The sequence below is a fragment of the Melozone crissalis genome, unplaced genomic scaffold, assembly GCF_028551555.1.
Source record: "Melozone crissalis strain CALT ecotype California unplaced genomic scaffold, PUWL_Pcris_2 ptg000034l_1, whole genome shotgun sequence".
In the NCBI taxonomy this organism is placed as follows: domain Eukaryota; kingdom Metazoa; phylum Chordata; class Aves; order Passeriformes; family Passerellidae; genus Melozone; species Melozone crissalis.
In genome coordinates this window covers 19,566,342-19,710,520 of record NW_026535812.1, presented here as the reverse complement: position 1 = coordinate 19,710,520, position 144,179 = coordinate 19,566,342, and the positions used below count along the sequence as shown (strand labels likewise).

The 144,179-nt window shown below is 45.0% G+C and overlaps 1 protein-coding gene across 4 annotated transcripts; it reads left to right on the top strand.

Moving 5' to 3' along the window:
* Positions 1-47,086: 47,086 nt before the first annotated feature.
* Positions 47,087-140,879, top strand: KCNMB2 (potassium calcium-activated channel subfamily M regulatory beta subunit 2). 4 transcript variants are annotated; one of them, XM_054282901.1, is made up of 6 exons: positions 91,136-91,377; positions 91,584-92,119; positions 123,199-123,309; positions 129,789-129,959; positions 132,504-132,699; positions 138,749-140,879. In XM_054282901.1, exons 2-6 carry the CDS (start codon positions 92,046-92,048, stop codon positions 139,031-139,033), a joined length of 837 nt encoding a protein of 278 aa, XP_054138876.1. In that variant the 5' UTR covers positions 91,136-91,377; positions 91,584-92,045; the 3' UTR covers positions 139,034-140,879. The 4 variants fall into 4 exon arrangements, with proteins under 4 accessions (XP_054138880.1, XP_054138876.1, XP_054138877.1 ...); XM_054282905.1 differs by lacking the exons at positions 91,136-91,377; positions 91,584-92,119 and adding an exon at positions 47,087-47,605; XM_054282902.1 differs by having other exon boundaries at positions 91,136-92,119; positions 129,810-129,959.
* The last annotated feature ends 3,300 nt before the right edge of the window (positions 140,880-144,179 follow it).

Genomic DNA, 144,179 nt, shown 5'->3' with positions numbered 1-144,179 from the left:
ATTAATTACAAAAGTTAAATATATGTCCTGTTCAAATATTAATAAAATTAACATATAAAATTACATAGAGAGGGGACAGCAGGAAAATTTCAGTATTTTAGGTAGTAACCAGCCCCTGGATTGACTATAAACTTTGTCCTTGTTGCACAGAGCCAGGTTTGGTACCTAAGTATTTACCCATGCTTCTGGCAGTGCTGCTTTAATAATGAGGAAGAAAATATTTTGCTTCAAAGGCCCTTTGAAAGCCAGTAGCTTAAATATAATTGTGCTGGAAGTACTCCTTTGATTTTCCTTCATAAGGTGACCAGCTCTGTGAATAGTGAGAAAGCACAAATCCATTGCTGGCAATTATTCCAAACAGCTGTACCAACCAATTTATATGCTGGGAGGCTTGTAAATTATGTTCTACCATTAACCTGGCTCAATTATTCAGAGTTGACATGTCAAGCTTTTAACCAGCTACAAAGGCAGCAAGACCAGATGCTCTTTCTGAGCGAAAATTACAAAGGAGGGGAAAGTGTGCTGTCATGTCACTCCATGTTGTGCCAGACCAAAAGGAACATTCTTAAAGGAATAATCCAAAAAGACCAAAAAAACAGGGCTCTCTGTTCTTCTAGAGGTCTGGATTTATACACAGGGACTTCAGTGGTGAAAGTCAATTGTCCTGTCCCTCCAAAGTAATTTCCCAGCTCTTGTACAGTGTTTTCAGTGCTCAGCCTTCAACTCTTGGCCAGGTGCTGCTCCAGAGTTTGCACAATCAGTGCATTGGAGGGGAAGGTGCTGGGTACCCCTGCCCAGGGAGCAGCTCCTAGCTGGGACACAAGCAAGCCAGGCCTGGGGACAATTCTGTCCCTCCTGGACTTGTGTCCAGGCCTGGGGACACTTCTGTCCTTCATGAGTCTGTGTGCCAGGGCTGGGAACACTTCTGTCCCTCCTGGGCCTGTGTGGCAGGGCTGGGGACACTTCTGTCCCTCCTGGGTCTGTATCCCAAGGCTAGGGACACTTCTGTCCCTTCCAGGCCTGTGTCCCGGGCCTGGGGACCCTTCTGTCCCTCCTGGGTCTGTATCCCAGGGCTGGGGACACTTCTGTCCCTCCTGGGTCTGTATCCCAAGGCTAGGGACACTTCTGTCCCTTCCAGGCCTGTGTGCCAGGCCTGGGGACCCTTCTGTCCCTCCTGGGTCTGTATCCCAGGGCTGGGGACACTTCTGTCCCTCCTGGGTCTGTATCCCAAGGCTAGGGACACTTCTGTCCCTTCCAGGCCTGTGTGCCAGGCCTGGAGACACTTCTGTCCTTCGTGGGTCTGTGTGCCAGGGCTGGGGACACTTCTGTCCCTCCTGAGCCTGTGTCCCAGGCCTGGGGACACTTCTGTCCCTTTCAGGCCTCTGTCCCAGGGCCATGCCTTACCTTGGCCCTGTGGATGGAAGGATTTCAGGTTTGCTCCTGGCTGAGAGGGTCTTATATGGGAAAACTCCCTCAGAAAACAAGACATGGAGGAGATGCTGACTGCAGTTTTCAAGGAGCACCAAGGAAGGGCACAGGCACACCCACTCCTTTGGGTCTGAGGAGGTTTGGGAACCAAAGGGATCCAGATCTCTTAATATTCCAGATGGGAACCAGATGGCTCCTTTCTCCCATGATCTGCCTGATCACCTCATTACATGAGCTGTGTCTCCTCATGTAGCTCACAATTTTTTAAAATCCACCAGCCCATGGAGATGGAAAACAGCAAAGCAAGATGTCACAGGGTTACAGGGGCACAGGGATGGGGCTTGATATTACATTTAATAGGAAAACTCCTGCAGCAGCTCCTTCACACCTGCTACTGCATACAGCATTTCCTGGCTCTGTGCTCAAGGCAGACTTCATTTACCCTGCTGAATGGAATCTTAATTTCTCTCAACCTCCCTGAAGTAGTTCCAAGCTTGTTCTGAGGCAAGGGAAGAACCTGATACTGGCTTTTGGAAAACAAATGAATTTGCTGCACCCTGGGAGTTTTCATACACGATACATCCATCAGCTTTCCTTTCTGACTAACATTTGGCAAGATGTACCTGTCAGGTTTTTTTAATTCAAACCAAACTGTTTGTTATTTCTTCCAAGCCACACATCAACTGTCAGCACTGAAGTTTCCACACTGCCCCTGTGGGCTCACACATGTAGCTACCCTACAACCTACACAGAGGAGCAGCCCTGGCTCTTGGAGAAGCTCAAATCCACTGAGAATGTGAATGTGAAAACACAGCTGGGCCCAGCAGCTTCTGCTGCTGCAGCAAATCCCTCTGCCCCTCCACACATCTCCCTACCCTGAAAGTCTTTAGAGGTGAAATCATGAGTTTTCCTTCTCACTGCAGTTCTGTTTTGGCACTAAAAAATCCTTCTTGAGGCAAGGACAGTTTGGCATATTTTCCTTATCTGCCCATCAAGCTCTTAAAAAATTAAGTTATTAATCATCTGAACATTCACCTCTGCTGCACTTGCTAGCCAGAAACTCCCATAGGTGGTTATTTCAAATATTACTCTGCTTCTGTTGAAGACTTTTGAATTAAAAAAAAAAACCCTGAGGCATGGACAAATGCACCTTGTCATAATTACTGCCCAGCAGTGTATTTTTAAAGCAGTCAGTTGAGCTTCTAGTTTATATTTCAATAATTTGCTTACTTGGTAAAAACAACAAAACCCAAAAAAACCCCCCTGACAAATCCCACATTCATCACTTAGTTTATCTGAGGTCTCCTCTATAGCAAAGCCTTGCTTGCAAGGAGGAAGAGAAGTTTGCAGCTAAATTGTTTTGTAACAGATGTATCGATGGAAAAAGTTACTAACTGGGAGTGTTCTCTCCTTGCGAGTCTCGTTGCTATTAGCGCTGCTCTGTAGGGTGTAGCTTTCCTCTTGGGCTTCTGTGTTTGCTTTACGTGTTGCTTTCCTCTTCCTTTTGCTCAGGAGCCTTTTTACGACCTGGCAAAATAACCCAGAGCAGCAGCACGGAATCTGCAGGACAAAAATGAGCCTTTGCCTTAAATATCCCCGAGACAAATGGAGGTGAGTAGAGACGACTCTGGGCTGGGGAATTGCTCTTGGTTTGCTGTTTAGAAGTTATTAGCAACTAGTACTTTGGATTTGTTTGGGGGTTTCCCCCTGTTTGGCTGCAGTGTTGGGAATTTAACTCAAGTCAGGCATGGAAATACAGTGGAGTTGTAATTGCATCTAGGCCTTGGGTAGGGATTACAGAGTTGGTTGGGACAGAGACCCTTTGAGCAGGTTTTCCTGGGCCTTCAAACACATTTTCCCTCCTCCTTTTCCCTGGTCCTGAGAGTATCTGTGTGTTTCTGTCTCCCTGTGCAAACTCCACCTGATGAGAGCATTTACCCTGCTCCCATCACCTCCCTGTACCTCATCTATAATGCAGAGGTTGTGTTGTATTTGCTCAGCTGTATTGAATCCTGCTATAAAAGCAGGGTGCAGAGGGCAGCTTCCGGATGCACAGTGAATCTCTGTAACTAATAAAATATAGCACCTGCCCTGCTGGAAGTGTCAGTGTGAAACCAGACTTGACAGGGTAAGTGATTCCAGTTCATAATCCCGTAATGCTGGTACAATTTGGTGGTACTGGCATAAATGTGGTACTGAGAGCTAAGCTGGACTTTGAGATAAATTTAAAATGGTGTCTTTAAAGGAAAATTACTCTGTATGGGATTTGATGACATGAGATCTTTTACTCATAGAGTGTCATACCTGGCAGTTGAGTGGATGAAAATGATTCTCTGTTGTACGAACAAGACTCCACATGAGTCAAAAATAGGCAATTAAAGATTTAATATTCTTGACACTCCTTCTTTCTGTTTTCTAAGGTATATTTTAAGAATCCTGAAATTTACTGAGATTTTTTTTTATTTTCTGTACTGTTCAATGAGTATTTCTAATATCAAACTTTTGGGTTACGTTAGTTTTGCCTGCACACCTGTCTGTTGGTCTCCTGTTGTTTTTTCATGGAGTTTCCTGACTCTACTTCCAAAAAAGAAAACATTGTCATTTCCTGTTTACTGATAATTCAATTTTATATCTATTGAAAAGTTTTCTAGGAAAAAAATGATAGCAAACAACTGTAGGTCAGAGACACAGGACTAGTCTGTATATGAAACAGAATGAACCTATTCCTAAAACATTTTATGTAATGTAGAATCAAAAAACCAATTATAATAATGTAAAATCAACAGATTTTTAGATTACTTTCCTCTCCAGCTCACAGAGAGCAGACACTTCTCCCTCATGTAAAGTACCAGAAAGCAGAGTTGTGTTTTGGTGCACGAAGGAAATGTAACTTCTGGGGGGACCCTAACTCATCAAGGGTGTTAGAGAGGGACATCCTTGAACTGAGGATATAAAAATTATCTTTCTCTTGGTCATTCCTCTGGCTTCTCCCTCCTCTCCCATGCAGACCCAAGGCTCCTTCACCCTGCCTGGGTGTTCATGCAGTGAACTGGTTTTATTCATCCCTTTCCATAGCAAAGAGTTCACTGCAGCTGATGGGAAATTTCACATGTCTGTACCAGAGCTGACAGTCTGACTGTTCTCAGGGCTCATGGAAACACTGAGTTTAGCTGCCTTTTTGTTGGCAAACCCAAGCCCAGATAGCTGAGTCACCCCACACAAAGCAGCAGCTTTGAACATTTGCTTTTCCAAAATACAACCTTCCTCTTTCACCAAGGCTTTCAGGACACTTCTTGCTGCAGAACTTTGCTTTTCATATGCTACACTGGGACAAAAAGACAGACAGTTCCACACTTGGTAACAAGGGAAGAGAGAGAAAGTCCTGTGGGAGCAACAAACCCAGAAGGGAGGCCGGGATTGTGTCTAAAACTTTGAACCACAAACACAGAGAAAAGAATTAAAAATAACCTGAATAGTTATTTTCACAACCTGATTTTAAATAAGGGAGTATTTCTACTGGCTTTTCAGTTTCTCTTTTTGGACAGCCTGAAATGATGCCCACAGCCTGTGTAAAATCTGAAGGGGCAGGTTTTGGGCACATGGAAATAACCCATTGCAGCCATCAAAGCCACAGCAGGGTGATGTAGGACCAGTCACCCCTTCTCTCCTGAGCTCTCAGCTGGGGCACAGACCTTGGATTTCTGCTATGAGCAGTTCATGCTCACAAGTCCTTCTGCTACTGAGTCATTCTAGCTGGCTATTATATTAGTTATTTTAGACTATTTTAATAACTATTCTACTCTGAAAAAAAAAAAAAGGCAGAATAATGTGAATTGTAGAATCCAGAGACCAAGAAAAATAGCATCTGAGGAAGAGTACACAAAATATCCACCAGTAAAATAAAAATGTGCTGGGGAGTCAGTGGAGAGTGAAGAGAAAGAAACACCAGAGCAGCCAACTAGAAAAAAAAAGGGCAGCATAAGGCTTGATAGTCACAGGAAGATCAAAAATAAAATGAAACTACTGTGAAACCTCTCAGCTGGAATACATTTCAGAAGAGCCACCTAGTCTCAAAGAAGGCTGTCAGAATGGCAAATTGAAGTCAGCAGGAAAATTTGAACAGGAGATGTCTTAAAAACAGGCAAAAACAATTCCTATAAGTAATACCTGACATGTCAGAAAGTAAAATACTTCTAAAAGAGAAACATTGGGAGTGGGCAAAAACTGAATTTGAAAATCTTCCACCTTGTGTTTTACTACCTGCTGCTGGAGATCTGACAGCCATTTAAATTATTTCTCAAGCTCATTTAAGAAAGAAAAAAAGAAGCTTGCTTTGCCATCCCCTCAATTAGAGAAAAATCATCACATCATTTTATGTTGAGAGTTAGTTGATGAATGTCGTGTCATATATCACTGCCTCTGCATCTGACAGGAATCAAAGCAGACACTTTGAAAGGCAAGTGTCTTTGAACTGCTAATTATGCTTAACAAAGAAAGTGTTTCACATGTTGCTTCTTAATGAAATTTCTGCTTTTACCTAAAAGGTTTTTCTCCCATCTTATTTCTGGACAGCATGAAATTATGTTGAAACTAGCAGTAATCTATTTATTTCTGATTATACTGGGATGTTTGAAAAAGTGGGGGAAATATTCTGTGTTTCTTGCATAACCAAAAGCTTCTGGAGATTTGTTGAGAAATAGTGGCAAAGGTAAGCCCCTGGTAGAAATGTTTTTCTTTTGGATACATGGTATTAAAGGCATCTCTGAATGTTCTGAATGCGAAAATAGTATTTTAGCTCAATTCCTCTACCCCCAGGAATTTCTTCTTCCTCAACTTTCTCTTATTCTCAGAACATTGCAAAATACCCCAACAAAAGCTACACCCAAACAAATCTAAAACAAGAGCAATTACCAAACAGGAGGATAATTTGTAGGGGAAAAAGGTAACAAGGATTGGGCCAGCAATTTGGCATTGTCTCTAATTCCACCTCATTTAAGTGCTTTGTATAGGGTTCAAAAAAAGAAAAACAAATACATTTTAAAAAAAATCAGCAAAACCCAAACAACAAACACCCAGATTGCAGTGCAACCTCTCAGAGCCTCAAATCTTTTGACTTACATCCTTCTCTAATCTTAAAGCTTCTGAAGTGATGCCAAAAAGTGAAACTCCTGGGCTAGGAAGCAAGGGGTATGTGTGTGTCTGCTCTGCTTTGATCTGCCAGAGAAAAGATTGTTTTTCTGGTCAACATCAAGCCTTGTCTTTCAAATTAGGAATCTTCAGTCTAGGAAAATGCTGGAATATGAGGCTGTGGAGAAAGTCCCAGTAATGGAGAGAGCTGCTGGCAAGTCAGGAATTGATGGTAAAACCTGCAGTACCTGATATGAATAAATAAGTCTTGTACTGTTACTCTCCATCACTGGAATCATGGATTTTCCTGCTGTTAGCCGGGCCAGAATTATTTTTTAAAGTATAATATTCTCTGTTTTATATTCCATGAAGTGAAGAAGGGAATGCAAGATTTGTGCTAGCTCCTCAAATTGTAAGTGACAATGTAAGCTCAAGAGTGTTGATTCTCATTTTCCTTAAAACTCCTTTTGAAAATCTTTACATATACAGGTGGAATAAAAATGACAGTCAGGCCTGTTGACTAGTTTAGAATTGCTCCTTTCCATTGCCAGTTTGTCCCACACACTCCTGTGAGGTATGCAGTTTTGGGAAAATGCTTAAAACATATAAATAGTACAATTCAGTCAATTGCTGTTCATCAGTAAATAAGAGCATTCAGAGGCACTGGCACGCAGCAGAGCCTGGGATTAGCTCTCAATTGCCTCTTCTGTGAAATCTCCCTGCTGTTTCCTCACATCCATTCACAAACATTCTTCCTTTCCACCCACTCACAGTCCCTACAAGAGCGTTTAGGAGCTCAGCTATTTTTCTGGGATTAAGATGTGGATATTAGATATTAAAGGCAACTTTTAAAATCCATAATGTGCTGGTGATATCCTTAAAGGCTTCTCTTTCTCCGGCACTGACTGGTGTGAGCTCTGTGATGCCTGACAGTCCTGGTGGGATGCTGGACTGCAGTTTGCTGCCATTTCCAGTAGGTCCTGGGGACAAGTCCCTGGATTTGAAGTGTGGAAGAGGCTCCCCATGGAACATGCAGCAACCTTCTCCCAGTGATGGTGGCACTGAGCCTGGGGGATTCCTTTTGTGGGGCCATGTTTATGCACACCATAAAAATGTGCTCAGGGATGAAAACCAAAAGGAAAAGAAGAGGATGAACCAAACAGAGAGTTAGTCCAATTTTACCTTATGCCCTGGGAAGGCAAAGAAAGAGAAGAGTAACCTCAGTGAGATCAGTACCTGAGAGCTGCTCAGTATGGGCCAAATCCCTTTTGTTCCAGTTGAGGTCTTAATGGCAACTGTATAAGTACTTCAGACCAAAAACCCCATCCAGCCAAAATTCACCTATGCACATTACCAATAAGAACCTCACAGGCAAATGTCAGCCTGTATCTTCCATTTCCCGTTCCTGAGATCTGCATGTCCCCAAAGGATCAGTGAGATTCCTGAAAGCATTAGGAAACCACACAGTGGATGTTGTACATCAGACTGACACCCTAGAGAGAAGCTGCTGGCTGAACAGCTCTGTTTTTCATGGAGCACATATTTTACTTTATACTTAATGGAGTGGTATGTGATTCAGGAATTCTGGAAATTATTTTGGAAAACAGGTTAGGCAAAACAGAGAGAAGTGGTGCAGGTAAAGTTGAACCTGCCATGGGGCAGTAGATGGACCAAGTGACCCCCTGAGGGGCCTCCCAGTCTTTCTTTTCCATGATTTCTCTACCTTAATGCTTCTGTCTCACTAACCAGACAGCTGGCCCTGTGTTAGTCCACAAACAAGACAAATGATGGAGGCTGGTTTAGATGAGGCCAGTTTGGACTGGTTTTTGGGCTGGTTTTTTTTGCGTTTATGAGCAGCCATGAGCTCTGGAGGAGAGCTAACAGGCTCCATGCATGGCCAGTTGTGTTTTAAGACAACTGAAGAGCTGAAATCTCTCCCCACAGCAGAAAGGTTGTGCATGCAAACATTGTCCATTTCACAGCCTCTGTAGAAAATACCCAGTTGCCTACCCTAGTCTGTGGTACTGCTTGTGTGGCACATATTCCTCATTGCATTAGAATTCCTGTCACAATATTAAGTGAGGGAGTGGACTTCATCTGTATGTTTGGAGGCAGAAGTTCTAAAAACTACTATAAAAAATGTCAGTTCCTGACCTTATCCTCCAGCTGAGCCCTGAGAACTTTGGTCTCTTTTTAGAGGCTGCTATCAGCGTGCTCAAACATGAGCCAGGTTAATGCAGTTAACCCTGAATTCCTGGGGGTGTCCTGGCCTTGCCTGCCTGCAGGATAATGAGCTCACCGGTTCCAGGTGTTGAGGCTGCTTGGAAATGATGCAGCACTGGTCTGAGTGTTACTGGTAGCACTGGGAAATGGAGCAAAGGGAGAGGAAACATGACCCATTCCACTCCCACCCACAATGTGTGCAATCCCTGGCAGCAGCAGCTCCTGCTGTCTCCAGTGACAGTTCCCCTGAATCTCAGTGCATTTACTGTGCTCAGGAGTTTTGTTAAGAGATTGAAAGCCCTGGATTTAGAGCAATCACAAAGCAAATAGTCTTGAAAATAAGTGTATTTGAGCAAGAAGTGCCAAGTCCTCATCTGGTGAGGAAACTTTCATCTCCTCACATCAGTCCTTCTCCAATTTTCAATTTCAATTATACACAGGGGAAACGTAAGATTTATCTGAGTCATAATACACCTGAGTTTTAGTTCTTTCACTGCTGAGAAATATGTACAGTTGTTCCCATTATTTCTATTTCAGAAGGACTGTTTTGTTGGTAGTTTTTTGACATCACTCCCCTGGTGTCTTTTTAATTTTTTTTTTTGAAAGCTCTTATTTTTGGAGCTTAGGAATCATAATGAATAAAAACCTGTGAGTGCAATTCTGTCCAGATCTACGTGTTGAGTCATGGGTTGCTCTTCAGTACGTGCAGGAGTCCAATCTTGTCCTTGTAAGGGGATTGGCAGTAGCTTTGGAAAGATCTGTCCTCTTTCCCAGTTTGCAATCATGAGCTGTACTTCCAGCTCACTTTTTATATAAAAGCAAACAAACATTTTATCTGCAGGCATCAGCCATTGTCTTAGCAACCATCCCTATATCTGTGTGCAGCTGCACGGGGGGGGAAAGGAGGCTCTGAATTTGTTATGTGGTCTGAGTGTGTCTCACACTGTTGACGTTCATGCTACTGTTAGGAGATCCTTTTCTTTTCCTCTCATCCTTTACTCCACCCAAACAAAGCCAAACAAGTGCTTCCCACATCTCTGTCATCCATCACACACCTACTCTTTCATCATACCTGTGCAGCATTTTCAGAAACAATGCTTACATTTTGTCAGTTACTATTAAACAGTTTTTCACTGCTCTAAATCCCTTGATTTGGAGAATGCCCAAGCTAATGAGGTGAACAGAACCAAACCATTTCAGGCACTGCTGGTTCAGTGATACCCTCAGCTCTATCCCTGAGCTCCTCCTCACTTTGCAGAAGAACTCACTTTGCCTCTTGGATTATATTTCTGACCTTTGTCTCCTTTCATCTATTTGAAATATGTTCTTGCCATGCAACTGCTTGGGCAGTAGTGCCTCACAGAGCCAGCCAGGGACTTCTTAGTGCTGTCCTGGGGGTAAATGTCACCCTCACAGCCTTATCAGCACACCAGACAGACACACGCCTGCATTTCCCTCCCGTATTAATAAGTGAACATTATTACACATTTTGGTAAGCCATAAGTACAACAGCAATCTTAGGCAGTACAACCCAGGCTTGACATTGATCCTAATCTAAAGGCAAAGCTCTGCTCAGGCAGTACATGCTCTCAGGTTTTGATGGCTGCTTGTGTTTCCAGGTTTTGGTAAGGAAAAGGTGTTGAAAATACGCTTGAAACGATTTATAATGGACTTTTGTGGCTCCAGATAGGTCAGATAAACATGGGAGTGAATTTGTTGAGGAAAACAAGCTGCCATTCTGAACAGCTGGAGGTTTAGCCATCCCCAGAGCAAAGTCCATCAAACCCAGAGCTGTGGCAAACTGCCAATCTGCTGCATGTGTGTCACTTTGATGGTCACACAGGAATGCCCTCTGGGCAGGAGGGGATTAATGATAACTCTCTGAAGCCCCAAGTGCCTCATTTTTGATCTTCCTGTGGCAGTATATTTCTTCCATTTTCACTTTGTTCTCAAAGCCTCACTCTTCATTTAAACCCTCTAAGGAAACTCCTTGCAAGATGGATGTACATTACCCTTTCAGGAGAAACAGAATCTCTGTCAGAAAAATAAATACTGAAATCTGTTTAGTAATGCCCCTCATGTAGACATCTCTCTCTCATCTTCTTTAAACATTAGTTCAGAAACCAGCTTTCATTGATAGAAATTTAATTGCCATAATCCAGATAGCATGGAATATTTCTATAGTGATGTTCTAATGCTAATTTGCAAGAATGGGGGAACATTTGCCATCCTAACTACTTCCTTTTGTCCTTGGATGAAAGAGACAGCAAAGACAGTGCCCCTGGCTAAGTGGAGACATGAGATAGATATCCACAATGCTCTATATGTGAAGTCTAGTGTTGGAGATGTTAATAATTTTCAGTTTCACTCCGATGGAATTAAAACTAAAGCTTTATACTCATTTCCAAGAAGAAACCTGCTTGGAAATAGCCTGACTTGGTACTTTGAAAGATATCAAAGATTACCTCTTCATAATGACCTTGGAGATGTGGATCCAAATAATGAGATCTGAGTATTTATAGAAATGGTTCTTCTCAGAGCTGCCCATTACAGATAATTTTGCCAAATACACATGAAGTTTATAAAACCAGAAACATCTCTTACTTAATCTGAAGCTGTCCATGAAAGTGGATGGAATGAGCCCTAAATCCCAGTCCAGTAGTCTGATGTAAGACTTAAGAGCCACCATGTGAGGTACAAGATTTGGTGGACACTGTTAGTAACTACAATTAAACTTAGTGTGCAAACCCATATGCTGATGATAATGATAATGATAACACCAACCAGCCTGGACAGTATTTCTATATCACCCTCCTCTTTTTCTAAAGTGGTGGTTTAGGGCTAAAACTGTGGGTGTAAAAAGATGTACTTTCATTCCTCAGGCTTGGTACAGGTACAGGGCACAGTCACCATGATTCACACTCATTGCTTGTGGTTTATCCCTGTTCAATCCAGCCCCAACTGGTGTCTGTGAATCTGACAAAGACTGTTCTATCTTACACAGCCTGCAAGCACATTCCAGACCCACCACGAGCACGCTGCCTTGCCCTGAAGCTAGAGATGCTTGGGCAGAGCTGTATCACCCTCCTTACCTGCCAGAAGGTAAAATTAGGAAAAAGGCTCCTATAGAACAGTACAGAGCTCAAGAACTGAGTTTGTCTGCAGCCCATGGTGAGACAAGAGAGCCATTCAGCCAGCCTGCTTAGTGGGGACACTGGGGGCCAGGGGCAGGAGACAGGACAGCTGCACCACTCTGCTCTGCCCAGGCTTGATGTGCACCTTGGCTTGCCAGGACCAAACAAATTCTCCTCTGCCTGTGCACCCAAGAGCCCAGCAAGCAGATCTAGGCCAAAGTGAGAAGGCAGCACCTGCCAACATACTTGAAGGACTGTTGTGAGTTCTGCACAAATATTGTTTATGGGGAGCAAAAAGAGATTAGCATGTAACCACTGGCTCTCAGTGGAGTCACCTTCAGAGCAGTCAGGCACAGTCCTACTTAATCTGCCTGCATTTTCAGAGCCCTGATCACTATGTATCTTTACATCATGGCCATCCATCACAGCACCAGATTCTCATCTAAATACTGCCAGCAGCACTGTGAGCAGCAATGTTCCCTCCTTCTCCCTCTGCATCTTATTATTGCAGTTGCTGCTGGCAAAGGAAAGGAAAGTGGCTGTGTCCACAGTGACATTAGCAGAGCTGTCAGCTTAATCAATGCTGATCCTTTCCCCCTCATCCCTGCTTCTCTGCCTGTTCTCCTTTTTGAGGCAGCAGAAAATCCATATAAATTCACCCTTGTTCGCAGCCATCCAGAAATCCTGCTGGTGTTCCATGAAACCTTCGGTACTTTGACTGTCTCCAGCTCCACATGCCATGTCCCCATCAGCCACCAAGCTCTCCAAACAGAGCCATTGCCAGGGCTCCCAGGGGCCAGGCTTCTCCTGGACAGCAGGAGCATCCCTGGGAGCAGACAGAGCAAGGAACCCATCTGGTCTCTGCAGGGTCCTCATCACAGAGGAACAGAATTCCAGCAGCACTAAAGGCAGAGCAGGGCACACGAGAGGCTGGGTGCTTTGACAGAGACCATACTGCAACCAAATAAACTTGTAGCAAAGTCTACCAAACCCTTGGAAGCTAGTTTTTAAATAGTCCCTAAGCAATTCCATTCAAACAAAATGTGGTTTTCCAATTTGGAAAGGAGCAGGTAAACCTCCACTAGTGGTGCAACCCTATTCAGCTCACTTATCCCACTGGGCCATCATGGAGAACAGCATGATGTGTAAAGGGTGTGTAATTTTTGTATTATAAAATTATAAAGTATTTCTGCAGACAACACTTCATAATGTGAACTGCAGAGGATTCATCAGAGGGGACCCTCCTGGGCTCCAGGTACCTCATTAACTCAGGCAGAACTAGCAGGCATGTGGGAGTAGAGAGCAGCTGTATTTGGTCATACAGTTGTAAAGCATGGGGTACACAGGCAGCTTGTTTGGTAGTTTTGTTTGTGTAGGGTTTAATCTTTTTTAAAGACAGTTTTCAGAAATGGGGATTTATTTTCTTGCTCCTCAGTTCACCAGGCTGATACACAATCCATGGTTGCCTTGTTTGATAGGTGTCAGTCAGCTGGAACTGGATTTCATGTAGCAAACCACTAACAATGTACTTGGAGAGGGAGCATCAGAGCAAAGACAGACATTCTTGGACAACTGGCATTTCAAAAGTTTCAGCATCCATAATCTTCCCTCTCTGGCTTATGTCTTGCACATTTAGGGTGTGGGTGTTTGCACACCCTGATCTCTCCCTGCCACTTGTCAGCTCAGTGCAGTTCTCAGCCTGCTGTCAGTGTCACTCTGCCCTGTTGTCACCTGCCATTCCCTGCAGTCTGCAAAGGGAGTTCAGTCATCTGCCCCGTTGTATTCAGCCACAGAGCCTGCAAAACAAGCCCAGCCAGGGGCTTTGTCCCCTGCTCTCTCCTCCATCCAGCCCACCTGAACCACAACCAAGGCACAGCCTGTGCCAGGGACAGGAGGGATCACACTCAGGGGCTCAGCAAACTCAAATATTGTCTTTCGTGCAATTTTTCCCATCGCAGAGTAGATGTGGCCTGACATTATAGATGTGTTCCTTATACTGTTAACAGTTATACCCTATAAACTTTCTCTCCTCCACTGTGTGTCCATTGCTTCTCTGGCATTATCTTCTTTGCAAAGCAGTCAAGGAAAATTTAAGTACTGTGTTACTGCACCAGGTGTCCCTAAGATTTTGGGGTCAAAGAAGGAAAAGTTTGTTTCTTCCCTCCCATGACAGAATAACCCCCTCCAAGCAGCACTGCAGTATGGCAGGTAACTGCATTTCAGGAGGAGTAATTCCACCTGGTCAATATTCCTACCAGCCCAGCTGTGGAGAGCTGGTTGTTTCACATCTCTAGATTGCACAGTGATATCAACCTAATCAACTCCTGTCTCAAATTTCAAATCTCATTGAAAACCATACCTTGTCTTCCTCAGCAGTACTGCTTCATTTTCCTCTTCCACTGAGCTGTTATTTAATTCACTGGCAGTAGCTGGAACACAGCTCACAGTGCTGACCTGGGATCACAGCCCAGGGCTGAGCAGTCCTACAAGCTTGGACAAAGCACTGTGCCCCTGTTTCCTTATCTTTGACATAAGAGTAATGTTTCTGCTGCCAAGGGAAGCTGGAATAATTATGCTTCAGGAATATTCAATGCTAAACACTTCTAGCAGTCTATTTATCATGTTTATAGAGAAATGGCTTTCAGGAATAAGAGATTAGAGAATAGCCCTGTAGTTACAGAGCTGGGCTGGAGTACAGGAGAGCTGCCTCCTGAGTCTTAGGAAACAGAAGAGACCCTAGGCATGGTTTGGGCTTAAACCTTTAGGATGGGAAATACAACCTTTTCCTCTATGGAGGCTAAGTAATTCCTATTTGTGAGTTAGGAAACACAACATTACTGTTATTTTTAAAGTGAGTTGTCACTTGTACAGTTCCAGTATGGATTCAGTTTATAAGTAAAGGACAAGAAGGAATAACTGCAATTAGGAGAGGATTTGCAGCAATTGGTCAATATATGTTCCATGTATTTAATGAAACCTTGCACACCTGAATTAATTCAATGAGGGAAATGTCTCTCACAGCCAGTGTTGACTTCAGTAGTCATTCGTGACACTGAACAAGACAGCCATTACTTGTGTCCCTTTCACTGCAAATAAGGAGCACACCATCAGACCCAATACTTACTGAAAAACCAGCCAAGGCTGCTGACAGTCTACAAAACCAAGGCACAGGCTCTGAGGGTTTCCCTGTTAGAGTGGGTTCCAGACAAGCCTCTCTGCCACCTTCCAAGAGTTAAACACATGCCACGCCTGATCTCCCACAGTTCTGAGGGAGAAGCCCAGCAGATTGGATTAATGCCAAGAGGTGTGAGCAGACAGAGCCCATCCTGCTGCTGGCTCTGCCCAGCCCAGCTGCTGCCCACCAGCTGCTCCAGCTGCTGTGAAACCCCACTGCAAACGCTCCTGTCTGCTTCTTTCCGTGTTTCCTGAGCAAGCCCTCAGTTCATCTGCTGCTCTTTAAGCAACTAATGAACCTCTTGAAGCATCTGGTGAGCAGAGGCTCTGCAGGGCCCCTCATTTGCTGCAGCTTTCCCCCTGTGGCACTCGTGTGCTCTGGCCTTATGGGCAGTGCCTGACCAACAGGGGAGAGCCAAGCGCTGTGGAGCTGCACTGGAGGCCCTTATCAATTCCATAGGTTTGATAAAATACACACATTAATTCATTAACATCAGTGAATTTACTGCCAGAGCTGGCGTCTCTGCAGAGCAGTGTCTGGGCCTGCACAGGATATGCTTTGTTGGCAATTATGCAACTTCCTCTGTTGAGTGTATCTTCCTTTAGCCCTTTTCATTCATCTAGACAAATACTTTAGAGGTAGATTACAGAAAGCTTTTTCTTTTTTCCCAAAGGGTTAAGAAAAGCTGCAGCAGCAGAGATGCTCATTTGAGGATACCAGCTAGATGTTGGAAAGGAAAACTTTGGATAGCACGAAATGTGCCTTGTTGGACAAGGAGATGGGATTGAGCCATCTCTTCTCCTAGAAAGGAAAACCAAGTTACAGAGCTCAGATTTTTTAGTCTTAAAAGCTAATGACAGAGTGGGAATCAAACTTCTACTGGCCTTATCCCTTTGAAAGTCAGAAATAGAGATAAATCCTTCCCTTCATTATGCTGCTCGCAAAACCAAGAAAGAGGTCTCTCAATGCTGCTGGTCAGGTAGGAGAGAAAGCAGCCTCAGGTACGCCTGCACAGTCCTGATCTTTGCAATTCATTCCACCTGCACAGAGTCCTGTTCATGAATATTAAAAATAAATTTGTTTGCTGACATGCTTTATTGACTTTGCTAGTCCTGCATGGCTCTATCCACCATTTCTTGCTGGAATTTCTGGTATTGGTTAAGAAATGAGGAATTTGCAGAGCTGCATGATGTTGCTGCTCATCACATGAGAGTGAGGTGCATTTCCCCTTCCCCTTCAGTCACCACAGAACTACCTCCACTCTGTCCTAGGGCTCTCAATAGCCCAAAGCACCCAGGAGTGCTGGTTCGTGACTCAGCAGTGGCTGCAGGAGTGAGAAAGGGCCCCTGGTTATTTCAGGCTGGTGACCAGCACATTAGGAAGCAGCAAGTGAAAACACAATGACCATTACACTCACTGACACCTAAAGGCACTGCCTTCCAGTTTTCTGAGATTTGATGCTGCAGTCTCCTCTCAGAGCAGACCAGCTTTCTGTGTGCTATTTCAACCCTACTATTGATCTTATTTAAACTGAGATATAATCCTAGCAGAGGCAGAACAGCTCTAAGGTCAGGAATATCCCTTGGGGCAGGGCCTCAGTCCTGTGCCACATCCTCCTGGTGCTTTCCTTGTCTGCTGATGGCCAGTGACACTTATGGAATTATGCTGGCACATGTAGGAAGGGCAGCTTTTGTTCATTTTCCCTTTGCACCGTTTCTAGCATCCCTATTTTCTCCAGAATGCTTAAATACCAAAGCAAGTGCAGATCCACAGCATTGGCAAAAGGCTGCAAAGGATGAGCTGGTTTCTTGGCTTATGGAACAGCTAATGTCAGAGAAGTGGCTTAATTGGAATACAAAACTAGTTTTGTGAGGAAAAGAAGAACATATCAGGTGTAAAGGACTGTTTTATCTTTTGGAAGAAGCTGGAAGAAACAGCCATGTAGAAGGCAGCTGTATCCCAGTGAGCAGCAAGGGGAACAAGGAGCCTCTGGTTCAAGGAGAGAAGGAGGAGTCACTGAGTAAAAATTGGCTGCCCTTTCGCCTTCCCTACCTGCTGGGAAGGTGAGTGATCAGAAAGATCCCACAGAAATCATTTCTGGTGGTCTTTTTGGTCTCACAGATCTGGCAGGTGTGACACAGAAGGCAGGAAAGGTCCTGAGATCCAGGATGGCTGGGTCCATTCTGCTTTGACCCCAAATCCTCTGGGACACTGGGAATACTCTGGGACACTTTGCCACAGCCCTGCGGTTGTGTGGGTGCTCCCTGGGCCCGGCAGCGCCTCTCCTCAGCCCCCTGTGCCCCTCCGTGCTGAGCCCCCTGGGCAGGGCTGTCCCTGGCATCCACCTCTAGGTGCTGCTCTACTACCAGCTATGGATTCCCCGGCAGGAAAAACGGGACAGGGATGGCAGCAGCTTCTTCACGATGCAGGAGGAAACTGCAGCAGTTCTGGATCACCAAAATGTGCCTTTTAAAAGTGTGGTGTTAATTCTTGCATAAACAGCACGCCGGGCACAGCTATCCCTCCACATCTGCCTGAGCATCACCCTCTGCTTCATGTTTTGGCTGAAGGACAGCTGTAGTTTAGCTTTTCACACAAAGGAAAAAGAAGAGGTTAAAGTGAACTAGTGGAATTGTCAGATAGGAGTTAACCCTACCAGGTCAAGGGCGAGGACACAAGTGATTTGTCACAGACAGCAGTAATGCACCTGGGGCTGACTCTGAAGAGTGAAGTTTAAGGCTTCAGGCGCTAGCAAACTAGCATTTTGCCTAATTAGATATTGATCACTATCACAAAGCATGTCATGACCACCGTAAGCTTGCCACAGTGTGATGGAAAATTAGAACATGTACCAGAAAACACATTAATCCCTTCTCCTCCAGGAACTTGACTCAGCCATTTAGTCAACATGCAAGTCCTACCCTGCTGTTTCCTAAATGAATTACAAATATTCCCTTGTTTCCCAAGGGCAGCCTCAGTTTTCCTCTTTACTGCCACACAGTGATTTTCACCTTGCATTAAGGTGAGGTGTTGCTGCTCCTTTCCTGATGCCCCAAGGGACACAAATTTAAGGTTCCATACCCAGCTGATCCCATGCCAGCTGTGACAATTGATGAAGAGGATTTTGTCTCCCCACCATCCATATATTCTGTATTAAATCTTTTCCTGTGTGAATACCATGCTGGGCAGGACTTAGCATGAGTTCTTTGTGGCCAGATGAGCCCTCAACACCATCACACAAATACGTGCTGGCATTGTAACAGTGGGTGACAGACCTCCCTGTCCCTGGGTAATGAGAACTACCAAAGTTCCCATTGCATCCCTGACAGCACATGCACACTTACATAAGGGGTTTATTCCCATATGTGCTGCAGAGAAAGAAGCAAGAAGACTGTGCCTTTAATAAGTTTACCCTGGTTCAGCTGCTCTGCAGGATCTTTCTGAAAGTGCCCACAGGACACTGTGTTTCCTTTGAAACATTAATCTCAGCTTAGGGCAGGGATGGTGTGTGATCAGGCACAAACCTTGGAGGACAGCTTTTTAATTTTTCTATCTGGGAACTCTCCTTTCAACAAGTGCTTTTAATGCCTATATGTGATCTCTGGTGGTCTTTGCATGCTGAAATGTGAGAGTTGTGTGATGCTGCTCACAGGATGGGAAGGTCCCAGGCATGCCATGAGAATTAGCTGGGTGGCAGAGAGCTGTGCTAGGGTGCAGTGAGGGGAGCAACCAGAAGGTGCTCTTATAGAGCACAGTCCAACACAGGTGATCCTGAGACACAGCAGGCAAAACCTCAGGGGAGGAAAAGCCTTGTTAACCTTGGGATGTTTGGCTCTTGCCACTGCAGCATACAGAAAAGAGTGCCTGGCAGGAACTGCAGCTCCATCCAGCTGCAGCAGTGTCCCGGCAATCCAGCAGGAACCAGCCAGAGGCACACAACAGCTCTGCATGGAGAGAAACCTACAAAAGAATGGCCCCTATCCACTGCTCTGCCGTGTCAAACCATGTCCTGAAGGAGAAATGGTGCTGGAGAAACAGCAGGGAGCAAGAGGAACTTTACAGCCCCTTATACCACAGGCTGTGCCACCTCCCTGACAAAGCTCTGGACAGCTTCCCTGCACCTGCTGGAGAGCCAAGGTCTCTATTTGTCCTTTCCCTGTAAGGAATGATAACATTTGCTCTGAGTCACTCAGGGGGTTGTGATGGAAGCTGAGCACTGGGTGGGGGTCCCTGAGCTCTCTCCTGGTGCCTCTCTGGATGTTTGGGAGCTGGCACTGCTGCTCCCAGCCCCTGCTGGCTCCCACGACTTCCACGGCCGGCTGAGCCTTCAGTGCAGAGCAGCTCCCCACAAAAGTGCATTTTGCAGCACTTTCCCTGCAATCCAGAGCCCTGCTGTTACCCTGCCTTTGCCAGCCCCCTCATTCCTGTGCAGTTTCACACAGCCTGCAGGCAAAACTGTCAAAGCCAAGTGCAGCTTCCTGGTGCTAAGCAGGGAAAAGGCACCTGGGAATCCAGACATGATGCCAAAGGTCTCAATGCCTGCAGAGACATCAATGCCCCCCACGACATTCTGCTGCCCCAAGATGGGCATTGCTGCCCTGACTGACCCAGCTGCCACCTCTGCCCAGGCATGAAGCCATTCCTGATGAGTAGATAGACAGGCTTTCCAAATATTATGTTATACAGAATCAATCTTGACTTCTCACCTATCAGCCAAATCCTCATACTTCCCCCTGTGTGAACAGACATACCCCAGCTTCTCTGCATTCAGAACTAATTTTTATGGTATTTGTTGGTACTGCTGCAGGTGTTTGGGGGTTGAGTGAAGAGGAGAGAAGGCAATTTATGCTTTTCAGTACTGGAGTAGGATGTGTCTGTGGGCATGTTCTGCATCTAAGCAGTGTTACTAATATCTGGGAGGTCTTTTTCTGGAAAAGAATGGGTACCAAACCCTGTCTTAAATACTACAGACATCATCTCTTGCCCTGTCTTGCAGCACCTCCTGTAATTAGCTTTTACATTAGAACTCAGACTCCATTTTCTGTGTCAGACAATGCCTCAGCAAATTTTGGCTAAAGATTGAGGATTGGTATCTGTGGGAATTGAGCCAGAATTTATAGAAGAAACACAGGTTCTATTTTTCACTGAATTATATCTTAGCAAATGTCAGCGGGTGTGATAATTACTTGCTGGATGAAATATACTTTTTTAATCATGTCATTTGTTCCAAAACACTGTTTCTGGTATTTTCTCCAGGGGTTGTTTATTAATGACACCTCACAAGCTGAGAAACTGGGACTTTTCCCTTCCAGCCTTTGAGGGGAATGAAAGGCTGTGTTTGGGGTTACAAACTGAGACTCACTGCAAGCTTCCCTAAAATACAGATACAATAATCTGCTTTTATTGCAGCAGATGCTCTTACAAGTCACCTCCTGTGACTCTGTGTTACTTGTGGCCAATGATTGCCATGAGCTACACGGTGCAATCAGAGGAAGGGCTGTTGAACAAGCCCAGGCTGCTGAACAAACCCAGCCTGTCCTCCTGGAGTGTTGGTGGCATCCCACCACCTCACACTGATGACCTGCTGGGGATCCAGCAAGGCAGAACCTGCTCATAGCCAAGTGCAGCTTCCCTGTGGCTGGAAAACATTTCCAGTCAGAAGAACAATCACTGCTAAAAATGGATTCAGGTCAGCTTTGTCACTGCTTTCTCTCAGGCAGGACATTCAGTGATTTGTCCTAGGCTGGGAGCACACTTTCTCTGCCCAGGGTGGACAGGCAGTTTCCTTTATCAGGAGTCCCCTCATGTCACACATGTCACAGCTGTCCTTCTGGCCCCTCGGTGTTCTGCATTCTTGTATCGACTTTACTTTTTATTGAGTTGATCCTTAAAATCCTCCCCAACATAAAAATCTAACAGTTGCCACCATGACAGGGTGCCATCTGTGTCCATCTCAGTCAGGGGCAGCTGAACCCTGCTTTAATTTCCTCCTACCCCACTCTCTCCTCTTTTCCCCTTTCTACTACTGAGTGTAAGCTCACACAACAGAGGTTCAGCTCAGAAGAACTAAGGGAAAAAAATCAAATACACATCACTCATTTCTACTGTAGGTGAGGCATATATTCCTGTGGCAAATCACTAATTTTCTGAGAACACAGACTATATTCAACATGGGGTGAAACCTTCCCTGTGGACATGTAGGAGGCTGGGGTGTCCAGCACAGATATTTCAGGCTCTCAGAGGCTGTTGGGGTCTGGCATTAACTGTGCTGCTGGCCCAGTCTTTGAACACTGATGTAAAACAGATGCTGTGCCACCTCTCAGTCACAGATATTTCCTGTCAAATGCCTGAGATCCAAACATATGTAATATGGGGTCTGGTTATGCTCCAGCATGTTTCCTAACAAATTATTTCTTAGAAATAAAGCACTAAACAAAGGGGAATTATAATGAAACAAGGCAACAGTGATAATGCCATTGTATGTATCTGGAGTAATGATGGGGCTAGATCAGATAATGAAGGTGTAAAATGGATAAACATTGGCATCTCCAATGCCCATAATAAATTCTAGGACATTGGAAAACTGCATGATATCAACAAATAAACAGTTCATAACACTAACAATAACAACCTCATAGAAAAAATGGTGTTTAGAATGCTAGTCATTGAAGGAAAGTGTTCCAAAATGCAGAAACCACTACAGGACCACATAAAATGGATATTTGCATCATGAAAAATAATCAGAGCAATTCTCTTGCTATTCCTCAGCTTCTTGGCTTACTCTGGTATCTCACAAAGCACCTTTTGCTCTTTTGGTTTCATCCTCACACGTGCAATGGGGGTGACAACTGCTAAAGATAAGAGTGACATTAATTCCCATGGCTTTGGCATTAGCAAATACTCTGCAGATCCCTCTGCCTGACAGGCAAGAAACTTTGTTATAACAAAATGTGTAATGCCACTTAAAGGTCTGTGTTTATAATGATGGGGGGAAGGAAAGGATCTTCTGTGGGAGCATCACAGGGGAGGATGTGGAGCACAGGGAATGGGGATGGCATTTGTGCTGCTTTGCCCACTTGGATCTCTCTCACCCCACAGGTGATGGAAGCAGCAGAGGTGACAGGACAGCAAATGCAGCTTGGGCTGGCAGCCTTGCAGGGCTCTGAGAGCTGCAGAAGCACTCAGATCACACTTCCAGCCCCCTGGCTCACAGAGGAAGGGGATGGATAGATCTTCCTTAACCATCCAATCCTCACCTCAGAGTCTGCTGTTTGGCCAAAATTAAACCAACAAACCTGCTGAGGTCCAACAGCCCCAAATTTAGCAATACATTGTAATAAGCTGTGCCAGCTCTGCAGAGTCCCTCTGGATGTCACCGGGGATAAAGAGCAAAGGAGTGAAACCAGATATCAGTCAGCATTAGCAGACTAATAACAGTGTCTCACAGAAGGCAGGGCTGGGACTTATCCCTCTCCTTCAGAGCTCGCTCATCATTTTGCAGCGAGGGAAGCGAGGCACAGCAGTGCTGTTGGTAACAGAGATTCCTCTGGCCATAAGCTCATCCTCCAGGAACAGCTGCCCCTGCGAGAGGGCAGCCCAGCCTAACACCCTGAAACCAGAGCCAGCCCCAGGCAGGATTCATCACCCCATTCCTCCTGAAAAGCAGTCAGAGCACTCCCTGCTGCTGCCTTGGGCTCAGCTCCGCAGCAGATGTGGTGCCTTTGCAAGTGATAGCCATCCCTGTCATATCCTGAAATTAATTTCTCAGACAAAAATCTGCTTTATTGGGAATGAAAATGAGCAGCAGAGCCATCAACACAAGCACAAGTGTGTGGCCAGCAGGACAGCAACAACATTTGTGATTAAGCAGCCTTTCCCACTGCTCCCTTCCTCCACATATGATAATTTAGTTATGGTGCCATTTTTCCAAGACAACTAAGTGCACATATTTTTCTCTTTTTAGTTGACTGCTGCAGAGTGGCTACACTTGAGAAAATTAGTTTTTATCATTTTAATAATCTAATTTTCATAAACCTTTTAATGCAAAAACAAAAACTACTTAATGCACAGCAAGATAATTAATATTGAAAATAGACTCTGCAGGGGAACTGTAGTACCTGCTGCCTTGCATTAGGCTCCCAGAATAATGAATTAGCCAGGAACTTTAAGTAAGTTTGTAGGAACAACATAAACAGAACCAACACAAACACGACTTCCACCTGATTTAGACAGATCACATCAAGAGGCTGCTTAATATGTTGATAGCCTGACTTTGAGAATAACTTCACCAGTGTCCCTGCTGGAAATGTAGTGACTCTTAAAAAACAAAATCATTCATATTCAGAATTCCCACTCTAGAGGTGGCAGTAAAAAATGCAATTACTTACATGGCCTGAAGGAGAGAATTTGCCTTTTTCCTTACCCCACCATGGTGGAGTGAGGGGAGGATTTGGAGCTGGAACAGAGTGGGACACACTGTCCTAGCTCTGCTCCCCACCCCCAGGACCCAACAATGCCCAGTTTGGACCAGGGGCCCAGGATGGGGCTCTGTGCTGCCCTAAGGGAGTGGTAAAGGTGAATATTCCCTTTCCTAACAAACAGTAAGTTTGTTTGGGTTTGGGTCTTTTTTTGTTTTGTTTTATTTTCATAGAGTGTGGGGAGAGATATCAACTAATCCTTTCTGCTGAACACATCTACCCCTAAGCAGTGTCACATAATTCATTAATGCTGAGAGCCAGGCACTGCCAGCGGACACAGAAAGGGCCCTTAAATGCCAAAAATAATGTGTGCACTTATAGACCACTTAACACCTTCAAAATACGATACAAATATTAACTAATTATTTAAGAAAATAATTATTTAAGGAACTAATTACTGACAGCAAGAGGTTTTTTATGAGGATCAGGTGGATGCCAGGGATCCTTTGAAGGACCCTGATAGATTTTCTGGGACTGCAGCTTGCTCTAGGGGGATTAATGGCTGATATTTGTTGGCCCATGGGAGGATGCTCAGCTTAGGAAGACCAGTGGCAGTGGTCCCTGTTCCTGACCCGGGCCATAATTCACCAGGGACCATTTCCAGAAACAACCCCTCCAATGTCTCTGGCAGCCAGGATGCACAATCTGCATGATTAATAAGTGTGCAGGAAAAGTTTTTTATCTGCCACAGTTACAGTCACTTCACGAGGGACTGCTCAGAGATGTGAGGTTAAAACCCTGTGCTGGAATAGGAAATGGTGGGAGTGGAATCAAACAAGAATACAGATTCATTTAAAGCTCATCAGGGAATGATAAGGATAGGAAAAAAATCAGAGTGAATGAATGCTGTCAAAGGGTTTAAAGGGAATATGAAAGATTCTTATACGAGTATCAGGGGAAGACAAGCACAAATCCTGGACAGATGATGTGTCCATTAATTAGTAAACTGAAAATAATGATGGCTAGAACCTATCTTTAATGAGACAGATAAAAGAAATGTGAACAATTCAGAAATGAGGAAAAGCCAATAAAACACCTTTTCTTGGTAGCATATGAGGAAATACTTCAAGGAAAATGAGCTGATACCTAAATCAGCTGAAACAGATCAGCCTATGTTATTGAGGAAGTGATGAAAATGCCATGCTGCATGTGATTATTCCTCCTAATTAGCCACCAGAAGACTAAGAATCAGACTAATGAAAAGGCTATATAGACACTTAAAATGAGAAATAAATTATCCCAAACACCGTTTTCTGAATATCTACCTAATACCCTTTCTAAACTAATCACCATTACTCTGGAAGGTGCTGAGGGTGAGGAATACAAAGGCAGGTGGCACAACTGGGGCATTAAATGCACTTTGCAGGGTGCCAGGAGTGGCAATGGTCAGGAGTGGCAATGGCCACTGCTGCCTGCAGCTCAGCAGGACAGGGAATAGGATAAGGAACAGGAAAGGGAGCAGAATAGGGAACAGGACAGGGAGTAGGATAAGAAACAGGGCAGGGAGCAGGATAGGGAACAGGAGATGGAACAGGACAGGGAACAGAATAGGGAACAGGACAGGGAGCAGGACAGGGAACAGAACAGGGAGCAGGACAGGGAACAGGACAGGGAACAGGACAGGGAGCAGGACAGGGAGCAGGATAGGAAGTGGACAGGGAGCAGGATGCTCTGCAGGTGCTGCTGAGGCAGAAATGCCAGCTCTCTCTGGGGTCTCTTGGGTGGCCTCACCACAACAAAAGGGGTTTTTGCTTGCAGGAGCTGGAGGGACGACAAGCCCTGGCTGCAGCCCTCCAGGAGGGAAGTTGCACCCCAGGCTGCTGAACAGGATCCCAACATTTTGGGAAATCACAAGTCAGTATTTCCACCTGGGCTTGCATTGGTACAATAATGACGGAACTGCCAGTCAGCTGTGCCTCCAGTGCACAATGAGCATAACAGTGCCCCCCAAACACCCATTTTTAGAGGGGCTGACACATCCAGCTGCCTCAGACAGCTCTGGTCACGGGGGTTTGGCACCTGAGAGCTGGGCCCAGCAGCACAGAGCCTCCAGCAGTGCCACTCTAGCAAGGATAAATCTCAGCAGACAAACCTGATTGCTTTTCTGATAGAAACAGAAAATTAACGGATGAAGGGAATGCTGGAGCTGTAATATATTTGCATCTGAGAAGTGCGTTTGATACTGTGCCTCATGAAATCTTTCTAGAAAAATTAATTTAAATCAGCTTGAAGATCAACACTGTCTTAATTGAAAACAGGCTGGAAAGCCATAAAGAGAGGCTGACAGGGAGAGGCAAAGCATGGAGCTGAAGATGAGGAGGCTGTAGAAGAACCACAAAGCTTACTCTTAATTTATATTTAATATCTTCACCGTTCATCTAGAAATGGTGAAGGAAACAAGATTTTAATAAGATATGCAGATGAGATGAAACTAGGAGGAATTAAATCCTCCACAAAAGATGCAAACAGATCCAGAGAGAGAAGCAGCTGGGTCAGGACAGTATAAAATGCATTCAGGATTAGTTACAGAACAGGAGACTGTGACCAGTTTTCCCATTTACTGGAACAAACAGATCATTAGTTTTCATTGGTAGGAGGAAAGGAGGTTTGGGTTCATAATTTTGTGTGTCTGCTTCTGTGGATGTGAGTCTTGTGAGCCTGAACGCTTATGAAAACCCATTTCCACCCCAGCATGTTGTATAATTTGTATATTTTCTAAGTTAGTGACATAAGGCAGGGTCTGACTTCCTCATGGGTGACATTTTCAGACTGCAGTCTTCAGGACAGATACACATACTCAATAATAGTTGCCAAAAAAGAAAAAAAAATAGAATTTTCTTGCTAAACACCTGAAACAGAACAGCAGGTGAATTCCATCTACTCTCTTCAAACTTGTGGGCACAAGTTAGAACCAGACTAGAAACGAGCTATGGCAGCAGAAGGGCAGTGCAGTTTGGGGCAGGACAGGTTCAGATCAACTTTGTGCTCTTCTGCTCTTTCTACACCTGGAACATTGTGTTCAGTTCTGGGAAGCTCATTAGCAAGGGGATATTGAAAAATTGTGGTGAGTTCAGAGAAGAGTAACAAAAATTATCTAGGGGATAGAGAGATTCATTTATAAAGGAAGATTAAAGGAACTAAATCAGTACTGGAAGAACTGAATCTGTAATACACCCAAAGAAAAATGGCTACAGAGAGATGATACAATCCAATGCTGAAAGGTACAAATGCCAAAGACAGGGAAAATTAAGTGGTGGGGGTAAAAGGAAGCATGATAATTAGAAATGAGACAGGGAAACAGATTAAATATCCAGAATGAATTCCTGACAAGGGAACTCTCATGTGCTGCAACACTGGAAGTTAAAGTGAATAAAAACCCAGAAGATGCAATGGAGGGTGATCACCCATTCCCCAGAGAGCCAGGAGATCACTGTGCTGCCCTCCCTGGGATGGGCACAAATCCCCTCTGGGGTGACACAAGAGCAATGAGTGTATGAATATGTATGAGACTATTGTTCACTGTCAGCTGAGGTGACAGTACCATTTCCTTCGTATATTTCTAATTTCCTCCAATGAGCATTCATTCAGAATGGAAAATTTGGATTCTGGTCTCTGGGCAATTCTCCCCTTGATTATCTGAGAGATTTAATGCTTGGTGGTACCGTGGGACCAGACACCCCCAGAGGTTTTCTTCTCTGTGTAAAATTTCCAGTTTAATCTCCCATACCTACAGTCACTTGTCATCTCTCTACAGTAGGGCACCTTTATGCTCTGTGCCAACAGCAGAAATCCTTTATGCCCTGTCCATGCCAGTACAGACCCTTCTGCAGGATTTCAGCCAGGACTGTGTGGCTGATGCAGCACAGCAGCTTGGCTTTCTCATCTATTTAGTTTTCCTTCATATGTGGTATTGCTTCCACCTCTCAAATATTGACTGAGTCAAGGCAAAGCCTTGTACTAATCAGTGCAGCACAGTTTGCATTGTTGTACACGTGAGCCCTGTGTAGCTGGCTGTGTAAAGCAGCACGTGAGCTATCTGTTTCCAGAGTGAGACAAGGGCTGCATGTTTTAGCTGAGATCAGCTCTTATGTGCTCTGTATCACCTACACTCTCTTCAGGAGTAATTTTATGCACATTAGAAAACGCAGTTTGGCCCTCCCCCACTCCTAATGATAGTTAATTAAACCAACTCATGTGAAGTAAAGCACCTTCCATGAATGATTGAGCAAAGAGAAGCCTTGGATGGCTGCATCAACCTTGGATATAAGCTGATAGAGCAGAAGGAAAAAAAAGTGGAAATCAATTAAATTAAGGCATCTTTGGGAGTATTGTTTGCCCCCACCCAAAAAGTAGCAGTCTAAAAGGAGACACTTTTAAGACAGAGAGCTGAATTCTTCTGTCTCTTGCACCAGGTGAAACTCCTAAAATGAGCAAAGCTTGTGGGGAGCTTATCTGGAGAGGAAGCACAGACCTGCTCTGGGAACAGGGGCAGCCAGTGGGGTGAGCTGTGCCTGCCTGGCTCCCAGCAGCTGTCAAGTGTGAATTCCTGATCTTTGCAAAGAGCCAGAGATGGAGTCAAATGACTTTGTGTTGCTGTCATTTGTATTCTGCCTCCGGATGCTTCCATTCCTCTTGCTTTGAGTAATATTTTTTCAACCTTGTCTTCCCATTAAAATTTCCTCTTCACTAGAGAGCATTTCAATATAATTTCCTCCTGAACCGAGCTCAGGGTACAGCCCAACTAATAAGAATTGCATGATCTGCATTATTATGCACACATAATCCATTATAATTGAATCTTATTCCACTTTAATTGCACGTGTTTACAAACACTGCAACAGATTATGTATTTTAGTTGATTGTGCCATTAATGATTGAAAATTCAATGCTATTTTGTGTTAAACCCATTTTTGGCTTGCATAACTAGTGAAACAATATAAAAGTTCTGGAGAGTCACAAGATACATTTCTAACTTTCTCTGTTTTATTTTTGAGTGTTGAGAAGAGTTCTCCCCAAACTGAAGCCATGCATCTTTAAAATTGCAACGCTTTGTATCATCCAAATGATGCTCATTCTTCCAGAGTTTGGCAGTATTTTAGTTAAACACTTGCTCTGGGTGGAATTTAGAAGGTAAAAGTACTTCAGTGACACAGACTTTGTTGTTTGCTGTGATTTACAGCAGCCCCACCACCCACAAGCTGAGTGCTTCTGTATTTCCAGAGGAGAGCTTTGCAACCAGAGCTCTCCCATTTCTGAGCAGGCTGAAATTCCTGAGCATTCCTGAGCAGGCCCCCACTGCCTGACTGGGTCTTTTTGCTTTTGGGCAGTGAGATGAGGTCAGCAGATGCAGAATTATTTAGGAAATGGACCTCCTGAGACTTCAGATACTGAAGAGAATTGGAAAGTTTGGCAGCACACTGTGCTGTTTTGGTGCAAGGTCAGTTAGATAAGGTCAGTCAGGATGTTAAATCTAGCCACTGCCTAGTTTGTCATCACATTTTGTAACAGCAACAAGGAAGCCTGATAGACCAGAATCCCCAGAAGAAAAAATGTGGAAATCAAGTCAATATTTTAACCAAGATTTATAGAAAATGTACTTCTTTTTATATGCCTTTTCTCAGATACATTTACCCCATGTAGCTTTAACTGAGCTAGAAGTGCTTTATCTGGGCTCTGTTCAGCTTTTCTCCACATGTTTATCCTGCTGCTCTTTAAGCCTCAGTGCAGGGCATTTCCTCACCCTAAAACCTGTCCTTCAGACATGAGTAACACCTTGCTGGAGATACTGACAAGAACACCAATTTTAAGTATCTTGCAGAGGGTCCTCAAAACAAACAGTAAATTTTTGTCACCAGTGCATCACAAATCCAGTGGCTTTCCCTTGAGCCTCCCCCATCCAGAAAGTCAGTAATTGGGAACTGGCTTCATGGCCCCAAACATGCATATTGACTTGGTTAAATTACATTATAATGTAATAAAATATTGCTATGCTAGTGCAGGAGAAAGGGTTTGTCTGAGTGGAAGACAGGCTTTGGCAGAAATCAAAATGCAGGTGATGTGCTCAGCCACCTCAGGATGTGATTGTTTATGTCTTTGACAATAAATAATACATCACAGGCACTGAAAAATGGAGCTTCACAAAAGTCTTGTGAAGTAAATCAGCAGCTGTTATCCAGGACAGAGAGGGAGATGGGGCACAAAAAGGTTAAGGAACTTGGCCAAGAGGAAACAGCAACCTGTGGCCAAGTGCAGCTCCTGGGGTGCCCTGCTCTGTGCTAGGAAGCACAAAGCCTTTCCCTTCCAATTCCCCTTTAGCTAACAACTGCAAAGAAATGACCACTAATAATGCATTTGGATACTGAGTTGTCAGGAGGATGTGAAACCAGGAGATAAATTAATGGTTTTTATGCTCTTTGATGGATTTACAGAGACTCTCAGAGGCTTTAATTTGGTCAGGCTGGGTTCTGCCGTGCCTTATTGTTTCATCTATTGGATTTCTGATAAATATAAAGCACTCCAGTGGGACTGGGGATCTGAAGGGTTTTGGGGTGGAATTAAGAAATATGGTATGATTCTGTGTTTATACCAGGAAGGCTTTTGTTTCGTGCTTTTAGGGATTTGGGCAGAAACCGTGCCCTTGCCATTAATTGTTGTCCATTAATGACTCAGAAGAAACTTACTGCATTGTTTAAACTATTTTCTAGGCATCACAAAATGTTTAGACATTTTGTCTGTGTTGATGTGTGAGATTCTGTCCACCTCTACACAGCTGCGAAAGACTCTAGATCAGGGGGTATGCTGATAATCTGCAAGAGGTGATCTTGTAGATGTTTATGTTTACTAATATTTGTGGCAGTTTGTTGTGATTTGAAAATACTTTGGGCTGAATCTGGTTAATCCACATCGCCTGGATGCAGTAAAGGCAGGATTTCAATGCTCTAACTGCCTTTCCCTTTGTTCCTTCCTCCCCTCCATGGATGACATCCTGCTGCCTGCATCTGTACTCCACAGCTCAGTGCAAAGTGGCCACAACCACAGTGGGCATTTCTGCTGAGGGTTGCACTCAAGCCAAGAAATTTTTTGTGCTTTTAGGGTGGAGAATGCCAGCATGCCCCTCTGTAGTCAGGACCCAGTGCTGAGGAAATGCTTTAAGTGAAAAGCACCACTATTTTTGCAGTCCTTTCAAAGGAGCCCCGGTGGGAGCTGACATTTGAAGGATTCCCTGCGTGTGGTGAGGTCTGGTGTCAGCCAGGGAAGCCAGGATCCATGCACAGCCTCACGGGTGCTTTGTGAGGAGCTAAAGCTTTTGTTTGTGGGGAGCAGAGCTCTGGAAGGAGCAGCTCTGTAGAAGAGCTGGTACAAGGTCAGAGCCTTTAGAAAGGGCACAGAGAAAACAAACCATGCATGCACTGCCTGTGTGTATTTGCATGCATGTGCATATGCAAGTAGGTCCGTGGGTGTAATTAACTCCTGGTTCCTGGGTGCATTTGGAGAACAAAAGTGTCAAGTTGCAGAATACACCCTCCTCCTTGTGTAAGCACAACTACATTAACTTCAGAAGAGGAAAGAGGAGGGATTTAAAGCACTGCAAAAGGCTGTATTGAGGCTGAATCCCTTGCAAAATCCTCGTACTAAATCAAACCTGCTTCAGTTAAATAAGCTCATCCACTCCTCCATCATACAAACTATTAGTTCTTCACTGTCAGTACTGAAAAAAAAAAGCTCAGAGGTATTATCACTGGTTTTAACCTAGCAAAGGTATTTGCTGCTGTCCTGAGGTGTGTCTGCCAAGCTTCAGGATTGATGCAATTTTTATGCCTGAAGCTTGGTACACACAAACCTCTGGGGTGGGGGGTGGAAATAAACGAGTTATCTGATGGGTTGGCACAGTCTTAACTAGTGTTGAGCAGCTGGAGGATCTGGAAAGCACATCAGACTTGGAGTCTGTGGGGAAAAGAGGAAATTCTGCAATTTTCAGAGTCGTTCCATAAAAGGAACAAATTAAGGGGAGAGGTGAGCAGGCAGAGCACTTCAAAGATGGGAAGTCTGCAGACAAGAAAGCGTGTTGATAAGACCATTAAAAGCCAGCTAGCAGAGTGATTAATGGAACAGAATTGTCTTTTGGTTCTTGGGATGAACAGACAATTGCATCCCAACGGGATCACCAGAGATCTGAGCACAGAAGTCAAGCCATCACTGAAAATCTGCATTTATTCTCACTGCCCTCCCAAACAGCCCTCCTTCCAGCAAACACTGATAAGCTGAACTTCCCAGATCCACTGGGATTTTAGTGGGCAAGGTTCTTGGAAGAGGAAAAAAACCAGAGAAGTGGGGGAATAGGATTGGTGGCATGCAGAGCTTGAAGGAAATATCTCAGGAGTTCATTAAGCAGAAACCTGGATGTGAGGACAGCTCAGGTCCCAGCCCCAGGAATTCCCTGAATTCCTTGGGAATGCCTGCAATGCAAACCCCATGGCCAGGCTGGGAGGTCACATCTCAGCACAAATGTTTTCTGTCCCTGCTGGAGCTGTGGAGCAGCTTTAAGATCATAGCCAGGAGCAAATGGAGGGGCTTTCAAGCCCCAGAAATACCCAACGATTAACTCAGCAGTGACTGAAATAAAAGGAGCGTCATGCATGGAGGGATATTTGGCACGTTTCCAGCTCTCAGCAAATACAAAACCCCATCAGCCTAAAGAAGCATTAGGAGTTTATGATGTGGAAATAACTGGCTGGTGTGTGACGCATTTCCAGCTTATGGTGAGCCATCTATTAGAAGAAAATGTTTTAGACATTCTGGGGCTGGACTCAACCTCCCCTGCTACAGGCCAAATGCCATGGACATGAGGCAAGTGTTTCAGAAACAGAATATCCTGCCATGTGCAGAGAGGGAAGAGATCAGGGAACATTAGGCATAATTGCTTCTCAGCTGTTTAGTGCTCAGATGAGGTGATGGGGAAAAGTCTTCTGTAATAGCTGAGTTGGGGCAGCTCTGTCTGCTGTGGTGATACCTTTGCTGGCTTCCTCTCACTCTGAGGCACCCACTGAATGCACAGAAACCTTTTACAGTTTGACCATTTGACTTGAAGAAAGCTCTCAGAGTAAAAGGGGATCTGCAGAAATGGCAGGAGTGACTGAACTGTTCTCAGTGCATTTATTTTAGCAGTAAGAAAAAATAAAAAAGTGTGGCTTAGTCATGTGCAGCAATCAAGGTCAGCATGACCTTGGGTTTGGGTAGCAGCACTCCATCCTCTCCAGTGGAGTCAGGGAATGCAGAGCATTCCATGGACACCACCTGGTTTTACAAATACCTTCAGAATCAGGAAAATTACTTGCTTTACAAAGGAGCAAACCCAAATACAAGAAAACGCCCCAGAATCCAACAGCACATCCAGCAGTGACAGATCATGGTTGGTTGCCAGTCTGTCTGTGCAGCTGCATTCTCCTTGGGAGTTAGCTGGGAGAAAGTATCAGTATGTCACTGACAAAAGAGGCAATGAATCCTTCATCAGAGTAACTCCAAATGGTATTCACAAGCCCCATAGCAATTTCCTTAATGGGCACTTTCTGAAGTTCCTCTAGAGAAGTTCCTCACTGGAAGAAAATCTCAAGTAGGCAAGTCTCCTCCTTCCATAACCCTGGGGGTTCAGGAGCTACCCAAAATGTCTGCATCCCAGTGAACCTCTGACTCTGAAATGCTGGCTTTCATATAGAGAATACAGAAAATGGGAGCCAAAATTCAACTCAGTCAAGCTGAAAAATGGGCCTGTATCTATTTTTTTTCCTTCTTTTAAACACTAATTTTCTGTCCTCTGGGTCTTTTTAATTCTTCTCTCTGCTATTTTTGTCAAAGACAAGATTTGTGCTTTTTTATTTGACACATTCTTTTCAGTTCTTCTGGGAAAAAAAAAAAAGGAAAAAATGTTAAAAAAAGGAGAAAAGAAAAGAGAAGCTCTGGATATATTAGCACCAGCCTGCAAAGGACTACAGAAAAAATTTCTCTGCTGGAGAAACTCTGTTAGGTGTCACACAGCACCAAAGGAAGGGAGGTTTGGTCCAAACTCTTTACCTTTGGGCAGGCTTATTTTCCCATTTTAACCCTGTGACATTAAGAACCTTCCCAGAAGTAAATGTTCACTCTTCTCTCCTGAAGCACCAGGATTTCCCAAATGCATCCAGGATCTGGACACTCACACTAGTTTCCATTTCAGACAATACCACCTGGTCACAGTGCACTTACTCTTCATGGCCTTTATAAAAGAAAATGCCCAGACATTTGCAGGAACAGAGTTCCTTTTGCTTCCTGACTTGAGTATCATAGAAATGTATGGACTTTGCAAGTACCTTCATGCTCAGAAGGCAGAGTCTGGTGCAGGAGGAGTTTTAATACCAAATCACAGAATGTCTTAAGTTGGAGGGGACCCACAGGGATCATTGAGTCCAACTCCTGGCCCTGCACAGGACACCCCAAGAACCACACGCTGTGCTTGAGAGCCTTGTTCAAATGCTCTTGGAGGTCTGGAAGCCTTGGGGCTGTGACCACTTTGGAGCCTGTTCAGTGCCTGACCACCCTCTGGGCGAAGAATGTTTTCCTGAAGCTCAACCTGAGCCTGTCCTGACACAGCTCCAGCCATTCCCTTGGGTCCTACAGAGAAGGGATCAGTGCCTGCCCCTCCTCTTCCCTCAGGAAGGGGAAACTGAGGAGACAAGAACAACTCCTTGACTGGCAACGTTGCTGCTTTGCTGCTTCCATCACTCCTCTGAAAATGTGCCAAGAGGTAATTCAGTGGGCAGCATGATGTCTTAGCCATGCTTTACATGAGCTAAAGAGACATCTACTTTGTGCCAGCAGAAGGAGGACATTTCCCCATGAGAATGGTGTCATTCTGCTGAGAAGCATCACCGTGGCACGGAGCTATGGCATTTTCCAGCAGAAATGAGCAAGCCCAGCTGAAATACCAGGGCAGCCTCATGACCTGGCCCTCACATCACTCCCTGTGCCTGGTTTGATCAGCAGGAGGCCAGGCCTGGGCTAGCCCAGCCCTGACCTGGCCCTCACATGGATGTGATCAGCAGGAGGCCAGGGCTGGGCTAGCCCAGCCCTGCAGGGCTGGAGGAGCTGCTGGCTCTGCAGGAGCTGTGCCTGAGCCCTGTGAGCACTGGGCTGTGAGCAGCACTGCAGCAGAGCAGCCCTGCCCTGCCCTGCCCTGCCTGCAGCAATCCCCTCTGCACCTGGGCATGCCAGGGACCTGCCTGGGCTCAGTGCTGCTCCCCCAGCAAGGCAGCAAGAGTGGGGTCACCTCCTGAGGGACTGGGGAGGGAACAGGGAGAGGAGCTGCCCATGCTGAGCTGATGCCTGCTCCTCCTCCTGCTGCTGCTGTTTCCTGGGAGCTGAGGATCAGAGCAGTTCTATTTTCAGGATTCAGATAAAAGTTTCAGTCACAGGTCATGACTCCCTCAGTTACAAGGGATTCTGACCATTTTTTCCTGCGGGGTGGGAACAAGAGAGCAGCTGCTCTGCTGTGCCTGCCAAGCTCTGTCCTGCCTGGCTGGAGTGCCCAGCTCAGGGAAAGCTGCTTCCTTCATCCAGAGGCCATAAAGATGCTGACACCCACAAACGTGCACACCAGGGATATTCCTGCATGGTGTCCCAGAGCTGGCCTTCAGAACATATTGTCTGTGCTCCTGGCTGGTGCAGAGTCTCCTCCCTGTGCCCTCCTCAGACACTGCCCTGCAAGGCACAGGATTTCACAGAATCACTGCAAAAGTGGAGATCTCCTGACAGGAGCAGAGAAACAGAGGGCTGGGAGGAGGTTCTGCCTCACTGAGCCCAATTGCCTGCAGTCACCATCATTCCACAGGATCCCTTTCATCAACAGCAGGGATTCTGTTGTCATAAAACTGGTTTTACCCAGTTTACAGTTCACTTTCTTTACCTCCACCTCTTTGTCAAGAGGACTAATTTAATACCTCATTTTTCTGATGGTTGGAAATCTTCCCAAAATTTCCAGCTTTCTACCTATTTATTCTTGTGTCAATGCTGTTCTCAAGCAGAAATAGCTCTTCCCACCCTCCAGTGTTAGCCCTCCTCCCAGCTGCATCTGTAGACAGCAATGGCATCTCTCAAAGCCACAGAAAGGAAAGGCTGCATTTGCTGCACTTCTCTGCAGCTGTTTCTTGTTTTAATAGACCTTTCCTGAGTTCCTGTGCCAGGACTGACTGCCTGGTGCTCCAGGTAAGATCTCATCAAGCCCTGGAGCAGGGGTGTTCACACTGGATGGCTGATGCATCATCATAGACTCTCAAAGTCTCTTGGGGCATGCCAGAACATCTCACTTCACTTTTTTCTCCATCATTTCAAAGGGATAAGCCCCATTTCACAGAAATAGTGCATGTCAGGATTCTCTCAGTGCCCAGCCTTGCCCTTCAGATGATCACATCCTTCTTCACACTTCCATCTCTCCTGCTGCAGCCTTCAAGTCCATCCCATTTTTTGAATAATTTTCCACTGTTGTGCTTATCCACCCTAATTTCATCTCAGCCACAAATTTTGAAGCATCTGCTTTTGTGCCAGGAAAATTAGAATTATTAATGCAATCAATCTCCCCCACCACCCTAAAGGGACACCAGGGTCGCCACTACACCCCAAACTTTCCCAAAATATACTCTCTGTAGTTCTCCAGACCTTTCCTGCACAATTCCACTAATCCCTGTTTTCTGCAGTTTGACTAATCTTGTCACCATGTCAAATACACTGTAGAAGTCCAGAGAGATTAGATCTACTGCACTGCTTTGTTAGGAAAATCAATTATCCTATCAAATAAAATCATCAAATGCATCTGACACAACACTGCTTTGGTAAAGCTTTGCTGCATTTTTTTCCCACAAAAATAAATCCTTTTACCTCCTGAAGCTTTGTGTAACTTTGAGGTCAGACAAACCAGCCTTTAGTCACAGAGATCATATTTTTTCTTTAAAAAATATACTAAGTGAGGACTCCACAAAGGGGTGACAGGAACAGTGACAAAAGGGTTGACAGGAACAGTGCCCCATCTGGAGCCAGATTCCACACAAATTGGCTCTAGCAAAGCCACAGCAGAACAGCACCTAACCTCTATTACTGGCCTTTCTACCTTCTTTTAAAAAATGTTTGGGCTTTTTTACATTCTTTAATTCAAAAGAGGTTTGAAATCATGCTTTTACAGTGTCAAAGTACAGACTCATGGGTTTAGGAGTCAAGCAGACCAAGTTCCAGAAAAATAATGTAAGGTCTGGATTTTCACAAGACCCGTGGAAACAAAATACTGAATCTTTTCCTATGGCAGTGAGAAAAATCTTCCCTAAAAGAGCCCAGAGAATTTAAAAGTGCACAGAAGCAGGTGATTAGAAATGGAAATAAAATTGTGAATATTCCATGTGTTTTGTTTGGGATTGATCCAAAGGCTTCTGGATGGTGCAGGTAATGGGCTATTAGATGTTCACAGCCTTCTGGCTGGAGATCTAATTTTTAAGCATTTCTATATCCTTTGGTCACTCATGAAAAAGGACCTGGGTATGGGGACCTGGTGGGCTCCTATGTGCTAAATTTATGTCACCAAGTTATCCATATTTTCTCTCTCTGTTTCCCCTCTTCCCTTCATCCTACCCACTGAGAACCTCCTTGTTCCTGCCTCAGCCAGGGCAGCTTTTTCACTTTTCTCCCTGAAACCTGATTTTTGTGATGTTCCTCCCCCTCAGGATGACCAGATGTGATTGCAGTGCCAGCCTTTCATAGCTCTGCTCTGTGAGAAGCCCTAAAGGGATCATCAGCCCCCAGATGTGCAGTTTGTGTGAAGATGGGTGTCACAGACATCTTTTATGAAAAATCCTTTCCTTAGGATTTTTTCTCCTGAGAAGCTGAGAGGCCTCAGGAACAAAATGTAAACATTGATTATCTGCTGCTGTGGAATGCAACAGATGGATCTTTGATTGGCCCATGTTGGAAGTTTATAATTAATGGTCAATCACAGTCAGCTGGCTTGGACAGAGAGCCGAGACACAAACCTTTGTTATTCCTTATTATTCTATTCTTAGCTAGCCTTCTGATGAAATCTTTTCTTCTATTCTTTTAGTATAGTTTTAATGTAATATATATCATAAAATAATAAATCAGCCTTCTGAACATGGAGTCAGATCCTCATCTCTTCCCTCATCCAAGAACCCCTGTGAACCCCATCACAGATGGGGGCAGAGGAGGGTCGAAGGCATGAGCTGGAGGGGTTTCAGAGCCAGAAATGCCGTGGGTTCTGCGGGCCATATCACACCTTTGTGATCCTTTTTCATGTCCTCATGCCTGAGAAAGAGTCTATAATCCATTCTTGCTCCTCCACTGCTCCTTTTGTCAGCACAGCCCTTGGCCAGGGCTCTGCATTCCCTCCTCCCCAGTCTCAGCATCCCCTGGGAGCTCTCCAAGCCATGGGCAGCCCTGCAGTAAGGTATTTACACTGTTTGTACTACACACACACCATAAAGATGGTGACTCAATGAAAATTAAGAAAGATGAGGGCATTTCACTTGAGCTGTTCCAGGACCGTCTTAAACATCCTTGCATGGGTAATTTACCTCGTAGTGCTATTAGAAAAAAGTAAAATGGCCAGTGACTGGAATCAGAAAAGAAAGTAATGAAATTCAAACATGATTATTATCAAAGGCAGACTCTAATAAGATACCAGAGCCCAGTTGAAAGTTCAGAAAAATTTGAACTTAGTGGCAAAAAAAATCCTCGCTTAATTTTCTGTTTCACAAAACAGTTTTATGAACCTAATAAGGAAATTTTATCAAATCTGATTGTGCAAGGAAAAAACTCTTGTTATAAATAATCAAACTCAGAAATCAAATGCCAGCAAAGGAGAAAATTTCCTTCTCATTTATATTCTTGTCAAACCACTGAAATCAGAAGAGCTTCAGGAAAATTTAAGACTTCCTTTGTAAAGCTACATTGCTTGACAGTAACAGGGCTCACACATTTAGATGGTTCTCCCATCATACTCAGATATTATTGACTGTTATTATTTAATGGACAAAAGATCTCTGGAGAAAAATCCAATATTAGGATTGAAGTTTTTCAAAACAAAATGCATTTGTATATCTGGAGATAGAAATTAGAGCAGACAGTACTACTTATACAGTAGAGAATATAACATATATATCATGCCAAGTACATAAATGTAGAATCTTGATCCTCTATGTCATCAGAAATAGCTATACTAAATATTAATGTCATGAAATTTCTTCACATCAGATATTCCAAGGAATATGCTAATAACTAAAATATTGAGAGTCACTGAAATGAAGCACATAAATAGCATCAGGCACACAATGTCTTTTGTTCAGTGGCTGCACTGCTTTGACACAATAGAGCATTCCCTGGAAAAGAACCCCGAAAGGACTGAGCTGGCCAAAGTAATTAACACACACAGTTGTTTTCTCTGCAAAGGAGAGGACAGAAAAAGCACATCTGCTTTTTGTGTATGTGAATTCCTCACTGTGGTGTGTGGGACAGGCATCACCTGCAGTCACTCCAGTGCCACTGGGCTCCTGCTTGGCCCCACTCCAGTGCTCCTTCGTGCCATCCTGCATTCAGCCAAGCCAAACCCTGCCTGGCACTGGCACGGGTGGGAGCATCTCCATCCTCTGCCCTGGAGCTGCTCTGTGTTTACACAGCAGGAGCTGAGAGATTAATCATGGCACCATCTCTTTGATAGGTATAATTTGGATTCCTTCTCTCTTGAAATCCTATCTTGACAAACACTGAAGTGTCTCTGATCTCAAATACAAATGCAGCCCCTGTTTTGGTTCTGCCCTGAGCTTTCTAACAGGGACAAGAGGGCAGCAGCGATGATGGCACAAGATCCAGCTGGGACTACCAGGAGAGCAAGCAAGAGCCAGTGAGCATCAAAGCAAGAAGGGGGGTGCTGCTTTAGTCATCTGTGCAAAAATAATAGTGACTCTGAGGGGGAAAAATCCAGGTAAATAGACGTAGAGTGTGAGATAAAGGAGAGCCTGGGGATGTTTTTTCCTGCATGAGCAGATCCATCATGCCTCACCCAAAGGTATTGCATTCCCAGGGAATGGGGTTTTTTACTCATTTACCGCACCAAGAGGCATTTGAAATCTGAGCAGGGAAACCAAGTGAAGAAAAGCATCCTTCCTGCAGTGGCTGTGGGTGGGAGGAGAGGGGATTAGAGGAGTGAGCCAAGGGTTAGAGATGCTGGGTGCGCCTGTGTGTGTGTGTGAGGCACATCAGAGTGCCTTTATCCTCAAACACAGGCAGCAAAAGCATCCCAGAGCCTGATCCTGCAACCTCCTGCTCACAGTGCAGCTGGGGCATTAATTAAAAGTACAAACTTAACTGGGATTGTTTTTCCAGTCTCTTCTGTCCCCACCATCAAAACATCTCTGGTTTCTGGGGTGTGAGGCTCCGGCTGGGAGCTGCTGCAACAGGGGTTTGGGTATTGTTGGAGGAATTCTCATGCAGTGAGGATGTGGCCCCTCATCCCAGTAGGGATGAACTCCACAGCTTGCAATGCATCTCCTGTGCCTCTCTCAGAGGCCACACTTCGAGTCAAGGTTACTTCTAAGACTCCAAAAATAGAGCAAGTACAGACACAAAAACTTAAATAATCTCCTTAAAACTTCTCAGATCACGGAAAAGGTCAGATTACAGGTGTATCTGTGGAAAAGTTGTTCCTTTTTTTGTTGTTGTTGTTGTTTTTAAAACTCACAGAAGTGGAGAAATAACAAAACATTATTTCAATATCCATAATGAGTATAAAATCATTTCAAGCAGATGTAAACAAATACCATTTAGTAATTAAAACCAGAGATAACTGACTGGCTAAATTCCTCTAGAGTCCACTTCAGCTTTTGATGACACATTGATATTTTTGCATATGCAGAATTGAAAAATTCATCAGAGAGGGTGGAAAAAAGAGATCGGTTTTATCAATGAAAAAATGTGTGTTTATGCCAGAGGAGTATCCCTGTAGCTTGTCTTGAAAGCAAAGATTTATCATTTTGCCTATTTCCTCTTGGAAAGCCTCTGCTTGGTTTCCAAATACCATTTTTCCCCAATTAATTTATTCATAAGCACATCCTGTGTCCTCAGCTGCTGTGGTGATGTGGTAGAGGTGGCAGGTTTGTACAAGCACTGTAAGATTTTCTTTATGGGGAAGAAATAACTTTGTACAAAACCTATATATATGTGGAGATGTATGTTTAGGACCAAATGTTGTCCTCAGTGATATAAATCTCAAACACCTCTGCTTCAGTAAGTGTAATCAAACCCCTCTGGTCACTCTGCAGGAAAACTGAGAAGAGATTTTGAGCTTTGGTGAATATCTGGTGTTCACAACCATAAATCCTGTGCTGGTAGATTTATGTGCCACTCTAGGCACCTGCTGCAGAATATAGATCAGGAAAATTAAAAAGTGGCATCTTGTGTGAGGTTTCTGCTGTCCCTACCAGCAGGCATTTTCTCCAAACAGGCTGGGCTCTGAATCCAGCCCAGGCAATGTCTCTCCTGCTCCCTGGCTGCTGTGAAGCTGCCACCAAACCCCTCCTTCTCCCTCCTGCATCCCACAGCGTCCCCCATGAGAGTCTGTGGTGTCCTCAGAGAGGAGAGTCCAAGGACATCAGGCATTGTGCCTTCGTGGGTGGCTGTGTGTGATCACAGCACCAAACACCCTGTACCATGTGGAGGCTTCTCAGGCAGTTTCAGACCCTTGCTCTTCTGAATTTAAAGTTCATCAGCAAGAGAGCAACAATATAAACTTAGCCACACTGAATTTCAGTCATCCTGTCTCAGTTCACAGGCTCACAAAGGAATTTATAAAGGCAGAGGATTATTCTTAGTTTACAAGTGGGGAAACTGAGTCACAGTGCTACAAAAAGCCTCTCCACAGTCCTGCTCCTGGCCTGGCCTTTTACCTGCCTGCCTCTGTTATTGCTTCACTGAAACTCCCTCCCTGGGGCATGGCAAAACCCCCTTCCCTCCCCCTTTGCACACTCTGCCCAACTGGATCCTCCCCACTTGATCTCCCAGTCCTGGAGTGCAGAGCTCAGTACACAGCCCCAGATCATCAAAGCGACCCAAAGAAGCCTCTCACTGATGCAAAGGACCTTTCAAAAGGGAGAGCACAGAAATAGAAGCATGAGCTTCATCAGACAAGTGACTATTCCACCAAAGCAAGGCAGAGGCAGCTGAGTGAAGAATAAAAGGAAGAGCAGATTAAAGGATATACTTGAATCCTGAAGAAAGGAGAGTTCTGCATAGCAGATGATTTGCAGGGGGTGGCAAAAAAGGCAAAGGAATTATCTAGCAATATATTGCTAAAATTGCTGGAGAAGTAATGTTAACACAGGAATAGGAAAGTGTGGACAGAAAAAGCAATCAAGAGCTGGAGAAACAGCCAGGCACTGTGTGTAAAATCAGAGAGCATCTAAGTGGCCACTTTGGTGTTTCTGTGGAAGGTGAGTGGCACAATGCTTTATCTGCCACAAAGCAGGGAAATCACAGCAGTGTCGATTGGAGCAGTGCTTCAGGAAATTATTGAACAAGAGAGAAACAAGCTCTGATCATGGCATTCCAGGAGAGGAGTAAATCCACAGAATTGCACTCGGGGCTTAGGCAAGCGTGGCCTGCAAATGTCTGAGCACTAATCCATTGTTTAACAAATGGGAAAGCAGCAGGCAGTGATTGCTGCTCAGCAGAACTTCTCAGAGCAGGGAACCATCTCTGCCCAAGAGTCTCACACAGCATCAGGCTGAGAAAGCTCTGCCACTGAGAACCGGGCTGAGGAGAGCAAAATTGCTGAAGTGTGAAATCCTGTTGGAATTACTCAACAATCACACTGCAGACTGGCCCCAGCAGCTGGGTGTGCATCCTCAGATACATATTTTACCAGCCTTTAAGCAGGAAACATTCCCTGGGCCCAGCAAGCAGCATTGTGTGAGCAGCCTGTTTTGTTGGATTCTGGTATGTTGCTGTTCAAACTTACAGTCAATCTTCAGTGATTTGCTGAAGAGGATTGGGCACACTGGAAATCGTTTAATTTCATCATCTCTACCAAAGGAATTCAATAGTTTACACCACACATTGTTGTGAAAGATGATCAGTGAGCCTGGATTTCCCCTGCAGGCAATCACAAAGGATGCCTGACCTGTATCTCTGTGGAAAGCACAACAAAGTCAGTGGTGTGGCCCCTGTTTGCACCAGCAGAAGCAGTCTAAAGAGGAAAAAAGGCTTATTCTGGTGTCTTTGCTGATAACTGTCTGAGATATGTTCCAACTCTGCTGCTCCTCAATACCTCAGGACTAGACACTGCTGCAGCATGTGAAAGCTTTGATGTTTCTGAAAATTAGCTCTGCTTTAGGATATATTTGCTCTAGGTAACATCCCAACTGGCAAGTATTAAATAATTGGCACATCCAGAAGTGCAGGAAAACTGTGAGCTCTCAAAGATGGAGTGGGAAGTTAGGGAAGGAAGGGTTAATCAGCCTTCATTCTTGCCTCCAACTACACGTGCTCTGCTCCCCATGTGCCCCCCTGAAGGATGAAATGCAGCAGATGTTTGATCCTGATCTATCAGCCTCCATATAAATGAAGGCTGAATTAGTGAAGAAGGAGGCAGAGAAATGTTTGCCAGAGAAGAGCAAGAAGATTTCCAACACCTGGACAACTTAATGGTGGCAGATGGCAAAAGCTGAAGGCAAAGAGAGGCAGAGATGTGCACCAGCAGCTGGTGCACAAATGGGGAGTAGAGAGGCCTGCACTGAGACTGCACAGGAAGAATTTAACACCAGCAGTTCTGTAAGAATGATAGTGTGAATATACAAAGAGGAGCCTGTGTTTTAATTCAGACAACTATCGTTGAAAGCACCCGATGGATTGTCAGCCGAGGAGATTTTCACAGCAAGAAGCCATCTATTTGCATCAAACACTGTCAGTCTGCAAAACAGCAGCTTCTGGGTCATTTAACCACACTCCAGATGTAGTTATTTTCTCTTAGGCAAGCAGCTCAAAAAGAGCTGTGCAGGAAAAAGGCAGAGCTGGATATAAAGGACCTTTCAATGAAGCAGCATGTGGAAGTGATTAGGCAGTCACTGTGAGGTAACTCAGTTAAACGAGCACTTGGGTGTCCTGGGGTTCTCAGCACCACACTGCAATACTCTGGTCAAACACGGGGCTGCATTCACACAGGTGCTGCCTGGTCTGCCACAGGGAAAAGAAGGGAAACCAGGCAGAGCTGTAAATCTGGGCAGTGACATCAACAAGGTTTCTTGATATTTTTTTCAGTAAAACAATCGAGGTGAGATTAATGCTTGTTGCTGAGATAATTGTTAGGAATTTATCTTTCCCCATGCTGGACTCATCCTTTTTAGGGAATAGCTGCCTTCTGCAAAACTCAGGTCTGAGCTCAGGCTCCACAACACTGAAGAGTATCTAGATGAGCATGGCAGAATTCGGCCCTTTCTGAGGATCCTTTGTCCTGCTAGACTAATTTCAGTGGCACTGTGATTGCACATCCTGGGCACAGCCTGGTACCTGTCCTGCACACCACACCTGCAGCCCTGCCAGGCTAATGCTGCTCTGAACACTGACACTCCACAGAGACACCCAGCGTGCAAGAGGCATCAGCAGATCATCCTGCAATTCCTTTAATACACAACTCACACCAAGAATCTATGGATTAGTGAGGCTGCCTGCTGCTGTTTCAAAAAGACTCAGCAAGTGGGTAGAAGGAATGCTGTCTGATAGGTATGCAACTTCAAAATATACTCATTCTGTTCCTAGAGAATTTGTGAGCACAGGAGGAGAAAAGGTTGTTTTGTGTGCAACCTGAAGCTGTAATTGTATCACGTCCTTTCTTTTGTTAGTAGAAATGTGCATGTGTAACTAATAGTTACACTTTCTAATTACAAATCTATAAAATTCCTGTTATAATGGGGATGACTCATAATGAAATGATGCATTAGTTGCCCTGTTCATTATATTATTTGGCATACTTCAACATGCAAACTTCCTGAATTCCTCCTGTCCTTCATCCTCCTTGGCCATTTCCTAAGTACTGGTCAGAAACTGACCAGGCATTGTAAATTGTTGCACTCCTTGGCAAGCAAAGGGTTTTCTCAAATAGGATCCACTGCTGTACAGCTGAGCAGCAATTTCCTCTCCTACTGAGTTGGATTTTCCTGATGGAAGGCAGAGTGAAAGCACATGTGAGCCCTCTGCTTCCCTGGACAATCCTAATTTACAACATTCATACAGGGCAGGAAGACAGAAAATTGGAATATCTGATCAGATCCCCAGTCCACTGCTCCCTGTATCCTCTCTCCAGCAGGAAGCAGATTGGTGTGCCAGAAAAACACAACAGCAGAGGAGCCATGGTAAGGACAGGGAGTACAGCAGTCCCACACTGATGGAGCTGCTGTGGCTGCTCAGGGATCAGAAAAAGCCTGAGGAAAGAGGGAGTGTCATGGAATCTCTCCCTAAGGCTGACCATGTTAACAAATCAGCCCCAGAAGATGTTTCTGGTCATTCTCTGCCTACCCTGCACACCTTGAGCAGTTTATTGCCCCTTCAAATCCCACCCAGGGTAAGAACCTCTCCTCTCCATCCAGTCACACAACTCTGACAGGCAGTGTCCCCCCCTGACCCCCAAGTCTGAGTGGCTTTAACTTACTGGGAAGGACTGAGGCCTTTTGGATCACCCTGGCAGAGAGGTCCATGAAGGAGGGAGAGCTGGGGGAGCTTTTTATGAATCTTCTCATATTCAGCATACACAGCTGGGGAACTGTGAACATGGGTGGCAACCACCACCTGCTTTAACCTGGCATTGAACATTCCTGTGTCCAGTTCAGCACTGAAATCTCTCACAAGATCATCAGCAAGGTCAGGACTCCTAGACCTGGGTATCTCCAACCAGACTCTTATGTCTCTTGAACTGCTGTGTCACCCCACTTGCAAATAAATGGCACAGGGAGACCCTTACTGGAACAGAAATATATTTCTTGTGACAATGAGGACTTTTTTTTCCATTTCTTTTTCTGACTTAAGGTGAATGAAGGGCACATGAAAGATGCAAGATAGGTGACACAAAAAAAATTTCTTTAAATTATTCAGAAAGCAGATATTGTTCAGTCAGCCCTGGTGTAGTTGCCCACCTTGAGATTCCTGCCTAGAAAATTCAAAGTCCCCTTTGCTGCCACCAGGTCTGGGAGTAGCTTGATGTGCTAATAATACCCCAGTGAGGGTAAACTGAGAAACAAATCTGGAGCCTTGAGCCCTCCCCTCCCAACCCTGACTGTGTAAGGAGCAGTGGGGAAAGGGGAAAATGGAGGGTGTCCAAGAGCAGCAGCAAGTGCAGGCATGGGGAAGCACAGAGAGCAAAGGCAGCTCTGCCAGGAGCAGCATTGATTCAGAAGCAAATACCATGCCTGTGGTCCCTCCAGATGTCCCCATCCATGGCTGGCTTGCATCAGAAACAAGCTTGCTGTCACTCATGGTTTCAGTGAAGGCCAATGCACAAGGAGGAGAGATCAGTGGCCCATTCTATGCACAAACACTGATTTGCTCTTTGGTAAAGCAAATCTGCCATTAGTGCTGTCCTAACCCTTTCCTTCCCAGGTTCTGAGGCAGCCATAGCTGGGGTTTCACTGAGATCTGCTTTCCCCTTAATCTCTCCCAACACCATTCATTTCTGAGGTGTCTCCTGAATGGTGTTTCCATTTGGAGCAAAGGGCTGTGAACCAGGTGATACTAGAAAAACAGGCAGGAGTGGAACAAGCAATGAAAGAACCAACTCCTCACTTGCTCTGCCCCAGCCTGCCTTGGCTCCAGGGTGCCTCTCCAGTCCTTCAGCCCATGTGTGCCATTGCTGCTCGCAGAGACACCTCTGTGCTGGTGGCTCTTACTTTTGCCCACAAGGGACCATACTGGGATCAGCAACACCAGTGGTAGCAGATATTAACAAACTTTTCTGCATCTTGACCTGGGCTGGTCATTAACTGACCACCAAGAAGAGGCTCCAAGATCTCTGCAGGGCACAAATATTTCTGAGCTGGGATTTGGTGATTAGCACAGCTTTACTGAAAACAGTAAAGCAGTACAGCAGTGTTCTGTAGCATCTCTCACCACCACTCTCCCAATGCTGTGCTTAGGTCTCATTTCTCCTGCCCACCATCATCCCAGGTGCTGCTTACTTAGAAGTTTAGACTGTGAGTCCCCACCATCTCCAAGCATTATTTTGCCTTTTGACAAGCTCAGTGCACATCTGTGACTCTGCGCACACAAAGCACAGCGCGGTCCCTGCACCCCCCTCGCTCTCTTTATGCCACAGCTGCCTCAGAGAGTTTTAGGAACTTTCAGCCTCCAATCGCTCCTTCCAGCGAGTCCTGCGCCAGCCCAGCCTGCGGCGGGGGCGGATGCTGCCGGCTCCTCTCGCCGCTCGCCACAGCCACGGCACCTTCCGTGCCCGGCAGGGATTCTCTCTTTAGTTCCAAAACAATGTGTGAAAGCCTGCTCCGCAGAAACAGCGGCCTCAGTAAGTTTAAGGATGACTGAAGCCGTTTCCTCTCCCAGGGAGGTTTAGGAACTACGGAGGGATGAATGGAGTTAGAGCTATCGCTGCTGCGTTCCTAGCGGCCATCCTATTACAGCCCTGAACAAAAGCAGCAATGGCATGTCTAGCCTAGGTTCATAAACCCCACCGAGTGCATGCCTAAAAGCACTACGGAACAGCCTTAAGTCAGCTGGAGAAAACTAATTTCAAGCATGGCTGTCTAGTGTGCCTGTCATTCCTATTATCCCTCCAAACTATTTCAGACATTTTGAGCAGCGAGTGCTAAGCGATGAGTTAGCAGGGGTTGTGACATTAACGCTCCAGAAAGGTTCCAGCACCGGGAGGGAGCGATGACAGCGCTTCACGAGCGGTGGCAGTTCGGAGGGTTCCGCTGGATCTCTGTTTGTCAATAACCGGGAGGAAGATGTGACGGCTCTCGGAGGTAGGATTCGCTCGGGGAACAAAGGGAGCTGTTGCTGCTCGGCCGGGGCTCGGCTCCCCGCAGGTGCGGCGGCAGCGCTGGGCGCGGGTCGCTGCCATGGGGGGACAGCCGGGATGGAAATGCTGTGCACAGCCCTGTGTTTTATGGCAGAAATGCCCCGAGGATAAACCGGCTCAAGCCTCGCTGCCTGCTGAGTGTGCATTCCACGTTGTTCTTCCCGCGGAGTAAAATGCATAGAGGTCATGCAAGAAAACACTTTGCTCCTTTTCCTGCCAGCCAGCCCGGCTGGTTCTGAGATGGGGAAGCTGCCCTAAAATGAGAGGGGGAGAGGAAAGCGATGGAGACTGTAAGAGGAGGGAGACGTGCTATTAACGTGTAAAATGTGTCTGGAGTGCCACCGATGTCATTTGAAAGGGGGAAAGCATTCGCGGGGGAAGGTGGTGGGAGGAATTTTCCGGGTGAGGGACTCCTTGGGTTATAACCTATTGCAAAAGAAGGCGTGATGTGCCCATCCATTTTGCATAATCAAAGCTTTCTCTGCGCCGTTGGCATTGTTTTGCTGGACGAGAAATGTAGTTTCAGGCAGAAAAAGGCACGATTTCCTCCCGTGTCACTGCCAGCCCCTGACACCCTCCTCCCCCTGAGAAAGCAGCGTGGGGAAGGATGCACACAGCGTTCAGCTGGATGCTGAAAAGGCTGTGAGCAAGGGCTGAGGGGGAGAATCAACACTCACAGGGATAACAGGAAGGCTTGCCCTGGAAAAACCTTGTTTCTTCCCAGCCAGAAGTCTAAGAGGTGATAGCAAAGTTAGAAGCCTCATGTACTTTTTTATGATGTGCAAGTTTAGCATCACTAGACAAGAAAATGTCCAAAAATCAGAGTAAGGTCTGCGTGGCCAGACAGGGCAGTGGGGTCTGCATGGGGTCCTGGGCAGGACTGAGTTCCTGTTTTTGTGTGTGTGACCCTCACCAGGATGAGCAGCAGGAACATAATGAATGAAAATCATATTTCCATGCATATGCAGAGCCCTTATCATTCGGCGTGCCTGATCTGAGTGTGATGTTCCCTGGGTTGATGAATTGTTTCAGCTTGTTCATTAAAGTTTCATTCCCAAACAACAGAGGGACTTCAGAGTGAGTGGTATTTAGTAACAATAAAATGTTCTGCTTGTGGAAATGCTTCTCACAGGACCCATTAAAAATGCACGTAAAGAAGCTGAGAGTCATTACTTGCAGCAAGAGGTATGGAGTCACTTGCTGTGCTAAATTTTCAAATTAAGGTTATGATACCATTTTAAATCTACTTAAATGTGGATGTCACTAAGGACACTTTACAATACTGTTGCCAAAAACTCACAGCTTCAAGAATTCTGTTAGACTGGTTGTTTTCATTAAATTTTCATCAGAAAAAGAATTCCTATATAGCAGAGACTTACCAAGTAATTTGAATTTACTCATCCTAACTAATGTTCTCTTTAAGGAGAACTTCAGTGTGTTATATTGCATAGTAAATAGGTTGGGATGTAATTCTTTTTAAAACAAAACACCAACAACAATTTAACAACAAAAGTGCTTTCAGTCTAAGTGAATACTGGTTGTGCCAAAAAGAAGCAATATTGGATCAGAAATTGGTAAGAATTCCTTTTAAGAAACATAAATATTCCCCACTTGATCCAAGCAAGAACTTTTCAGTTAACTGCATTACTTTGCATTGCAAATCTGGGGGGAAATAATTTCAACCTATATTATGTACTCTACTGAGTACATAAAGATAACAGCAAAAACTTTCTTCCAAAGAAATTGTTGTAGCAGTTTGCAAAATGGATCAAAGAGTTATTACAGAGAGATATGAGATCTGTGCCAGAAATGAGCAATGCATGTGGAAATCAGGTATATGGCTTTTCTTCTCCATCTCACTTTTGTCCAGAAGCTTAGACAATTTTAGTTATTTTTTTTAATGCAGTGCCTCTCTGAGAGGAGGGTCTGAAGGGGTAAAACCATGAGGAGGTGGGAGACTGTGTCCAACCTGTGCCCAGACTTCTCTGGGAGACTTGGGAAATCCCTCAGCATCTCTGGGAAATGGGCAGTGCATCGAGGCTAAGGTGGTAGTGATGCAATGGAAATACAGACAGTGGTGCCCAGGGAATGGGGCTGAGCACAGGGCTCCAGACAGGGCAAAATGCAAAGCCAAACTGTGTGGCAGAAGGACATCAATGTTTCAGGCATTTTCAAGTGTAAAATATGACACAAGGCAAATCCCGTGATCCAAAACTAAATCTGCTCTCAAAACTATCCCAGGCCAATTGGCCACTTAGAAAAACTTCTGCCAGGACCAAATACCCATTCATGTGACAGCCTGACAGAAATGACTCCAAATCTCCCATCATTCCATCAATGGGCAGCAGATAGTGGAGCAAACTACATCAGATTGATTCATTGTGCTGAGGAAGGATTTCCCTGCTTTCTTCAGAAGCTCAATGAGTTCTTTTTGCCATGAATCTCACTTGCCCTTTCTGTTATGAATTTCCTGTGGAGGTCGTGCAATTTTCTAATTTATTTATTTGATATTATTTAGGGCTTTCTTCAGCAAACAACTTCTTGGCTTACAGATCTTCTGGGAATGGCAAATATTTGCAAATTCATGCTGTGTTGCTTGGTTCAGTCCTGTGGTGTTCCTTGATTAGCTGACTTGTGCAGCTAACTGGCAGGAAAGGAATTGCAAATTTCACAACCAAGTGTTCTGTTTCATACTGGATTTCCATCACACTCAGTCAGGTTTAAAATTCATGTCTTGCAAGTATTCATACCACCAACACATAAGCACTGAAGTGCTCCCACCAGACAGATGTGAGAGCCAGGTTAAACAGCTTTCAATTTCACATGAATATTCATGAAAAGTGTTTGGATTCCTGCAGCTCTGCTAAAATGAATAGTGGGCATCATTCATCGTGCGCTGCATGGGCTGTTTTCTCCCAGCTCTTGCCATGTCCCCATGGACTCCCCAATTCTCCAGAGCAAGCCCACAGTGCCAGTGGAAACTGTTTGTGCAGCCAGTTTAGAAGGAAAAAACACCATAATGGAAATTTCTAAATTTTCCACATTATAACCTCTCCTCTTGTGCCTGTCTTGCACATTCTGTGACATGACAACAGCCAACAGTGAGGCAGTGAGAGCAGGAGAAAACACTGAAAGAGGGAAAAGCAAGGGTGACTGGCGGAAGGAGGGATCAGAGGCACATGGAGCAGATACAGAGGAGGTGGAAATGGGAACAGCAGGAACACCTAATATACAAATACAATTTTTACAGTGAATCTAGTGGGTTTGGGTCATTAACCTCAAGGTCTATGGTCTTACCAGACTCAGTCCATGGCAAGCCCTGGATTTGTTGCTCCCAATCCTTCCCTGTGCTCACCAAAATTGCCACCAAGCAAGGGGTTACAGAGCTTACTCTTTGTCATGCAGGGGACTGTTAGCATGCCATGGAGTTGTGAAAATGGCAGATGAGAAGAAAACTAACACCCGTTATATGGTTTAAAAACAGTCAAAACCACCTGGGTGAAGAATTTCTGTCAAACGTATTTCCTCACAGACAGAAAAAAATTTCAGCTGTTAAAACACAAAACACCAAGCTCTTTTACTCAGAAACAAATCAAGGGGAGAAGGTTATAAACCATGAATATATTTGCCTTTTGAGATATTTTTGCACTGTTCTTATGTCATATAGGAGGAAACCTCACGTCTCCCACTGAGTGAGCTCTATTGTCCATGTACTTTATATAAAAAGTCTGGTGTGAGCTAAATCAACAGGGTTGCTAAGACTTCATAGAGGCAACCAGCAGTTACACCCCCATCAGATGGCCCCTTTTTACCTTTTCAGTGATTTTAAAGTCCAATGATCCTAGATATCCTTTTTTATTCTAAAAATAGAAGTGGGCCTAAATTGCAAGTGCTGTGAGTCACACAGTGGAGTCACTACAGGCAACACATGTGTATTCATATTCTGCCAGGGCACACATAACACCAGACTGATACTGCCTGGGGAGAGCAGGAGGATGAGAAGAATTAGAGGAACTAAAATCTGAGCAAATACAGAGAATCTTTGCTAGGACAAAAATTGACTCAATGTAGTCTGGAATTAAATCCCAACTTGAAATTCCCCCTAGATTCTGTTAAAACTCCTATTATGATTTCAGATACTTTTTCCTTCTTAATACAAAGCTATCCTGCTACCCATAAATAATTTCCATCTCTGCTTGTGCCAAATGGGATGTCCCAGCCACTCACAGGTACCCAGAAATTGTGCTTGAATTCAGTGTTCCTCCCACTCTGTGCCACTGCCAGAAGGGTTTTGGAGAGCAGAGGAGCCCAAAGAGCATTTGTCCCACTTCCCCACTTCATTCCAGAGGCTCAGAGCTCAGAGTGAAGTTTCTGCTTCAGCCCAAAATGATTCGTCTCTCCAAGGCTGCCATGCTGGCGGGACCCCTCCCTGTAGCATTGTCCCTTTGTGCCTGTTTAGGTGTGATACCAAAGGAGGGACAAGACAATTGCCTGCCTTAAAGAAGTGCTGCAGAAAACATGCTTGGCTAGGTTTTATTTGTGGGCAAGCTATTTTCCACCTCAGCAGAGTGGTACTCCTCACTGACAGCCATTAGTTACTTGCAAATTTAGTTGGGCATTATAAATGTCAGGCTCCTGGGTGCATAAATAATGTTTCAGAGTAGTAACCTGAAATAAGTCAAACTAGGAAGGGTAAGAAGATCTGGAGTATGGTCCCTTTGGGACCTACTTCCACTTCTAATTAATATCTGGTACTTAAAGCATCACAGCCCATGGTTAAATCAAAGTCAGAGGGAATAAAGGAATATTAAACCCTCCTGGAGACCTTTGTCCAGGTCCTGCTCAGTGCAGCTGACAAACACACTGACTCCCTGACCTCAGTCAGGAGTGTATTGGCTTTTTGGGGGGACAGTTCAGGGAACCCATCAGCCCCAGGGCTGGAATTGCCCCTTGTTCTCTTGTTGCCTTCCCATTCCCATCTAGCCACCCACTCCTGCACCTTCCAGGCTCTCAGAGCTCATGGAACCTACTGAAAATTCTGCTTTGGTCTTGACTCACAAGGGAGTCTACAAAAAACTCCAGAGGTGGTGCAGGAGAAGCAGGAGAAGCAGGAGAAGCAGGAGAAGAGCAGAGTCCTCGCACAGCTGAGCACCCCTAAATTGCTCTGCCTCAATGACCTGCAGAAAAAAGCTCCAGCCAGGCACAGGCTGACCACAGCAATGTGTGCAGAGCCCAGGGCTGGCTGGCTGAAGGGCAGAGAAGGACAGCAGTGTGTCTGCACTCACTGCTCTTTGATCCTCAGCGCCCATCTGGTTATTGATGAGCCATTTGTAAGCTTAGATGTGGAATTCCAGAGCTGTTGTGCTGATAGGGAAAGAATTGATTCAGCTGTGAAAACCAGTCTTTGTGGAGATACTGTTGGGTTTGGCAAAGTTTAGTGCTCTGGAAAATAAGAGTTTTGGAAGGAAAGTCTGAGTGGAAAGCGTCACATTAACTAGGACATCTTTTTATTCCTTCAACAAAGAATATATAGTTCAAGGCTTAGGGAGCAATAACCCATGGAGGGAATAAAGGAAGTTCATTTGTAACCATAGCCTTTTATTAACTGGAGAATATGCAAATGAAAGATCCCTTGACTCTTGAAAACCACTCTCAGTGGTGCCTCAGGATATATAAAAAATTTCAGATAATTTCCCCCTTTTTGTTTGATTCCATATAGCAAGTTGATCTGGGTGTCACTCTGCTCTTTAAAAGCTTTGCTGCTCTCCTAATTATTAATTGCATGAAACACAGATCCCCTCATCTTGCCAAAAGCATTATGGGACAAACTCTTTGGATATGAAATATCCCAAGAAGTCCAAAGCAAGATCTCTTTTGGTTGAGTTTAATTAAGATGATCCAGTATTTTGTGTGCAGCTGATTTGGAAGGATTTTGTCACAGGTAAATAAGCTTGGGGGGAAAAAAATTGCTTTTATCTCTCCTTGCTTTCTGTTTTAGTCATATTTCAAGTGGATTAGTATAATCTTTCCTCGGCCAAACTCCACAGCCAGTCTATTCCATCATTGTTCTAATTTTATGAAAGGAAATTACTGAAAGCAATTAATTAAAAAACTCTTCAGAGATGCATATGTGGGTGTGCTTTTTCACTAAAAACTCAAAAAAAAACCCTCTGCATTTTAAAACTATTTATCTGGTGCATTAAACATGATCAAGATGTCTTTGTTAGGTGTACCTACCTTTTGATATTTCCCCACATAACAATGCTTGTTGTGTAGAGATATCTGCAATAACAGCTCAGTCAGAGAGGAGCCCCTGTTAAAGCAGGTTTGAGTTCCAAGTGGGTTTTAATTTTCTTTTTTCCTGTGTGATAAAGTTGATTGATTTCAAGTGAGGAGTCTTTCCCTGCTGGGACCTGAGCTGTCAAAAGTCATCACTGAACCTGCAAAATTCTGTCATAACACCAGAAGCCCAAACTCTGCTCCAGAACCACCAGAGTTCAGGGAAAATCCCCAGTAATTGACAAGTGAGGTGTTTTTAGCAGAGATGTTCTGCCAGACCGAGCCGTTATTTGTGCACACACAGGCACCCGCCTGGGGGACAGTGCTAACACAAAGAGTAAACTCCATTGACACGAGTGAATTCATCATCACTGAGATGACACAAGAGGCTTCACACTAAAACCTTGGACTAGGCTATTCATAAACCCTTCAGATCCATCAAAAAGGCAAATTCCCACGTTGCAAAGCGTATTTGATTTCTGTGGAATCAAATAAAACCTCTGCATTTCCTTGAATTCAGGGGGAGGGATAAGTCAGAGCCCTTGACCCCAAAGCTGTGCGTGCCCTTAGTGAAACCTCTGAGCAGTGAATGCAGAGGAGTGCTGGCATCCAGAGCCAGGTGCAGAGGTGCTCCTGGCAGGGCAGGGAGAAGTTTCCTCTGCAGAGATGCTCCTGCTCTCTGGTGAGTTCTCATCCACAGAGCCAATGCAGCAGCCCTGCTCATCTGCAGAACACTTCCCAAGCAGTTTAAATATTCCTAGGTAGGCTCCTCCCTGCTTCTTTCATTGTGAAAATTTGAAGAAAAGGTATTTTTCCACTCTTCTTAGCTTTTCAGTTCATTTATCCCCTTTTCAGCCTCCATGAAAAGATGCTGTTTGTCTACCCTTTCCACCCTCCATTCTCTTGTCTCTATTTAAAACCCTCACATACCACAGCCTGCTGGTCACTAGCCAGGTATCCAGATGGTGTTTCTGCACCACATTGATAGGTGCCTTAGAAATAGCAGGGAGAGAGGGGGGAAAAACATCACTGAAGACTTCAGATGCTCTTTTTGATAAATGGCAATTGTAGATCTAATTAGCCAGTCCCATCCTTTTGAGATGCTGGTGAAGCAACAGCAGCTGCAGTCCCACAGAGCAAACACACCAGGACACGTCTCTCACTGTCAGGTTTCAGCTTTCCCCTCAGAGCAGTGTCAGACAATGTCCATCTGTCCATCCTTCTTCTGCGAGAGACACCAGGTTCTGTCAGGGCTCCCAGGTTTGTCTCAGAGCCCATCGCCCTCAGCACCACTGCACTGTGTCAACTACTGTTATACAGACAACTGCTTTCCAGAATAAAGAGCAAACACTGCTCACCTTAATTGCATGAGCATCCCTCTGGCAGTAATCAGGCTAATTGCTTCAGTCAGGCCAGCAGGACTTGGCTCCAAATCAACCACCAAAATGATTATAGCATAAGTGCAGGAGTTCCTTTACAACTCCAAGGCCCACTTGTTAAACATTATTTACACCTCAGAAACACTGGTTCACTCTTCCATTTTATCAGGAGAAAGGCAGAAAGGTGCCAGAAGCACCCGTGGGAGTGGGGGGAGCTGAGCCCACCCCAAATGCAATGACAGGGCAGACAGGTTTCCTTCCCTTTTGCTGAAATGCCATGAGAAGTGTGCCCAGGGGAGCTCCCAGTTTCATGTCTGGGAATCCCAACATTCCTCCCAGGAAAGGCACAAAACTGCAGAGCAAGCTGCCAAGAAGGGAACCATCATTGCCTGAATCTGCTGTAGCTGCATGTCTGACTTACACCTTAAAGCATGAGATAGCACATCCTCGATTTAGCTTGCCCAATAAAATGGATAGATGCTCTCTAGCTAGAAATTTCTAGGGGTTATCTAAAATCCTATTAAGCAATTGGTGTGCATCCTGTGGCAAATATTTTAGCACAACAGAGAAGTTCCAGCAGGTTCATTTTAGCAGTTTGTGCTGGAGGGGACAGGCAGTGAAAATCCCCAGAGCCAGCTGGTACCCTGTGCTGGACATTCCCAAACCAAGGGAGCTGGGAGAGGACCTGACTGGAGAGGCTGAAAATCCCATTTCCACCAAGAGGTACATGGGAGAGAACCAGATTTTGAGGGTGAGATCTTCAGCCTGTGTTTTAGAGAGCTGTGACTTTTTAAATGGACATTTTGGCTGTTTCCATGTCTCAGGAAGAGCCCAGGCTGGGCTGTAATTTTTGGCCTGTCCCCAGTGCAGAGTGTGACCCACAGCTGGAGCAGGAGCTGCCCCCCAGCTCCACTGCCCTGAATTAAAATCCCCATGGTTTATGGAGTGCAGGGACCCCGAGGGTTGGGGTGCAGGTGAGCAGGGGGACAGGGGGACCACGTTCAGCACTTACAACTTGCCTTGGTCCTGCTGAGCTGCTCAAATCTCCTAGGGCAGCTAAAGCTTTTTTCTAAGCAGTTCCAGGCTGCTGCCTCCCCTCTTACAAAAATCTTTACACGTCTCTAATCATTTTTACTGTCAATCTCTGCACTCTTTTTATAACCATTTAAGACTTTATGAGATAGGATGACCAGAAATGAAAAAAGATTCTGAGGATAGAGCATGCAATTGATTTATGTTAATGGCACTGTAATAATATTTTCAGTGTTTGATTTCTTTTTCATTCTGTACACAGCTAAAATGATGATTACTTTTCTATACATCTTTCATTTATTGAACCACCACTTATGTTGGGCTCCACAAATTTGTTCTCAGGTCTGTTTCCAAAGCATTTAAAATATAATTAATTTAAAATCTGCCAACACATAAGAAGTTGAGGTGATTCTCTGCAATCAATCTTACTCAGATTCATCAATGAATTTCACCAGCTGTCAGGCTTCTTGTGCATTTGTCTTTGTAAAGCTCCTCTGACTTCACCAGCTTTGACACACTTAACAACTGTTAATGCTAAAAAAAACTCCCACTCTGTAATTTCTATTGAACCACACCATCAGCCTTAGAAGTCCCCCAGATGAGCATGAATAAATATCATAGTCACCTGTGACAGCATCTTCAATGATTTTAACATTTTTTACAGCGGTATCTTTCATCTCTTATGCATAACTCAGAGATACAAAAGTGAAGTGTGCCAAGATATGTTGGAGTTTATAAAGGGAATCAGAGAATAAATGTTGTTGCTTAATTTTGCTTTCATAATAGATTCTGTCTTGAAATATTAGGTGTCAAATCACCTTACCCTAAAAGGATTAGAATATGAAAAGTACCTCTCGGTGATGGGGGAATAAACCCTGACTATTTTTGTGATGGAGTTTGATAACCCAACAGAAGGGATTACACAGGACAGTGTCAACAATAGCCAGAGAGTGAGCACAAATAGGATTTTAATCTTGTTTGTCAGCTAAAGATGAACAAAAACCAGCCCAATTCCCATCTCAAAGTTGATACAAAATCCAACACAAGTATTTCATCAGAGGCCTGACAAAGCCACTTGCCTTTCTTCTATTTATTACAAGGTGGTTGTGGCCCTGCCTTATTCTGACTGGTGGGAGACACAAATACAATATCACAAATTTGTGATCTGTTGGAAGCTGGAAACACCAACAATAAAAACATTTTATCTTCAAAAGGCTGCCAAAATTAAGGGCAACATTTTTCAAAGCAGCTCATCATCACGAGTGCCTTCAGACCTCCCTGGGAAACAGCTGAGAGCAGGGCACTGGTCTTTCATCCCCAGCCTACAAAGCAGCTAACAGCCTTCACACCTTCCCTGCAGGCTGAGATGTGGGCAGGGGAATTCATGTCCAGGGATTTCACAGTTGCAAATGGTGTGACACAAACCTGTGCTGTAGGTGTCACCTAATATCCCAAGTCTGTTTTTTGGGATGAAGCACTGGCATCAGTCACTGCTGCAGGCTCAGAAGCCATCCCCAGGCTGAGTGTGCTCAGCTGCTGAGGCTGTGCAGCAGCCCTGGCTTGCCTTCATGCATGATCCAGAGCACAGAGGAGCACAGAGGAGTTTCTCAAACAGCAAGCACAATTTTAGCTAATTGCCATATTCATTATTAATGTGTGTGACACAGCAGCCAATTAAAGCCTCGTGTTGAGCCAGGTGGGAGAAGAACATGGAGCCATAAAGATCAATTAAATGCATTTAGGAGGTTGCACATGAGTGCAACATGCAGCCCAAGGAGGTGCTGGGGCAGGAGCAGTGTGGTGTGTAAGCAGGGGGGCTGCACAGAGCCCTGCACCCCAACATCACACACACACGTCATCACATCCTCTCTGCCTGCCTCAGGCTCCTGCAGGCACCATTCCGAGCTCTTTGGTGTGAGCAGCAGAGGGGAATGAAGGATTGGGACGGTAGCAGTGCAAATGAATTGCCCTAACACAGGCACTGAGTGATGATTTTGCAGCTCTCAGAGGCTGGATGGGTGATAAGTGATGCCCTGGGGTGGAGAGAGGGAGAGCAAAGATGGGGCAGGAAAGTGAAAGGCAAGGGGATAATTAATGAGAGACCAGAACATTTTCTAGCTCCTTCTCTCTGGCAATTTTTTCCTGGGTTGTGTGTTTACAGCATCACAGTAACAGGACCATCAGCTTTTCTTTCAAAGAGCTGGTTACCTGCCAATGAATTGCACTGTATAATAGCACAAACACAGCAGAATGACATTTTCATTCATGAGATTTCATAATAACTGCAGAATCAAATCTTCCCTCTCTGAAGGAGTGGCTGCCTTTCAGATTCTCAAGCTCTCATTTCCCAGGATAGCACTTTTCCCCTATTTCTGTGTTCTTTCATATGTTATATTTCTGACTTTCATGTGCACATGATGAGGAAACATTGCTTATCGAAATGGAGTTTCTTTTCCTCTCTAACTCATCTTTTTAATCTATAACTTATTTCATTGCCAGACATGAAGAAACAGCTACAAGTTATATGACAGCATCTCCCCAGCTCCTGAGATTTCAGATGTGTCTCATGCTTGTGGTATCTCTTTCACTAAATCTGTGTGAATAAGACAGAATATGTTGTAAAAGAAGCATTTTATCATAAATTAACCCTCATTTCTTCATTCAGATTCTAGAGATACTGTCAAATTACTTCACCTTCTGCTAACTCCTGGTTGTATTTACTCTCTATCCTCACAATTGAAAAATCAAACTAACAGGCTGTTACGTGTGAAAAGTAGTTTTTACTGTAAGAAAATGAAACATAAAAATAAATGCTGAAACCAATAAACTTCAAAAAAAGCAAAGCTACAGCTGTCATCCTTATCATCGAGAGTGGCAGCAGCATCACAGCCAAAACTGAAAATCCTCAAATTCAATGTTCCACGATGCCAGGTGCTGACTGCACCAGCCCACAGGAGGAACTGACCCCTCCTCAGTGAAGGGTGTGTGTTTCAGCTGGAAAGGTGTCAGAAGAGGGATTGTATTTTCTTATTTGAAAGCAGATGAGCAAAGGCACAAAAAAATTGCCTTTATTGTATCAAAACACACAGGAAGCCTAAAACAAAGTTAGCAGTCTCCCAAACCCCAGCACAATGACAGACCCCAGCTGATGTCTCCTATATTCATGGAATTGTGCCCATTTTTGCTTTATTCTCCTGGGTCAGGGCACCTGGTGTAAGAGCTGCCACCCAAGTGAAACAAACGCTCTTCTAGATGCAATCTTGCCTTCTGAGGAAGCCACAAGAAATTCCTTAATTGGTAAACACAGGATAATCTATGCGAACAGTGGTTTTACCCTGACAGAGATTAACTTTAAGCCCTGAAGCATGAATTTCTATGGAGTTCCAAAATTTAATTTGTTAGTGCTAAATATTATTACCCAAAGCTCTTTCAGCTCACAGATGTGTCCATCCCATCTCAGAGCTGCACTCCCATGCTGAACCATTCTGTCACCTCTTTAATTAGCACAATTACCTGTGATGGACATTAGAGATCACGTGAAACCCAGAGGTTTGTTGGTTAATTAGTACCACAGGTTAATGAAGGAGGAGAACAGAGAGGAGCACACAGATTTTTGACTGGTTCCAGTATTCACAAGTGAGATTACAGAGGAAGGTAAATAACACTGAAATGCTGCCAGCCTCGTTTCCCTGGATTTCTGAATTTCTTCCCCTTTGCTGTTTCCATGCCAAGCTTTGAATTGCTTTGTGCCCAACTTCATACAAACAAATTTGCAGAAAATTCCTTTCAAAGTCTGACTTAACACTAATACAAGCAACAACCAAATGTGAAAATAGTGTTTGAGCAGTTGGGCTATGGCTGCTCTTTCTGTGATCACTTAAATGTGGAAGAGAAACAATAAAGCCAGCTTTGCTTTTATCTCATCACAACTAATCCCTGGATTTTGCGTAAACAGATACCAAATGCACCTAAACCTCTTAATCAGCTGCTTTTTTTTTTTTTTTTCCAAGCACACAAAACAAAACCTAGCTTTGGTGTAGGAAGAAAAGGAAAACTTTGTTGTGTCCTCACAGGAATATTTGAACTCTCTTTTCAAGGGTCATTTTCCCTATTACAGCTCCCAGAAAATACATAATGCTGCAGTGGAGATGAACTGCATCAGGCAGCTGAAGGAGATCTGTGACAACAAACCCACATGGAAAACCCACTATTTTTATGTGCACATTTATAAAGTTTTTATCAAACTGCTGGGAACCAAAACATTTGTTTTCCCTCAAATAACTGAACTTGCAGGGATGCCCAAAGCAATTCAGTGCTGAGTAGGGGAGGTGTGCAGGTGGCCACAGGCAGCAGGAGCAGCTCCTGGAGCATCCCACCACAGCTGCTCCCACTGGGGCCATCCCCTCCTGGGGAGAGGTGAGGCTGGCCAGAGAGCTGCAGGCAAATAGAGGTAATTAACCCAGCTGGAAGGCCATTCCAGGCTGCCATTAGTGAGACAGGAAGGGGACCATGAGTCCAGAGTCTGTGTTTCTCCATTTTGAGTGACTTGACAGAAATATCAGTGGCAGCATCATCCCCTTTTCCTGTGCTAAGGAAAAACCCTCCAGGGTGGAGTCACCCACCCTATTGCCCTCACCTCTGAGTGATGATTATCATTATTAATGAGTGCTCATTACCACTCCCTCTCCAGCTCCTCCAAAAATCCCAGGTGATCCCTTGACCCCTCTGCTGCCTCCCATGGTCTCACCAGGAGCTTTCCTGCCCCCCAAGCCCTGGCTGTGAGGGGCATTCACTGGACAAAAAGGGTATGGCCAAGGCCATGAACATGTTTTCTCTTAGGTGCCTCATTAGAGACATACAGATGTAAAATAAAAGTAAAAATGAGGCAAGGATTGAGGCAGAACTGTGGTGGTTCAGGGATATCCTGCCCAAGGGGAGGCAGGGATGGTTCCCAGACATGTTCCACAGATCTCAGAGAGTGCAGCACTTCCCAAATCTTTTCCCCTCCACTGCCCAGCCTGAAACAAAGCTGTGTGCCATTTACCCCAATGGCAGCTGCAGCTAATTTGGGGACAGCCCAGTTTTTCAGATTTGCAGTTTCACTCATGGACATTTAACTGTTCTGTAAACAGGTAACAAGTTCAGGTCAGGCCAGGGCAGCTTCCTTCTCTCAGTAAAACTCTCCTTGCTCTTGGTCTCAGCCTTAGCACAGGAGCTCCAGAGGCAGTAACTCAGTTACCTCTGCCCTACAAGATACACAGAACTCCCCAAAATTTGTGGGTTTTTGTTCAGGAGAACAAATACTGCGCAATTTTCTTCCTCTCAAGTAGCAATTGGACCATGCTATGCAGCCTTTTAAAAACAACAAACCACCCAGGAAAATCCCCAGAAAAGCTTTTTCCAGCTTCTCCTTCACTGTTAGACGTGTGAGCAGCACAACTCTGAGCTGAGCTCTGCCCTGCCCTGACTCTGGCTGGGATGGAGCCCAGCTGGGCAGCCAGGGGTGCCCTGCACTGGCCACTTGTCCCACCCCAGCTTTGCCACAGCCATTGCTCTGCACTCCAGCAATAATGGCTCTGGGTAGTGCAATCCATGTCCCTGCTGCCAGGGCAGCCCTGGTCACTGCCCCAGCCAGCCAGGCACTGCCAGCTCCTGCTCACCCTGGCACTCACCTCCAGGGACAAGGGTAAAAGCAGAAGAAACAAGGCTAAAAGCAGATCCCTTGGGTAGAATTACCCCTCTCTCCCTTCCACCCCCTTTTCCCTCATTGTGTCCTTCCCCTGATCTTTAGCAGCACATGCCCCAGGAAGGTGGGCGAACATTTATAGTGCCACTCAAAGTAAGTTAAGGCCTTTAATCTTTCAGGACAATTTGCCTCACCAGCTGTTCACTATCAGAGTTTGCTCCAGTTAAGATTCTCCAGCATCTAAATGTCTAAAAAATGTAGTGCACTTCAGACCTGCTCTTTTGCTCTCATTAATCCCACCCAGCAGTGGCATATACAAATATTTGCAGTCCCTCCAAAGTTTTAGAGAAGGTGATAAAGCACAGAGCACAAGCTGACAGGGTAAGCCAAGTCTAAGGACCAAAGAATCCCAAAGACCACTTTTAGCCCATGTCAATGCATAGAACATAGATGCAGAGGATGGGGCCGGGCAGTCAAATATTTCCTTGGTTTTGGGCAGAAGCCTTTCCTGCCCAGCCAGCACCATGAAGCTGACCAGCAAGGAGCACAAAACGAGTCCCTACTGCTGAGGCTGTCCATACAAGAATAGCTGCAAATACAGAACAGCCAGAAAATGGAGTTGGAGGCATGAAAATGTCAGTTCAGAACTCAGCGGGGAAAAAAGAAAAAGTGTAAATCGCTCATTTTTAAGGACATGACTAGTCACACTAAGAAGTACATTTAAAGTTAAATTATCTCGACTACAGCAGAGAAAGGTCAGTTAATCCTTTTACTTGGAGCACATAGCTATTCCCTAGGATGTATTTTTTTTCTTGTTCCATGCAAGTTTTTGTATCAGAGAGGTCCCAGTCTTCAACACAATTAAAAGTTATTATATTTTCATTTGCACTGCTGCTTTGTTCTCATCTTGCTGGAGTAAATGCAGTTTTCAGCCCCTCTCCCCCACAGCATTAATTTTTCCATTGGCTTTATGGAAGCCATCAATTTACTGCCTGGCTTTTCTCATGATTTAAAAGCATCATCTCAGTAACATTGTTATCTACCAGCCATATTTCACAGATATTGGGAAAGTGGTTTATACTGATATCTTACTTAGCATCTGGCTGACAGGACAATTGCAGGGAAATATTGCCAGAGATATAAGGCCATTTTGTGATAAATAATGAGCTTTAAAGCTTAACAGGTTGTTTTCTTCAGAAGAAATCATAGCAGCTCCCCTAAGCACAAAATAACCACTTACCATACAAAGGCTGAGATGGAAAGTGCTCCTTAATGCATTGAATAAATCCTAGAGGGTGACCAAGGAACAGCTTTGCTCTGACCTGAAGGTTTTCATGGCTTCTTGAATTATCTAATTTGCCTGAAGTGAGTGACTGCTTCTGGGAGTATATGTTAGCTAATAATGCATTCCAGAGTTATTAAGGTTTATCATGTAAATCTTTATTTGAATGCTTTTAAAATGCATATTACTTTCTTGATAAACTATGATGGCTCCTTAGGAGCCATTAATACAAATTAGGGTGCATACCAGATGTAGTAGAAGCCTTATGAAAAGTACTGATTCCACATGCAGAGTAATCAGCTTTTAAATTATATTAAATACTGCAGCTGTAATGTTTTTTCCCCAATCTCAGGGATCAGACCACTTCTTAAAAAACATTTTTTAGTAAATTCATTTCCTCTGATAAAAGCTCAGTTTTCAGTTGTGCAGCTACGAGATGAGAAGTTAGAGACTGGCAAATTGTGGGGAGGGGAGGACAAGCTCCTTTCATTTGTACCACTTAGAATTCCCCAGACATTGTTCATAAATAATTTCCATAATCTAAAATATGTTTTGCTTTTGATCAGAAACCTCCAACATACAAGCAGAGCAGAGTTTCTTGGTTATTATTCTTACCTCCAGGTCCTTGTATTTGGTCCCTTTTTACAGCACAGCAACCTCAGCCCTCCACAGCGAGTTCACTGTGATAACTTTATTTTCCATAGTCATGGTGGGCTTAGGTTCATTCCCCACACCACAGCACTGTTGCAAACATCATCCCCACATGGAAAACCCTACCCTGATGTATGTTAAATGAGTAGGATGATAGGAAGAAAAGTTGCAGCTGGAGCCAGGTCAGATCACAGCATCTCACCTTGGCCTCCTTTGAGCTCCTCCAAGGCAAAATGAGGTTTTGAGCTAGGCTCTGCAAGGCAAAATCAGGGGCTGTGGAAACAGAGAGCTTCTGGGGGAATGGTGCAAACACTAGCTCAGCTATAAACACTGATGGCTTGTCTAGGGGAGATATTTGCCATGAAATAAGACAAAAATCTGAGTAAATGCCCCAGTATTTTCTCCACGTGGATAAAGTGGCCTTGTAACCATTGTAAATGTCACAAAAGCCTCCATAAAAGCTCAGCTTTCAGTTGTGCAGCAAGGAGATGAGAAGTTAGAGACTAACAAATTGTGGAGTGGGGAGGACCTTCAGAGACTGGTTGGCGCAGGTGGGAGGATGGGTTCATTTGTGTGTTGTGACAGACAGAAAAACTGGATAAAAATTGCCTTCATACAGGAAAAAGACCTGAGGATGGGCCCTGTTTTGCTTTTCTGATGGAAAGCTCCCCAGACCTCTCCACAGAGTGGTTTTGCAGCTCCATTCCTGTATCCTGTGCTCCCATGGGGGGAGGCAAGCATCTCTCCTGCCTGGGGATGGGGCAATGCCACTTTGCAAACTTCCCCAAGGGCTTGTGAAATATTGCTGGGATCAAACTAGCTGTGAGAAATGGTCAAGAGAGTAGCACAGAGAGCTTCTGTAGGCACCTGGGGAGCCATAGGGTGCTGCAGCCCTCACCCACTCTACATGGCCAGCTAAATCAACCGGGGTACAAAGCCAGGGAGAAATCTCTTTCTGTTTGGCAAACACTGCTTTCTGATCACCAGTTACAATTTTTGCAAGCTTCTGTAGTGTCAAAACTTGGTACCAATTATGCATTTGAAGACAACCCACTGGAAAAAAAAAAAGCTGTTGGCATTCCCTGACATATTTCTGCTCATTAGGTTGCAACAGGTAGCAGGGGACTGTGGGAAGAGGGTTTGTTTATGTGTTAAATCTGCAGGTATCCATCTACAAAGTCCTTTATTCATCAGTGATACATCATGCTGCTGTTGAGCACATCCTGTACACACAGATATATCTTCTTGACAGACTAAGACAGGCAGGATTTGGAGACAAATTCTGCTTTTTAAAAACAACCTCAAGCAAACTGCCCATATCAGATTCAGATTCCTTTGTTTATGTTTTTGAGCCCCATCTCCATCATTATCACATCCCTACTGAAACCTTGTGGTTTCAGACTTTGGCAAGCTCTGTTGAAAGATAATTGAAGCACATTAAAACCTTTTTCAGTGGCTCCTTATTTCATCACGGATCAAGTGAGACTATCTGAAGGATTATTTTCTTTCCTGTAATGAACCCACTTGGTCTAAGTTCAAACTTTTACCTTTTCACGCCCTTCGCACAAAACAAGTTTGGTTTTACTATGGCAACCGTGCATCAAAGGTAGGATCTTTTCTCTATCCCCCGAGAGAGAATTCTCCAAACTTCTGTTTCTCTCTCCTTTAAGCAAAGACTGAAATATATGTGGCAGCAAGGCTTATAAGACCCAGCTCCCACAGATGTTGGTATGAGCTGTTTCTGAGGAGCAGAGGAGGCAGATGCAGTGTCAGATGAGCTCTGCTCATCCCCCAGTGTGGGGTGGATGGCTCTGGGTGTGCTCCAGGCACAGGGGCACCCGACAAATGCTGTCACAACAATGCTGCACTTTCATTCTGTGAGCAGCAGTGAGGCACCAGCTCCCTTATTGCTCCTTGCACAGTAAGGAGCAGCACTGTGAAGGATTATAGCACACATGGGGAGTGTAGAGAAGGTGATAACTTATATTATAATATCCAGAAATAATATGTGTGCATTTGTTCCCATAAATGCTGAGACACCCTCAGAGTCTGTCACTTTCTGCACAGCTGTGGTCACACAGGAAGGCTCTCAGCTACCAGCCCATGTTGACATTTCTGGGTTTTTTCTGTTAAACTGGGCAAGCATTTGGTCAGTGCTCCATTAAGCCAGGCCTAGGAGGTGGCTCTGGCATAGGATGCTCCTGTGCTGCCACGTCCAGTGGCTCCAGTCACTGCTTGGTGCCTGTGCTCAGAGCAGGCAGGGGCTGTGTGAGGCAGGCAGGGTAGGCAAACACTGCAGGGCTGCAGAATTAACACCTGAGTGGTGGGGAGTGTGTGAGAGCCAAAAATACTCATTGCCAAATTTGGAGCTGATTTTGTGTCATTTCTTACCCCAGCTCCAGGCTATCTTAGGCAGATTTGGTGTCATTTCTTACCCCAGCTCCAGGCTATCTCCTCCCAGCACTGAGCCAGCCACGCTCAGCCCCTGCCCTGACAGCCCAGGAATGGTCACTGATGCTCCTTTCTGTGGTCCCTCAAAGGGAACTGGCAGAGGAGCAGCACAGCTCCAAACCTCTTGGGAAGTGCAAGCAAGAGGGTGAGAGGCACTTTCCCACTTTGCTTTCCAGATCTCCCCAGGTAGATCAGCAGCAGAGTGGGAACACTCAAGTCCCACTTCCACACAACCCCAAGAGGGTGGGAGCACAGGAGAGAGCAGCAGAGGGAGAATTACCCTGCCACACATCTAAGATAATTACCATTTAATAGATGCTATTCTGCTGGAGCCACTCAGAACTGTGTGCAATGGGATTTGCTCTCCCAACAATGCTTTAAAATGGATTTTGTGACTTTGGATTTTCTGCCCTTTTGGGAGGGCAAACAGGTACTCCCAGTGCATCACACTGGGACTGCTCTCAAGCACAGCAGAGAGCCAAGAAGGGTACAAATTCAAGTGTAAGCAGCAGGCAAAACCAAAGTTTCATACAGAGAAGAGGTGTATTCAGAGAGCAATGTGTTAGGGAAGCATTTTGTTTCCTTCCTCTGCAGTGCTGCTGCGCCTGTCATTTAAAATTTTTGAGAGGTGGAGTTAAATTTACAAGCAGCAAGGACATGGGAAAAGTTGATAATAGCCATGGGCTCAGTCTATAGGGATTGATCCTGCCAGTGATTGAGCTGCTTTCCATTAAAAGGCTGACAGCAATGCTGGGTGTTTGATTTACCCTTCCAATATCAGGATTTGTTACCCAAACCTCCTCTCTCCTCTCCAGGACTGTTAGAATATCTTTCCATACCTCTTTTTTTTTCCCTTGATTACTGTAGAAATCCACAACAACATTAGTGTATAGCAACACAATCATCAAGCAAATGCAAAAATTTCCTCAGCATTCAGTCACAGTGACCAGTGTCCTAGGGGGATTTCTGATAGGACTATGAAGCCAAATGGGTTTTTACACAGTTTTAGAGCTCCCAGAAATGATCTTAAGACATTAAAAAATAATTCTACAGACCTGCTAGTCACAGAGTGCCTGGCAGCCTGCATTGATTTTCCTGAGTGGGTGAACTTTATTTCCAGAAGTGCTCACACAAAGTCAGGTTGCTGCAATGGTCCTTGAGGGGATGGGTCTTTCAGGAGGGCAAAACACTGTCAGTACATACAACACAGCTCTCCTCAGCTCAGACCTCTCCAGGCTGCATTCCCATCTCCAGAAAGTCTGGGCTTATCAACCCATCTGAGATATTTCAACTTCTCTGGCCTGATACCAGTCAATTCACTCATCAAGATGTTTACAATTCACAAAATCACAGAATATCCTGAGTTGGAAGGGACCCCCAAGGATCACCCAGCTCTTAGATGACTGGCTTCCCCTCAAGCTAAAAACCAAGAGTTGATCAGCTATAAATTGTTTTAAACAAAACACCAAAGTCCTGTTAAAGTTTCCCTGGACTTTCTCTGAATCTGTCACTCATCAGAGTCACATTTAGGCATCTCCAAAGCAGCACATCTTCCAGCAGCAGCTCAGCAGGTGCCACCCAGCTGAGCCACAGCCACATGAGCAGTGCTTGGGCTGGGAGAGGATCCCACACCAAGATCTGAGCTCAGAGCACTCAGCTACCCCATGGTGTCACAGACATGTTTTATGGAAAATCCTTTCCTTAGGATTTTTCCTCCTGAGGAGCTGAGAGACCTCAGAAACAAAATGTAAACATTGGTTATCTGCTGCTGTGGAATGCAACAGGTGCATCTGGGATTGGTCTCATGTGGTTGTTTCTAATTAATGGCCAATCACAGCCCAGCTGTCCCAACTGTCTCAGTCAGTCACAAGACTTTACTATCATTCCATTCTTCTTGCTTGCTAGCTTTCTGAGGAAATCCTTTCTTCAATTATTTTAGTATAGTTTTAATATAATATATATCATAAAATAATAAATCAGCCTTCTGGAACATGGAGTCAGATCCTCATCCTGTTTGAAACAAAACACCAAAATCCTGTTAAAGTTTCCTCATCCTGGGACCCCTGTAAACACCATCACACCCCTGGTGCCAGGGGCTGCAGTGACTGCAGTACTGAGGGGAGGAAGGCAGCCTGGAATCTCTGACTCCTGTCCACAACACCTCCTGCACCTGGGGGTTTGCTGCATCCCCTCTCCGGCTGCAATCAGAGCAGGGAAATCATGGAAAACAGATCACTGGGGCACAAGGAATGAGTGGAGCCCACGGAAAGCTGGGAGCAGGTATCTCTCTGAGGAAACCAGTGCAGAGATTAGCGGTGGGCAGCTCCAGCCCCAGCAATCTCAGATGATCTATGACTGAAGCCTGGCGTGCGAGGCAGCCAGCCAGGAAGGGGAAATCATTTCAGCTCAGGGTTATTTCTATTTTTAACATTTCTGTGCTTATTTCTGCCTTCCAAACAAAATGCACTGCAGACAACTACCTGTGCACTGAATTGCAGAGGTAGCTGGGGTGGTTTCAGATGCAGGTGAAGCTGCAGAAGGAGACACTTCTTAAGTGGGAAAAAACAGTGATAACCAAGGAGATTAAATCACTTTTATCTACCTGGTAAATCCTCCTCCAAACAGTTCTGGGACAAATTAGCAATAGGTTATAAACCCCAGAAGTGTATTAGGAAGCCTGCAATCCATCTGATGATTTTCAGGTCAACTCTTAAAGATTCACATAAGAAAATGTTTTATCGGCCAAGTGTAAATATTTCTCCCTCCAATTTTTTAAAAATGTGACTCCTGACCAAGGAATAATCCTGGCAAATAAAGCAGCTATAAACACCCTTATCCAGGGGAGAGGGTTCACCCCAGGCTCGTTACTGCAGACATTGTAGGGAGTAGTTAGCAGTAATGAATAATTAATGAATAAATAATGTATTTGTGTCTCAATACCCCAAGGTCTTTGGGCACCTTCACAGAAAATAATTAAAACAATAGATTACAAATAAGATGACAAGTCCCCAGGCAAGTGGATGTACATAAAGCCACAGTAATGTAAAAACAGAGAGGACATGGAGGCAGGAGCTTGCAGGTTCCTGTGCTCTGTTCTGCAGAGCTCACAGCTCCTGGTGGTGCACTGTGCCCTGCCACGAGGAGAAACCAAAACCACAGGCAAATACCAGCCCTAGCAAGGAATAGTCACAAGCCTTACACTCAAACCCATCCAAAAATGAAAGAATGATAGCCAGGAAGGAAAGCACAGGTTTCCAGGTTTCAGAGGTGCCTGAATCCATGAGTGCAACCAGTGTGAGATGCAGGCAGCTCCTGGCCCTGTCTCCTGTGAGGGCCTCTTTTCTCTTTCCAGGAATTCAAATGGTTTGGTGGGGGCAAAGAGCAATTCCTGAGTATTTCCAGCTTTGTGCCTCCTACACAGACCAGTGTGTAGGACACCATCATTAGCAGAAAGCAGCCCAGCAGCAGGTTATATACACAGGTATTTTTGATCTTTGGGGTAGTCAGAGCCACCCCAAGCACAGTCTGAATTGGGAATTCAAGTGAGCAGCCACTGCTCTCTGCTGTGCACAAATACACAGGCTGTTTTCAAACACCCCTTCACACCCATTTAAATAGCAGGATCTCCTTAGAAAACACAGCAGTCTAAAAGCACCTTTTTCAAAATGACCCAAAGAAAGGTTTCCAGCTGCCATTTGAGAAGCCACAAGCATAATATTTAAATAATTCACTGATCTGAATGGTTATGAGGAAAAGGTGGAATGAGCCTGGCATGGCTAAGTCTTGGGAAGCAGAAGGGAAAAGTGGCTGTTTGCAATCTGGAGCACCTCTGTCCTGTCTGTGCAGATGCTCAAAGAAATCTCTTCCCAGACTTTTATTTCTCTCTTGATGGTGCAGCAGAAAGGTCACTGGAATTTAAAACCTGGTATTATATACTTCCAGTTATTTGTGAGCATTGTGTACCCAGCATTTCCCCAGTGCAGAGCAAGAGCATATTTGTTGTGTGTGCCCATATATCCAACCTGCAGCATTACCCCTTTGCACATTATGCTCCCAATTGTACAGCAGCTTGGCAAGGCTGCCACTGCACTTCATCTTGGGTGTGAGCAGAAATCCCCCACTGATTTACACTCAGTAATCCACCTGAAAACAACCCCACAGCTCTAAGAGAGCTCAGCCTGCCCTGTGTGATGGTGTTCGTGAAGAAAGTGGCAAAGCCTGCAGAGCTAGCAGATGATGCAGCTTCCTTCAGCAGTGCCCACAGTTAGTTCAGCTTCAGTTAGTCAGGAAATTTCACCTTGGTTTTCATTGTTTACCTCATTCCATTCCCTATTACATTTGTAATTCTCTCAGTGAAGCTCATCATTACGTTCCTCCATTGTTCCTGAACTCCTCCCCAGGGCTCAATGCAGCGGTGGGGAAAGTGTGAACAGCCTCAGGAATTAACAGAGCTCTTGCCAACATCGCTGCTCCCCCACCTCCCAGGCAATGACTTTTATACAGGGGACAGAGCTGAAAGCCTTGGGTGAACACCTGAAAAAAACTGCAGAAAACCCAGGACTCAGATTCCACCTGATCCCACAAAACCAGCCAAGTTCGTTCAGAGACATGGGGCTGGTGGGAATTGTATGTCCCAGTCCCTGCTTGGATTTGGGGTTAGAGCTCCCCTGTCCCTGAGCTGAAGGAGCCTCAGTGTGCAGGGGTCACTCCTTCCTCCTGGGGTCACCAAGCACAGCTGGTGGCACAGGTGACAGATCCACCTTCAGCAAAGCAAAGTGACTGCTGGAGGTGACACTGCCTCCCTTCCTCCAGCAACGCTCAGAGTAATGGGAGCAGTGATGTCCCCAGGCACTGCTAACTCCCCAAATTAATTTATTGAACATTTAGAGATGACCTGTGAGACCATCTCCAGCACCAGTAAAGTCATGGCATGGTGGGGAACACTTTGCCATCAGGTGGAGTTTCCAGCCAGCCCCAGCTCACCCACCTGGATGGAGGATGCTGAGCCCTGGCCACATCTCACTACACCAAAGTGAGGATTTAGGTGCAAAGCACAGAAAGGCTGCCATGTCCTTACACTTGCCAGAACACAAACTTGGGGTGCAATAAAGCACATGCTGCTGGGTTTAGAGGTGCTCCTTGTTCATATTTGAATGCTATAAATATTTTTAAACAACTGTTTTATGTCCATTGCCTGGAGAACTGGGGTCAGTACATGCTATAGCTCTGAAAAGCATAAATAATTACTGCTTCAGAGTTGTTTAATCCAGCTGCCTCCAATAAGGTTTTTGGTGAGTTTTTGTTGTTGTTTAATTGTTGTTGTGCTGTGCTTTGGTTGGGTTTTTTCAGTAGATTAAAGGGTTATTTCTGTTGGAAACAGACATCTTGGTAATACTGAAAATGAAATGTCCTAAATCAGAGCCTAGGAATGCATTATTTCACACACTAGCTACTGAATGATGAATTAATAACAGTATCTCAAATACATCTTCCATCAATATGCTTATTCAGATTCCATCAGCATTTAATTAACATAAATTATATGACATTAGGAGGATTCAGGCAGTCATCAAAAAGAACAGTTCCCTTGTAATCTACTGAAATTCTTGTGGTTTCTGCAAGACAGCAGTTTTTATTTTTATTTTCCTCTAGAAATTCATCACAAATCAAATGTTTTCACAGCAAATTTAGAGCTGACATTTTCCTGATTTTCTGAGGATGGGATATTAGATCTCTGGCTTTGTTTCAGGTGTTCTAAGTTTTATGCCAAGGACTAGCACTTGTACAAAGGAAGCATTGGCAGTATCTGACTGCAGAGGGACTTTCAGCAGTCCCTGTAACTCTACAGTGAGGTGGAGCATCAGTAAAACCACACAAGCCACTTTTCATTTAAGCATCTAAAGTCAAGAGGAAATAGTTATGAGTGTCCTAAAAAGACTGGGTTGGTTTTTTTAAATCTCATAACACTACAAAGGTCTTGCTGTTCTGCCTTCAGAGGTGTGCAAGGAAAAGCACAGAGAGCCCAGGAATGGGAAAGTTCAGGTGCTGGAAGTGTCAGCCAAGTGACCAGAATGATGAGGAGAGAGAGAACAGCTGTAGTTCCCCATTGGGCTGAACAGCATCCAAATGCTCCTTTGCAAAAAGAAGGGAACCAAGCACAAAAGGCAAGAGTGAATGCACAAGGACATGCAGGATGACAAAAATGGGGATATCAATTTTTCTGAGTGCTTTTCTGGGGCTAAGAGAAGGAGATGCCTGCTTTAACTTACCACAAAGAACTAAAAGCTGGCAGAGTTAAACTAATAAAAAGCTATTTGAGTAAAGTATCGCTATAAAAGCTCATTTTGCTGTTGTTTTTTGTGGCTTGTGCTTCTGTTTAATTGTATTCTTTTGTCCTTAAATTTTATTCAGCAAAAAAAAATTAGTCTGAAGAGATGTGACAAAGCAAAATATTTTATCCTGACAGATGTGGTTGTCCTTTAAACTAGGACAGGGGTCCAAGTTTAAGTGCCAAGAAGTGTCCAGCTCCCCAGGCATTACTCCAGGGAGACAGGGATGCTGCTCTGCAGGCTGGGATGGCAGAGCTGCACATGCTGCTGGATGCAGAGTTTCCAAAACTCTTTAGAAGTTTCCTAGGCATAGTAAAGAGCAGATCCTTGCACCAGAAATTTTTGGGGAGTTTGTAACAGGGGGCTGACTCTCCTCTGCATCACAGGAAGGAGAAAGAGTGGCAGTATAAATAAATGGATTCAACGCATACTGCAAGTGGTGGGGAAAGGAAGAGCCCTGCATTCCATTACACTGTTCTAGTCCATAAAATCCACTCCAAATGGCTCAATATAAAGCTCAGGATCCAACAGCCCTCTCTGCTATTGTTAGGAGTTGCTGTAGAGTGACAGCACTAAGCACCCTCAGTCCTGCAGCTGCTCCCTCTCCAAAGCATCCACAAGGGACCAGACAGGCAAAGGGAAATAACAACAGTACTAAGTGCTTGGGATTAGGCAGCAAGTCAGTAACTGAAGCAGGAATAAAGCCCATCCCAGGTCCTTCCTGCCCTTGCTATGTGCTCCACATTTGCCCTTTGGCTGCATAGTCCCACTTGGTGCAAGATGCTGTGCTAGGACTCCAGTACCAATAACCACAGTTATCAGAGGACTAATATTAAGACTAATAACCACAGTTCTCACAGGCACCATGCAGGTCTGTACAGGCTGGCAAATAAACCAGCAAGCATGGAATAGAGCCTTGGGGAGGACATTTCTTCCCTGAGATGGCAGAGGATGTGTGTGCCCAAGGAGAGATCAGAGGCAGCCCTGTTATGGGGGCCAGTTTTCAAAGGGTGCATTTTCACTCAAAGCATCTGTGGGCATTTGTGAAGCCTCAAAACTCTGCCCACAGAACAAGTCACATTTGGGTTTTCCCCACTGAAGAAAATCACTTGAGATGTTTGATCCTCAGAGCATGGAAAGGGGAACTGCAGGACTATCATTTTTATGTTGCCATTCACTTCCATCTCATCCTTTTTCATCCACAATCTAAGGGCTCAAGAGGAATTCTTCAAAAGCAGTAATAGTGGCCCTTAATCATCCTCCCACCTTAAGATACTATTAAAAACAGGAAAGATGAAACTGTCATCCTTCCTTCATCCCCAGGGCAACACATACCAGCTGTGTGTGTGCAGGACCCACACATCTTTGGGTACACCACAAAACACTCCCAGGAGCAGAGGGAACAGCACAGACAGGGGATTGGGCACCACCAAGGCTCTGGCATTTTTACAATAATGACTGAGATTTTCAAAGGGGAAACGAACTGTCCAAATCTGATTCTAGCTCAGTGTGAATTGGACTCCCAACCTCTGGGGTCATTTTTTTAAAACATCCAGATCAGAATTAGCAACAAAAGCATTTGCCTTTTTTTATGTGCCCTTTACTTCTGCATTTTCCATTACACAAGTAGGAAGCAATACTGTACTATAACAAGCAGCCAGAGCTAAGCTGAAACACCTCTCCTGCTATAATCCCTCTCTTTTAGTTGCTCATTTCCTTTTCTCATGGCATCCTCAAGAGGATTATTAATAATAACTGGGGACAGAGATCTTTTCTGTCTCTAGCTTTGTAGTGGGTAAGTTTTGCCTGAAACATATTACGGAAATTTTTTTTGCCAGACATGCCCCTGCCATGCCCCACTCCTCAGGAGCAGTGGTATTTCCAGAAATTAAGTTAGCTCCACTAACTGCATTATACCTTCCACTCTTGACAAACCACCCTCCATTGCCTTAATGTTCCCATTATGTTTGATACATTGCATCACTGTTCATTTATTATGGCATTTTAACTTAGGTTCAGATTATATATCACTAGTGGAGCACTCTGGGATAAAGGGCAATGAACGTTTTAATTGCCTGATAAATTATTAAGGACACTCCTTTAATTGGGTAACGTGGTGTTTACATCTTTGAAGCAAACACTTATGGAATCTGCATGGGTGCAGATTTGTCTAAACACACAGCCAGCAGCCTCTAGCTCCCCTTGAGAATAATAGTTTTATCAGGCTATTAAAATAAACACCACACAGGATAGATTGTACCAGATGCCAGGGGAGATCAGCAGCTGGAACAAAGAGATGAGGCTCCATCAAAGTCAAAGGAGGTGCACTGACTTACATCAGCCAAGGGATCTCACTCAAAGCCAGGCAAAATAGCAAAAACCTACATTTTCCACTGCTTTAGCTAACCTAGTTCATCTGAACTGAAATGGGTCACAGTGTACCCACACAAGGAGTTCAGCAGCAAACCTGACTTCAGAGGGAGCCCAGGGAAAATGCAGCTGGGGAGACAAAGTGCATATTGTGCTAAACAGAGCCTGCTATGGCAAAACCTGAGCTTCTGGCTGCTTCTGCACGCAGGTCAGAAGTGAAACATCCCCTGGAAGGACACAGCCTAGGCAGCCCCTTCCAGCCCACAGAGAAAAGATGGGACAGCACAGCTGGGAGGAAGCACAATCCTGCCTGAAACCTCTCTGTTCCCAGCTTTTTCTTCTGTCTCTTCATCTCTGTACTTTGAAACTGGGATTTCTTCAAGTTTTGCCACATTTCTTCTTTCCTGAGCTGTGTGAATGTGAAAGTATTTGTTGCATTTTTTCCAGACAGATGCTATGCTTCTTGCTTATTAAAATAGAGAGAAGGGAGCAGGTTGTCTAGGATGAAGCTTTATGCTTCTTAGAAGTGTTGAAGAAATAGGCATTTTAGGATAAGTTAACATTTCAAAGGTGTCTCATATCTATTTGTTATCAGCTTTTGGTAACACAGAGCGCCTGAGCTCAGTCCCTGCATACAAAATAACCCTGTAATGAATTGTGCTTTATCTCACTCTGACCTGACCCCTGCAAGTCAAGCTCTGCACAGGTTCAAGGTAAAGAGGTTCCAAGCCTGCAGGGGGACAAAGCCACTTTTCTTCCTGTGACTTTGCAGTGGCTCCACTTACAGCTGGCTCTGGAGCAGCCTCCCTGTGACTCAGGGCAGTCCATGCTGGGCTAAATGGCAAACAGCGCACAGATCCCATGGGAGGGGTGAGGACAGAGGAAACAAACCCATAGCATTGCCTGTTTTAGCAATTTGGGTACAGATATCCATTGCTTTCATTAAAGGAGTTTGGCAGTGGCAGGCAGTCACAGCAAAGGGCAGCTGTGCTTGCAGCCATGTGAGATGAGCTGGAAGTCAGGCAGCACCACCACCCTGCAGGTGTAATGAGGAGCCTCTGCTGGAGTCCTCTGGTGCAGTTTGGGACCTCCTTCTCTCCCCAAAAATGTTTTCACCAGAATTGCAGAGCATTGGGGCACCTGGATTTTACCTTTCCTAAGGCTTCACTCTCATTCCTCCACAGCCAGAGGACAACAAAGCAGTTTCATAAGAAAATACATGAACACAGATATACCTTTGCATGCACAATTTATGTACCTAGACAGAGTAGCTTTCCTAAGAAAAGATGACACTTTAGTGTCTCCTTTACCTGCCAAGAGCTCACTGTGTTTTGTTGGGGTAGGAACCCACCCTTATGCCACATGTCCCTGTCTCACAGCTGGGTTTGGCCCCCACTTCCCACAGCATTTGAGTAAAAACACAGTTCAGCCTTACATAAAACAGCCCTCTGCCCTTTCAAGGGCTGCTGAGGAAAATGCAGTCACAAACCTACTGCTCTCTGTTGGTGAATCTCAAAAACAAAGCCACATTAAGTGAAATCCCAGTTGCTGCCTCCTTACAAAAGCTGAGGTTGAAGCAGTGCATCCAGAAAAACATCTGATTCAATGCTCAGATCTTAGAAAAATCAATCCCTGTGAACATGCACCCAAACAAAAACAAGTGTAGATGGAGAAATTCCTCAGGTTAATGTTTCCAAACAGATCAATGCACAAATGCCTGTGGATTGATTTCCTGGAGCTTCAACCCCACATTAGCTCTTCAGGACAATCCTAATCAGCCATGGATCTATGAATACAGGACTGGGGCCATTACAATTTCTTCTCTCACCTTCTCCAATTCGTCTTTTCGCTTCTTGCCAGACTCTGGCTGCTTGGGCACCTGCTCCAGAAAAACCCAGAACAGCCCTCCTTGCTCCCCCTCCATCCTGGAGGACACCAGGACAGTTCAGGGACCAGCCCTGCAATGTGCACCCAGAAATCTCTCTAAACAGCCCCAGACCCTTCAGGGGAGTCATTTGCAGGATCATATTTCAGCAGTAAAAATGAGAACAAGGTGGGGAACAACCCCAGACAGCCACACTGAGACTGCAGCAGCAGAGCACCCGGGCTCTGCTCCCTTGACATGGAGGAAAAATTTAGTTGCGGTTGATCCAAAAAGGATGTTTGCCATGTAATTAATAATGTAAATATTATTAATTTATTAATTTATACATTTTATTAAATGTTATAAATTTATTAACTATATATATGCAATAATTAGATATTATATCTATTATAAATATATAATATTTATACAGCATCATTAGGTTATTAATTTATACATTTCATTAAATGTAATTAATAAAATCCACATTTCATTTCAAGTCTGCTTTAAATATTTTAAAATACAGTTGTTTCTTGTTTTTAACTAAGGGACATTTTAAAATTAGAAAACCATTTCAAAACAGAGTCCAAGAGTTTAATTGAAATTATTGAAACAGTATCTTGTGAGCTTTAAAACAGAGAGAGAAACAGTTTTGGAAGTTCTGAACTAAAAAATTCTGCAACAAAAACATGACTCTGACTTAGGACATTGCTGTGAAAAGTCTAAGCAACACTGAAGCAAAAAATTCCACTGAAAAAATTCCACTTGGAGAGAGTTAGTGACAGCTTCTGCAACCTGTTGCCCATTCTTTCCCTCTCTGCACGTCTTTACAATGAAAACATATCTAGAAGGGTCAGAAGCAGAAGTGTGTCATCTACACTATCTGCAGGGATTAGAAAACTGGTATGAATTATCCCTTTCATTAATTACTTGATCCTACCTAATCCCCAGTAGATGATGCTGACCTCAATAGACCAAATCTAGGTTTCTTGGCCTACCCAACCCCTTTGCAGTGCTTCCAACTCCCATTGCAGAAATACTTTCAGCTGTATTAGCTCCTGGCTCGCTTTCGCTCGCTCACAAGTTCCATGGCACATCCACAGTGAGTCCTGCCAGCTGCTCTGGGCAAAGCCCAGCCCTTGTGCAGCCCTCAGAGAGCTGGGTGTGCGTGCCACACTGCCCCAAGACATCATAAATCCCCCAGAAAGGACAAGGGAATGTCTGAGATGTGTGCCACTCTGAAAATTCAGGGGGATTTACATCCTGCTGTGTGTAAAATCCCAGAGAGCCGTGGGCTGTTGGACATCCCAGGCCAAGCTGACACCAAAGAAGGGCCTAAATCTGCAGCATGAAGGAGGCAGCACTGGCACCAAGCCACTTCTGAGGGACACCAGTTCTATGACGTAGGGAAATTGATTTTTAAGCTTAGTGGCTACTTATCTCCAACAGCAAAATTACATTCAATTAGGCTTGCTAAATAATTCATGGCAATACTTTGGATGTGGCAGGAAGCTCCAGCAGTGAATCACCAGCGTTTCACATCCCTGTGCTGAGAGAAACTTGGATTGTTTCTCACACAAAGACATCCTTCATTATTTCCACCATCCACACCCAGATTCTCTGGGACTGGAAGCCTCACTGTCTCCTGCATTTGAAGGGATAAAAAGCATCTGCAATCCTGAGGGGAAGGGCTTGGGGAGTGTGGATTGACAAGGAGCACCACATGGCCTGGCAATGATTGTCCCCCAGTATTCTGCTCTCCTGACACCCACCTGCATTGCTGCACCAGCTCTGGGCCCCTCAGCATGACAAGAACCAGGAACTGGTGGAATGAGCCCAGGGAGATGCTCAGAGCACCTCTGCCATGACACAGCTGAGAGAGCTAGGGTTGTTCTCCTCCTGGAGAAGATGAGGCTCTGGGGACACCTCAGAGCTCCTTCCAGGGCCTAAAGAGGCCTGCAAGGGAGTGCACAGGGACTCCTGGCAAGGAATGGAGACATGGAACAGAGAGCAATGGTGTTAAAATGGAACAGAACAGGTTTAGAATGGATACTGGGGAGAAATTCTTGACCCTGAGGAAAGTGAGGCCCTGGCACAGGTTTCCCAGAGAAGCTGTGGCTGCCCCATCTCTGGAATTGTTCAAGGCCAGGTAGGACAGGGCTTGGAGCAACCTGGGCTAGTGGAAGGGGGTTGGAACAAGATGATCTTTAAGGTTCCTTCCAACCCAAAGCATACTATTATTCTATGAAAAATAATAGTTCCTATTGTGGTTTTTAGCTTAAAGCAATTTAGCCGTACATGGAAGCAGGATTTACTGCTGGATTTTTCTCCAACAAAGAAGCTCTGCAAATTTTTTGTAATGAAGTGATGCAGAACCACTGTTTAGTCATGCAAATGAAACATCAATTAACTGTAAAGCATTCTGAGGACCATGAACTTTTTGCCAGAATTCATAGCAAAAGATTTTTATTGTCAATCAAAAGGAACAAACACTTCAAAACTGTCCTTTGTGTGTGTGCATTGTTGGGAGAAGGGCAAACAAGACAGAGTAAACATTTTCTGCAGTCTGCAGGATACACAGGGTATCAAATATTGCTGGAAGGATGAAAAGAGTTTTCTGAGAAACCTATGAACAGATACATAGAATTACTACTGCAAGCTGAGAGGGAAGAAAATTTTCCATTCATCACTGAGGCATCCCTACCTTTACCAAATCCATTCTTTTGCTATCTCCTTCACAACACCACAGCAGACTTTCAAAGAAAAATATTTCAGCAAGCAAGCTACAAAAATCCATTCTGTTCTGCTTTGCAGTCTGAATTATGTTTTCCCTTGATGGTCAGACGAGCTGTTTTTCTCCCAGGGCAAACCCGCTATCACTCCATTTGAAGCCTGGTGAGCAATCCCAGGCTTGGCCCAAGACAGCCAAACCTTAGCTGCCTCCTGGTCTCAGTAAATGTCTGCTCTGGCATTTGAAATCCTTCTCATTAATTGGTTTTTTAAATACTTGTATTAATACACAGGGAACCTAGAAACATGGGCTGGAGCAGGTTGGATTAGAAATTAAGAACCTGCAACTGTGCCTCCTGTTAGCTGGACGGTTTTGTTTATTTGTGCCATCATGTTTTACACCCTCCCCTGCATGGGAGTGTAATTAAAGTCACCTGGAAACATGAGACACAGCCAAGCCACTGCCTCCAGTCCTGCATGCCAGTGTATTCCTCTGATTTGGGTTTTACATTGCCTCTCAAATGCAGCCTGGCTCCATGTCTGCTCCCAAAGAATGGGCAATTCCATAAATATGTGGTACCCCCTCCTCAGCTACACTTTTAATCTGGAAATCCCAGGTGCTGGGGCCAGCAGTGCCAGCCTGCAGCTCAGAGCACCCACAGCACTGTGGGTGCCAAGTCAGACTTTCATGGCACCCCACACACATTTAAAAGCCCAGCAGAGGCAGGGAGGGAGGGAGGGAGGGAGATCCACTCCACACTGCACATGCAGCACTCCCCTCTTTGAACTAAAGCATTTTGTAAACAGTTTAGCAGGCTGTATATAAAATTTGAGCTATTACCCTAATCTTAGAGATTACTACAGACTCCCACATTGCTGAGGGATCAAAGATGAAAAACCATTTTAACCTGTGCTTCCACAACGTGAGATATAATGACCAGGTACTCAGCTGTATAAACTGCTGCAACTTTATTTTCTCTGCCAGCAATAGCAGCCAGTTCACATCATCCAAGGACTTCTTGCAAGGTTAGTATTAGACAAAGCTGGTGCAGGTCTCACTAAACTGTCTAGAATTTATTCTTTTTTTTTTTTGGTTTTTGCTGAGATCTCCACTGATGCAAAACAACTCAATAAGATACTGTCTCTGCTGCAAACACTTGAGTTTGTTGACACATAAGATCAGCAATAGATACTTTAAAAGACAAAATTTAAAAAATGCTTCCACCACAATTTCCAGAGTGAAGTGGGTGGGACTAAGATCCAGTGGTCCTGCACAGCACATGGCAAGGAAGGAGCACAAGCACCAGACCCAGGCACAGGCTGTTCCCAAATTCCTGCTTGTCCCTGCTTGCAGATTGTGCATCCTGCATGACACAGTGACAGCTTCAAGCCAGCCAGGGAAACAAGGTCATTGTCATCCTGATAGCCAGCAAACATTGAGCTGTGGGCTCACAGCCCCAGGCTGTGGGTGTCTCCATGAGACAACCTGTGATGCTCAAGAAATACCCAACTGGTTGGGGGTGGCTCCACAAGCAGCAGCATCCTCTATAATGAATGAACCAGTTGCACTCTGCACAAAAGCCCCACAGAATTTGGTTTATCTCTTGGTGTCCAGTTCAGCCTAGAGCTGTAACTGTCTGTGAAAGCCAGAGAGGAATCCAGCTCAAAGTTTTGAAAGGGAAAGCTATAAAACAAACCCCACATGTGTTTTGAGAACCAAGTGTTACCTGGATCTCTGGAGATGGAGCCGGGTGTCTGCAGTGGGGTTCACACCCTGCACTGAAAGCAGGCAGCACACATCATAAAATACTGAACATCAGAGATTAAAAGACACATTGCAGAAGGAACACATGCATTATAAAAGAGTTAGAGACTGGAAAAGACCAGAAAGGCTGGAGAACACTTGAGCATGATGCCAAAAAACCACCAGCCACTGAATGGCCCTGCTGGTTTGTGAGCTCATTGGGTGTTCACACCATTAGGACCAAGAGTGACAGCACTAAGATTCATCACACAGCATCTACTCTGGACTCAATGAAGAACTGCCCCAGTAAAAACCTGCCAGCTCTGCTGATGTATATTATTTTTATTAGAGCAGCCTCTCTGATAACCACATTCATTAGGAATTTTAGCAATTCATCCCTTTGTGAAAACTTCTGCCTGTGAATTCAGCAGACAGATGTGAATGGGAGCTTTGGAAAGACAGCATTATCATGATTCAGAGCTATATTTGTCAGTGGGTGTAGCAAAGAGAAAGGTTTAAAGTAGTTCTGCAAAGCACATTTGTGAGTGAAATGGTAAATTACTGAAGAGCCTGTGCTCCCACCTGAATTTGTATTTAGCCTCCCACTTAATCCTAAAGTCAGATGCAACATGGGGACACTGAGGCCATTACCTCAGGGTGCAGTACCTTGTGCCCTTCACTTTTCCTAACCAAGATCTGCACATATTCCAAATTAGACACAAAACCTAAAGCAAGGAACTTTCCTGATGGCAGCTCAGTGAAGCAGGATGGAGCAGGATCCAGCATCCCTCCCTCTGAGCTTTCCCACCAAAGCTGTGGGGTCAGGAGATGTCAGGCAATGAGTGCCATGTCCCTGCCAAGGCTTGGTGAGCAAGGGTGGGGAACTGCAATAATTGTCACCTCCCATTTTCTTTCCAATGTGACAGTGCAGAGGCACTAAAGGAGCAGTTTTCCCCAGCTGCCCTGGTGAGACAAAGCAGCCAAACCGCCCCTGGTACATCCCCTGTGCACGGAGACCTCAGAGTGTCTCCCCATTCCCATTCCACAGCCTATCCAGGACTTGGCTTTGTGATTCCTGCTTTGCACAAGCACTGGGCAAGCTCCAACCTGCAGCAAAGCAGGGCTGAAAAAGAAGCAGCAAAAACCTGACCCTTGCTGGGGTGCAGGACTTCCCAGCTGCACCTGTCCCAGTCAGCAAAGCTGCCTCTCCAGCTCAGGAACACAGGGTGCACAAAGCAAGGTGTCAGAGATGACCATGGGGACAAGGTGACACATCTCTAATGCATTCCTCCACACCACAGGTTGCTTCATCCCCTGACTGCCCTTAGACAAGGGTGTTTCCAACCTGGGCCATGGCAGGAGCTGTTGGTAATGTCACTCCAAGCAGAGGGAAGCAACAGTTCCCACATCCGCTCATTCAGCAGCCTAAAACCAACAAAAATTCAGAGTCCATGCACAATTTCAGTGTTATGCCCTGGTGCCACAAGATGAAGCTTTTAGCAGCAAGGTCACACACAAATTCCTAAGTTTGCCAAGCAACATCATCCCATTCCCACAACAGCCTGACAGGGCTCTCAGAAAAGGAAGCAGAATCTCTTGTTTAAATCTGTGTGCATTTATGAATTTCTCAGCTCTCTGTAAATGCTAAAGGTCGCATCATACTTTTAAGGGTCAGGAACAGGAAATGCAACAGCCTTTGACTTCTTTTCATCCTCACAGCAAAGACATTCACTGTGGTGCTGAGGGCATAAAATCTGCCCAGTCCTGCTGCTAAACTAGGGATATCATTAAATGTAGAGGGATAACACTCCGTTTGTATCCATGAACCATCAGTCTGACTGCTCCCCAGTCTCTACCAAAAGCCACAGGTCAACACCCAGCCCCTCCTTTCCCCTGGACAGGACTGAGGAGATGAACATGCATGAAACAGCAGCCAGGTATGCTGAAAAATCAACATTTCAGGCCAGAAAATCCATCCTCTTTAACCTGTGAAGAAATGGGTTTAACCTTGTGATGGTATTAACACAAATCTCACAGTGTAGGCAAAGAGCAACTTAATTTTAGTGGCATATTTTTATCCCTGGATGGCCAGTCTTGCTAAGTGACATGTCTGATCCTCCAGAGGGGCAAAACCTGCAGTATGCTGTTATTACAACAGACAGGCGAAGAAAATCACCACACAGACCCAGGAGCCCATCTCACACAAGGGGACACAAATGATGTCAGAGGTAGCAAATGCCACAGTGAGTTAACCCAAACTCTGCTGGAACAGCAGGAATAAGGGCTGACAGACGTGCTCCCCTAACAAAAAGTTCATCATGGCCTCTGTGGAAATGAGGTGTCCGTCCCTGCTCCAGCTGGTAAATGTGCAGAGACAAGGGGAGCAGACAGACCAGAATTCTGATTACACTGTGCTGGGTTGGACAGGGGTGCTACATCCAACTTCACTCTAATACTTCAAAGTCCTTCAGAGGCATTTTTAAACAAAAGGCTAAAATGCGAATCTCAGCTCTTGCCAGCTAGAGAAGAATTTTCCACAGCAGCCTCTGAAACATGAGGCACATTATTATTAACGCTGTGCGAGAAGTGGACATTAATTAATGCTGAATTGCAAAGAAATTCCAGTAGTATCACATATTTCACTCCTGCTGCTGCAGCAATGAGCTCATTATGAATAAAGAAATTAAAAACATATATCAGAAGGCACAATTAATGGCCTTCCCTTATTATTAACTGTGAGCAACTTCGACCACCAGACTAGAATAAACGAGGAGGAACTATCTCAGCTTTTGTTACAGGATAAGATCACAGCCCAAGGCACATCCTTTGCTGAGAACAAAGTGTTTATCAAGTGGCTTCAAAGATACTCACTGTGACCTTGAGCCAAACACTTAATATGTGCCAACCAGCAGGTTTTCTATCTACAAAACAGAAACAGCAGCCCTTTCCTCCTGCAAATTCAAAGTTCAGGGTGCGAGGTCCTCTTTTCTTCCCTGTCCTTATGCAGTGGATTCTATAATGGTTGTGAAGACCCTTGAGACTCTTTCAGCCACAGTAAGGGGGCAGTGAAATTACAACTGAAGGGCACCTGTGTGGTATTTAGGAGCAGCCTTGCTGGAGGAGGGGCTGGGGTAACCAGAAACACCTGGATTGGTGGCTGAGAAGCAGCACAGCAATGGGTGGTTACAGCAAATGAGGGGAAAACTGGGCTCAAAGGGTCAGAGGTGAGCCAAGACCAGCTGAAGTGGGTGAAGCAGATCAAGCAGGATAGGGTCAGTAGATCAAAACTGTGCCGCCAGGAGGAGAGAGGGCACTTTCCTTGTGAAGGTGAAGGATTGCACTATCATCCTCAGAGAAGAGCACCAAAGCCACAGCTCAGAAAGTCACTGATGCTCCAAGGACACCTGAGAGCAGCTCAGCTCCACCAGCAGACCTGGCCCAGGGACATCAGCTCTGCTCCTCAGCATTTGCCTGTTCCCAGGACATCTGTCACCCTGCACATTAACCCAGGCTGACACTCAGCCAGGCACAGCTGCAGTGAACCTCTCTGCAAGTTCCCATGTCAGACACTTATTTCAGTACCTCTTGCTTTCGCATCTCTACTATTTTTATTATTTCCATCAGTCTTTTTGGCTAGCTTGCCTTCAAATTATTTCCTTCATTGCTGTGCCAATACATGTGTCAGTGACAGCAAAATTCCATGAAGCTTAGCTAAATCCATGTTTTCTGGTAAATAATAGCAGCGTGTCCCCCTGTTCAAAGAAAATTATGAGAGATTTATTAATGTAGCATCAAATGAATTTCTGTTTTATGTAATTATGCATTGAATTTAAAAAGAGATGTCATGCAGGCAATCTTTAGAGTCATAATAGACAATCTGTAAGAAAGAACAAAGGAAAATAATGTTAATAAAACATTATGCCCTAAGCAAGAAATAGGCTTCATATATCAAACACGAGTAAAGATAGTTATTTGATGTAAAATGGAGGTGTGACCTTGCTGCATAAGTGTTCATTACCTAACACTGCAACAAGCAAATTAATGGGTTTTGGAATGGTGCAAATAGCAGTAATAATAATAGTCATTTTGGTTTCTGGCATTTGCTTGCTGACAGCCAGATTTAGCAGCAAGTGGTTTGTGTAATATTTTTTTTTTATGAAAGGGATTGCAAATAGAATCCCACATAACCTTAAAGACATTAGAGAAGCATGTGTTTAGTGCAGGGGTACTGGTGAATAATCAAGGCTTTACAAATGCTTATATGCCAAGCAGTGGAAGCCCAAAAACAAAAGGCTGGCTGCCAGAAGGGGATGTGCTTCACACAAGGACACAGGTACATGGGGTACTCTCAAGTATCCTGACATTCCATGGGAAGATGATGACTATGGTTACTATGGAAATTACAATTTCACATGCATTTTGCACCTGATAAATGGTGATAAACAATTAGTGTGTTGGTGCTGTTTGAGGGAACAGCAGCACTGCTGGAAGGTGTACAATTGTCAGGTTCAAACATCCTCCTCTCTGCAGAGAGTCCCTTGCTAAGTGATAAGGATTGTCTGAATTATCTCCTCCATGGGTCTCAGTTCAGTTCTGGCCCTCCTGGACTGTCCAGAGCCCTGATAGCCAAAATGGCACCACCTCAAATTACCAGCCAGAAACTTCATCTTCAGCAGCTGCAGGGGAAGGTTTGCCCTTCCCACCCCCTCAGCCTGTCTGCAGAGCACCAGCAGCAGGCCACAAGAATAATGTGCTATTCCAGGTGAAAATTTACTGCAAGAGTGACTGCTGCTCCTGGAGGAGTTGGACAGATAGGGAAAAGCTGATAGCACTGCAGTGATAGAGAGAGCACTGAAGCATGCTGCCCCAGCTGAAGGATGTGCTGCCAAAATTTACCAAAGGGAGTAGAAAACACTGTACAGGGGGTTTTACCTCATTAAACCTCATAAAAACCTAAACTGAGCTTTAGGAGCCACTTGTGACAGAGCAAGTGTTCTGTGTGGACCTGGCAGGATTGCCTTTGTTTTTCAACAAAGATCACAAATAAATTTCTAAAGCACTTTGATATATTTAAAACAGTGAAGTTACTAGGCAAGTAGGTACAATAAAAGAAACATCACTGCAAATGGAAAATCCCCAAGCATATATGCCTTTCTAAATGCTACTGAAATTTAAAACTCTGATAATTGCTTTGTAATGTAAGCAATTGCATTATGAGCATGAGCACCGCAGCCCATGCATCACCACTTTCAGCTCTGCCTTCAGTCATTTCCCCAAAACACACTCTGATTGCAATGGGCTTAAATCTAACTCATGGCAAGCACTAAAGTGAGTTCATTCCATGGGCAAACCTTGTTTCTCTGTTTAAGGTTTTCTGTTCAAGGATGGCACCGTGGGGCAAGGGAGTCTGTCCTGGCATGGCCAAAGAGCTCCAGCAGCATTTCCAGAGAGCACCAAACAATTTTAGGTTTGGTAAAATCACAGCTGTGATTTATTAGAGACCACCAGAACAAGGCAACTTTTCTCACACAGAAAATTTCCCTCCTCAAAGTGAAACAAATTAAAGTGGAGAAGGTATAAACAAACCTGGCTGCACCTCTGCAAGCTGTTGTTTCTTCCAGACTTGCTCTGAATTTAGCAGCTTCACAGGCTGCATTTTAAATATACTTGGTCTGCCCTGGGTTCTATGCATTTCTTCTCACCCATCACCACCCAGGCTGATGCCCAGCAGCCAGGGCAGACACAAGGATCTGCCTTCCTCCCCTCCACCTCTTCTATGGACTAAATACACAGTAAATCACAAAAAACCCCAGCTGCATCAGGGAGGGAATGCAATGAGGAGGGAAATTGCCTGAAGATGCAGGAAAGGCTGGATTTGGTACAGGGGATCAGCAGCTGCCCAAAGCTGGAGCAGGATCTCCATGGTGCTGGGCTACAGGTGACCAACCTGCTGCTGGTGGGTCCTCCCATGAGTTTGCTGCTTACGCTATGTTTTTCATAGAATTCAGGCTGAATTTGTGTGGTATGTGCCTGCTGCTGGGTTTGTGGAGTGAAAGTTTCACAAAATAGCATCACAGTTTGTGAGCAGTGGTCTGGAGAGGAGATGCGGTGTTTTCTCTGTTTTCTCTGTGTTAAGGGCTCTGAAGCATTCAATTGAAAATCTTTAGCAACCTTGTACTTAGGAAGACTGGGAATTTGACAGTAGATTTTTGGTGTCAAATGTGTGCCTTTTGCTATTTCTGGGGAGGCAAAAAAAGGAAAGAAAAACAAGCCAAAGTGGCCAAATTGTGATCTATCCTAATCCTCAGTAAAGACCTGCCCAAACTTAGGTGCCAAATTCTGCAGTCAGGCTTGCTCCCAAATGTTCTTACCCCCCAGATCCCAGGAAGGGAAACTTCCTTCCCAAATCCTCGGGTTTGGGGACAAAAGCAAAAACTCCTTTTCCCTTTGTCCTTCCAGAAGAGCCATCCCAAGTGCATCCCACAGCTCTGAGCTTCCTGCTGGGTGCTCAGGACCGGGAATATCCCACCAGGTTCCAAGGGCTGCACTGTCCTCCCACAGACCCCAGCACAACCAGGGATCATGGATCATCCACACCTGGGACAGAAGTCTGTTTTAAGCACTCCTGTACCCGTGTCCCAGACCTTTTGGCCATGCTGCAGTCATTACCACTTCTGAAAGGGCTGCAATTTTCTGTACTTTCAGTTCCTCAATTACATTGATTATCACATTAAACATTCCTGGTACTACAGGAACAAACTAAAAATAATAAGCTTGTATCTTCCTAATACAAATGAAACCCATTTGTACTACTAAAAGTGTAGCAGGTTCATTGTTTCACAGTAATGAAGCTTTCATCTCAAGAGATTCAATTCATAAAAAACTTGCCAAGGCTTTGCACGTTTTCTTTTTTTTCAAACTGCCATTAACAGTCCTTTAAGTTCATATCTTATTCAGCATTAGGCCAACAATTGAAATAAAAAAGAGAAGAGACACAGAAAAGCAGAAAAAAAGCACTATCATCTCTGATGGCAGGGACCCCACATCAGGGTCAGTGCCCACCCAGGCTGGAGGCATTGTGCACCTTGCCCTGCTATAAATAGCTGCAGACACCTTTGTTCCACTTCCCAAAATAGAGACACATTGCAAAGGAGATAGGAAGAGCAGAACACTGCACATGAACTCTGTTTTTATACCTATAAATATCCATTTGTAACCAAAGCCAGGCAGGGTAGGCAATAGCCCAGCTGAGGAGATGCTCTGTGAGGGAAGCCAGGTGGGGGTGAGGAACCACCAGGTTTTGATGCTTTTACACTTCTCCCCATGACATGGTCCAAGTCACAACACTGTGATTAAACATATCACATAAAAATTGGGATCTGGCCACTCCAGAGGTTCAGCAAAAGTAAAGAGTCAGATCTGCTTCAGGTCTGCTCATTGTCAGGACAGGCTTTGAGGGAGCATCTCCTGCTCCAGAAGAGTTTGGGGGTGGGCATTGCACCAGGCTTTGCTCTGAGGCTCCCCCAGGGGAGATGAGCTCCTGCTACCCCTGGGTAAAACAAAAATGGTCCTGCTTTTCCCAGTCTGGTGGCTTCTGGTGACAGAATGGCACTGAGTGGCAGTGCTGCTGGAGCTGACCTCTCTCCATCCTTCTCTCCATGAGGGGATCCTGGAGATGAAGCCAGCCAAGACATGCCTGCAGACATCCCTCCCATCAGGGGCTCCATCTGCTTCCCTCCCTCCAACAGGCACAGGCTCACAGATCTGGGAGCAGCAAAGGCTTCCAAGCTTCAGGAAGGGAATTTAAAGGCAGGAGAGAGGTGAAGGAGAGGCTTCTCCTGGTAATTTCCCTTCAGGACAGAAACAGCAGCACCTGACCCCCACAGAGCAGCACCTGCCCATGCCAAGGCTCAGCACCCACAGTGGGAGCAGGAAGGGGGAGGAAGAGCATCAATCTCCCCTTTTCTTCCTGACTGAGGTGGAAGTCAGGCCTTGCTTATCACAACTTTGATTATCTAAAAACTCATCCCTTAACCAGAATGAGGTCGTGTTCCTGACATGTTCAATTGCATCAAAAATCAGCTTGAATATATCAGCCCTCATTTATCAGAACCAGCTTATTGTCACTCATATTCCTTGATAAATGTAGGTCTGAGCACTTTTGGCTTTGCTGGGGTGGGCAGCACATTTACACTCAAGTGTTTTCCTGCTAAAATTAAAGATCTGAAACCACAGGTCTGAATCTGAGCAGGGCTGGATCAGCCTCCCCAGGCAGAGCACTCCAGATGCTGGAACTCTCCTGCTCAGATATTAGAGGGGCCACACCACCTAATGGGAGCACAGATTTGGTCCCAAATTGGTGACATCCTGGAGTATGGTCCTGCCAGAACTGCCTGGAAGAGCCACACTCCAGCTGCTGGTGCTTCCCAGGGCTGGGCAAGCATTCATAATGAGCTCAAAACCCTCCTGCAGGAATGGAAAAACATCTCATGGATTTGGTGCTTTGTTGCTGTTTGTTGTGATGATTCAGAGGAATTAGTGCCATGGAACATAAGGCAAGTGAGGAAACACAGAGGATCTGGGTTGCCAGTGTGAACCTGCCTTGCTCTTCATCCTCTGCTCACTTCTGCCAAGGGCTGCTGGAAGGGTGTTGCAAGAGAAGTCTAGGAGTGATATTAATTCCTGATTTATCTGGGAAAAAGAACTGGAAGCAGCTTGGTTCCACTCATTTGTAATTTGATGTCCCCTTCACTACACGGGTGGGCTCAGTAGCACAGAAAGCCCCACCAGAGCAGAACAGTCCTGCTGGCACAGCCTCAGCATGCACAGGGAGTTGAAGCTTTCTGGCTGCAGGTGCACCAGACATGCACAACATGAACAGTGATCTCCAGCCCAAAACCATCCCCTCATCCCTGAGGAACCCCAGGCAAATCTCACCACAGAGCTTTTTTTGCTGGCATCCTTCACTTACACTGACTCTCTGAGCACAGTTACTGTTTCAAACACACTCTTCTTAGCCTCACCTTGGATCAACTTTTCCAGCAATACTGATTCCTACTGATTCCTCAGTGAGCACCTTCCCTGCAGCTTGAGCAAGCACCAGAGCACAGGCAGCACTTTGCTGTGTGTGAGGAGGGGGTCAGGCAGCAGGGGCTCATTGCCAGAGCCAGAGGGCAAGCAGGCAGCATCAAACACACCAGGCACACCTCCTGCAGAAAGTCACCCTGTCTCTGAATCCTTGTGCTTGGCAATCAGTCCCACACAAGGCAGAAATCTGGCTTATTAAAGCATGAACTGCTGAGCCCCTCGTTAAATGCCAGCCTCATCTTCTCCTGGGGGATTATTTACCCTGCAGATGGGGTTACTGACCCTGGAGCAGCAAAAAGGATTTCTAGCAGAGATGAGGCAACTGGGGCACATTTGCCATCCGTAGGGTAATACCATGCTGTCTCACAGAGAGGCTGCTTCCCACACACATCAGAAAATATCCAGTAGAGCTGCATGCACACAAGGCATATGTTTCTGTATAAGGTATTTGTATAGTGTAGCTCCTCTTCCTGCTTCCACTGTGTTTTATCTTTAAATTGGGAGAGCGTTTTAGTAGCAAATCATCAGAGAGGAACTGCTAGTTACCAAGGAGATTCTCTGATGAATCACAGACTGACTGGTATAAGACCTAGACAGGCTGTAGCTTCTTAATTTGCGAGACCTTACATTTCAAACGGGGGGAAAAAGATCCTCTCACAACTAACTGTGGACCTGGCCAGCAAGAGCTGCTTTTCCTTTTGCCACAGCAGCCAACAGCAAGAGCTCAGCATGGGAAATCAGTGAGCAGCCAGGGACGAGCGGGAGCGCCTCTCCAGCACGCTCTGGGCTCAGGAAAGCAAACGGCACCCAAGGACAAAGTGGTCCGATGGAGGTGACTGAGGGAAGGGCTGGGAAGCCCCTGATTTCCCACCAGCACAGGCAAGGGCACGCAGGGATGAGCGAGCACTGGAGAAGGAGCCGCACAGCTCCTGCACAGCCCTGACGCTCCGGAGGCAGAGGGGGCACGGCCAGCCAGGGCTCAGCACAGCACTGGCACTGCCCCAGCCCTGATCTCCTGTCTCTGCCTGACTCCTGCAGCTTCCTTCCAAGGAAAAATGAGAGGGATGAGCTTTGCCAAATGACTGAGAAGGCACCGACTCCACACGGAGCGTCCTGCCCTGGTGGAAATGGCCATCATGCCCCAGAGGAGTCACGGCAGCCCAGGATGTGCAGGCAGAGTGGATTTCAAGAAGAGTTTTTATAAACGTGGGGAGAACAAGGAGCTTCGTGAAATAAAGTTTGGAGAGAGAAAGCTCAGCTTTTTTTGGGTTGACTTTATTCAGAGGGTCTTCACACCCACTTCCTACTGACAGCTTGTTTCTGTGTAGTTGCTGAATTCTGGTGCTTTGCCTCTATTTAAAAACCAAAAGTAATTAAAACTTCCTGGGAACTGTGAAAGCAGCAAGAAATACTTGGACACATTGAGAGACGAGATATTTGGAAGCCTTCTGCTGGTAGCTAGGCTGTTTTCCCAAAGGTGGCAGCTACAGAAGTTCGTAGATGAGAGGGAAAATCTCCCTGTCGCATCCCATTGAAATCTCCATTTTAGGCACTGCTGCTCCACTGCTGCTCAGGTAAACCTGATCCTTATGGGGGGAAGCTGCTGGATGGGCCAAGCAATTCGGGATGGGGTGGGTGGAAGAACTTAGGGCAGTGCTGGGGAGTGGAGAGTAAAGCATGTATCAGCACACGCAGGTTTGACTGCTAGGTGCACACTGGAAAGGATTTCCTAGAGTGATTGCAGCTGACAAGGGGCTGGCACCAGCCAGGCTTTAACCCAGGAGTCAAGTGAAGGGCATTTTATTAGTCAAACAGTTTCAAGTGCTGCTCTGAGTTATAAATTACACTTGCTCATCTGAGGAATGAATTCGCTGTTGGTAGCATTTGTGGGCTGGAGCTAGAGGCTTACAATGATGTCTAACTGATGCATATTGTGATGTTTCAACTTATTAGTGTACCCTGTGGACCTCTTTTGGAGAGCAAAATACCCCAGAATGCTACAATAGAGACTGAAAACAGCATATGGGGTAGGGAAGGGACACAAGAAACACTCCCTGACAGCAAGCTGCTCTCAGAACCACAAAGAAAAACTGTCAGGAAATTCCAGGCTGTGGCTCCCAGCCAGGGGGGAACTCACTGTCCCTCCCCTCCAACTTCACATGCAGGAGTTCATACAGCATTCACTGGCAGCGCTCCCCAGCTGTGTCAGGCAAGCTAAAGGTGTAGGAGTAACAAATTAAACAGGCTGCCAGCTTTAACACACTAATTGGGGGTTATGATCTTCCTTTTTTTTAGGATGGACTTGAAGTCATGTATATGTTTGCATTTAAAACAGAAAAATACTGAGGAAGCTGTAACTGCACACAAACTTCCCACTGACAGAGCACAAACTTCCACACTCTCCCCAGCTTCCCCAGCAGTGCCAGCACTCCAGCCCTGGGTTGATTTGGAATATCCATATTCCTCAGAATGCATTCAGAATTCTTTTGTCCAAATGTGCACAAGCAGCAGGAGCTGCTGGAACAGGAGCTGTACTATACACAGTGATTTTAATCCAAGAATAGCAAACAGGCAGGTTAGGGATTTACAAACAGAAGAACTAAGGCAGTGAGCATTTAAATAATTTGGATAAAAACTTGAAGGTGGATAGAGCAAGTGTCCAGATGGGAACTTAGATCTTCACTTGCACTTTGTAATAACAATCTGGAAAGCCTTGGATGTTGCTTGCTTGTGATTTTTGCTGCACAGTGCAGTTGGTCTGAGCACAGGGACAGTAGCAAAGCCCCCGTGGTGTGACCCCTGGGCTGGAGCAGAACCTGCATTCTGCCTTTGCTCGTGAATTCTGACTGCAGCAAATGAGTAGGAGATGGACAGGGGTCTGAAGAGTGGCTTTGGAGTTGGGTTTGTCACCACAAACATTTGCCTGTTTGGGGTGAATAAGGTCAAGGAAAGAGGTAGGGATCCACAAGGAATGTAAACTGCCAGGTGAAGGGTGATTTCCACCAAGCAGTGGGGCTTGGCAGCACATTTGGTCCCTCCTACTAACCTGGTATGGGAATGGGGAGAGATTTTGTTAGATAACACTGAAATACAAAGAGACTGAGAGGCAGAGCTTGCTCCAGCCCTCCACACATCCTTCCATGGTGTTTCTGGCCAATCAGTTATTCTCAGCACACAGAGTGTCTGTTGCTGAGCACGGAGTCCAGGCACTGGGGAAACTTATGAAACAGCCACACAGATTAGCTCTCTGTCATAATCTCCTGAGTCCCACTGGAGGAAATCTTGTCTTTCCCTAGGAGGCCTTCACTGCCCCACTAGAAATCTTATTCTCCAGCAGCCCCTGGGCAGGGCAGGGGGGTTTTGCTTCACAGGGATGCCCTGCACCAGCCTCAGTCACTGGGTCCTCACCACCCAAAAAAAGTGGGTAGATAGATGCCACAAAGCGTTCTCCCTGTGTCCCCAGCATGGTGTCCCAGCATTGCCCAACCTCAGGCACCACCCCAGGAGCCCCAAGGCTGCAGTGGGTTGAATCAGGACTCAGGACCAGCCCAGCACCTCCCATGCCCTGGAAGGCAAGGCTGTGTCCTGGCACAGCAGGGAGGTGCAGGATCATTCCTGACCACCTTCTCTGGATGACCCAGACTGCACCAAGGGGCTCTGCAGCCAGTGCTCCTCAGATGGGAGCGTGGGATTTACAGCATGGGGCTCAGGAGAGACAAGGAGCACAGCATTGCAAAGGAAAGCAACCTCAGCACCCTTCCCACCTTCAAAGCTGGTAATTGTTTCTTATTTCCCTTTCTACTTTTGCTTTTAAAGGAGCTGGAGAAGTCACTTCTCTGTGCTGCTTTACATGCCAGGTGCAGACTGCTGGGAGATCCCAACACCAAGCACTGAACCTTGCAGATCCAGTACCTTTCAGGCTATATCCAAAATGCCAGAGGCAACCCAGCAGACTGGAGCATTGCATGCATCCAGAATGACCAACATCTCTCCCCTTTACACTCCAGGATCAGCTGGTATGTCAGTGTGCCCTGAGCCAGATGCAGGATGTTGTGCCAACAGAGAGCAGGGACAGCAAAGAAGTCTCCTGGCTTTTTGCATGCCTGTTCAGAGGCTGCAAACACAGGGGTACTGATGCTTGCAGCACCCTGCAGGTCAAGGGCAGCAAAACTGAGTCAGTGGAGGGATCTGCATGAGCTTCCTGAAATAATGCTTGGGGGCACATGCCAGGAGTTGCCACTCCCACAAGAGTGTCCCTTTGGAGTTCTGCAGTGCCTGCTGGGCTGAACAATCCTTTTGGCTCATGTAATCTAGTTTAAATGCAACAAGCATCCTCCCCACGCAGGTGTGAGCCACAAGCACCATCGTTCCAGACACACAAGCCACTCAGAGCCACACTGCCTCTCTCTTAATGGAAAAGAGGCATCACAGCAGCAGCTACACCATGGGCCATTAACTTACTGCCTGGCAGATTGATCCTGGACTTTAACATGCATTTAACTAGAGGTTTAGAGCAGAGGTATTGCAGTGCAGCTGTAGAAATGCACTTTTACAGGAGCAGTTTTAGTGCTGGTTGAACTCAGTGGCAAAGCTGCCTCCGGCTCCTGTGTGAGCAGGGACTCACTTCTGTGTGTCCAGGCAAACTGTACTGGGCTTGAGCTGAAGAGTAGCCCTCCACACTAGAAATATGACAAACTGGAAAAACTGTTCATTTTTTATTCTGCCTCAATTCTTAATTACGTTGTTGATGTGTAAAGGTTGGTGGGGAGATGAAATGCATCCCATATGAGGGAAGCACAAGTGAAAAACCTCAGAAATGCTTTAAGCCCATCTATGTCCCACCCACATGCTTACAGCTGGATTTATTCTGCTTGAAACTGAAGTCTGATCCCTGCTAACAGCACAGTTAATTATCTCTGAGTAAGGAGCTGTGAGGTTTTGAGGAGCACTGGACTTTGAGAGGCAGGGGAGCTTTTTGGGAAGCACTGCCAGATGACCTGATGGGTCTCAGCACTGCAGGCTCCCCTCCAGGGACCAGCAGGTCAGCTTTGGGAGGCAAAGGTCACTCCTGGGATTTCCTGTCAGCACAAGCTCTCAGTGAGGAAGGAAAAGAGCTTTCCCCCCTCACCTCATCTCCAGCCCTCTCTCTTCCCACTCAGCATATGTCCATCCTTCTGTGTCCCCCAGCTCTGCCATCCTCATTAGATTTCCCACCCAGGCCTTATTCCACCTGCCCAGCTGTTCTCAGGCTAAGGCTCTACATCTGGCACTACAAATTGCCCTATTCTCACTCTCCTCCCATCCCTCTGCTCTCCATCCCATGGCCTCCTGCCCTCCTGCATTGCCCCCACACCACATTCTTATCTATGCCTCTGATGGGGTGCTTCCAGCACCTCAAAAAATCCCTCCAGCCAAATCATTGAAGCCATTTAATACCACATCTGACTGGTACGGGCATTGTACTACTTAAAATAATTGCATTTCTTACTAGTTACAGATAAAACAGACCCTTTTTAATCATGTTTTAATCATTAAGATACAGCCTGATGTGCATTACAAGATTATTAACAGCCCCATAAGTGAAATAACAGATACAAGACCAAAACCTAAATCATAAGTGTTCTCAGATGCCTGTAGATTAATCATTTTATATCTCCATAGGAGCATTCATCAAGGCTTTCCATTCTCACAGAGTCTTAAAGCCACAAGAAAGCTCTGCTCCCAGTTGCAGCTCTGCCTTTCCTACAGGAGCAGAAGAAGGGAAGGAAGGCACTTGTTTGCCTCCAAATAGAAGTGAATGAAAAATATGGAACAGGATATAGAAATTTTGATTCCTCATTATTCTGTTTCACTCTGTGAAAAAACAGTGCACTTCTGTGTCTATCCTCTACAGCAATTATAGAATTAAAACTGCTTTTAAAGTGGTTTTTTCTTCAGTGCCTTCTTGAAAGTACACATCCACTCCTGATCTCATGGGCTCAAACTGTACTGCTGGTATTTTTGAAATTGATTGCAGACTCCTGATCCATTAAAAATAAGCAGCACCACGAGCAAAACAAAAGCACAGGTGCTGCTGAAAAGTGCAATCACTGCTCAGAATCTGAGCTTGTGGTTACAGAGACAGAAACCCACAGCCTCCTTCCTGCAGCACAGGGTCCAATTTCCCTCCATTTGGGTTTAAAGAAATGCCCACACAGCAGTGCCTGAGCTCTGTGTGCCCCTATGGAGTGCTGTAAGTGCTCAAGGAGCAGCACAGCTTGGCTTTAATTGCATAAGCACACAGCTTGTTCAAACTGCACTCAGGCTCACACTCCAGGATCTGAAGAGTTCTTCAGAGCAGTCACGGTGCCGGATGCATCAGTCTCCTTTGCATGCACACAAGGTGCTTGGAGGCTCCCCTCCCTGCTCCTGGGGTACAAACCACAGCATTTCCTTTTTGCTGGTGACTCAAAAAGACCAGAAAATTGCTGGTGTCACAGTGGTCAGGGAAAGCAAAACAAAAAGTCTGAGCAGAAAGGCTCTACCAGGATTCAGATGAGTTTAATCCATCTCCTCTTTATCTTTACAATGCAGAAGCATTTCATCAGAGCACCAGGAAGCCACAGCACTGCTCCCAGCCCAGTATTTGCAGGACGGACCATCGTGTCACACACAGAGACACCCATTCCAGACTGGGCATTTTTGTGTTTTTTTGTTTGCACCTGACACGAGCACCCAGCCACACTCATAAGTCAGTCAAAGCATCTGCAGCTTCCACGGGCAAACCCATCATGTGAGACAAATGGTTCACTTGCTCTCACCATGGTTAATGGCCATGAACCTGAAATTTCAGTTCATGCCAAGGAATACAATAATCATCAATAAATTCTGTCCACAAATAACCAGAGAAGTCTTGAGCTGTGCTACAGACCAAGGATGGGAAGAGGACTCGTTTATGCCTCCGTTGTGTGTGATCACTCCAACACTCCCAAAATTGGCTCCCTCAGAATTATATTTAATGAGTTATTGCTGTAGTCTAACCCAGGGCAGTTCAGTGGCATGTCATTAGATGTGCAGTCTGACACTACAGACAGCTGCTCCCACCCAAAATCACTCATTAGAGCTCGTGCACTTGTTCAGAGCTTAAGCACCAGACCAAGAACCACCAGGTACTCAGGTCAGGCAATTAGAACCCTCAATGCCCTCTAGTCAGGCATGCCTAAGCTGTGAGGAAAGGCTGTTTGTTCAGCTGGGAGAAGGGAAAGCAAGTCCCTTGTCCCTGATCAGAAGCATTAGAGACTGGAGCTCCCTTTTGTGGGACCACAGCCAGGCTACTGCTTCTTCAAGGCCCTGGCCAAACTCCAGCCCTTAAAGAGCTTTATCAATGGCATGTTGTTAGGTGTCCTGAGGAAGAAGATATTACAGAAATATGGGCTATCATTCATTATTGCTGCCAGTTTTATAGGACAGACGTCAGCAGAGCACAGCCAAGGCCTCGTGTTTGTGGTGCCAGCAGGAGCTCACAGCCCTGGAAAAGCAGGTCAGGCACCCCCATGCTTGGCACCAGCTGGGGACAAGGCCACCAGTGAGGGTGACCACAGACAAGAGCTCAAATGCTCTGCTAGGGTTCAAATCTGTGTAATTTTATCTCTGTCCCAAAAGTGCTTTTTCTTCCTCCAGCCTTAACTGAGGGCCCTGACTGTGCTGTTCCCAGTGAGGTGACTTGGTGCCCACGTGCATCTCCTGGCTGCACCCTCATGCGTTCCCCCAAGCTGCTTCCCCATCAGGGTGTCCACAGGAGCACTCAGGCTCAGACTCATGCTGCAAACCATCTGGTACAGGCAGCATCAATCAGCTCCCCTCAGGCAAGGTCTGATTATTAACAGTGGAATTTTCCAAATATTGACTCATTTTAGCCTAAATAATCTCATTCTGTTGTTATTGCCTACAAAGCTGGCTCTGCTTCACCTTCCACAATACTTCAAAAGTGACTGAGCTGCGTCAAAGGCATCTCCCATGTAACAGCACCAGAACCAGGTCAGGTTTAGCACAGTCCATCAGCTAAACTGAAACTCCCAGACCCCCATCTGCTCCTGTCAGGCAGTGACAGGCATAAATCAATACACTCATTCCTGCACTCTTTTTCCATGGCTGCATGCCTACAACAGGGAGGGAAGCACACACATTGAGCCTTATTGAACTTTAACATAGATAACTGTGAACACAAAAAGTGGCATCTTGTTCCAATGTAATATACACATTTCACCCCAGAGGGGTGCAGTACAGGGAGTAAAGATATTTTAAGAAACAATGTACATATAAAAAGGAAATACATCAGACTACTGTACCCAGTACCTGGGAACACAAAGAACAAGTTTCCACTTGCTTGCAGCTTCCCATTCTTTGGTCCAAAACCTCTTAAAAAAACCAAAAAACAACAAAAAACACCTCAAAATTTCTTCAAAACATCTCACAAAGAAACACCACAGGACAAAACCCCAAGCCTCCCTCTCTCCTGGCTGAGCTATTCCCCTGCTCTGCATCAGCTTTGATCATGGACACCTGGAGCCCACAAGCACCGAGCTCATGCTGGGCTGATTGCTCTGAATTGCCATGGTTTCATTAACTTCAACAGATCCCTGATGATAATCAGTGTCAGCTGAGGATGCAGGAGCTGTTTCTGCTATTTGTTTATGAGCCCAGGCAGTGTTTGGGGAGAGTAGATAAAATAAAACATTATTTTTCTTAAGCCTGAATTCGGGAGGGTGGTAGCTCCAGTTAACTTGCTTGCAAGCAGAGGGATTTGCTTTGTGATACATTGATTCTGACTCTGAAATTCAGAGGTTTAGCATCCATTTACTTAGAACAACTTCAAGGAACATCAAACAGGAGGTGGAAGAGGTTTTGGATATTTTCCTGTTGCTAAGGAAACTTCCTCTGTGGTGGCTCTGTGCTCGCCCCAGCTGGGTCACTTGGGCTTTGCTTCTCTGAGTAAGGGGTGAGTCATGGCTGGAGAGCAAATGCACAAACTTCCTGAGAGATGCCTTTATCGTGTGCTTCTACTCACAAGTGAAAATAAACATTGTTAGCAGTGGTTCATAATAAAAAGCTCTAGCAAATCTATATTAATACATTCAATAGTAGTCACATGCTGTATATTACCAATTGTACCTAACCCATCAAACACACAGGGAAAATAAGACTATTTTTTCCACACTCTTTTAGCATTAGGGTACATCATGCCAAAAATGTCTTGATGTCACAACACTTTGAATAACACTGCTTTCTAAGTTCCCCTCACAGGGTACAACCAAAATCTGAGTTACTCAACACCAACATTCATTTCTGAAACTACCAGTAATAGATTTTTGCATGGGAGGTTTGTTTGGTTTTACAGTAAAATAATTGCTGTGACAATTTATCAGCCCCACAAAACATAACATTGTTATGGCTTGGATAGCAAAGCTCACTGTAAACCTTTCCTAGGTGAGCTGTAGTACCCCCTCTTAAGGTTGGGGTGTTTGGCCTTAGGATTCCAAATTACGCTCCAAATTTTCAGACATTCCAAAGCTTGGAAGGTGAGATCAGTTAATGCCCAAATCTACCTCTACTCTTGAGGCAGCACCTCCAAGTGAGAGCTGATTCCATCTTGGCTTGGAGAAATGATAAATTTATCTGTTGCTGCCACCTGTGATACAGCAGGGAGCTGGAGATGAGTATCCACAGCATTCAGCCCCACAGGCAAGGGTGTTGTTCTTTTTTTCTGGAGCTACATAAAAATCCATCAGCCTTCTGGGGAAGAAGAGGGTGCAAGGGTTAATGGCTCAACAGTGCCACAAGCTGTTCTGCCTGCCATGATGGGGCTCTTGTGGGAGCACTGCTTCTGGTTTTGTTGTTTTGATATTTTTGTGATTTTCTTCAGCTTATCTGCAAGAAAAAGTCTAATCTTATGCGTTATCAGCCACACAGTCTCAGATGAGACCATGTGGAAATGGTTTATGCTACACCCATGCAACATTTGGGTGTGAAGATTCAATGACAATTCCTCAAAGGCCCTTCCAAAGTATAACCCAAAGCCCTCAAGTGAACGTTTGACTTCCTATCCACTGATCCTATTTCTAATTATTTATGAAAAACAATGACTGATTTCTGAACCAAGACTTTCTGAAGATTTAACAGCTTGGCATTTGAGCATCATTGACTTTGTTTCACTGAATTTCCCCATCCACTCCCTCAACTAGATGTCCACTCCCAGCACAGAGCTCCAGGGCCAGCCCTGTGTCATGAAGAGCCAACAGGCAGCATATGGTGACACTGGAAAAAGGCAGTAAATTTTCACATGTTGTTTGGCCACTGACTGCAGTTGTACATGGCTCAGAGAGCAAATGCCAGAGCAAGCTCCTCTGCCCTCCTATCAATGCCTGAATCATGCAGCAGCTCATGGGTTGCATCCAGGGCAGCCAGAAAATTGAACCCAAAACCAACCTAAACTCCTTTGCAAACTTCATGCTTCTATTCTCCAAAATGTGACTTGGTCCTAAGATAATTCCATTTGCTTCCAGATTGCCCTAAAAAAACCTTCACCTAGCTTTGACCTCAAATCCTTCTGTTCCAGTAAGGGCTGAGAGAAGATTGCTCTTTAGGACTCCAGCTCTTGTTAATACTCCTAAAGAGATTACTCAAATCTCCTAAACAAATATCAGAATAGATTCTGGACTAAGCCTGGGTGCTAAAATGACCTTGCTGATAAAATCAGCATCATCAAACCTCACAGATTGAAGAGGGAAGCCTTGGATGTAATTTTGACTCGGTAGCTATTATCATGGTAAGTTATCAGACTGCTCTGCATCTCTCTCCCCCTATCTCTAATTCTCTTGCAATATTCCTTGGGAATTGGTACGAGAAGTGTCAGATCTTCCAGATCCTCGTGGGAAAAACAATATACTGAGACAGTCACTGGGGCTATGCACCACCCACTCTTTTCTCTCACTAGCACTATTTGCTTTTCCCATTTGGGGTATTTGAGTTGTCTGGTTCGTTTTGGTGTCAGCACGAGGCCGGTTTGTGGAGCATCCCAACTCCTTTGTATTGCTCAAAGTGCCTTTGATCAGATGTGGATCCAGTTTTGTGCATTTGGCAGGGTGGTCAGGTGTATTAGTGTACCCTGGGGTCCAGCATGGGCCATCTCCTTTGGTCAGGAGGTCAGGAAATCACCCTGCCACCTCTGGGTGATTTCCCCTGTTTGCAGATAACACCCAGAGTTATTTACATCCTGTGTCTTTGTGCAGTTTCCTTTGTGTCTCACCTGGGTTTCAGAAATAATAGTCCTGCAAAGACTGATGTGGATTTTGGCCTTGTAACAGATATTTTCTTAAGGACCAGGAGTGAGTTGGTCAAGTTTGTGTTAAGTATTTTTGTCATTGTGTTGTGGCCAGGAATGAATACCAGAAATTTTCTCAGGAATCTGTGATGAGCATTTCACAAAAGACAGGTCATTGCACCACTTTCAACCTACATCTCTTCTGTTGTTCTTTGACTGTTCTTCTATAACCCCCTCAGATTTCTGTGCAAAATCTCTAGTGTCTGTAATGGGAAAAAATTTAAATCCAATAAGAATTAACAGGCTATTTTAAAAAAATACTCCTTAGAGGGCAAAGTCCATTACGACTGAAGCATTTGCATTTACTTCCAAATCTCTTTACCCAATTTTCAGTTTAATTTAGTCATTTGCTAATCCTAATTTTCCAGCACTGTGCTTACAATATCTAACCAAATATCATTCATGTGGAAACACATTAAAATTCTGCAACAGACTGGAACTTACAGCTTCTGAACTCTTGTCACTTTGCTACTCAACTGTCAACCTGTAATGGTGGCTCTGACTCCCTCTCCCCACAATCATTTAGTCACCAGCCCCTTCCTGAGCACTCTGCTCCATTTCTCTGGCACTGTTGTCCATTATGGCAAAAGTCCCACCAAACTTCAAGGACACCTAATGAAGGAACACAACTTTTTTCCAAAATATCTCTTTATATGCTATTATTTGGGTTTTCTTTGGTCTTAAATAATTTAATGTGTTTCAATGTTGACAGTGTGGTGTGTCGCATAGAAATAGGAAATAAATGCACTGTGTCAAAATACTGGGAATGGTGTGCTAGTCAGAATAGTCAGAACTGAGAGGCTGTGTGCTGTACACCCTGACTCCCAAGTAAAAGGATCTGGTTTTGTTCCACTGAGCAGGGCTGAGTTTGAGCAGGCAGATCCAAAGGCTCTGATCCCATCACATCCCCCTGTTCACCCACTCCAAGTGGAGCTGGGCTGGACTCACTTCTGGCCAAGAACACCACGCAGGGGAGCATGGTGAACCTGCCCTCTGATCCCAGCTGGGCTCACAGGGATCAGAAGTGTCTGTGAGGATCCCAAGCTGAGGCTGAAAGTGCATCTCCAAATGAGGCAGCTGAGAGACACTTTGTACTCAGTGGTGCTGGCTCCCTTCCCTCCACAGCTGCCTCATTCTCTCTCTTCAGGGGGTTAGGTTTCTCTGAGCTAATTTAAGGAGAAAAGCCTTTTTAATCCGGTATCTTACAGACTCCGAGTATGTATATTTTTATATTGTGAATAAAATGTGAATATTAAGCTCTTTAGGCAGTGACTTTGTCTTCCAAGATCTCTTCAAAGCCCTTAGAGTGCTGCTGGTATTACAGGTGTAAATACTATAAATAATATAATAGAGTTTGGATCCCAGAGATCATTGGGAATGGGCTCACAGAGTGTATCTCTGTGTTGGACAGAAAAGGCTCCGGAAAGTGGAGGGCTTTCCCAGAAGTTAGTACTGAGCCTTGACCTGGAAGAGCTTGGGGTCAAGAGCCTGCTTTGATTTAGGTTCCCTCACGGTTCATGAGGCTCTTCTTGCTTTGGTTCCACCAGTTAGAAAGGGACAGCCTGCCCAAGGAGCAAAAATACAGTTCAGCACTCCTTTGAGAAGTGGGCAAGAGCTGTTTAACCCTGCCAGATAACAGCATGTAGTAGCTCAAGGCAGAAAGGGAGAATGAATTCCCTAACCAGATGAAGGCAAAGAGGGAGGAAAGGACTTAAGAAAGTAAAATCTTTGTAGAAAAGAATATATTATTAACTGCAGAAGTAATTTAACAGAATAGTAATGTTCTCATACACTGAGCAAATCTAATACCAACTCTGTAAATTTAATAAAATCGCTGCAAAGGCAGAGAAGTTCAATCTGAAGTGCACTCTTCTGAGGCTGAGGCCAATGCTCATTAAGTACAATAGAAATACTTCATCAGCTTCAACACCAGATGGATCAGGTGTCCGCTGGATTTGGGTTGTCAGTGGCTGATATTGTCACCACAGAGTAATCCACTCAAACTCGCCATGGCGATCAAAGGAATATCTCATTTCCACAACAATACAAGCAAATTCTCAGTGAGGAATAATGACATCCTTTACATTGGAAAAGACCTTTAGAAACATCAAGTCCTAACCCAGCACTGCTGAGTCAACCACTAAACCATGTCCCTACACGACTCCTCTACATCTCTTTGAAACCCTTCCAAGGATGATTGATTATTCAACACTTCCATGGGCAGCTTGTTCCAGGGCCTGACCATCCTTTTGGTGAAGCAACTTTTCATAATAGCCAGTCTAAACCTCCCCTGGCACAATTTGTGGCCATTTTCTCTTGTCTTCTCACTTGTTACCTGGGAGAAGAGACCAACCCTCCCCTTGCTAAAACCCCCTTTGAATGGATTATAAAAAGTAACATCCTTTAGCTTCCTTTTCTTTTTGGCTAAATACCCCCAGCTCCCTCAGCTGCTCCTCACAGGACTCATGCTCCAGGTCCTTTCCAAGCTCCCTTGCCCTTCTCTGACATGCTCAGCCCCTCAATGTTTTTCTTGTAGTGCAGGACCCAAAACTGGACCCAGCTCTCGACATGTGGCCTCACCAGTGCTGAGTACTGGGACAATCCCTGCCCTGCTCCTGCTGGCCACACTGTGCACAAAGTGAGATGCCACTGGCTTTCTTGGCCACCTCTGACTCCTGTTTGGCCAGCTGTTGGCCTGTGTGCCCAGGTCCTTTTCTGCCAGGCATCTTTCCATGCCATAATCCATGTGGAACCCAGCAGGCTGCAATGCACATGGAAAACTCCAGCCACTCACTGATATTTTTCACTCAGCTATCTTGGTTTATCACTTTTTGCAGGTCTCAGCAATGTCTCTTGGTTGAGTGTTCCATTAACTTTTTCACCTCTTATGTCTTAAAAAAGACCAGAAGTAATCTTAATCCCCCTTATCTTGCTGCACTATTATCTTGCTGCATTCCTGGGGCCTTCCCACAGAGGCTTTGTGGAGCTGTGTTTTTCAACTTAGCCCAAAATTGGCTTGGAGGGAGACAGTGCAAAGAGTTACTTGAACAAACTAGAAATAGAAATTAAAGTCTTAGTTTGTTCCTGATGTTAATTCAGATCAGATTTGACTGGGGTTTGTTTTGCTGCATTTTAAGAAAAAGGAGTTGGTTTTTTTTTTTTTTTTTTGTTTGAGGTAAGAGATTGATTCCTGAGAGATCCTCTCTATAGATTAGTCCCTTGGGTAATCCATACACTTGGGCCTGCTGGGACCAGCAATTAACCCAAACCTGTCAACTCTGGAAAGAATGTCACCATGACATCAGTGATGTTCTTTCGCCTGATGAACTCAGGGTGACTGTCATGAAAAAAGGGAGTGTAAAACTGGCAATTGTTTAAATAAAAATGACCAGGAAAAACAGGTAGAAAATCTACCTCCTTTAGCATGGGATTGAAGTAATTTTGTGGATCATACATCTGTAATAGTTCGCTGTATTAGTAAATGCAGTACAGAAGCTTTCAAGTTCAAAGCAAAACTCTCTGTTTATTGCTTCAGAAAGTGCAGCCCAAAAGCTACTGATCTATTTGGAGAGATAAGCACCCCACAGAGTTATCAGAATCAATGCAAACACTCAGGCAAAGATTCTATGCAAATAATAAATAAGTACAGACTTAGGAAATAGAAATGTAAGACTTAAAACTAATTGAAATGCTGACTCAAAGAATAGCTCTTTCTTCAAACTCAATTCCAAGAAAGGGAAGAGAATCCAAAATGTGGTAATTTCAAGGTGGTAGCCAAGAGAGGAGATAAGCAGCATCTAGAGCAAAGGAGATGGACAAGGGCTAGCAAGTGGTGAAAGCAACACTGGATTTTTTTCAATTATTTTAATATATATGAACTTAAAATTACTTTTTACAAAAAAGGTCTAATTTTGTGCCCATGTTCTTTTTTGAGTTCAAGAGAAGTTTTGACATGAAGCCTGTTTCTGTTTTTCTGAGCCATTTTCATCTGCTTTGATTGTCTCTGAATCTGCCAGGGAATGGGATGGGATGGGATGGGATGGGATGGGATGGGATGGGATGGGATGGGATGGGATGGGATGGGATGGGATGGGATGGGAGTCCTGGTTCAGGACAAATCATCATCCGAGCAGCTGCCATCTCTGCAGAGGGGACAGGGCATCACTCTGCTGGAACAAACTGTGAGGGTGGGAGAGGTGCCTGATGGACACTGACCCTAGGCAGAAACAGCCAAGAGAACAAATCCTGTGCTGGGGAGACAGAACAGAGTGGGGAGAGGCAGCAAACACCAGGCAAATGGGAAAGAAGAGGAAGATCAGGGGTGACCTCAGGTTGCCACACAAAATATTTAAAAGAAACAGGGAAATTACACTCTCTTTGACAGAGAACATAATTAAATTGTGGATTTTCCTGGCAAAAGACCCAATGAAAGCAACAACAGGAGATGACTTGGGACAAAGACCAGCTCTGAAACCTGCCAAGCACAGATACCAGGAGGGTTTGAGAGGTCCCACAGGCTGCTCACAGCTTGATGCAGGTCCATCCACACCTGCTGTTTCCTCACACCCATCCCCAAGCACCCATCAGGAGGTGCTCAGCACTGAATGTGCTGGACCTGGGCTTTCACCTGCTCCAGATGGAAGGGGCAGAGGGCAGGCCACAGGCTGGTGTAATCCAGCTCCACTAAAATCACACCAGACAGTCCCAGAGCATGGGAAACACCAAAGAGTCTCATACATGGTCCAAAGGGAAAGAAACACAGAGAAAGGGTCGAAATTCAGAAAACATTTTGATAAAAAAACAAGGCATTGTCAAAATATCAATCAGAAGCCAAGATTTGGCAAGATCTGCTCTTGTTTAACCTTCAGCATGAGATCAGGTCTCAATCTTTCTATTCTTGGTAACAGCTGATGAACACAGTGAAACAAGGTATTAATAAACATCTGCCCAGATTTTAGATTAATATGGAGAAGAATTAATGGAGGTCTTAGCACATTCATATTTTCTAATTATAGCAGATGACTTTATTTATAGAAATAATAGAGAGGATGGAAATTGTCACTGACACCATGTCAATATACGTAACCAAATCCAATCATTTAATTGCATTACATTTGGCCATGGAGTCACATCAATAAAGGGCCCTCCTTAGAGGAGCTCAGTGGTCACTAGGTACTTTATGTTAGAAAGCTATTAGGATTCATTCTATTTTCAATGAATCATGAGGAAAACAAGTCCTCTTGGCTGTACCTATTCCTGTGTGTCTTTGCTTTGGGGGCCCAGCAAGAGGGGAAGGCCACTTCCCTTTGTGCAGCTGTCTGATTTTCATGGTCATTTCTGGACTTGCTTCCAGAGCATCCCAAATAAGGGAACAGCACCCAAATTCAGCCCTGTTTCAGGTGTCACTGGCCATGGATAAGTCAGCTCCTGCAGCAGCTCTGGTTCATGCAGTGCGCCCTCTCTACTACGATAAAGAATCACCAGCGCTTCTGTGGGAACAATAACACACCACACCACTGAGATAAATAAAACACAATGTTAAACCTTGATATGTTTACACCTCCTAAGAGAGGGGAGAGAGGCCTATAAAACTCCCACTAAAGGAGCCAGGGCTGTTCAGTTCATTTGCAGCTTGATAGGTAAACCCTGCAGCCTGTGTTTATTGGGACGTGCTGGCGCTGGTCTTAGAGAGCAGTTGGGGTTTAAGAAGGTTTTGGGCTGAGTGTGGCTGTTTCTTGAGGGTTTAAAGTACATTTCATAATGTTCAATTTAGACAGGTTGCCAGGGGAGTTTAGATCATTTGTCCCAGGAGCAGGTAAAAGTGAAACAAGGCTACAATTATGGTGCCAAATGGTTTGTCACACCCAAAGCATTGCTAGTAATTTGCTCCTTACACATTGAAGGAGATCTGGAGGGATGCTGAAAAGCTGAGAAAGTCCTCTAGTTCTCTCCTGTTCTTCCAAAATACATTTCCTAATCTGGTCTGGTTTCTGAAGCTATCAGTCTGAATTAATGAAAACAGAGCAAGGGAATGGTATAATTTCTATTCATTATAGAGGCAGGTTTGTGCAATAAACAGAATTCATATCCCTACAGTGCTGCTTAAGTACCTATAATTCAGCTGCCCTGCTCACAAGTGCAGCATCTTCCTCACGTTGTTTTACAAATTAGCAAACCTGGAGCCAGCAGCTGTGTAGAGTGGGATGACATTTAGTTTAACTGCAGGGAATCTGAGCTGCTGGGATCCACGGGTGGTCTTCCAAGTGCTGCTTTTTGCTGGGATTGAGTTGCATCTCCCAAATTAATTGCTCCTAGATCAGCTTAATGTTTTCCATAGAAGTGAAAATGCAGACACTTAGGGAATAGTATCAGTTACCTTTTGAAACTGCTGATGCTCTTCCAAGCACTGCCAAGGTAACACTTGGGGGATGCCCTTTCAAAGATGAGCAGAAAGGGGGGTCAGGGCACTGCTGGAACCAGCCTGACCTTCCAGCTCAGCCATTGGTTTGTATTTACAGCAGGGTACATGGAATAGGAGCCCACACATGGATATCTTTGCTCAGTGACCCACAGCCCACAGGAATTTATTCTATGCATCCAAACCTGCAGAACAGAATGGGATGTGCTGTCTCCCGGTCAGCCTTTGCAGTGCTGGGGTCCTCTGGGGGGGATTGGCAGCAACAATGGGCTGGATGAGCATCCTCTGTCACATCACATCAAACCTGGGACAGCAGAGCCTCAGGAGAACCTGGATGCTCAAACCATTGTGCTGAAGCAAGTGAGAGCTTTGGAAGTGGTGACAGACAAAAAACCAAAGTCCCTGGGGGCATAAAGGAAAGCTGGAAAGGTGCAGAGCAATAATCATTTTTGTTCCACTCCTGCTTTCTACTTCCCAGATTAAACAAACTTTGCTTCTCTCTGCACTGAGTGAGAGGAAGCAAATTGCTGCTTCCCAGTCAGCAAATGTGTTTGACAGCACAACTCCTGCTGCAAGCCCAGAGCTTTGCACCAGCAAACTGGTCTGACTGGGGAGCACTGAAACTCCCCAGCAGCAACATTTCCCAGCCCTTTTAATGTGCCAATGGCAGACCACTTTGGGTGAGAACGTGTTTTGATGGCAAATGACTCCACCAGACTGCAGGAAAAAAAACCAACAAAAAGACGCTTCTCTGAGCTATAGTGCAAAAGGTTGATTTTTTTTTTAATCGACTACTCACAGGGCTGCTGGTGTTACATTTTAAGCATCTGACTCAGGCAGTCGAGTGGAAAGGTGATAAAATCCTTGACTTTGATTGAATTTCCATTGTGGCAAAATGTAAAAATAAATACAAACACTATGAAGAAATAAAAAAGCTACTATTGGACAAAATGTTCCACGTCATTTTTTGAAATCTGTACAGATACTGAAAAAAAAAACCTATTTTTTGCCTCACATGAAGGTCAAAAATCAGCTTTCAAGCGTTCCCTCAACAGGCATTATGTTTAAATACTGAACTGCCTGCCTGTTTAAGGAGTGTATTTCTTCAATTACATCCAACATTAGTGCAGCTGTTAGGATTTCCCAAAGGACCACTGCAAACTGAAGAAAAGCCTTTGTTGTGGTACTGACAGGCTCTGTGGCATTGCTCCGGCCCTTTGCTTGCTTCTGCATTCAGCTGCTGACCTCACGGGTGTAAATAAGAAGAAAATCAAGTACCCAGTCTCTTCTGAGTACATATCAAAGAGCACTGAAATTATGGACTTCGTTAAGCTTGTACAGAAGCTTAAAAAGAAGAATTTTTAAAAAGCAGCCCTAGCGTAAGGAAGAGGAGCAAGTATGGGTGAAAGTTAAAATGCAATAAAAAATGCAGTTCCTGACAGTATTTACTCTTATTGAATTACCCCTATGAAATCAATAAGGGATAAAAACCCTCTGAACACATTTGGAGGAAGACTACCAGCTTTTATTTACTTACTTGACTGTATTAGAGAGAAAGACACACACTTTACAGCAGGAACAGCTCCAGGCATTAGCAGGGCATTAGCTGACACCTTCACAAGTTACCTTGCAGGTGTGTCTGCTTAAATGAGCCAAACAATTTGAAGAATTCAATCACCAGCTTTTAGGTGCAGGCAGTGTCCTGAGACTATCTCCATGTGAAGAACATTTTTGGTTATATTTCCCTTAGCAGCCTCCTCAGTCACAAGCTCTGCTGTAAAGCACCTTTATAATGGAAATGGTCTTCAGGATTTCAAGGTCAATGTGACCACACAGCTTTTCGGCATTTTGATTCAAATATAATCCACATGATTACTGGGGCTCAGAGATTCTTAGAGGAGATGGAGGCAGGAAGAACATCTATAGAAACATCAATTTGGGTGAAAATTAACATGTAGTTGTTAAACTGTCCTAAAGAGCAGAGAATAGACATAGCACACATGTTCTGATTTTCAGCATCTATTTCTTTGTTTCATTAATGACAGTATCAAATGATTAGTAAAAGCCTTTTGCTGTTTGGGAGAAGGTGGGTGGAGGCTGGCCAAGTGATGGACCCCTTAGAGACAAAAACCAGGGAAGGTGAGATGGTGCAGGCTGTACATGTGGCAGTTATTGGAACAAATCCCATCTGTGTGGCACTGGAGGCTAGGGACAAGCTCCTGCTTTCTGGGCAGGTCTCCTATGTGTATTCAGTGCACATTTTAGCAGGCAGAATCTGGTTTTAATCTCCGTTGGTGTGTTAGGACAGTGATTTCTGCCTTGGTCCTGATGGTTCCTGCCATTCAGTGGCTGCTGGGTGCCAGTGGCTGCATCAGCAGCACAGCCCGTGGCAAAGCCAGCAGAGTGGGGTCAGTGATCCATCCCAGGGGGTGGCACAGGGCTCTCCAGCCTGGGAGTGTCCCCAGGACGGAGGTGGGATGTTCCTCTGGCTGTGACTCCGTGCTGGTGAGGAATGAACCACATCCCAGTTTGGGAGGTCCTTTGCACTCTGGTGCTGAACCCAACAGACAGACAAACTTCCCTGAGCCTGGGAAAGGGGCTGTGCTCCCCTTTCCCAGGGGAGTTTTTCCTGAAGGAAAATACATGTGTGGACCTCACATATCCCCACACAAGGACGTGTGGCCTGTCGTGGACACTGCCCCTGAGTAAAGCTGTGTTAAAGGAGGTGGGTAGGAATAAATCCTCCTCTCCCTGAGCTGCCCATGCACAGCCTTGAGGTGTTCACCAGCAGCAGTGGGGATCAGGATGGTGCTGAAACAGTGGGATTTGGAGAGTTTGGAGACCTGGATAAGGACCTTTCGTGGATCTGCAGCCTGCCCTGGTCAGCACAGGCAGAAATGTTGTCAGGTGAACACACCTGTGGAGAAGAAGTTGTTCAGTGCCAAACCTCTCACTAATTCAAGTCAATTCTCTTTGGGTATCTTGCACTGGAACTCCAGTACTGAGATTAATATCTTCCCAGGAGCTATTACAAAATAACTTCCCACAAATGACCCAGCAACCCAAAATCTCTCCCAGCATTCTGACAATTTCAGCGTGTTGCCAGCTCTCAGCTTTGCTGCCACCAATTCCTTCAGGCAGTTTTGCCCAGCGCTGTTGAAAAGGAAACACTCACTGTGCCCCAGGGGAAATGAAGCATGGAAGTCCCGTTATCACTGACAGAAGTTTTGTCTCTAATTCCCCATCTGCTCTTCTGAATGCTAACCCACAGTGCTGGCACATCAACTTCAACGATAAATAAGGATTCCAAGCAGGAAGCGACAAAATATTAGTCAGATAGGCTGGTGGTATCAGCAAAAATGTGGTGTGGATGTCCATGTTTCACAGAAGAGAAATTATAGGACAAAATAATTTTGTTATACTGCACTGATCAAGGGGAAATGATGTCACAAAATAGGACAAAGTAATGGTCAAAACCAGATTTATTTATTATTTTCCCTTTAATACACATAGGGTCCTGCATAGTTCCTCCTCCCTGTTCTTATTGTTATTTGTGTGTAGCAGCTGAGTAAAATAGCACAAGAGGCAAGAAATCTGTGAGGAGAGTAATAATGTGATGCATAGTGTTAACTTGCTTGTTTTGGAAATATCCATTTATCTTGGTTAAATAGAAGCTTGGCCCAAGTACTAAGCCAAGTAATCATGATTAGGGAGAGAAAAAGACATTCACCTCCTTGGAAACTCGGTACTTTTAAACACTAATAGCACTGCAGTGACACTGTTTGAAGCTGGATGGTTGCAGTAATTAATATAGATTATTGTCATGTGAGGAATGGAAGCATCTGTGACTGCTCCTACCATTGCTTTCATTTCCAGACCAGTTATAAGACCAAAAATACACGGGGTTTTAGTTTCATGGACATGGCCCTTTCACTGTTTACATGCTCCACTGCCCTCAGAGAGCAGAGGAGGTTTTGTTCTCATTTTTGGTTCAAAACTGCATTGAAGGAATATGCACATTCTTCTGTCTTAGAGAGACTTTGCTTTTGTTCTTTCTCACTATCTTTTTTCCTGACTCTAAAGAAAAATTTGTTTTATGCTTAAAAATTATACTACAAGGCCACATCTGTAGAGATTCATAACTCCTGAGCTATTGTTTTCCAAAGAGGCTGAATCTGCATCTCCATCACCCAGCCCACCAGGCACTGAGCTCATCTGCAGAGCAGGAGCTTTAGATTCACTCTGATTTTTGACCTTGTGGCTGGTGCAGCACTGGGCTAAGCCCAATCATCAGCCTCATCTCAGCAGTCAATGAACCCCTCACCTCACCAGATTCCCCATCCACCCATCCCAACTGCCTTGTGCAGTATTTCCTCACTGCCTTGCTGCAGTGTGCTGCTGCTCCTGCTCTCTCCTGTGCATCACTGCTCTCTTTCAGGCTGTGATCCCTCTCTTTCTAACACTCTGCCTTCATGTGACCCACTCAGTTTCTAACTTTCTTCCTTGCCTTGCTCATCAGGCTGGATTTGATTGTGTCCTAAGCCCAAATGTCTCCACTAGAAAGGCTTCCTTCTTCTTGCCCTGGAAACAGATCTCTGGGGCATGCAAATGCCCAGGAGAAATTAGGGTTTTGCATTGTTCTTCCAATCAACCAGTTGGCCTTTGTCCGTAATATGTGGCTTGGGCATCCTTACCATCACTCCACAGACTATCACAGAAGATATCTGGCCATATCTGAGCAGAGGTCCCCAGCTAGGACAGCATTAGCTGTGTTTAGAGGTCATTAGAAATATGATTTGCACATTGCTCCCAAGAGCTGTTCTATTTTGCTATAAGTAGTAGAACTACTCAATGGAGAAACTCCCTTCCATTCAATTATTATCTTAATATTGAGCTCACTGTTAAAACAACAGCTCCTCACCACTAATCAGCAAAAAGCAATCAGGCAAAGCAAACAGGGATCTCCAGAGGACAAGGGTGTGAGTTCAAAGGTCCACAGAGCTGTAGCCATGTTGCACAGGACTCAGACTCAAGAGCCAGCAGGCAGCTGCACCTGCGGAATTGCATTTTAAAAAATAAAGAGATAAAAATTTTAAATTATGTGAAATGTGTGCAGGGAAAAAAAAATATGTCTGGAGCTTTTCTACTGCACTTGGGCACAAAATTTTGTTTTGTGAATCTGAGCAATTTATCATATTCAGCTAAGAGGGCTACAGATGGTGAAGTTTGTGTTCTGAAAGGATGACGAGCCACTGCAGAGTGCTTATGATGTCAATTTTACCCTTTTGTAATAAGACAAAGAGGAAAGATGCTCATGAGAGCCAAGCTGGGTGTTTGTTTTTACCAGAGAGTAGCTTATTTCACAGCTCCATGAGTCAGTATCAGTCAGATTGGATATTCCAACTGCCTTTCTCCATCCAGCCCTTTCCTTGGCTTGAGGGGAGACAAGAACTTTCTACCCAGGATCTGCCATACCCAGGTTTCTAATCTGATGTGTCAGGGCTATTCACAACCTCCCTTTAGACATTCTCCTGTGTTCAGAGGTCCCCCAGCAGGACCAAGAGACCACTTGTGATGGAGCACCACTGCCAGTCAGATGGAGACACACACTCCAGCTCCTTCTGTTCCTCCAGCACAGCAGTCTCTGACATTTAGAGCTCAATTATCTGTTCCTTGCGTATGTCAGCAGATTTAATACAACATTTTGTCACTGACAGACAGAGAAATTTAACCAGCAGCACACAGCTAAGTAACTTCCTTGAATCTCCAGGTCACACTGGCAGGGCTGATCCAGCACTCCCAGACCTCTTCCCTGGTCACTTCTTTGAATCAGATCTTTTAGGAACTTGCCTACACAACACAATAGTGCAAAAGGGGTTGTTTGCAACGGTGAAGGAGCTTCACACCAGTACCCAAAGCAGAGATCCAACCTGCTTGCTGGGTGAGCAGTGCAGGCTAGAGCTCCTGTCTGGACCAGGGATGATGCCAGGGAAGAACTTTTGCAAATCCTGTCCTTGCTCTGCTCTGAGTGTCTGTGTCACCCCTGTACCTTTGCAGAGGTCTTTAGTAAGATGTGACAGGAGGAGCTGCAGCAGTGGCTTTGTGCTGGTTCTCACTGCCCATCCCTCAGCAGGGTCTGCTCAGCTCTGCTCTGCTGGGTGCTCATAAAAACTAACAAGAATAAGAGCAGACTGCTGTATTTTACCACAGAAAATAAAGTCAAACAACAGCTAAAACTGGGGAGGGGAGGAGGGAAAGGGGAGCACAGAAGACAGACCAAAGGCAGCAGAAGAGTTGTATTTATTTTCTAATCCTATCTCTTTTAGTGTCTGTGATGAGCGCTGTAACTAAAGGAATCTAACTGAATTAGAATTTCAATATGTCCTGAGCAGATTGGAGCTGTTTCCATTCATGAGCAGCACGTCCCAGCTGTAATTGCCTGCTTGCTTATCCACACAGCTCTTTACAGCTAATCCAAATGCAGACTCAAAAATAAATAGTGCCAGAGTATTCACTTCCCGCTGGGCAGTGCTTGGAGCTCTCCTCTGCCTTTGCTTTGTTCTGGCTGCTGCTCTCCATGGCACAGGGGCTGCCTCAAAGGAGATAAAGGATGATTGACCTGCTCAAGGAATGAGGTGACAGAAAAGCCACTCCTGCCCTATCTGCCCTGCCTGTTCGTGCCTTTCCTCTGGGTGCTGCTTTGCACCTGTTTATCTTTCCCTGCCCTCACCTCCCTCCCCAGCATCACTCATGCAATATGCTTCTCCTCTGTGGCTTCCCTAAAAGCTGCTGGTGTCCTCTGTGTCCCCAGCAGCACATCACCCTTCCTCCCCTGTGCCCCTACCCTCAAACACACCGCCAGTATTTTAGTGCTGAAGTGAAGCTCTCTCCAGGGACAATTAAAAGCCATGTCCTTCTCTGATCAGCTTCTCTGGAGGGGTGTGAAGCTGAGGCACAGTTGCACAGAGCTGGAAGGGGTGTCCCCAAGGGTGGGAATTGGCACAACCACAAAGCAAGGCTCTGCCTTTGCTCTCTGGCACAGGCATCTGTGCATGTCCTGGCTCTCCTCCCTCCTCACTGGTGGAAGGTGGTTGTCCACCATTTTTTAGGCTGGTTTTTCAACTACAACCACCACAGACATCCTGGGAGCCTTTGGCCTGGTCTCAGCAGCCTCTGTGCCTCTGTTCATCAGCTCTAAAACAGCACTGCCAACACTCTTGTACTCTTGTTTCACACTTTGGGGTGTAAATCCCAGATCCCTCAAATGGCAGCAGGGAAAGGACATTGGAGTCAGTCTGAGGCCAGGTCACTTCAGCATTGTCAGAGGCATTCAGCTCCCCCTGTGCAACAAACTACTCTTAAAAATATATTTATTAGTATACAAACAGCATCCTTTAAGATCTGGTGAAGTAGGAACCCACAAAACTCAGATTTTTGTGGGGAGAAGGTCATTCCCTTCTGATGACCATCAAAGAGACTGACCTCGGCCTGGAGCAGCGTGCCTCCACTCCATCTCCCTTCTCTCACCCCATCTCCATTTCCCTCTGGGTTCATCAGGGCACAGCCATGAGCCACAGAGCCTCCTCACTGCCTCCCACATGCTCTCATCCAGCCAGCCTGGCCCAGCTCTCGTGGTGCAGTGCAGCACCCAAGGTGATCCATCCCTCTGCAATTGCAGAGGGCTGAGTTCAGATTTAAAGAAGAGCATCCAGTGAGGTAGTGCAGCACTTTCACTGCCTTCCTCCTTCTCCCCAGGATCCCTCTCCATCAGTGCAACACTGCCTGGTCTTTGGCAGAGCAGATCTCACCGTAAAACTCTCTTGGCTCAGCTGGACAGAAGCAAATTGCAGGGAGGTGACCCTGCACTTGCCACTGCTGCCCCCCTCCCAGAGCCAGCCACATCTGACAGGCAGATTGTACCCTTCTCTGGAGCCAGGGAGCAGCTGAGATGATGAATATAGTGCTTGTCCAATGTGTCACTCGCTACGCAAATTCAAATTCAGCACAGAAAGCTAAAAATGTTTGCAGGATCCTGACAGGCAAAGTGGACAATTATGTTCAGCTGCTCCTCACAAACGTTGATCCTCACGTGCCAAGAGAGGCAGTGCCTCGTGCTTGGATTGCAAACTCACCCACACCAAAACATGAGGTTGGGAGCAAGGGCTGGCCCTTCACCCCATGCTCTGCTCCTGGGGATGGTCACAAGGTGCCAGGTACAGTGGTGGCACCAGCACCTCTCTTTTATAGACAAGGAAACTGAGGCCATAATGCCAGACTGCTCAAGGCAACCAAAAAGCCACCAAAGAAGAGGATTGTGAGTCTCTTGCTTGCTCTGGCCTCTCCTTTGTAGCTGACCTGGGATACAGGAATTTCTTCAAATTTGCTGCTTCAATCAGCTAAATCAGAATAATAAATAATAATTGAGAATAATATAGTATGGTCAAAGTGAGTGAAATAAATTGTCACTGGGATAGTAATGTATAGCAAGAGGAACTTGAAAAACAAATAAGGAAAGAAAATTGGAGAAGGAAGTTAAAGGTAAAAAGATCATAAAGAATTAAGGGTATAAAATCTGTAGACATGCTGGTGGACTAGGAAGGCAGATGTTGGGAAAGTGGAAGACTAGGGATGAGGAACATAATTAAATGGCAAGGCTTAAAACCTTTTCCAAAACAAAGAAAATCAGCACTGGAAAGAAACACATGAGATGGAAATCTGGAAGGTTCAGAGGTTACATTGGAATATTTAATTTCAAAGTGTGGACATATTGTTATGTAGCACAGAGATACAGATACCTCAGCCTTTCTGAATACTTCTTTTTCTCCTGTATATAATGGAAAGAGGGAATTAACTGTCAAGGGTGACTTTAAGTATAAAGAAATATTGAAAACATAGCCAAATGTCAGTGTGTTCCACACACAATCTGCACCTCTGTGTGATGGCTTCAGCTGTCCCTGATGGCAGCCCCACTCTCCTCCTTTGGACATGGAATGGCTGTGACGTGGCAATCCAGGAGGACCACTCTGTGTCCAGGATGTTCCCTCGTTCAACTCAAAACCTGGATGGAGAGCTCAGCTCTGAGCTCTGGGGAGATTTCAGAGCAGGTCAGAAATAGAAGTGAACCATTAATGAAGCATCATTAACCATCAGCCTTCCCATACTCTGTCAGTACATCAGCAGCAGCTGCCCAGTGTCCATTCCCCCTTGCCCAGGCTGAAGGTCACCCGCTGGCTGGATCAGGCTGTTGGTGCACTGGGGCTCCTGAGAGGCTGCAGCAAGAGCAGCAGTTTGTGTCACTCTGCCCTGCCCCTGCCCATCAGCAAAGCTCCCTCACAGAGGCACAAATCCACCCTTTGCTGTTGCCTTTGCTGCTCCTCCATCCAGAGCTGCTGCTGCCAGAGCATTCAATGTTCCCTAAGTGGTGACTGCCTTCTGCTAATGTAGATGCATTTCTTTTGTGTTAGCTTAATTGTGTTCTTGGTGTGTGTTTTCTGTCGTGTTTTGGATGCAAACAAGGGTCCTTAGTCCAGTTCTTTTATTATTTTAAGACCAGGACTGGAAACCTGCCCTGGATCATCTCCTGAATCAGACAGGAGCACCTTAATACAGGAGTTACTTCCACCATTTTGCCTGGGAAACTCTTCCATGCTCTGAAAGCCAGACTACTCTCCAGTCAGGCTACAATTTACATTAAAAATTCAACAGAGTGTTTTATTTATTCTCCCCTCCTTCATCACACACCACTTTCCCTGTTTTCTGGCTCATCTAATCCATAAGAGAACATTTTATCACCAGACAGCAGCATGGGTAAGACCTGTTTGGACACAAAGTCTAATTGCTGATATTCAGTAAATTCACCTCAAAGTGAACTCAGCTGTCTTCTGGCAGGTTGTCTTCGATGCCTGGCTTCAGTCTCTTCCTTTTCTTATGGGACCACTCAAAAAAAGGGGTTTATCCAGGCATGAGAGAGACCAAATATTTCCCACCACTCAACAGCCCCTGACCCATCTGCCCAAGAGCTGGCACTGGTGCTGTGGGTGCCAAGGGGAGAGGCGTGGCAGGAAAACTCTGGGGTTTCCAGAGAGCTCCCTTGGGGTTTGAATTAATCTCCTGGCTGGGAAATACTGGGATAAAGCATCCAGCAGCTGTCAGCATGGACAGTGGGGGATGTGGGTGTATTCACAGAGCTGGGGTAGTCAGTGATTGAATCTTTAGGTGAATGTTTAGCTTTTTTTGCCTTTTGATGAATCAGGGTGTCTTTTATGAGGCAAAATTAATGCAAATGCTTCTCTTTTTACAGTGGCCACTCTGCCCAGGAAATGAAATATCATAAGGGGAAAAAAGCTCATTAGTTTGGTGCTGTAAATGGTTCTCCAAGGTCTCAGAAACCCTGTGATTAACATAAACATAGAAAGAGGCAATTACAAGCAAACACACATATAAAACCCAGCTTTCCATCTAAAAACATGGTCTGCAACACCTCTCTTTGGCTGCTCAGAGCTGTGGTGACCTAGAGGTAAGGGACTTTTCATACCAATCATGACTCAAACTGCAGACAGAGGAAGCAGGGCAGCCAACCCAGGGTGAAGTGAGGACAACAGAGTAATACAGGGTATGTAATATAGTCCCCAAGGTACCAGCTAAGGGATTTTGTGATTTACCCTCAGAATTACATCCTTTTTAATAGAAATTTGAAGTAAATGCTGCCCTGTTGTGTGACGGTGTTCACAAGGGTTTTAGGATTGGGGAAGAGATGAGGATTTGACTCCATGTTTCAAAAGGCTTGATTTATTATTTTATTATATATGTTACATTAAAACTATACTAAAAGAATAGAAGAAAAGGTTTCATCAGAAGGCTAGCTAAGAATAGAATAGAAAAGAATGATAACAAAGGTTTGTGGCTCGGGCTCTCTGTCCGAGCCAGCTGACTGTGGCTGGCCATTAATTAAAAACATCAACATGGGCCAATCACAGATGCACCTGTTGCATTCCACAGCACCAGAAAATCAATGTTTACATTTTGTTCCTGAGGCCTCTCAGCTTCTCAGGAGGAAAAATCCTAAGGAAAGGATTTTTCATTAAAGATGTCTGCCACACTGTTGTGTTTTCTTCACACTGAAATCCCCAATCAGGTGGTTGCATGTGGACATGCTGAGTCCTTAGGACAAGGCAGAATGTTTCTAATTTTCTAAGAGCTGTCTCAAGTCTTCACCTTGCAATGGTTGAAAAAGTGGACATCTTGTCAGGTTTTCTGGTGAGTTCCATGAAATCCACCAGCAGGTAATGCTAAAGAAGAGGATGAGAACAAGAGGAGGTGGGAGGAATGGAACAGCATCACAGACTTGTGTTTGTACCAGACTGTGCACTCTTTACTCTGCATTTCTGCCCTTAGCCTTGAGCATTTACTAGAATAGACCCAGATGTGAAGAATATGGTGTGTGTTCTGTAAAAACCAAAGCTTTTCCCCCTTGCCTGTCACTGTGGCAACCGTGTCAAGAGACAACTGCATTGATGCCACAGTGTGTAAATAGTGAAGGAGACAGAGGTGTGCAGGCAGATCAGGCAGGAAGGCCAGAGTCCCACCCTGCACCCTGACTAGCAAAAGTCACCTCAACTACAGCAATTTTTGGATAACCTGCCCGATAGGAATAACCCCCACAGTCTAAAAAGCAGCTTCAAGCATCTCTTCTCCACTGTTTTTAAGGTATTTTGATGACTTTAGGTGCTGTCTGTTCAAGCAGTAACACGATCCACTCTGAATGCAAGGCTGACGTCCTGCAGTAATGAGGTGCACAGGCTGATTACTTGTTGCATAATAAAAATAAGTTGCCAGTCGCTGACTCTGAGAAGCCATGGGGGATAAAAACCAAGAAAAAGTAGTGTTATTTGTTTTCCCAGAAAAGAGAGAGGGGGCAGTGAAGAAACATGGGTCACAGAGGCTTATCCAGCAGAGGAGAAAGGCATGGAGGTTTAACTGACCTGGTGGTGTCACAGATATGTTTTATGAAAAATCCTTTCCTTGGGATTTTTTCTCCTGAGAAGCTGAGAGGCCTCAGGAACAAAATGTAAACAATGGTTATCTGCTGCTGTGGAATGCAACAGGTGCATCTGTGATTGGTCTATGTTAGTTGTTTTCAATTAATGGCCAATCACAATCCAGCTGCCTCAGACTCTCAGTCAGACACAAGCTTTTGTTATAATTTTTTTCTATTCTTAGCTAGCCTCTGAAGAAATCTTTTTTTCTATTTTTTTGCTATAGTTTTAATATAATATATATATATCATAAAATAATAAATCAAGCCTTCTGAAACACAGTCAGATCCTCATCTCTTCCCTCTTCCTCAGACCCCTGTGAACAGCACCACATGGTGGGGCAGAGCATGCTCATGGAGAATGCAAATTTGGAGGTTATGAATCCTCCAAAGTTCAAAGAAGGCTCCTGGGGAGTTTGTGTTGTTGCTGGTGCACAAAAGGTTTTTACCCAACGTCTAACCCCTGCCTAAGGCTTCGGTCACTCATTTGACCTCTGGAGCAGTGTTATGATGTCATCAGTGTTACAATTTTACACAAAATTAGGTGTGCAATTGTGTGTTAAATAGTGGCGGTTAGCTTGGATTGCTCAGCTAACGAAGCAGGCAGCATTAAAGCTGTCACATATGGACAGCTCCAGGCCACTGGCACTGCTAGGGAGTCTGAAATCACTCCCACTTCTATGGGAAGAGAAGCATCCCTCTTCCTTCTCTGGCATCCCCTCGGTGGGACAGATCCCCTCACCCAGCTCCCAGTCCAGAAATTTGCTCTGGAGCTTATAAATCTGGTTCCCTGCCCAGGGAGTCCTGCCCAGGTGTCCCTGTCAGCTCAGACAGGTGGCAGAATCTGCTGATGACCTCTAATGTGTGCCCAAGCTTTGCTTAATTAAGAAAAGGCTCTCTAATAGCATTCAACACCATCTCCTGATGGCTCTGGGACCGCTCAGGCTGTGGCAGCACAACCAGGCTCTCCTGTAGTGCCTGACATCCTAACGAGTGCAATGGCATCATTTAAATAAAGCATAATTTTATTTTCCATCATTAAGGGGCTCAGCCTGGGACAGGCTCAGTCCAGCATGCACTGTGGCCCTTGGGGAGTTGCTCTGACCCCTCCTGCATGGCCTGGAGCAGAAGCCCCAGCTGGGTGGTCACTGTGGTCCTGTCTGAGGTAATGTGGGTGAAATCTCATCCAGCAGTGTGAGGATTTGGCTCAGGGTGAGTGATTTCACAAGTGAAATTTCTGACCAATATAACTATTAAAACACTTAGCTGTTGGCTATATTAATTAGATCCCAGCAGATGCTACTTCACCTTCTAAACTATAGTTATTTCAGGGAGGTGGTGCCTCATCCTGTTGTTCGTTCCCCAGTATTTAGCTACAGTGGTTGCATGGAAAGAACAGAATTGTTCTTGGCATTCAGACTGCACTGATCACCACAGAATCAGGGAAAGGGCTGGGGGACATTCCCCTCCTTCCTCCTCCCTTCCTCTGGGCCCCCTTCTTGTCCAATTTGCTGTTCACCAACGCAGCCAAAAGCTCCATCAAATATTGCCACCTCTTATTGTAGGCAAGGTCCTTGTCTGCAAGTCCCGGTCCTGAGGCAGCATCTGAGCAGGGCAGGGGGATCCCAGAGGGGAGGGGGTGACAGGAACACCAGTTTGCCCAGTTTGCCCATCCAGGGTGTGAACTGGGCCTGGGGCTGTGTCCTGGCCCCTGTGGTGGGGGGTCTGGGCTGGCTCCGGCTGGAATGCCCAGTCCCTCAGCGTCCATCAGCCTGTCTGCACACTGATGGGTTTTGGCTCCTGTCCATGTCAGTCTTCCCCTGCAGCCATCTCTACAGTATTTAAGTATTCTCCTGGTTCCCCACTATGCAAATATTGAAATTAGCCCTTTGCATGATGATGGAGACAGTGGCATCAGGGACTTTCTCAGATCATGTGCCTTCTCTGCTGACAGCATCAGCCATCAGGTTTATTTTTCAGTGAGCTGAAGAATGGCCCCCAGTGTATGAAAACTTCACAATGAACTATTTGGTATCTGGAATATTTTTTTCCCTTAAGTTTGTATCTAAATGCATTAAAAACACAAATTGTTGTGCTGTAAAAGAAGGCAAAATGCAGCCTTCATAGGAGTGGCCCAGTCCTCAGAGACCAAGATTTTTAACTGAGCCTCAGGAAAACCAGAAGAAATTAAGAGGGGCTACAAGGGGAGCCATGGCCCCACTAGAAGGTCCAATATGGCCTGAGACCCTGAGAGAAGGCAACAGATCTCACACCCTGAAGTGAAACAAGGAAGTCCTTGGGCAGGGATCTAATTTGCCTTGAGATAGTAATTTCTCCATGGGAAAAGATATCTTTGTCATATCAGTTACACTTCCAGAAAATGCTGCATTTGTATCTCCTACTTCTGCCCCATTCAGAGACCTTCCCTGAGAGCCTCATCTTTCTGGGAGCTGCAGAACAACCAAAACCTGTAATGAGTGTGGATGTGCTTAAACAATAGCCATTTTGTCCCTGAAAAATACTGCCATAAGAACACTGCACACAGCTATTATCTGTTCTTGAATACTGATGATTTCTTGTCCATGGTATGAGTCCTTTGCAGCGTGGAGCAGAGCTAAGCCTGATTATCCAGCCTCACCTTTTCCCAGTGGGGCTAAAATGGGGTTTATTCTCCATTCCAACACACTGGTCTCTCATCCCCATTATTTTATATCTCATCTCAAGTTAACAGATGTCCATCCTCAGAGCACAGGGGCATGGCCACAGGGGATCTGGCACGCTGGATATGGTGTGCTCTGCCACGTTGGATGGGCAGTGACAAACATTATCCCTCTTCCCCCAGGTCCTTCCATCGTCCCGCTGCAGCGAGCAGAGCCAACCCTGGGCAGCCCTCTAAAATGTTTATTTGGACCAGTGGCCGGGGATCTACATCTTACAGACATGATGAGAAAAGGTAAAGGCACCTGTGCTGATTGTCTCCTATGGGTTTGCATATCAGTGGTGGCACTGGGGATGCAGGAGGGATGCAGAGGGTGCCCTCCCTGTGCCCACGGCCCCAGCTCTGCTCCACCACGCACAGCAGCAGCCCAGCAGTGCCAGGCTTACTGTGCCAAGCCAAAGCAGAGCCCAGGGGCAATGGCAGATGTTGGAGCCCAGGAAATTCCTCTGGCTGGCCTGGAGGACTCAAGACCCTGCCAAGGGGCTCAGGGACCTTGGCACAGAGTCCAAGACCCCTGTGCCTTTGATCTTGACCCATGGAAAAACAATTATCAACCTTTATATGAAGAATTACAAGTCAAAAAGGTTTAAGTAGAATGATAGTAAATTTAACACAGGGGTGGAAAAATAGATTTTTGGGGTTTTTAGAAGGGGGTTCAGGAGGCAAGATGGAGGAATCTGGGTGTGTCCAGCCTTTCTCTTTCTTCTTCTTGTTCTCCATCTTCTGCTGTGATGTTGGCACTTTTAGATTGGTTTAGAGTAGAAGCTCACTGTCTAACACAGGTGATAGGTATTGGAAAGTAATTGTAAATATTGTACACATAGGTTTTAGTATAAAGAGACAACCCCACCTCTGAGGTGGGCAGTGTGCCTTAAACCGACCTGCCAGACAGACCTCGGTGGGTCAGAGAAAGAATTTTGTAGATAAGAAACAATAAACAACCTTGAGAATGAAAACAGAAGAATCCTGACTCCTTCTTCAGCTGTCAGGATGGGAAAAAGAAGCGTGTCCATATCTCAGAGACACTGTGACCAGCAGAGATCCCAGAGCCAGAGCCATAGCCAAAGCCCTCCTTGTTCTCAGACACCAGGAGCACCCCGTGGCCATCTCTGTGTCAGGTTTGAAAGCACACTAATCCCAGCCACAGCTGTGCAGCCCCAGCCCTGAGAAGCCTTCATGCTCTTTGCAGGTGTCCTGTCCCAGCCAGCAGCCACACTGCCCCAGGCAGGTCCCTGCCCCACTCCTGAATGATGCTCCAGCTGCCAGAGGTGATTTCTGGCTGTGCAGGTGCATATGTGAGGATGAGCCTGTGTGAGGATGAGCCTGTGTGCAACACCCTGCACAGTACCTGGGGGTTGTTTTAGCATTGCACAGTAGCTGGGGGTTGTTTGGCTGCTTGGAAGAGAGCTGCTGGCTCACCAGCCCACTTGAGTGGTATTGCTGGAGGGAACAGGCTGAAGGAGACAGGAATAAATGAGATACTGGATCTCCCAGGGGAGCAGGGAAATGTTCCAAAGAGAAGGGAAGGGAAGGAGAGGTTTGAAGTCCACAGAGAAAGGCAGTGCTCAGTTGAGAACAAAAGATGTTAAATATCAATGATGAAATAATAATTGTCAGTAATGCTCAGACTCGTCCTTCCAAAATCCCTCTCCTTTGTAGTAAGATTTGCTGGACAGCTTGTCTTGTCACAACAAGGACACATTTGCCTTTCTTTTCTTTCCTTTGCCCCTTTCCACCTCTCCTTCAGTTCCTCTTGCAGTCACTATTAAATGTAATCTCAGAAAATCACACTCCAGTGAAACAAAACCAGATCTCAATGTACCTACAGTGCCAATTAGCAAAACACACTCTTCAGTAATTCTAATGAGACATTACTGTTGACATCTGCTTGGGAATCTGCACTCCTGAATTCAGGCAGCAGAGCTGCCCTCAGGACCCTGAGGTTCTTTGGAGAATTGGCCAATTCTCTGAGTGTTTCTGCTAAGGTTGCATAGGTGTTCAGCTCTTGGGTTATCTGACCCCAAACAGATATTTTGAAGACAAAAAGGCCAACTTTGCAGCATGAACTTTCATTGGAGCTGGTTGTCTAAATGCCTCCTGTACTTCTGCCAGTCTCTTCTTTAATTGAATTTTTCCCGGGCTAATGTCCTTCTGCATTGGAACACTGTCATGGCCCAGGGGTGAGGAGATATCTGCCCACACTTTGGGCTGGCTGGAAGCTGCTGATTAGCACAGCCTTTGACTCTCACCATGCCTTGAAGCTGGGCTGATTAGCTTGGGCTCAGGGCTCACCAGGGTCTGGTCAGCACAAATCCAGGCAGAGCTGATCCCTGCCTGCCTGCAGGATCTCTGTGCCTGCACACCAGCCATGGTAAATTCACATATCCTGACAAGCCTTTGGGTGGGTTTATTTCCCAAGAGAAGGACTTCTTTGTAGCTTGTGAGTGATTAATAAAATGCGGGAGGGAAAGGGAGGAAAAGAAGGTGGAAATGAGAGAGTGCTGATTGCAGCCTGAGGACTGCAGAGGAGAGGTGTGAATGCAGAGCAAGTGCTGTTAGTGGGAGAAACTCATCCTCCAGTGTCTGGCAGTGATTTTAACACATGTAAGGTCACCGGTGCCATCATTATATCAAACAGGTGGTGCCTTTCAGAGAAATGACTCACCTTAAATGACCCTTTCCCAAGAATTTTGTTCTTTAAACTTCAGACAGGAAGATTGTCATATGGATCACCAATTTGTCACCCAATATGTGCTACAGCCGCAGAATTTTGAGGGGTGGCACCATAATATTAACTGTGCTGCAATGAGCCACTTGCTCTAAAGGAATCAAGTATCTCTGAGACATCTCTTTTTGCAGGATCAGCACCAGAATATCTGTATTTCATTGCTGTTTTAGCCATTGATGATTCCCCAGCTCCACATTTTATGCTTTGGAAAAGCAGTCGAGCCCTCATTCTTTCTCAGCTGCCAAAGAGGGTCTCCACACCATTGCAAGCATTGGAAAAACAAAACACTGGTTTGGTTGGTTTGGTTTGGTTCAGTTTTGTCCAGCCTGGTGAGGAAGAGGGAAGGAATTGAGTGAACAAATCTGTTAATATCTATTCTGAGGGCTCCAGCTGTTGCCATAGGTCTACTAGCAAAAACTGGTGCAGCCAAACATACCTGTAAATAAAAATGTAAAGAAGGTGGCTTCTGAGCAGAAAAATCCCTGAATATGGGGAATTCTGCAGGTAAGATCCAGGAGTAGTTTCTGACCATTGCATTCAAGGATTTCTGGTATCACTAAACACCTCACCATGAGGTAATTTGAGTGACATCTGCATAACAACTGCGATATCAGAGAAGGGAATGTGAATTCAAAGTCATTGTGAATTATTCAGGCAGGCATCCCTGTCTGACAAGCCCCAGGACTGCATGGTGCCAGAGGAGGCAATGCCTCCCTCAGTGTCACCCCATGGTCCCTCTGCAAGGGGAGGGCTTTGAAGGTAGGCAATCTGAGTTTATTTGAAATAAATAAAATGATTGCAGGTGCCTGGTTATTCTAGCTTTCCCATGAGGACACTTGGCACTGTTTACAGAGCTCTTAGTACTGCTCATTCTGGAGCAGGAGGTACAGAAGGATCTGCTGAGCACACTGAGAGGGATCCCTGCACTGCTGCTGTGCAGGGACATGGAGAGGGAAACCTCTGCCTGTCCCCAGCAGGCACAGCCATGGCTGAGATCTCAGCCAGTTTTTATCCTCTGAGCAACCTGGCAGAAAGGACAGGGAAATTTAGCAGGGAGAACTTCACTTTGGAAATGATCAAGGGCACAAAGACCTTTTGTCCTTGGGCGATTGCTTCCTATTAAATGCCTTTGCAGAGGTCAGGGAGACCCCATATTCTGACAGCTGGGGCCTCTTTAAAGCTAACAGCCTTCGTGGATGGCCTATGGGGAGTTATCCCAGGGAAGCACTGGGATTAGATGGAGTCACCTGGTGAGCAGTGCCTGGGGTGCAGTGACCTGTACTGAAACCCAGCCCAGCAGGCAGCTGGCCGTGGCTGTGCAGCTCTGGGATCCAAAAGCAGCCAGCTAAGCAGGGCATTATTGCAGCTGACCGAGCAGAGGGAGGCCCCTGAGCTGTGCCAGAAGTTCACAGGTGATGAACTCACTCACCCACCCTGACACAGCTGCGCGCTCATGTGCAGGGCACTGCTGCTGTCCCGGCGAGGGAGGTGCTGGGACTGCTCTGTGTCTGCCCAAATACTGGGCAAAACATATTGTGTTCCCCAAAACAGGGCTCTCAGGGGCAAAATTGTGAAGTTTTGTAGCAGCAGACATTCGCAGTATCACACAAAGAGAATTGGCACCTCCTCAGTGCAGGCACAAGCGTGAGGAAGAGGAGGAGGAGGAGGAGGAGGAGGAGGAGGAGGAGGAGGAGGAGGAAGGCTGCTCAGAGCTGTCTCCTGGGCTGTGGCAGGACTGCTGTCATGGGCTGGCATGTGCCACACCACCACCCACCCCAGCAGGGTCACCAGGCTGACTCCAGGCAGGGATTCAGGGGGAAAAGCCCTCAGTGAGGTGCACCAGGCTATCACTTTGCTGTTGTTCGGGGCTTTGAATAACAAACATTTACAAAAGAGCAGTGGAAGCTGTGCTCCAAGCCTGACCTCTGAGGCAGAGCTTTCTTTAGGTTTATTTCCTATGGTGGGTGAGCTTGGAGGATGCACCTGGCAGGTGCTCACCAGTCACCTTTGCCAGGTGCTCATTTTCACTACACACCCTTCAGTCCCTCCTTCTTTTACCTCTGATGGTGTGTTCCTTAGCTAAGGGCCACATGGGAAGCACTTGTAACCAATCTCAATTAGTTATTTGTTTTCAGACTGTCCATTTGAATCCCTTTTATGTCCAATGGCATTAGTGAGTGATTGCACTGGGCCTGTTTTATGCCTCCACATTGCCATAAGTTATGCTGTGTGGTGGTTTAATGTGCTGGAACTGCATGACAATCTCTGCCTTCCTGCCTGCTTCCATTTGGGAGAAATGCAAATCTGAATGGCAGCAGTTAAATACAGTTTGATAAATAATAATAGAAAAGTAGTGCTAGATTATTATTCTACATTACTTCTTTGAAGGCAATTGCATCTGCCAGTTTACAATATATTATTTTTTTTCCCGAACAGCGGGGGAAACCTTGACAGGCAGAATTATCATTTCATTTCCAAACAGGAAAATACTGACAAGCTCTAAAGAATGGTTTTGAAGAGAAACATGGACACCTAAAGATGTAAACTGCAGTTGGATAAAGGGTTGTTAGGTACAGGAGACGATTGACTGCAGTACTGTCTAAGCAACATTTTTGCTATAAAACCCCACACCATATGTGCTTTTCCTGGCTGTGACTCATCATCTAAATACAAATTCAATTCCAGTCTCAGGGAGTCTATGATTAAACATATTTTTTGCTGTTGCATCTACTGTATTTATGTGTGATTTCACATCTGTCTTATCTCTATTTCTTTATCCTTAATAGCCACCGTAAGTTCTCTGGTTGACCTGACTCAGTGATTTTTTATTTTTATTTCCCTGTGAGTGCAACTTGGTGGCTTCAGCTGAAAGGAGTGGTGGGTTTGCTAGAGGCCAAAGTGACGTTGATGTTGCTCACCTGCCATTTTGCAGACAGTGGAAGAGGAACTCCTCCCACGTGTCCTACTGTGTCCATGTTATGGTGGTGCCAGGGCTCAGAGCTGTGCTTCGGGTGCTGCCTGGATGATTCAAAAGAACCATAGCAGAAAGCACAGGAGATTTTGACCAGCCTCAGGTCTGTAAGTACATTTTAAACCCACAAAGTTTGAGTGTGTTTGAAATGTACTCAAGTATTTCCTTCTCCACCATTGTGTCCTCATGACCCATTGAATCATCAAAGGCTCGGAGATGAAAGAAGGACTTATGGTTAGAAAATGCAAAGGACTCTCTGCTGAAGGGTGAATGGTTTGTTGTATCTTCTTTTTCTTTTTTTTTTTTTTCCTTCTTTTTTTTTAATCCCAGAACAAATGGCTCTGGTGGATAATTCTCTGTGAGGGTTTTCACTGTAATGAGTAACTGGGCTTCCAAAAAGCTGTTTTATGAATAAAGCAAATAAGCTCCCAATCAAAAAAAATCCACAGAAATCAGTTGCAAAATCCCCATAGTGTTTCATGAGCTTTGAGTCACACTCAGGGTGGAAAATTGCCCAAACCAATAGCCTGTAGTTAATCAAAAGAGAGCATGGTCCTTTCAGATAGTATTAATGATGACTTTCTTCAGGCTATTTCCTACATGTGGTAATGTAAGACCTGTTACCCTATTCAACTGGAGAAAAGACACCTCATACACCTGGATATCTTGTGGTGGCCTGAGATGGTACTGGCAGGTCAAATGCACCTCTGGGGTAATTCTGCTGAGCCAAAGAGGCTGTACCAAAGAAGCGTTTACTGAGCTGGCACAAGTGTCTAATATTTGTATTTGCTGTAAGGTGTTTTCACCTTTCCAGAAATGGCTGTAATTTATTTTGGAGATGAATAAGTTTGCACCAGGTCAGAGTGAATCTGTTGGAAAAGGACACCAGAGGACCTTTAAGCCTTTCTCTCCCATGAGATGGGTATGGAGGTGGAACTGCCCACCCTTTCTTTAGAGGCTGCGTTGATGATTAAACATGAACTTCACATAAAAATGTATTATTTTCAACCTCAGAAATATTTACCAAAAAATCAGGGATCACGACCTACTGGACAAAAGGAAAACAGTGACAGCCCTGAAGGCTGGAGAGGACCGAGCCATCCTGCTGGGGCTGGCCATGATGGTGTGCTCCATCATGATGTACTTCCTGCTGGGAATCACCCTGCTGCGCTCCTACATGCAAAGGTAACCCCAGGGCCCTCCCTGCCCTCACATCCCCAGCTGCCTGCATGTGGCTTGTTCTTTTGGCTCTTTTTATTAAAGGTTTATAATTGTTCATTTGGTCAGACAAACTCTGCGCTTCCTTGCCCCGGTATAAATCAGGCACAGCCACTGTGAAAGCAATTTGAGTAATACTGGCATAAAGTGAGGGAAGAATTAGATCCCTGCTTGACAAAATCTCAATCCACAGGCTTCAGACTTGGCACAGTTTAACACCAGTATAATATCCATATCAGCTGGCCTGCAGTCTGCTGAACCATGTCAGCTTCTCAGGGGCTGCTGCTGCCAAGCCCAGACTCAGGACAAAAGAGCAAAAAACATTTTGCAGCCCTTTGAAACAGTACACTTCCAAATGAAAGATGGAGAATTAATTTGGGAAGGAAATCAAGCTCTTTGTAGCACATAGTTTTCCATGTTGGTTATTACTTTCATTTTAACAAGTGAAATCCTCATGAAAGATAGCAATTTGCTGAAAGCAAAAGACCATCTTCCATCATTCCTGCACTGCACTTAATTTTTCTGGGGCTGTCTCTGGCTTCCTCCTCTGCCACCGAGCAGAGAGCTTGGCCTGTGATTCATTAACAACATTTGTAATCAGTTTTCAAGCATCAGCCCTATTTAAAATCCAGCACAGACTGCAGCAAGACTGTCAGTGATGGGTTTTTTCCTGCCCTGATTGGTGGAGTTAAGAGAATGAAAAATGTGTGACTGGGGATCCAAATATCAGTCTGCCATGCCCCAAACCACACAAAGGCAGGGGCACATACTGGAATATTTGGGTTAAACACCACAGGCTTCTGCTTTAGGCACATGCAAGAAGTGCCTGCAGTAACTGGTGTGAGCATCCTCAGTTATACTGGTGCACCTGCATGAGAATATTCCCTCTTGACCCTGCAGTGATGAGGAATACAGATGAGGATGAGCTGTACTGATTTGCAAGCATCTTATTCATGTGATAAAGTTATTTGTCCCTTTTTAAATCAAGGCAACAATTCGATTTTGAAAACTGAGATCAAGGCCTGCTAAGTATCCAAGAGCATTTGCTATTTCAAATTGCTCTCCCAGATCTTTCAGCAATATCAGGGTCAATTGCAGAGGCTGCTAAGGTCAAAATTGCTCACGTGGAAAGAGTTGATTTGTATTATATGATATGTGAAAAAAAAATTTGCCAGATCTTATCAACCCACCTCCAAAGTATCAACTATTCCATCTTCACAAGTCTGTGGTAGGTTTATTACCCCCTGCATGAATAAAACAGCAGCCAGAAAGGTGAAAGTGAGGAGAAGACAACCCAGGAGCCTTTGCTGTCACTTTTTTCCACACAGACAGATTTCCTCAGGGGTTATTCTCCTTTACAGCAGTACCCCTCCAACAAAAACTGCCTGGGAGGGTGAGAAAAATCCTTTCATTCCATTTCCCCCCAGAAAACATAACATAATTTAATATAAATGTAAAACCGAATATACAAGCAGAATTACTACTTAAGTAAAACGGCAATAGAAATAGGCAGAAATCTTTGATATCACTTATTTGTAAAGCCCCTCACAGGTGTTTTGAGGGGCAAGCAGGGATCTTGCCCTTTGTGGTAGGGCAAGACCTTGGGGGTGAGCTGAGGGGCTGAGCACCATTAAGGGGAGCCTTGGGTGAAACCTTCCCCAGCCCACAAAGGGCTTTCTGCAGAGCCCTCAGTGTGCCCTTTCCCCAAGGAAAACACAGCTGCAGATTTTTAAATACATGCCAGTGAACACTGCTAGTGCACAGGCAGGCTCCATCGTTACAGTTTTAGCCTCTGGTGAATGGGAGATGAGATGAAATCCTCCAGAAAAGCTACAACCACTGACTTAGAGAAAACTGAGCAAGCTGCCCCTAGGAAAAGCTTTCCCATAGGTAGAGCTGCAGGAGGTAAAACTCAAGAGTTCCTATGTCTTTATGTATGAGAATCATACCCTGCTAATTCAAAATTGTCCTCTCAACCTTTAAATTGGCCTGGACTTTGAGTTAACCCTCAAATCAAAATTGTCCTCACTTTAAACTGACCTGGACTTTGAGTTAACCCTCAATTCAAAATTGTCCTCACTTTAAACTGACCTGGACTTTGAGTTTTATCACTTTGAGTGATATTTGAGTTAACTCTCAAGTCCCAGCTCAGGGTGTCTGTCATGCAGCACTGTGTTTGTTGTGCTCTCCCCAGCACAGGCTGCTCATTTTCCTCTCTCTCTGCTGACACCCTTTCAAATTCACCTTCTCCAGCATCAAAGTTCCAGTTCAGTTTCCATTTATACACAGGCATAAGTGAATAGGGTAATTTTGTAATTGATTTTGGGTAATTCTGTGCCCAAAGGCTAAACTGTCTGTGTGGTGTGGCACGAGACAGCCCAGGCTTTGCTGCAACACGTGGCCTCTCCTGCAAGATGCCCCCAGTACATCTCTGATGGGAATCCTGAGATGGCTTTAGTGCTTATTTGCCTATTCTTCCATGCTCTAATGTCTCTTTTTTTTCCTGCTTAGTGTCTGGACAGAAGAGACTCAGTGCTCACTCCTCAATGCATCCATCACAGAAACCTTTAACTGCTCATTTAACTGCGGCCCAGAGTGCTGGAAAATCTCTCAGTACCCCTGCCTGCAGGTGTATGTTAATCTCACCTCTTCTGGCCAGAAGCTTCTGCTCTACCACACCGAAGAAACAATGAAAATTAATTCTGAGGTAGGAGCACAGAATAAAATTTGTTCCTAAATGGGTTTCTGGAGGGCTTCTCATCTCATTACATCCTTCCTCACTTTAAAGCAATATAAGGTTGTTTCACAGAGCAGAGAAAGCAGAAATCAGTGCACAAACAGGTCTGGAGAGGGGCAACTTTCTGCCTCCATCCATTCCAGGGGTGCTGTGCCCTAAGGACTGAGCCTCCCTCATCCTTTCCAAGAGGGATCACTGAGCACTTGTCACCTTGATATTCTCATGGAGCTGTGGACAAGTCACCTCCCACCCAGGAAAGGCTCCCATGACAGTGAACACCCCTAGAAATGTGCAGGGAGCATCCATGTGGCAATGAGAATGGAAATGGCACCATTTCTGCAGGGCAGGCAATAACGTGGAGGGAGCAGAGCCCACCTCCATCCCTGGTGACAAACCCTGAGCCTGAGCACCCCCTGAGCTCAGCTGGACTGGGCTCCATCACTGCACTCCCCCTGCAAAGACCCTGAGAGTTTGCTGAGTGGGGAGTGCCAAGGTAAAACCAGCAGCATGAACATAAAGGGCCTGGCTTTGGGGTGTAAATAAAAGAAAGAGTTGCCCCATCTTTACAGCAGAACTGCTCTGATTCCAGATGTTGGAATAGTGGAATTATTTTGAGCAAGCCTGAAGAATTACTGTCTCTGCTTCTGCAAGCACAAGCTCCAGTGTAACCCAATGCAGGTGGAGTGGAGAGAGCTCCAGCCTGGAGGCTGAGGGAAGCAGCAGATGCAGGGAATGCAGCAGCAGCAGCACAGCTGTGTGCCTGACCTGGGCTGAGCATCACTCCCCACCTTCCACAGGGAAAGGAGAGATGGGAACAGGGAAATCTCCCTGTCCCCACCTCCCTTTCTTCATATTAACAACTCCCTGAGAGCACAAACTGGAGGGAGCTGGGACACAGTGGGACCATTAGACTCACAGGTGCCAGATTTCCTTTAACTGCTTGGTTATCCAAGGTTACTGAACCCCAAACTTGGCAAAGCAGAGCCCCAGATCAGGCTGCTGACAAAGTAACCTATTGTGTTTCTATTTATGGCAGCTGTTCAGTAGAACAAATTAATTCTGCATATTAAGATGAAGTGATATTAAAATCAGTCAAAGTATGGCATGGTTGCACTAGGCTGCTTATTCTGCTGGATAATTAACTCTCATGGCTGAGAGGTGGAGTCCTCTGGCTCTGAAGTGTGAAATGGTGAAGAGTTCCCCCTTTTTCCCCTCCACTCTGGCATCAGTGCAGGAAGAGGCACTCACTGTCTGTGAAGCCTGAGGCAGGACAGACAGACCCCACTTCCTGCAGGGGCAAAAGCAAAACCGTGATGTTCATGCCTCAATTTGATTAAAAGAGATCAGATAAATCTCTGTGCTCCGCTGATTCAAATAAATTGAGAGATTCAGCATAAATCTCCACATTCTTTTATTGATCATTTTGGCTTGCTGAAATGGACTTTGAAATTCTCCCAGATGCCACCTCCACTTAATTTAGTGTAGGCACAGTTAATACTTCTCCAGCCCAAGGTTGTTTTACAGGTTAAGCTCTGCTCTCAGGAGGATTCCTAGGTTTTCCTGACATGCTGCTGGCTATGTGACCTGAATACAAGAGCAGTTCTGAGTGGAAGTTTGCAATGTCTATAAAATACTTGTCTTCTTGCTCATGGCTCCGATCAGCAGAGTTTCCAAGCTCAAATCAGCACAACCAGCCTCAGCATTCCAGATGTGATTTCCCTCTCCCCTGGTCAGAGAGCAGCCCCATGCAGCAGGAAAGCAGTCCTGAATGGGCTGGGTGATGATCCGTCTGGGTGCTAAGCTGTCCCTCTCCATCCATTTACTCACATTTGTGTTCCCTGTCTTTGCTAAATAAACAAAAATAACCCCGTGTCTGGCTCACTGAGCTGTGACATCACTGAGGACAACACAGAGCACAGTCCTGACACTCCAAGACCAACACCAGTGACTTTCAAAAGGTGCCACCCCTCCACCAACCTCTCTGCCTTGCTGAGCACCCACACACAGGGACAGAGCAGCACCTGGAGCTGCCTCTCTCTTCTTCCCACCAGCCAGCACGGACAGAGCAAAATCCACTTTGACTTTAAATAATGCTTTATCCAGGAGAATTGCTGTCTAACCTGGCTGTCAGCTCAGGAGGTGGAGTAAAGGAGCAGGAACAATTTATACTGAGATCTACAGCATGCTGCTGCCAGTCTCTGGTGGGAATCAGTGGGGAGTCAGTGGATATCTGTCAAGCTGCTCGAGTCTTTCCAAGAAAAGCACATAAGGATTTTTTCTGCCTTTTCATTGCTCTTGCTGTGCCTACTTTATCTCCAGGCTTTAGGACAAGCCCAGCCCCTTGTCAATACCACAGGCAAAACAGTTTAAATGCTTCCATGGCCACACTTTCCTTCCTCAGCTGCCAAAGGCTCTAACAGCCTCTGCAAGAGGTGAGTCAGCCACAGAGCCAGGCTGTCACCATGAGGAAGGGCTGTGGTAGTTAAAACAATTAGAGAGGCCCCATTTTGATCTTATATTATGTAATTTTGACTGTTTTCGTGTCATTGGAGCTGCTGATGATTTGTATCGGTTCTCCGTTAGTGAGATAACAAGAAGGATTTAATCACCAAAATCAGCTGTAACTGCCTGGGACTCAGAAATGGTTCTGTGGATTCTCAGGTTTCTCACTGAACACTCAGGTGTTTATAAGCCAGGAAGGAGTTTGCCTGGTGCAGGGAGGGGAAGCAGAGGTGTTCAGCTGTGGATTCCAGTAGGGAACTGAAAAATTCCATCTGGAAGAATCAATTCAGGCCAGCTCAGATACAGAACTCCTCTTTCAATCCTTCTCCAAACTTGTTGCACTTTCCAAAAGAGGTGTAAATTGACATCCTGACCCCTTTCTCACAAAGATTGCCACAGCACATCCTGTCTAAGTTTCCAGGCTCAGCTTGGACAGCAATCCCAGCCACAGACATGTGATGAGAGTTGTGTATTTCAATATGATGAGAGTTGTGTATTTCAATATGATGAGAGTTGTGTATTTCACTGCCCAGCCTGAACTGGGGCTTTTCTGGCAATAGCCTTTATAGTGTATCTTCATTGATTTAAGGGAAACTGCCTCCAGCTCGCCTGGAGAAGTTGTGTGATCTCCATCCCTGGAGATATTCATAACCTGACTGGACAAGTCCCTGAGTAGCTCTGCACTGAGTAGGGCACTGGACTGGATGTGTCCAGAGGTAGTTCAGACAGGATACCTACCCAATGCTTTATATTAGGAAAGTAGAGATGAAAACATTAATCACAACTTCTATTTGTAACTGTCTGATAGATCCCTTTTGTGCTCAGATAGTAAGGAATACAAGAACCACCTTTGTCATACTGTATCACAGAATCTTCACCTGAGGTAGAGCACCAGACATTGTTTACTAGCAGATTTCCAATGTTAGACAATGCAGAAGTGCTAAAAACCAGCATAGATATAATTGTCTACATGCACAGGTAGAGCATAACAGTTGTGGATATAAAATTCCTTACCAGGCATTGGAGAAAGCTATTGGAAATTTAAACTGTGGAAAACAAAGAAAACATCAATACATCCTGTTATTGAGTCCTCTTGTTGTTTGCTGAACACCTATGAAACACAGCCCTGGGATCTCACTGGGAAAGCTGAGGTGTTGAAGGAGGCCAGGAGCACCCCACAACCAAAATTTAATGTCCTTGTGCTGAGGATCAAAGCTAAGACCAAGAGGTTTCCAGAGTCTCAGGAGAACCAGAGTGAGGCAGAGAGCACACAAAGGGCTCACACACCTTGGAGAGCACCTGGGAGACCAAAGCCTGGAGAGTCACATGGCTTCAGCACAAGGAGTCTGGATGAGAGGCACAATAAACCAACTCCCCTGGCACAGCTGCACTCCACAGTTTCATGCTCCCAGACCCTCCATCATAGGCAGTCCAACAGAGCTGGTGCTGTAGGGAACAGCCCAAGTTCTGCTTCAGGTCCCCTTTGAGGACTCTTGGACAGTACTTGGACTCACTGCACTCTTGGGATATTTTTGCAAACTTAGAGCCCATGAATCTTTCATCCTTTAGGTTTCTACGTATCTTCTGTTCTCTGTCAATGGGAAGTTGTATTTTGCAAAAGTGGCCAAGTTCTCGTTTCATCACCTCATTCAGGATATTTCATGGGAATTCCAGAAACAGAAATGAATAGCAAAAAAAATGACAAGAAAAAATTCCCCCTATAAAACCATAACAAAAATCCATTTGAACTGGAAATACTGCCGTTATGACAGTAATAATTTACTAAGGGAAAATGAGGAATGCTTCACTGAGAAATTTCCCCTTCTTAGTAGATTATGATCTATTAAAGACTCGTGGGCACTGGAAGAGGGCTCATGACTTTGGACATTGAAGACAAATTTGGTCAGAGTACAAGAGAATATCCTATGGGGAGCAGACACGCACCAGCAGCAAGATGGATGAGATATTAATGCTCTGATATTTTTCATCTCTAATTTCTGGAGCTCTATGAAATATTCATAATGGCAGTGTGGCCACGCTCCACCATTAATGCTCCAGTCTGCTAACACCAGACAATCTCTCTGCCATGCTTCAAATCATATTCTGTGTTAATAACTTGCCAATGAATCAATCAAATCCTATTATGAGGTTAATCCTTTGATCATAATTAGGACTAGAGATTTGTTGCAGTATGTTAAAAACAGAATTCACAGCACGTCACGAAAAAGAACGGAGGGACGTTTATAAAGGATGTACATTAAAAGAGTAAAAATCAAAACCCATGGGTCACATTATTTTAATCAAAACCATCTTCTTTCCTTTGCAAAACTCACTTTCTCATTAAATTATCTGGGGCTACTTTAGGTTCTCACCAGGACAAGCAGCCTGCTGGGTCCCCCCCTGCATGTCCAAGGAGAAGTCAAGCAGCAGATTTCCACAGTTAATGAAAATCCTGTGCAGGTGTAGAAACATTTCAGATTTGGTGGGGTGTAAGTGCATAGAAGAGAGAAGGAAGTGAGAGGCCCTGGGCTGCTCCCATCAATCATTTTCCAGATCAGCAGGAGCAACAGAAAGTTGAGGGGTTTCTGCTCTAGGTCCAAAATTGTCCAGATGTGGCCTCAGTCCTTGTGTCTGTCTGCCACCTCACCAGCCCACACCAGCTCTTGGCAGGGAGTGCTCAGCAGAGCCCAAGGCCACTGTCCTACCCTTCCCATGGAACATCTTCAGTGCATGGACTCCATAAAGCAGTTTTTAAAATAACTTGCCTTAGTATTCTCTGGAGATCTAGGTCGCAACTCTGCTAGATAGAGCCACCCCCAAATCTTATTTCCTTTGGGACTAAAACTGAAATTTCAGAGTCATCTTCAGAGAAAAGGATCTTATGCTGGGGTCAAAAGCAAAAGTCTCACTAAGAGCCACCCCGGCAACCAGATTGATCTTCAGCTAGAGGCTGAATGAAAGTCCTCTGGGCTGTCAGTATGAAAAACTAGACCGCTTGTTTGTCTCTAGCTCAGGCTAGAGACAAACATGAGAATTGCCCCATGAGAATATTTGTGTAGAGGTCTCTCTTCATCCCTCCCCTCTCTGAGTGAGCTCCTGTGCCCACTGTGATCACTTTGATCCCAGCCAAGTGAGAGCTAAACTCCCAGATTTGTATTTACAGAAAGTCAATTACCCATCTAACTGCGAGCATATGTGTGCCACTTAAGATGAAGAGGTACTTCATCAGTTCTATTTTTGCATGTGCAAATTAGCAATAATAATATATTCACCTATCTCACAAGGCACAGTGCAGATTAAAGCATTAATGTTTGAACAGCACTTGGAGGTTCTCCAATGGGATATTCTGTAGATGTGCAAAATATTGAGTTTTGCTACGATAAATTCATTATTAGCGTAATAGTATTCCACTCTTGTTGTAAAAAGCATAATCATCTGGAGATTTCCCCACTTGCCACCTGCAAACAGACACTGCAACAGGTCTGGAGACATTTTCCTCCCTCTGCTTTCTCCCCAGTGCTCCTACATCCCCAAGTGTGGGAAGAACTACGAGGAGTCCATGTCACTGGTGAACGTGGTGATGGAAAACTTCAGGAAGTACCAACGCTTCTCCTGCTTCTACGACCCCGAGGGTGTGCAGAAGAACGTGATCCTCACCAAACTGTACAGCTCCAACGTGCTCTTCCACTCCCTGGTGTGGCCCACCTGCATGATGATCGGTGGGGTGGCCATCGTGGCCATGGTAAAGCTGACTCAGTACCTTTCCCTGCTCTGCGAGAGAATCCAGAGGATCAGCAGATAGGAAAGGAGACTCCTCCGAAATTTAATACTGTTTTTTCTCATTCTTCACCAAAGAACCTTAAGTTTGTAATGTGCAAGTCTGGTATAAGTTCCTTACTATATTCTTCTAAGTAGAGCAATAATGCAAAAGCTGTTCTATATGCAAACATGATGTTATTATTATGCAGACGACTGAAGAAGTTCCTGTTTTGTCTTGACTGTCTCTATGATCTTGTTTTTTTGCTGGGATTAGTACTTTCTTTTCTACAGCCAAGATAGGGCTCAGTGTGACCATTGGCCAAGCTTTAGTCAGTTGATGTTTTTGGTGTAAAAGATTCTGGGGACATTCACTGCTGGACAAAGGGCAGCCGACCACCTGTGCATCATTGAGGTCTCACACCTGGCTCAGCCCATTGGATGGATTTGTGGCTTTGGCTTTTTTAATACTGACTGCAGAGTGAAAAAGCACTGATAAGGGTTTTTTTAATGGTAAGATGGCACAAAAAGGATCTATTTTGAGGTCGGGTTGGGATAAGCATCCAGTATTTTCAGCCTCAGTAGGAATTGGTGATGCTTTGTGTTTGCTCCCTCAGTTCAGAAGTCAATTGTACCCTATGGTGTTTGTAAGGTCTTTTGGAAAACACTTTGGAGTTTTATTTTGTGTAGTGCTATAATTTTCTTCTGTCTTATCAACATAAGTTTTGTCACTTGCAGAAGCTGTAGCCAAAAAAGCAAAAAACACCTTGTTCCATTTTGTATTCTAGTCTGAGCCCTATTGATGGAGGTGGGACCAGAACTCCTTCTGTAAAGGTTTATTATTCATTTGTCTTGTATTTGCTAACCATATCACTGTAAAGAAAAAAATAACACTATCAGCTATTTTTTCATTTTTTACTTCCAACTATTTTAGATTTTTTTACTTGATATATATACAGATATATATATATATATATATATATAAAGAAAATGCTATATTATATCTAGTTGTGTATTGAAACTTGTTTAAGGGAGTATTTTCCTTTGTTTTTACCCACTGGAAAATGAACAGTACAATTCATGTATTTGTAACCTTCATCCTTGGATAATATCATAACACGGAGAAGCAGCACTGCAGGATCTAATCCAATATTCATGATGTTGTTTCAGTCAAAGGTTTCTGTTTCTGTGACATGGGAAATGACAAAAATCTCATCCAATTCTATGGCTCTATTAACTGAATTGTTAGATAATCATCATAACACATTTGGAAATCTCTCCTGACCTTAACTCACCATGCAGGGCTAGCTGACATGAATTATGATTTACAAGACCCAGGTGCAATAATTTATTGGAAAAACCAAGAATCTGGCTAAGTTGTTGCCCTATCTGTCAAACATTTACCACAGTATACTTGCCAGTTTAATTTTATACACACTGGAGTCACAATTTCTGCATAATTTATTTTTATTCCCCTATAGAAAACATTCCTTCCTATGTTTTAAAGACACCTCTTTCAGTTCCTCATGTTGTACCCAGCCTGAAGGACAAACACAAGGCACATCCTGGGAGGAATCCTGTGAACTCATTATCCAATAGCTCAAAGAAACTATATACAGGCCTACTCAAACAAAGAAAATAACATTTTTCCCTTCAAAAAGACTGCAAATCAAGTATTCTGCCTAGTTCATCTATATATATATATAAAAAGTACCTTTCCTCATCATAGCATTAAAAATTTCAAGATGTTACAAAACAAGTCATGCAAGTGTAATGTGAGCTGTAAAAAAAAAAAAAAAAAGTTCTCAGCAGTGAAAATAAACCTGCAATCTTGTAATCAGTAGTATAATTTTCCTTAGGTAATTAAATTCCTGGAGGGTGGGGGGATAATGAAGGTTCCAAAAATATGTAATAAAAATATTCAATTAAATCTTCCAGATTTCAGTATCTGCTGCCTTCAGATCTGGCTTGTTTCATCAAACTGCTTTCTGTAGCTTCTATTACCAAGAAAAGAGGAGTGCTGGTGCACCAGGGAGTTCATAAATGTTCATTTCCAAAAACCCTGTTTTGATCAATAGGTTGGAATTGCAGGAGCCAGCGCTGGGAGATCTGGGAATCTCAGCACCAGCGGGGCTGGACTGTGCTGCCAGCCACAATTCCCAGATCAGGAATGCTGCACAGCTTTTCCACACCACCACCAGCCCTTGTGCTGGCCATCTGCACAATGGTTTAGGTGCCCTGTGACATTTTGGGTGCCTGTGTTTGTGTATTTTCCCTGGGCGGCAGGGAAGCTGATTGTTCCTGACATTTACACATCAAACGCTGCTTTCAACTTCTCGTGCCATAAAACATTTCACCCGAGCTCCTGTGGGTAAAACATCTTGCTGCTGTTGTAGGCTATAATCATTTTGTTGACATTAAGGGAGAGATCTGTGGGATAGCAAAACAACTTGAGTAATTGGATGGAGTGAGGTAAAACAATAATTTTGAAGGGAATTATCCATCTGATCCCTGGCACTGTTAACTCCCTACTGAACTATTTGCACTGCAAATGGGATTTTTTGACAACTCCTGCTGCCCCAAAGAGAGGTGGTGTTTCAGCAGGGATGTTAGTCTGTCCTATTTCTTTCCCTCCTCTATTTTAATATCATGTTTTCCCCTGCAAAAGGCGTTGATGTTCCTGTAGGCAGCTCAAATGCATGAGAAATACATGTCATGCAATTCAGCAGCCAGACAAACCAACCCTTGCCTCTAACACTGGTTCTGTCTCTTCCCAGCACAAACAGTTCCACTCTTGATGTCCCAGCTGGGCATTTGGGACAGCAGGGACAAACCTGTCCTGCAAAACCCTGGAAGGGAGGGATGCAATATGAAAAAGGTTGGTGCAGTATTTGCAGGCATCAGAAGCCTATGACAAACACCCTTGTGTGATTTAAAATTATTTAAAGCATTCATAAGTATTTCAGATACCAAATTCCCATGGCCTTTTAGTAGTTGTCATTTTCTTAATTAGATTGTATATGTCAAGCCTCATTCCTATTCTGGAAGATCTAAATCTGAAGCTGAAGTGTGAACATCCTTGCTGTAATACTTTGAAATCTGGCACCTTGCAGCAGATTTATAAATGTCACCAGCTAGGACAACAGGGAGTTTATTTTGATTTAGTTTTCTTCATTGAGGAGATGTCAATTTATCTCACAGAATGTACCCTGTGGAAGGATACCTATCTCCAGGGTGAACCTGGGTGAGGGCAGCAAGGAGGGTTGAGGAGACACAAGAAGAGGAGACACATCTCAAGGATGTGATCACTCAAAGGCAGTGATTTCCCACCTGAAGGACAAATAGGGAATAAAGTCCCACCTTGTGACTTTCTTTGTTTTTTACTTTTGTACACAGGATAGGAGTGAACTTGGGTTATTAATGTTTTAATTCTGTTTGAAAAATAGGGTTGGGGTAAGGGTTAGGGTTTGGGTTAGATTTAGGATTTGGGTGAGGGTTAATGTCAGTTCAATGGAAGAAGTTGCTGATAAAGAACCAGCTGGTGTTAATCTGTTCCAAGAGGATTCCTGCTCTCATTTGACTATCAAACCTTTGACCTTACAGCAGTACAAAGTCTGTCATGAGTGGTGTTGTCCATTTAATACCACTTTTATAATTTTTCAGCTAATTTCCTTTCTCATACACTCATGCTTTGCTAAATTAGCTCCTGGCTTTCAGGGGTGTTATCCAATATCTCTGCAGCAACACAATCCTTCCATAGGCTCTGAGCAGCTTCTCTCCATTAGCCACTGTACTGCTCATCATCCATCAAAGACTTGGGAAAATCCCTCACTTTTCTGCTCCACTGAGCACTTGTCACCTCCTAGCACTCAGAGGAAAACCACACACAGTTTTTGGAGTTCCTAAACATCTCACAACTGAATACAAACTTTGCCAAATTGTTTTTTGGTAGAATGAAAGGTAGGAATAAACTTCAATTGTTTTGTTTCAGTGTTCTGAAAACAAAATGTTTCCATTTTTCAGTTTGAACTGAAGAAGCATTTTAAAATCTAAGGATGAGGGAAACTTTTTATGTAGAAAATCTGGAAAAATTATAGTTAGAAACATAAAAGCTCCTCTGATGTGAAAGAAAAAAAGATCAGCAATTGATCAATTCAGTGGATATTTTGAGGTGGATTTTTTTTTTTTTTTGTGAGGTTTACCAGTAAGGTTCTTTCATTTTTGTCTCCCAGCAGTGAAGTTCAGGATCCATCACAAGGATTAAGCAGCAGCCCCAGCCAGGGTCCAGCCAGGCTCACCTCAGGGATCACCAGGATGGTAAAACAAAGCACAGCACCCACCTCAGAGAGTGTAACAGCTGCTGAATGGGGATGTTTGTGTGGATGTACTCTGTGCTTAAAGTTAAATCCCAGTGAACCAGGAGGGGTTGATGCTGTCTATGGCCGTCTGCTGCTCCCCCAACAAGCCACTGTTTGTCCCTGACCTGCAGCTGCTAAACGTAAAACAAACTTCATTTGGCACAAAAAGTTCTTCATCCTTCAGATATTATTAAAAAAAAAAATCAGCAATACTGCCTGGTGAATTCACACCAAGATTTTTTAAATAAATCAAATTTCTCCAAGCACCGAAAAAAAAGTGTTAATTTTAGCAGAGCCCTCCATACAGCTTGTCTGCTTTTTCTAGTTCTCCATTTTCGTAGAAGGAGTTGGTAGGGGAGTATTTATTTTTAACAGAACTACATTTATTTAAGTAAGAATTTAGTGTATTTCATTGCTTAGTGATTTTATTGTAATAGAGATGCTCATTCTAAAATGCTTTTCAAGCTCTATTGAAACATGGCTATTTCCAGGCAAAAGCTCAGCAAATGACTCAGAAAACATGGGCAGAGATGGAGGACCAGCTCACTGAACACACAGAAAAGGTTTGTTTTGTTTGAAAGTTCAAGAAAAGCAGGTGAGAGTTAGGAGCATCTCCAGAGGTCAGACAGGTCAGGTTTAGGGAACCATATGAATTTGTGTTCATACCCTTCAGTATAGCACAGAAGGATCAGACACTGTTATAGGTTGGGAAAAAATATTTAAAAAAATGTTAAAAATTAAAAAAAAAAAAAAGCACAGCTTTTTTGTCCAGACGTGTGCTCAATTTTCAATATGTTTCAGGAAAAAAAATTGCTGAAACACTGTGATATTCAG

Excerpts from the sequence above, each read along its gene's own strand:
- KCNMB2 (XM_054282901.1), top strand. The coding sequence starts at position 92,046 with ATGAGAGGGAAAATCTCCCTGTCGCATCCCATTGAAATCTCCATTTTA. Across the intron at positions 92,120-123,198 it reads GCTGCTCCACTGCTGCTCAG|GTCCTTCCATCGTCCCGCTG; the intron begins GTAAACCTGATC and ends CTCTTCCCCCAG. Across the intron at positions 129,960-132,503 it reads CTGCGCTCCTACATGCAAAG|TGTCTGGACAGAAGAGACTC; the intron begins GTAACCCCAGGG and ends TTTCCTGCTTAG.